This window comes from Lissotriton vulgaris, chromosome 4_1, assembly GCF_964263255.1.
Source record: "Lissotriton vulgaris chromosome 4_1, aLisVul1.2, whole genome shotgun sequence".
NCBI lineage: Eukaryota > Metazoa > Chordata > Amphibia > Caudata > Salamandridae > Lissotriton > Lissotriton vulgaris.
Genome location: NC_141691.1, coordinates 2,019,824,102 through 2,019,968,280, shown reverse-complemented (window position 1 = coordinate 2,019,968,280; position 144,179 = coordinate 2,019,824,102). Strand labels below are relative to the sequence as shown.

The window sequence follows — 144,179 nt, the reverse complement described above, 5'->3', positions numbered from 1 at the left end:
AGAGAGTATAGAGAGAGTGGAGGGAGAGTGGAGGTGGAGGGAGAGAGTGGAGGGAGTGAGTGGAGGGGAGAGTGGAGGGAGAGAGTGGAGGGAGAGAGTGAGGGAGAGAGTGAGGGAGAGAGTGGAGGGAGAGAGTGGAGGGAGAGAGTGGAGGGAGAGAGTGGAGTGAGGCAGTGGAGAGAGAGTATAGAGAGAGTGGAGAGAGAGTGGAGAGAGAGTAGAGAGAGAGTCAGTGGAGAAAGTGGAGAGAGAGAGTAGAGAAAGACAGTGGAGAGAGATTTGAGAGAGAGTGGAGAGAGAGTAGAGAGAGAGAGTGGAGAGAGAGTAGAGAGAGAGAGTGGAGAGAGAGTGGAGAGAGAGAGTGGAGAGAGAGAGTGGAGAGAGAGTGGAGAGAGAGTCAGAGAGAGAGAGTGGAGAGAGAGAGAGTGGAGAGAGAGAGAGTGGAGAGAGAGAGAGTGGAGAGAGAGAGAGTGGAGAGAGAGAGAGAGTGGAGAGAGAGAGAGTGGAGAGAGGGAGAGAGTGGAGGAGAGAGTGGAGAGAGGGAGAGAGTGGAGAGAGAGTGGAGAGAGAGTAGAGAGAGAGTAGAGAGAGAGTGGAGAGAGAGTAGAGAGAGAGAGTAGAGAGTGGAGAGAGAGAGAGAGTGGAGAGAGAGAGAGTGGAGAGAGAGAGAGAGAGTGGAGAGAGAGAGTGGAGAGAGAGAGAGTGGAGAGAGGGAGAGAGTGGAGAGAGAGTGGAGAGAGATAGTGGAGGTAGAGAGAGAGAGTGGAGAGAGAGAGAGTGGAGAGAGAGTGGAGAGAGATAGTGGAGGTAGAGAGAGAGGGAGAGAGTGGAGAGAGAGAGAGAGTGGAGAGAGGGAGAGAGTGGAGAGAGAGTGGAGAGAGATAGTGGAGGTAGAGAGGGAGAGAGAGAGTGGAGAGAGAGAGTGGAGGGAGAGAGTGGAGGGAGAGAGTGGAGGGAGAGAGTGGAGGGAGAGAGTGGAGGGAGAGAGTGGAGGGAGAGAGTGGAGGGAGAGAGGGAGAGAGTGGAGAGAGGGAGAGAGGGAGAGAGGGAGAGAGAGTGGAGAGAAATAGTGGAGGTAGAGAGGGAGAGAGAGTGGAGAGAGAGTGGAGAGAGAGAGTGGAGAGAGAGTAGAGAGAGAGAGTAGAGAGAGAGAGTAGAGAGAGAGAGTAGAGAGAGAGAGAGTGGAGAGAGAGAGAGAGAGTGGAGAGAGAGAGTGGAGGGAGAGAGTGGAGGGAGAGAGTGGAGAGAGAGAGTGGAGGGAGAGAGTGGAGTGAGAGAGTGGAGGGAGAGAGTGGAGGGAGAGAGTGGAGAGAGAGAGAGATTAGAGAGAGAGTGGAGAGAGATAGTGGAGGGAGAGAGGGAGAGAGAGAGTGGAGGGAGAGAGTGGAGGGAGAGAGTGGAGGGAGAGAGGGAGAGAGTGGAGAGAGGGAGAGAGTGGAGAGAGGGAAAGAGTGGAGAGAGAGTGGAGAGAAATAGTGGAGGTAGAGAGGGAGAGAGAGAGTGGAGAGAGAGAGTGGAGAGAGAGAGTGGAGAGAGAGAGTGGAGGGAGAGAGTGGAGGAGAGAGTGGAGGGAGAGAGTGGAGAGAGAGTGGAGAGAGATAGTGGAGGTAGAGTGGAGAGAGAGAGAGAGTGGAGAGAGAGAGAGAGTGGAGAGAGAGAGAGAGTGGAGAGAGAGAGAGAGTGGAGAGAGAGAGAGAGTGGAGAGAGAGAGAGTGGAGAGAGAGAGAGAGAGTGGAGAGAGAGAGTGGAGAGAGAGAGAGAGAGTGGAGAGAGAGTGGAGGGAGAGAGTGGAGGGAGAGAGGGAGAGAGTGGAGAGAGGGAGAGAGTGGAGGGAGAGAGTGGAGAGAGGGGAGAGTGGAGGGAGAGAGTGGAGGGAGAGAGTGGAGGGAGAGAGTGGAGGGAGAGAGTGGAGGGAGAGAGTGGAGGGAGAGAGTGGAGGGAGAGAGTGGAGGGAGAGAGTGGAGGGAGGAGAGAGTGGAGAGAGAGTGGAGAGAGAGAGTTGAGAGAGAGAGTGGAGAGAGAGTGGAGAGATAGTGGAGAGAGAGTGGAGAGAGAGTGGAGAGGAGAGAGAGAGTGGAGAGAGAGAGAGAGAGAGTGGAGAGAGGGAGAGAGTGGAGAGAGAGTGGAGAGAGATAGTGGAGGTAGAGAGGGAGAGAGAGAGTGGAGGGAGAGAGTGGAGGGTGAGAGTGGAGGGAGAGAGTGGAGGGAGGGAGAGAGTGGAGGGAGAGAGTGGAGGGAGAGAGTGGAGGGAGAGAGTGGAGGGAGAGAGTGGAGGGAGAGAGTGGAGGGAGAGAGTGGAGGGAGAGAGTGGAGAGAGGGAGAGAGTGGAGAGAGAGTGGAGAGAAATAGTGGAGGTAGAGAGGGAGAGAGAGAGTGGAGGGAGAGAGTGGAGGGAGAGAGTGGAGGAGAGAGTGGGGGAGAGAGTGGAGGGAGAGAGTGGAGGGAGAGAGTGGAGGGAGAGAGTGGAGGGAGAGAGTGGAGGGAGAGAGGGAGGAGAGTGGAGAGAGGGAGAGAGTGGAGAGAGGGAGAGAGTGGAGAGAGAGTGGAGAGAGAGAGTGGAGGGAGAGAGTGGAGGGAGAGAGTGGAGGGAGAGAGTGGAGGGAGAGAGTGGAGGGAGAGAGTGGAGGGAGAGAGTGGAGGGAGAGAGTGGAGGGAGAGAGGGAGAGAGTGGAGAGAGGGAGAGAGTGAGAGAGTGGAGAGAGAGAGTGGAGAGAGAGAGTGGAGAGAGAGTGGGAGAGAGAGTGGAGGGAGAGAGTGGAGGAGAGAGAGAGTGGAGGGAGAGAGTGGAGGGAGAGAGTGGAGGGAGAGAGTGGAGAGAGAGAGAGAGTGGAGGGAGAGAGGAGAGTGGAGGAGAGAGAGAGAGTGGAGGGAGAGAGAGAGTGGAGGGAGAGAGAGAGTGGAGGGAGAGAGAGAGTGGAGGAGAGAGAGAGTGGAGGGAGAGAGAGAGTGGAGGGAGGGAGAGAGGGAGGGAGAGAGGGGAGGGAGAGAGGGGAGGGAGAGAGGGGAGGGAGAGAGGGGAGGGAGAGAGGGGAGGGAGAGAGTGGAGGGAGAGAGTGGAGGGAGAGAGTGGAGGGAGAGAGTGGAGGGAGAGAGTGGAGGGAGAGAGTGGAGGGAGAGAGTGGAGGGAGAGAGTGGAGGGAGAGAGTGGAGGAGAGAGTGGAGGGAGAGAGTGAAGGGAGAGAGTGGAGGGAGAGAGTGGAGAGAGAGTATAGAGAGAGTGGAGAGAGAGTAGAGAAAGACAGTGGAGAGAGATTTGAGAGAGAGTGGAGAGAGAGTGGAGAGAGAGTAGAGAGAGAGAGTGGAGAGAGAGTAGAGAGAGAGAGTGGAGAGAGAGTGGAGAGAGAGTGGAGAGAGAGTAGAGAGAGAGAGTGGAGAGAGAGAGTGGAGAGAGTGGAGAGAGAGAGAGAGAGAGAGTGGAGAGAGAGTGGAGGAGAGAGTGGAGAGAGAGTGGAGAGAGAGTGGAGAGAGAGTGGAGAGAGAGTGGAGAGAGATAGTGGAGGTAGAGAGAGAGGGACGAGAGTGGAGAGAGAGAGAGAGAGAGTGGAGAGAGGGAGAGAGTGGAGAGAGAGTGGAGAGAGATAGTGGAGGTAGAGAGGGAGAGAGAGAGTGGAGAGAGAGAGTGGAGGGAGAGAGTGGAGGGAGAGAGTGGAGGGAGAGAGTGGAGGGAGAGAGTGGAGGGAGAGAGGGAGAGAGTGGAGAGAGGGAGAGAGGGGAGAGAGTGGAGAGAGAGTGGAGAGAAATAGTGGAGGTAGAGAGGGAGAGAGAGTGGAGAGAGAGTGGAGAGAGAGTGGAGAGAGAGTGGAGAGAGAGTAGAGAGAGAGAGTAGAGAGAGAGTGGAGAGAGTAGAGAGAGAGAGAGTGGAGAGAGAGAGAGAGAGTGGAGAGAGAGAGAGTGGAGGGAGAGAGTGGAGGGAGAGAGTGGAGGGAGAGAGTGGAGAGAGAGAGTGGAGGGAGAGAGTGGAGGGAGAGAGTGGAGGGAGTGAGAGAGAGTGGAGGGAGAGAGAGAGTGGAGGGAGAGAGAGAGAGTGGAGGGAGAGAGAGAGTGGAGGAGAGAGAGAGTGGAGAGAGAGAGAGAGTGGAGAGAGAGAGAGAGTGGAGAGAGAGAGAGAGTGGAGAGAGAGAGAGAGTGGAGAGAGAGAGAGTGGAGAGAGAGAGAGTGGAGAGAGAGAGAGAGTGGAGAGAGAGAGAGTGGAGAGAGAGAGAGAGTAGAGAGAGAGAGAGTAGAGAGAGTGGAGAGAGAGAGAGTGGAGAGAGAGTGGAGAGAGAGTGGAGAGAGAGTGGAGAGAGAGTGGAGAGAGAGTGGAGAGAGAGTGGAGAGAGAGTAGAGAGAGAGTAGAGAGAGAGAGAGAGAGAGAGAGTAGAGAGAGAGTGGAGAGAGAGTGGAGAGAGAGTGGAGAGAGAGTGGAGAGAGAGTAGAGAGAGAGAGTGGAGAGAGAGTAGAGAGTGGAGAGAGAGAGAGAGTGGAGAGAGAGAGAGTGGAGAGAGAGAGAGAGAGTGGAGAGAGAGAGAGTGAGAGAGAGAGAGAGAGTGGAGAGAGAGTAGAGAGAGAGAGTGGAGAGAGAGTGGAGAGAGAGTGGAGAGAGTAGAGAGAGAGTAGAGAGAGAGTAGAGAGAGAGAGAGAGAGTGGAGAGAGAGAGAGAGAGAGAGTGGAGAGAGAGAGAGAGTGGAGAGAGAGAGTGGAGGGAGAGAGTGGAGAGAGGGAGAGAGAGGGAGAGAGTGGAGAGAGAGTAGAGAGAGAGAGAGTGGAGAGAGAGAGAGAGTGGAGAGAGAGAGAGAGTGGAGAGAGGGAGAGAGAGTGGAGAGAGGGAGAGAGTGGATAGAGAGAGAGAGTGGAGAGAGAGAGAGAGTGGAGAGAGGGAGAGAGAGTGGAGAGAGGGAGAGAGTGGAGGGAGAGAGTGGAGAGAGGGAGAGAGTGGAGAGAGAGTGGAGAGAGAGTGGAGAGAGAGTGGAGAGAGAGTAGAGAGAGAGAGTGGATAGAGAGTGGAGAGAGAGAGAGAGTGGAGAGAGAGTAGTGGGAGGAGAGTGGAGAGAGAGAGAGAGTGGAGAGAGAGTAGTGGGAGAGAGTGGAGAGAGAGAGAGAGAGTGGAAGAGAGAGAGAGAGTGGAGGGAGAGAGAGAGTGGAGAGAGAGAGAGGAGAGAGAGAGAGAGTGGAGGGAGAGAGTGGAGGGAGAGAGTGGAGAGAGAGAGAGAGTGGAGAGAGAGAGTGGAGAGAGAGAGAGTGGAGAGAGAGAGAGTGGAGGGAGAGTGTGAGGGAGAGAGTGGAGGGAGAGAGTGGAGGGAGAGAGTGGAGGGAGAGAGTGGAGGGAGAGAGTGGAGCGGAGAGAGTGCGGAGAGAGAGTGCGGAGAGAGAGTGCGGAGAGAGAGTGCGGAGAGAGAGTGCGGAGAGAGAGTGCGGAGAGAGAGTAGATAGAGGGTGGAGAGAGTAGATAGAGGGTGGAGAGAGTAGATAGAGGGTGGAGAGAGTAGATAGAGGTGGAGAGAGTAGATAGAGGGTGGAGAGAGTAGATAGAGGGTGGAGAGAGTAGATAGAGGGTGGAGAGAGTAGATAGAGGGTGGAGAGAGTAGATAGAGGGTGGAGAGAGTAGATAGAGGGTGGAAAGAGAGTGAGACAGAGAGAGAGAGAGAGAGTGGAGAGAGAGGGAGGGAGCGGAGAGAGCGGAGGGAGAGAAAGTAGAGAGAAAGTAGAGAGAAAGTAGAGAGAAGTAGAGAGAGTGGGGAGAGAGTGGGGAGAGAGTGGGGAGAGAGTGGGGTGAGAGTGGGGAGAGAGTGGGGAGAGAGTGGGGAGAGAGTGGGGGGAGAGTGGGGGGGGAGAGTAGAGAGAGTAGAGAGAGTAGAGAGAGACAGTGGAGGGAGATAGTGGAGGGAGAGTGGAGAGAGAGAGTAGATAGAGACAAAGTGGAGAGAGAGACAGTGGAGAGAGAGTGGAGATGGAGTGGACAGAGTTGAGAGAGTGGGGGGAGAGAGAGGGGAGAGAGTTGAGAGAGCGAGAGACTGACTGAGGTAGAGAGATACTGACTGAGGTAGAGAGATACTGACTGAGGTAGAGAGAGAGAGACAGAGGGGCAGAGACTGACTGAGAGAGACAGACTGATTGACTGCGAGAGAGACTGACTGACTGACTGAGAGAGACTGACAGAGAGAGAGACTGACTGAGAGGGGGACTGACAGGGAGAGAGAGAGACTGACTGAGGTAGAGAGAGAATGACTGACTGAGAGAGACTGACTGACTGGGAGAGAGAGAGACTGACTGGGAGAGAGAGAGAGAGACTGACTGGGAGAGAGAGAGACTGACTGGGAGAGAGCGAGACTGGCTGGGAGAGAGAGACTAAGAGAGAGAGACTGGGAGACTTACTGGCTGAGAGAGAGACTGTCAGAGAGAGATAGACTGACAGAGAGAGAGACTGACTGAGAGAGAGATTGACTGACAGAGACTGACAGAGAGAGAGACTGACTGACAGAGAGAACAGAAACTAAAGAGGGCCCATGGAGCTTTGTTTACTTTTCTGTTGTCTCCATTTCTTGCTCTTTCCATAACACATCAAGCAGTAAATAAGAGGCCGTCGAAAGTCCAAGGTTAGACACGCCTGTGATGTCACTGGGTGTGAAAGGGAGTGACATGTCGCTTTTGTCACCCATAACATTTTGGCGAATCGATGTCCATGAGGGTCCGGACCCCCTCTTCCGGGGCCCCCACCTACGCTCCCTGCACAGGGCCACCATGAGCCTAGAGCCGGCCCTGCCACGAGGGTGAAGATCACACAGGCTCTGCCACTCCTCCAGTGGAGCTTCTTAGCGAGTGTGGCTGGAGTGGGCGCCATGTCATGGTCAATTGCAGGAACCCCTTCCATGATCAGCTCCTCCTGCAGGGGGGGGGGGTGGAGAGTCCATCCCTTACTCTCAGGTAGAATGCTTTGGCACCCCGGACGGTCCAGTATTTCCTCCTGCAGATCAGACTCCAGTGAGTGTCCCCTCGCCTCTGAGGAGTGAGCGGTCAGTGTGGTACCAGCCCCTGGCTGCCCAGTCATCCCCGAGTACTCTGCAGAGTACCCCCCCCCACGAACAACGAACACAGATGGTCTTGTGCTTCCATCTTTATATGGATTTCGCAGACAAAGGATGTGTATTCCAGACCTCCAACACACAAGTACAAAGAGGAGCAAGAAAAAGTGCAACAGCTATTTCATCCCGATTGCTGTGAAGAGGGATCATAAGCAGAATCTGTACCCCTTCCAAAAGACTCGTACCCAACACATTGCAGACCTCACCCTGCTCCCCCTGGCATATAACTAACAGCAGATGCAGTCACTCATTCACAGTCCATTGTATCAGGAAGTGCCCCGGTATTACTAAAGAAAGCCGGTCTTCTCTTTCCTCATTATAGCATCTGGTGTTCCCATCGAGATGCAAGTAATTGGGGAGAGGAGTTGGTCTAATCTAAGGGCTAGGGCGGTCGACCTTGAAGCTGGGGAACCGGGTTTCAGTCTCGGCAACGACTCTGAACATCCTGTGATTCTGGGCAAATCACTTAATCTCCCCTGCCCAACAAAAATGAATGCGTCCTCATGTAACGCAACTGGTGCTGTGTAAGGCGCTCAGACACCCGAAACCGGATCAAGATGGCGCTATATAAAACTCCATAAAATAAAAAATACGGTATCTGTAAAAAACATCGACTCCATTTTGTACTATTGGTTCTAGCTCTGGACTCCCAAAATTGAAACCCGAGCCCTGTATCACTTGTTCACTGGACACGATCAATCCTAACACACACGTACATGTATATTGTACCGGATATCGGCGTTCAGGGTATGGGTTCATCACGAGTAGGGGAACTTTAGAAGAATGCACGCATTCGTGTCACAGAGGCAAAAAGACGGGCCACCATAATACACCAAATGCAGTATGCTGGCACCACCGTGCTCCATGCACGAATCCCTCAGCAGCGGTGGTCCTCCGTCACCATGAGGGTGTGCTCCTCTGAGTTCAGGACAAGGTCCCGGACACATCATCATCATCAAAGACCAGGCCTAGGTCAACGTGCACTTATTGGATTGGTATGTGGTGGCTTCAATAAAAATCCAAATAACAGGATCATGGGTACATACTTTGTGCAAGGTGTAGGAAGGTGGATATCTGACTATGGTTACCCCCAAACTTTTTGCCTGGTGTTTAGCTGGTTTTTGACTTAGTTGGCCTGGGATCCTGCTATTCAGGGCCCCAACCTGATTGCTCTCTCCTTAAAATGGACTCCATGTACCTTAGGTGCATAACACAATTGGAATTGGTTCACCTTATAGGCCCTTGTAACAGTGTACCATAGGTACCCAGGGCATAGGTGTAGCCAAGGCCTGCCAGGGGCTGCAGCATGTATTGTGCCACCCCTGGCCTGGCCTCCATATTTGACACAACTGGCTGATCACTCAGCTGGGGTAAGTTGGTGTAGTCACCTCTTACTTAGGTACAGTATGTCTGTGCCTAACCCTAAACTGGACACATATGTTCCTATCAGCCACTCCTATGGAAGGCCTCATCAATCCTGGAGGCAGAGTGCTTGGAAATATGTGAGATGGTGCTCTAGCATGAGCTGAGCCTGTCTGCAGCTGTCGGGAACCACTCCCTAAGCTGTTCCGGGATATTGCCATACCATATACTCTTAAGTGCATTATAATCCTCGCGGTTAAATGCTATCTTTGGTTTGGCTTTATCAAAACATGTCGAGTAAGGTGTCATACGAATTGGAATACTATCCCCTCGCCAGTTCTGGCGACGGGGATAGCATTCCACCCTTCTAGAGGGACACGACATGTGAGTAGCCTTAACCCTGGTTAAAGTTAAACAGAGCCTCAGCATCACAAAATGGATGCTGCCACCACAGACACATGTCTGACCTCCTGCTGCTGGGAGTCCTTCCAGCGAGGAGGGCCTGGACAAAGGGTTTCCTGCCTGGGGAGGTGCGAGCACCACCCCAGACAGGGTTTTGTGTATTGGGTAGGACAGGGCTGAATAGATTGAGACATGCCTGGGGCACACAAGGTGTCCCTGTGCATAAGCCAGCCCAAACCGGTTCTGGGGCTTTCCAGCCCCAGTCCTGGCGAGGAGCTGGACAAAGGAGAGGGGGTGTAACCACCCCCCTTCCTGGTCCCACCCATAGGGGAGGGACCTAGCAGGAGATCCACCCCTCAGATGGGAATAAGAGAGGGAGCAGTGCCATTGCACAGCAGATCATCCTGAAATCAACTTTAAACAAGAAGAAGACTGGACTTCGACATTCTGCTGCACAGAAGACTGAAGAGAATCTCCCTTGTGGCCTAGGAGTGGCCACCCTGTGAACACAGGTACCAACCAGCAACTCGACGTCTGCTTTGCCGCCGCCTCCCGCCGGAGACCGAGCCCAGAGCCCGACAAGAACCAGACTCCCAGACCTCTCAGAGCCCGATCCACAGTCCCTGCAAAGAAGGGACCCGTGGAGGCACCGAGTGACGTGGGACCGGACCTCTTGAAAGACACTCGAAAAGCTGACTGCGCAGCTTCTGAGTAAGCGTGGGCGGAAAATCCGTTCCGCTCGCGGATTTTGCGGATTTTCGGGAAATCCGCAATCCGCGAGATTTGCGGATTTCCCGCAAAATCCGCAAATTCGCACGCAGCGGATTTTTTTGGCGGCGCGCGGCGTTGGTGATACAATTTTTGCGGCGCGCGGCGTTTATCATCGTTTGCCGAGTTGTTTTTTTCGATAGTTTGCGAGTGCTGCGCCATTTTGGATCTTGCTGTGTGATCCCGCGGGAATTGGCGAGCGCGATTACGTCATCGCGGCTTGCCAGCGATAGTTTGTCAACGCGAGTACGGCGAGATCACGTCTCGCGGTACTTCGCAATTGCGAGATTTGAGATGCGGCGAGCGAAAATATAAATTTGCAATTCTGCACAAGAAATCCACCAGCAAGCAGCATAAACCTTCTAGAAATGATGATTTTTATGTGAATAACTCCTTAGTTTGACATTTGCCTGCACTTTTTTAGCGAGGAGTCCATTTTGGGGAGGGGGGCAGGGGGGTGGGAGGAAGGAAGTGCCCCATAGTCTTCAACTTCCTGTTCCTGTTCAGCAGGCTCCTCCCAGTGCTTTGTCCATCTCCTGGTCACTTTTCATTCGGATGTGGACCTGGAAGGATTACTTTTTGTGGATGCTGCTGGATCTTTGGATTTGAGGCCTTTTTGACTTTCTTTGGATCACTGTTGGATTAGAAATTTTACAAGTAAGTTTGTTTGGGGCATTACAGTTGCTGCAACTAAAATTTTGGGATTTTCGATTTTTGGGCTGTTTTGGGGCCTTTTCCCCAGGGGTACTCAGTGGTGGGTGGACTGTGGTTGTCTTGAACTTAAACATCATGGAGGCCATAGATGAATTGGGATTGTGCTGATTTTTCTGTGTTTTTCGAATTTTTTTTTGTTGTAAAATTTTGTGTTTTTCGATTTTTGACCTGTTGTTGGGGCCTTGACCAGGGGTAGTGAGTGGTGCATGGGCCTAGTCTTTCTGTGGGCTGTCTTGAATTTAAACATCATGGAGGCCATGGATGGAATGGGATTGTGCTGATTTTGCAGTGTTTTTCGATTTTTGGGCCTGTACTTGTGGCCTTTTCACCAGGGGTATTTGAGTCTAGCATGGGCCTAGTCTTTCTGTGGGCTGTCTTGAATTTAAACATCATGGAGGCCATGGATGGAATAGGATTGTGCGGATTTTGCAGTGTTTTTCGATTTTTGGGCCTGTACTTGTGGCCTTTTCACCAGGGGTATTTGAGTCTAGCATGGGCCTAGTCTTTCTGTGGGTTGTCTTGAATTTAAACATCATGGAGGCCATGGATTGAATGGGATTGTGCTGATTTTGCAGTGTTTTTCGATTTTTGGGGGTGTTCATGGGGAGGGACATGCCATGTGGCTGGTGGCCATTTTGAGTGCAGCTACAGGCACTGGCCATGTGCTGGCAGGCAAGTGGCCATTTTGAATGCAGGCTTTGTTGTTAGGCCTCCAACCATTTTGCCTACTTTTCAACCTTTATTTATGCCCAGGGGTAGTGAGTCTTGCATGGGCCTAGTATTTCTGTGGGTTGTCTTGAATTTAAACATCATGGAGGCCATGGATTGAATGGGATTGTGCTGATTTTGCAGTGTTTTTCGATTTTTGGGCCTGTACTTGTGGCCTTTTCACCAGGGGTATTTCAGTCTAGCATGGGCCTAGTCTTTCTGTGGGCTGTCTTGAATTTAAACATCATGGAGGCCATGGATGGAATAGGATTGTGCTGATTTTGCAGTGTTTTTCGATTTTTGGGCCTGTACTTGTGGCCTTTTCACCAGGGGTATTTGAGTCTAGCATGGGCCTAGTCTTTCTGTGGGCTGTCTTGAATTTAAACATCATGGAGGCCATGGATGGAATAGGATTGTGCTGATTTTGCAGTGTTTTTCGATTTTTGGGCCTGTACTTGTGGCCTTTTCACCAGGGGTATTTGAGTCTAGCATGGGCCTAGTCTTTCTGTGGGCTGTCTTGAATTTAAACATCATGGAGGCCATGGATGGAATGGGATTGTGCTGATTTTGCAGTGTTTTTCGATTTTTGGGGGTGTTCATGGGGAGGGACATGCCATGTGGCTGGTGGCCATTTTGAGTGCAGCTACAGGCACTGGCCATGTGCTGGCAGGCAAGTGGCCATTTTGAATGCAGGCTTTGTTGTTAGGCCTCCAACCATTTTGCCTACTTTTCAACCTTTATTTATGCCCAGGGGTAGTGAGTCTTGCATGGGCCTAGTATTTCTGTGGGTTGTCTTGAATTTAAACATCATGGAGGCCATGGATTGAATGGGATTGTGCTGATTTTGCAGTGTTTTTTGATTTTTGGGCCTGTACTTGTGGCCTTTTCACCAGGGGTATTTCAGTCTAGCATGGGCCTAGTCTTTCTGTGGGCTGTCTTGAATTTAAACATCATGGAGGCCATGGATGGAATAGGATTGTGCTGATTTTGCAGTGTTTTTCGATTTTTGGGCCTGTACTTGTGGCCTTTTCACCAGGGGTATTTGAGTCTAGCATGGGCCTAGTCTTTCTGTGGGCTGTCTTGAATTTAAACATCATGGAGGCCATGGATGGAATAGGATTGTGCTGATTTTGCAGTGTTTTTCGATTTTTGGGCCTGTACTTGTGGCCTTTTCACCAGGGGTATTTGAGTCTAGCATGGGCCTAGTCTTTCTGTGGGCTGTCTTGAATTTAAACATCATGGAGGCCATGGATGGAATGGGATTGTGCTGATTTTGCAGTGTTTTTCGATTTTTGGGGGTGTTCATGGGGAGGGACATGCCATGTGGCTGGTGGCCATTTTGAGTGCAGCTACAGGCACTGGCCATGTGCTGGCAGGCAAGTGGCCATTTTGAATGCAGGCTTTGTTGTTAGGCCTCCAACCATTTTGCCTACTTTTCAACCTTTATTTATGCCCAGGGGTAGTGAGTCTTGCATGGGCCTAGTATTTCTGTGGGTTGTCTTGAATTTAAACATCATGGAGGCCATGGATTGAATGGGATTGTGCTGATTTTGCAGTGTTTTTCGATTTTTGGGCCTGTACTTGTGGCCTTTTCACCAGGGGTATTTCAGTCTAGCATGGGCCTAGTCTTTCTGTGGGCGGTCTTGAATTTAAACATCATGGAGGCCATGGATGGAATAGGATTGTGCTGATTTTGCAGTGTTTTTCGATTTTTGGGCCTGTACTTGTGGCCTTTTCACCAGGGGTATTTGAGTCTAGCATGGGCCTAGTCTTTCTGTGGGCTGTCTTGAATTTAAACATCATGGAGGCCATGGATGGAATAGGATTGTGCTGATTTTGCAGTGTTTTTCGATTTTTGGGCCTGTACTTGTGGCCTTTTCACCAGGGGTATTTGAGTCTAGCATGGGCCTAGTCTTTCTGTGGGCTGTCTTGAATTTAAACATCATGGAGGCCATGGATGGAATAGGATTGTGCTGATTTTGCAGTGTTTTTCGATTTTTGGGCCTGTACTTGTGGCCTTTTCACCAGGGGTATTTGAGTCTAGCATGGGCCTAGTCTTTCTGTGGGTTGTCTTGAATTTAAACATCATGGAGGCCATGGATTGAATGGGATTGTGCTGATTTTGCAGTGTTTTTCGATTTTTGGGGGTGTTCATGGGGAGGGACATGCCATGTGGCTGGTGGCCATTTTGAGTGCAGCTACAGGCACTGGCCATGTGCTGGCAGGCAAGTGGCCATTTTGAATGCAGGCTTTGTTGTTAGGCCTCCAACCATTTTGCCTACTTTTCAACCTTTATTTATGCCCAGGGGTAGTGAGTCTTGCATGGGCCTAGTCTTTCTGTGGGTTGTCTTGAATTTAAACATTATGGAGGGCATGGATGGATTGGGATTGTGCTGATTTTGCAGTGTTTTTCGATTTTTTTGTGCTCTATAACTGAACTGATGTTCCTCTGTCTTCCATTTTTTTTAGGTGCACAAGACTCAAGAGAACCACCAGTGCCAGGAAGAAGTCCTGCAGCGGTGTGTGTGTGCAGCATAACGTCACGCGACGTCACGTCTGGCCTCAGACAACTCTACAATTCGTGCAACTGCGGCCTGCTGTCTGACCTGCTCTGAAGAAGATGGCCCCAAAGAAAGTTCTCCGTAGCTCCTCTAGCAAGAAAGTTGCTAGTAAGGAGCAGAAGAAGCAAGTTACCAAGGAGGCTGGTGTGCCACCCGCCACTTTTTTTGGGAGCAAAAAAAAAAGTACGCCTGCAGCAGCAGGATCTGCTGGGGACCAACCTGAGAGCAGCACCCCTGCTCCATTGGGTTCAGTGCCTCCACCACCACGCCAACTTAAGTCAAAGCCCTTGAGTGCTTCAGAGGCAGTCAGTGTACTTCTCCAATCACCATCGACCAGTGATGTTGGCTCATCGCAAGAAAGTAGCAGCAATGTCCCTGAATCAACACAGGTTGTTGTAACTCATCTGACAAGTGTTGAACAACCACAGCCGCAACAACAACACCATGTGCAAGTACACGCCCAAGTACATGTGGAAGGAGAGGCAGCAAAAGGAGATGCGCAAGCAAAGGTGCATGGACGTTCACAAGTGCCCACAATAGTTGTTCCTCCCGAAGTAGGGGCACATTTGGAAATCGACAATGAAGCTGAGGTATCATTGGAAGCCACTCCTCCTGATGATCATTCATTGTCTTCCACATCCCTAGCAAGGAAAAGATCAAGGGGGGTGTCTACATCTTCTTCAAGCCCACCTCGTTCTGGTGCAAGTGATCTGTCTTGGGAACCACAACTGCGGTCTGACAGTGAGGCAGAGGCACACCATGATCTGACACCGTTACCCAAGCGTAAAAGGAAGGTCGTCCAAAAACTCAAACCTATGGAGTGTGATGAGGCTCAACAAGAAGTGACAGATACTGCTGGTGATGAAGCCTCTCACGATGACGACGAGCCAGTCATCACAAAGGTCACTGCAGCCCCACCGGGCATGCAGCAAAGAGACATTTTGACCCTATGCCGAGAAGCTGCTGAGCGTGATGATGATGTCGGCGAGGAGGCAATGGAAATGGAATCATTAGATTTGGAGTTAAGTAGTACACCAAAACCTACCGCTTCCATATTTCTTCGCAAGAAGGTACCCACCTCGTCCTCGACCTCAATTCGTGGTGGTGAAAGTGCAAAACGTACTGAAGTTCGGCAATCCACATCCTCCACTTCATCTGTCATTAGCAGCAGGACCACCACCACCAGTATCGCCGCCTCCTCCGGCCCCCGAAGACATTTCAAGTCTCCAGTTTGGGACTTCTTTAGTGTTTGCCCAAAAAAGGAAAACGTAGCCATTTGTAGCCTTTGTAAGCTTCGATTTAGTCGTGGTAAGCTTGGTTCTAACTATGGTACCGGAGGCCAGAGAGGTCATCTTGAGAGAAGGCACGCTGTCGAATGGTTTCCGCACCTAGAGGCGGTCAAGAAAGCCGGAATTGCACGTAATGAAAACGTTGATTTGTCATCTGCTGATGACGAGGAGGTAGAAGAAGACGATTCAAACACTTCACTTACACCCAGGTCCCATGTCAGCAGCACACCCCATGGGAGCCACACTAAGAGTGTGGGAGAGAGTGAGACATCAATGCGGAAAAGTTCATCAGCGAGCGTAACTGGGTCGAAGAGATCATCATCATCCCGTAAATCATTGGTCCAGGGCAACATTAAAAAGATGTTGTTTACAGAAGCGCAATATGAACGCAACCACCCAATGACCCGTCTGTATAACACTAAGCTGGCTAAAATGCTAGCTCTGGACCTTCTCCCTTTTTCTTTTGTAGAAGGGGTTGGTTTTCTAGAATTAGTGACAGCGCTCTGCCCTAAATGGAAGGTTCCTAGCCGGTTCTATTTTGCCCGAGTTGCGGTTCCAGCACTACATGAAGATGTTCTGAAGGTGATTGGGGCAGCTTTGCAGAAGAGTGCTGTTCACACTATACATCTGACAACAGACATGTGGACCAGTGGCGCAGGCGCTGATTACATGTGCATCACTGCACACTGGGTCTCTTTTTCAGGGGCTAAAGCAAAGCTAAACTCAGGTGTTGACACTAACATTGTTTTTAAAGGTGCTCGGAAACATGCAACACTAGCCATGTTTGGTTTGGAGAAACGTCACACAGCAGAAAACATTTTGGATGTCTTTAACACAAAGGTCCTTAACTGTCTGTCCCCACTAAAACGCAAGGTTGGTTATGTTTCCACGGACAATGGCTCCAATATAGTTAAGGCCATGAGGGACGGTTACTATTTCAGAGTGCCGTGTTTGGCGCACTGTATAAACCTGGTTGTCCAAAAATTCTTGGGTAATAAACGCAGTGCAGCGTACAGTGTATTGGAGAACTGCCGAAAAATTTGCAAGCATTTCAGGCATTCTTTTAAGGCCCGCAAGCAGCTGAGGAGCATGCTATATCAATGTCAAATGCCAGTGAAAGCACTCATCCAGGAGGTGGTAACACGTTGGAACTCAACCTTCTACATGCTTGAGCGTCTGTATGAGCAGTATACGCAACTCGATCAATATTTCTTGAAAGAGGGTATAGAGGAGCTGAGGATGGGTGGGCCGCAATGGAACATAGTTGAAAGCCTAACACGCATGCTTCGTCCTTTTGAGGTCTTCACACGTGCAGTCAGCAAGGAGGACTCTAATTTGGGAAAAGCTATCCCATTGTTGTACATGCTGGAGGACCAACTGAAGGAGGTGTGTTCTGTGTTTCGAAAAGATGACAAAAAGAAAGACTCTTTGCTTCTGGCTGAGAAATTATTAGAGCTCCTACAAGGTGATGAACGTCTTCAAAAGATCCACTCAGAACAGCATTACATTTGTGCTACTATTCTGGATCCACGCTACAAAAAGGCGCTGGCAGGCAGAGCATTCTTTCCTTTTGCTGATGAAGATGTTACAAAGTACAAACGTTGGCTAGCCTTGTCAGCCAAGAAGTTTGAAACAGAACGGCTGGAAATTGAAGGAAATGGCAGTACATCAGCAGGCCATCCCCAGTCAAAACAATCCACTTCTGCACCTGTGGCTGTGGCACAAGTGACCTCTCAGCCGTTAAAGACACCGGCAACCGGATCATCTGCACGAAAGACAACAGAAACATTGGAGGCTGAAGAGGATTGGCTAGCTCTGCGTGGGTTTGGTTCTCAAAAGGTCAGAGGCACAGCAAGAGCTACGCAAAGTGGAGGAACCTTGGAGGAGGACCTTGAGTCGATGGTGAAGGACTATCTGAATGACTCCACAGAGGTCTATGTTAATTCTGACCCATTGGCGTATTGGCATGGGAAAAAAGAATTGTGGCCACAGCTCACCAACCTGGCTTTAAACTACTTGTCTTGCCCACTCGCAAGTGTGTCTTCTGAACGGGTTTTCAGTGCGGCTGGTGGGATTGTAACTCCCAAACGGAGCCGCCTCTCGCCCAAAAATGTGGAGAGGTTAACAATGATCAAGATGAATCAGCACCTCATACCACCAGATATAAGAGTACGAGAGAGCGTGCCGGATGAAGAGGAGGTGGCCAGCACCATAGATGAGGGAATTTCTACTCTGTCAGGTGGCACTGACCTCACCCGGGCTGAATTCGCAGAGTATGATGACGAAGCCTTATTCTTATTCCTGGACCGTGATACCGACTTCGAGCCCTGAAAATGAGACAACGAATCAATAACTTTCTTTTTCATCCTTATTCACTTTTATTCCTGTGTGTCTGTCTTTCTTTGTTGTGCACAGTTAATATAATTCAAACTTTAATCAGATAATCACAAAAACAAGCCCATCAGCAGAACTGTCTTCACTTGTTTGCTAATTTATTTGAAGGTGCCGCAGTCTGCATTCCTCAGGTTCACAAGTTCAGAAGAACATGCTCCTCTATCCTCCTCCTCCAGACTCCTATTTCCATCAAAGCAGAGGGCTGGTTTACGCCCAATGAAGAAAGACTCAGCACTTGTGGGGGTGTTGTTCTACCTCTTTGCAGGTGAGTTGACGGGTCTGGGGCCATTGCTGGGAAGCACTAAAAGTGGTTTGTGCCAAATCCGAGGCGGAAAATTTTTTGTGTTTTTGATGACTTGCTTGCCTTTGAGGTGCTCTTAGGGGGGGTTCCGTCTGTTTGTGGGTGAGTTTCGTGGTCTGAGAGCATTGCTGGGACACTCTAATCTTGATTGCATTTGCTTTTCAGGAAATCCGTCGTGCCAACCCCGACTTATGGCCTAGCTACGCAGCGCGTTTGGACCGAAGGCCCAGAAATATTGCAAGTATGAGATTTTGCTTTTGGCCTGTTTGGGGGCGTTATGCTTCTTGGCGGGTGGGTTGCCGGGTCTTGGGGCATTCCTGGGAAGGTCTAATACCGGGTAGAAGTGGTTGGGACAAAATCCAGGCCGATTTTTTTTTGGGCTATTTCTGACATTTTGCTCTATGTAGCGTTTTCGGGGGCCTGTTTGGGGGGCTTCCTGGTGTTTGCGGGTGAGTTTCGTGGTCTGGGAGCACTGCTGGGACACTCTAATCTTGATTGCATTTGCTTTTCAGGAAATCCGTCGTGCCAACCCCGACTTATGGCCTAGCTACGCAGCGCGTTTGGACCGAAGGCCCAGAAATATTGCAAGTATGAGATTTTGCTTTTGGCCTGTTTGGGGGTGTTATGCTTCTTGGCGGGTGGGTTGCCGGGTCTTGGGGCATTCCTGGGAAGGTCTAATACCGGGTAGAAGTGGTTGGGACAAAATCCAGGCCGATTTTTTTTTGGGCTATTTCTGACATTTTGCTCTATGTAGCGTTTTCGGGGGCCTGTTTGGGGGGCTTCCTGGTGTTTGCGGGTGAGTTTCGTGGTCTGGGAGCACTGCTGGGACACTCTAATCTTGATTGCATTTGCTTTTCAGGAAATCCGTCGTGCCAACCCCGACTTATGGCCTAGCTACGCAGCGCGTTTGGACCGAAGGCCCAGAAATATTGCAAGTATGAGATTTTGCTTTTGGCCTGTTTGGGGGTGTTATGCTTCTTGGCGGGTGGGTTGCCGGGTCTTGGGGCATTCCTGGGAAGGTCTAATACCGGGTAGAAGTGGTTGGGACAAAATCCAGGCCGATTTTTTTTTGGGCTATTTCTGACATTTTGCTCTATGTAGCGTTTTCGGGGGCCTGTTTGGGGGGCTTCCTGGTGTTTGTGGGTGAGTTTCGTGGTGTGGGAGCACTGCTGGCTATATATACTTTACTTTGCAAGAGGTTTGAAGCAAATCCATGGTGGCTGAGGGGACTTAGGGCCTAGCTGCAGAGCGCGCGCGGAGTGATTTGGGAAATTTGTGAAAAAGTGACTAAGTCCCCATTTTTGTACTTTTGCTCTTTGGCTGTTTGGGGGTCTTCTACTCGTTTTCTCCTGGGTTGACGGCTCTGGGGCCATTGCTGGGAAGCTCTAATACCGGATAAAAGTGTTTTGGACCAAATCCCAGGCGGAATTTTTTTTGTGTTTTTGATGACTTGCTTGCCTTTGAGGTGCTCTTAGGGGGGGTTCCGTCTGTTTGCGGGTGAGTTTCGTGGTCTGGGAGCACTGCTGGGACACTCTAATCTTGATTGCATTTGCTTTTCAGGAAATCCGTCGTGCCAACCCCAACTTATGGCCTAGCTACGCAGCGCGTTTGGACCGAAGGCCCAGAAATATTGCAAGTATGAGATTTTGCTTTTGGCCTGTTTGGGGGTGTTACGCTTCTTGGCGGGTGGGTTGCCGGGTCTTGGGGCATTCCTGGGAAGGTCTAATACCGGGTAGAAGTGGTTGGGACAAAATCCGCGCGGAAAAGCCTTTAGTTTTGGCACTTTTTGTAACTTAGGGTTCGTTAGGGTTAGCCCTAGCAGCAGGATTGCATGTGTTTCGGGGTGTTCTAGATTTTTCAAACTGAGTTCTGGGGTCTTAGAGCACTCGTGAGAATGTGTAATTTTGGTTGCAAGTCATTTGAAGAAAATCCATGGTGGGAAAGGGGGGATTTGGCATAGTTAAAGAAAGCCTTTGCCACTATTCTTAACTTAGGGTTCGTTAGGGTTAGCAGTATTTCTATTGCATGTGTTTGAGTGGGGGGGATTTCGAGTCTTGGAGCGATGCTGGCTATGGCTACTTTTGCTTGGTTGCTTGCAAGTGGTTTGAATGCAATCCACGGTGGGTAATGGGTAATTAGGGTACTTCGGCCTACTTTTACTTTCAAAGTAAGTTTTGTCACCAGTTTTCTGCTAGGCCTCGTTTTTTGAGATTTGATTGGGGGTCTTCTACATTTTTGCGACTGGCTTTAGTAAGGGTCTGGGTGGGAGCACTGCTAGGAAGATCTAATTTTGTTCTAAAACACAGTTTACAGTACACCTAGCTTGAGGGGCAAGATCCGATACATTAATTTGCCCATACTTATTTATCCTTCAAAAGGTGACTCAGAGTACGCACTTTCAAAAACATTGTACTGTCTACTAGGAAAAACAAATTGTGACTTTTTGCACTCCACAGCCTACATACCTTATATTTATTTATCAGTGGTGTTGTAATATTATATCACTTCCTGTTTTTCGTTGAATAATTACAGGCCGGGTTTCAGTCTCTGCAATGGGGAAAAAAGGATGGAGTCAGGCTTCACAGTAGCGAGCCACAATTCAGCATCAGGCAGGCAGTGGACAGGGTGTCTTCTGGTGACCAACATCGATGGACGAAGCGTCGGCTGCAATGGAGGAGTGCCGCTAATAGGAGGATTTTTTTTCTGCGGGCAACTTACTTACCACTTCCAACAGGACCACTACAACCACATAGATACAGTATCCCTTGCCTTTTTCTCTGACTGTGACTGCATTTCTTGGCTCTCTCTCTGCTTCTACATTGATCCCTTAACACATCACTTAGTCCACTCCACTATCACATCTGCACCACACATAGTCATTTGTAAGTGCTCCTACGTAATTCGCAAGTCGCAGCACGCCCCAGGCCGTAGAGGACTGGGATGGCCCCAATGATGAAGCATGTCACCAAGGGGCAACCCTGGTGAGTGAGGGGACACCTAGAAAAAAAGCAATTTCTCCTTTTCTATCTACTATACCTTCTGTCAGGTTACGCAGCCCCTAAGCGCCTACCGTACTATGAAACTACATTTCCCATGAGTAGGCGGGAGACTTGCAGACTATTTAGTGAGACTATATGAGAGTACCCTTGTATGTTAGGACAGCACTTCACTGATGCCTGTCTTGTCTTCTGTTACAGGTATCCTTTCCCTGCTGACCCTACCTTTACCCATCCCACATTTTTTATTTTAGTTTGTTATTTTTCTCCCCCGCCTAATGCCTCGAACACCCTGTGTTTACACTTCTGGGTGTTGGTGACATTTGGAGGTGGAACCATATTTGCATCGACTGGATCACGGGGAGTAAACCTGACACCTTCCAGACCAACCCCATTGAGTGTTGTTGTGAATGGATTTATAGTGACCAGCAAGGCTCTCAGGTATCTGGCTACAGAGACCTTATGTTGAATATAGTTATCAATATTTCCACCCACGCCCTGTACTGTCGCATTCTTTCTTCCACAGTTGTCGAAAGTACTAATTACTTTTAACTGACATGCATGCAGTTACAGTAGTGTATGCACTTTCAAAGATTGATGGATAGGTTTGTACCCAAAGATTTGTTTATGTTCACAATTGTTCGTCCATGCTGTGCTACTTTTTCTTGTCTCCCAAAACCTTTCCCAAAAACCCCCGTACCCATCCATTTTTCAAACCCTAACCCTCTTCCCCCGGGCTGTGTGGTTTTGATTGATGTGTGACTAAATTACAGCAATAAATCCACACACTTGCTGGGGAGGATAAGGTGATAGCAACAGGCTGGTGAAGAAATCCGAGGATATATTCTTACTCTGCTTGACAAAGACCCATGGCTAATGTCAAAGAACTTCAACCGAATTAGTTATACTTTAACATTTGTTAGGCTACAACGTGGCACTGTTCTAGTGTACTTCTGTCACCTGCTATATTCTGAATTGTACCTTTGTATTGCTCAGGAGGACAAACCAGATTTCATTTTCTTTTTTTCATAGGCAAGCAACTGCCACTGTGTCACACCACTAGTACCACCGCTATGAGGAAATTTTATCCGCCCAGGATTGCCAACCTTATTTGCTGTTTCCCGTGGAGCCAGCCCTGGGCCTAGCCCTACTTGCAAACAGAAATTACAGGTAAGATAGGCGTTTGGTTGGAGGTAGTATAATGGAGTATTAGGAGAGACGAGAGATTTGATTGACGGTAGTACTACTAAAGTCCTAGGACTATTCAGGAAAACAAACTTACTGTTATGTTAAACCCCCACCCACCAGACTCAAAAGCAGTAAAAAACAGGTATGGTCAGATAAAGTTTCAAAAAGTATATTTTTATAGCCCTAACAAAAGAATCTCCCGCAAGACCCTCCCTAACCCCAACGATTGTCCTTCAAAAGTCCCCAAAAATCACAACTCCCAATTCCCACCCCCCAAAAGTCTCTAAAAAAGGGGCAAGGGACACTATGGCAGGGTGCTGTTGGAATTAGCAGCCAGGGCATCATGCTCCTTGCGGAGGGTGGCAAGTTCGAAGCGGAGGCCCTCCACCACGTTCTTATAATTATGGACCTCCTGCTCCAGGTAGGACAGTCTGAGGGATAAGCGGCGCCGGTGTGCCTTGCAAATCCTGTGAGGGGCAGCTGCTTTCTTTGCTGCTGGGCGGTGGCGTTTGGCTTTGGTAGCCCGGCTCCGTACCGCTGGAGCACTGCGCTGGCTGGCAGCCCGCACGGAGGAGGAGGCAGCTGTCCCAGTGGACGTTGTTGTTGTTCCAGACTGCGTCTCCTCCTCCTCCAGGGCCACCAGCCGCCGATATTCAGCAACAGTGGCATCCAGCCTCCGTTGCCGGGCCATTCGAGCCTGCTCCTTCCTCCTTGATGGTGTCTTGGATTTGGAAGGAGCAACTACATGAAAAAAGAAAGACATAGTCTGTAACCAATGCTCCTTAAGATTAACACAAAATGATTGAGCAGAAAGTTGTCACAGTACAAGTAGCAAATTGAAAGCACAGTGCATAACTATTGAGGACAGTATCTATGTAACCTCCGACTTCTTCATCCTTGCTCTAACATTAGTGGGAGTTTAAGGAACAAATTCTACGAGCACTATGGACTTCTATTACAGTCGACTATGACAGTACACCACTCTTATCTTCTTCTTCTCTCTTGTTTAGGAAAATTGGTACGTTATCTTATGCAAGCCAGCATAATGCCAGCGCAGTGAACTTGCACCCGAGAAAAACAGACGCACACCATGGTGAGTGAGACAGACTTGCGTTACTGTACCGGTCCAGTACATGCAGGTGGTGAAGCTCTTACTTTTCTATTACGGGTGGCACTGAGAATACTCTGTTAAAAGGGCTACTGCTTAATTAATTTAGCTTTCACCCTACAGTGCAAATGAGTATTAGAAAAGGAAAATGAAGAAGCTAAATTATCTGATTATCTATCACTTCACATGGGATGTATTTGATGACATATGGGATGACTTTAGGTGCTTTGCTTATTATTGAGTGAACAGTGATACCCCCACACATGAATGACGTACTACTACTAAACTAAAGTTATTAAGGGAGGTAGGGAGTGCCCACCGTAATAACTGGATATATGCTGTGCTTGCAGTTGCAATACAAACTACTGCTACTATTCATGGTAGTCTTTGGACAACGTTACAACTTCTTTTCCTTGCCTTTCCTACACTGGAACGGACGTGCGGGTGCGGTGTTACATGCTCTTCAAAGTAACACTTAGTTCATCCAGTGACCGTCTACTCTCTCTAGATTCACATATGCTATCTAAGAGTCAGATAGTACCATGAATGATCCAGGCATCCATCCATTCAAAGTATATTGCACACATACAGTTTCTGTCTCACCCACCCAGGCTGTTCTCCTTCCACCCATCCTTGCTTCATCATTCACCCAGCCATGCACCATACCATTTTCTTACCTTCCCAGCCACCTCGGGGACCAAGCAAACACATATCATTCTTCTTTGCCAGTCATCATTACATTTCTCGTGCTTCCACACTTACTTACACCCTTCTTTCGCTTTTCGTTCATCCCATCCATCAAGTTCACCTCAGATCTGATTGGGATTCTTCTCGCCAAAAACTTCACAGCTAAGTCGAAGTACATTTAGAGGAGGCTACTACCTGCTTTTTTTATAATACACCCGTGCAGAAAGCACACTCTGCAGTCTTCAATCTCAATGACTAAGGAATGTATAGCTTACCTCTGCCCGCCACCACCGTGTGAACCCTCACAGGCATGTCCTTTTCCGGCACTTGCACCGCCTCCTCCCCAGAGTTGTCCTCCTCGTCCAATGCCACCACCTCCGCGCTGGCCCCGTCTCCAGATGTTCCACCTACAAAGTACATTTAATAATGTTAGAATACACCACTCACTACTATATAATATTTGGTCTAGGAGGAAGAAAGAAATGTGAAAAAAAGTGTACAATTTAATAATTTTTGACTGTGTACTCTAGAGTAAAAATGTCCCTTTTTCCAGGGAAGGCTGTTGTCTTGCTGCACTTTTTGGCACAACTGATGAATGTTTGCTTTTTACTTTTTAACACGCACCACTTTTTCTCCTAACAGACAGAACCTTGACTTCTAAGAACACGAGCAGGATCAAGTTCAAACCAGGTGAGAGCTCGGCTCGACCACAAGAAATGTGTCCAATTAATCGTCAGCACTAAGCACTTTTCCATTTTCAGTTACACGTTCACTTTTATGACAAACTTGAATTTAATAAATGTGTTTACTTTTAATAAAGCTTTTAAACTTAAATAGACTCTGTGGTTTTTGGTCCTCCAGACTAGAGTGGATGAGCTAAAGGTTTTCGAATTTTTGCAAGCATGAGTCCGTGCCTCTGCCATCGGTGACTTTGGGAGCTAAATGACTCTGCCACACTATCTAGTCAGTAAGGAGATTGGGGGTTCAACTACAAAGTCTGTTATCACTGAGGTATGTGGAAAGTCTAACAGTTACAGCACCTATTATAATTGATAAGCTAAGCGATGCATTATTTAGTGTCCATAGTTCTGTTTGTGCAGATTTGTCCCTGCAACAGTAGTAGAATGGATTGTCCTATCCAAACCAAAAGTAAAGTAGTATCTTATTATTTCTTGGTGGTGGTCATTCACCTTTTTATTGTTGGCAATGGTCAAAGCATAAACATTTAGAATACTTGAAAAGACATTATGGACAATCCCAGAGGACTACACTCAGTGCATAGAGCTATTGCTGACTAGAATGGGAGTCCAATGGAAATGCCAAATGTGCAATCTTAGTTAGCTACACAGACAGACTAATAAGAATAATCTAGTAATACCACACGGAGTCATAGGGATAAGAATTTAGATCCTGTCTACAAGAAGATCAAAGACGATTTAGAAAAAATCGAATGAGGAACGCTAGGAAAAAATAAGTACTCTATATTAAAATTAAAACTTACTGGGGCCAGCAAAGGAGCCCTCGACTGCCCGGTCCTGGCCTGCATCGACAACAGCACCCTCCTCCTCCTCCTCCTGTGTCCTCCTCTTGCCCCTGGGGGAAGCTGATGTACAACATGAAAGAAAGAAAAACAGAAAACATGGATGATATTTATTTCTCAACCAAATCAAACATTTAAAAAAGAACTAACAAAGTAACAAAATATTTTTGCGAAATAGCAAATAGGGAACGACTCCACGGGATATATTATTGACCAATCTCATGTGGTCGACTACGTCATTACTTTAGTATTGCTTGATTTGCGGACCGTCGAATTGGAAACTACCCTATGTAACTCACTAAACAAAGTACTAAAAAGGTTTGCCTAGGATTGGCAGGCAGCAGTCCGCAGCACGCAAAGTGACAGCCAAAGTCCATCGTGATTGAAGATCAGCGACAACACTAAAGTTTCCTACTACATTCACCAGTCATTAAAATACTCAAACTATTAATCCACCACCACTATTTCTTCTTATCGCCATGTGTACAAAGGAAGGACTGGACTTGAGTCTGTAGGGGCTGATTTATAAGGCCCTTGCGGCTCTTTTGCTCCATTGTTGCGTGACTTTTGTGACGCAGCGACAGCACAAAAGAGGCGCAATGGTGCGGCGTATATTAACAACGTGACGCATCTGGGAGATGCATCACGTTGTAAAGCCCTGCGCCAATAGGGGTGTTCCGGCGCAAGGGAGGGCGTTCCTGCGCAGGAACGCATCCTAAAAGTGGCTGAGGGAAATCTACAAGATTTCAATCAGTCACTTTGAGGACAATGATGCGTGACTCAAACCCTGCGCCTGCTTGAAGCAGACGTACGGCTTGACGCAGCATTGGGGAGATAGGGCACCCCAGAGAATTGATGGAGCTGCACCATCGTTGCGACGCAACTCCAGCAATGCGCCACCTTTACGGCACAGATGCGTAACGCTTTGGTGACGTTTTGGGCCCATGGCGCGCCGCATTGTAATACGGCGCACCATGGGTGATGGTGGCGTGACGCACAATTACTGGCGCATCCCTGCAACTTTGCAGGGATGCGCCGGTAATTAAAAATCTGAACCTTAGTGTGTAGCATTGCGCAGTTCTTTCAACTACACTCATACATAATTTCACAGGCCAATGAAATGAACACAAAATCTAAAACAAATAAGCATAGTAGCAACACTACTGAGAAGGAGAGCAGTGTACCTGAAATGCACAGAAGATTTTGAAATAAAATGTACCTACAATGTAATGAGCAGCATTATTGCTCTTGGTAAAAAACAAAAATTTGCAATATAATAACACAGCAGGAGAAAACATAGTAGTAAAGACATAGCTACTACTACTCACCAAGCCCGGGGATCTCAAGGCCAAGGAGGTCGAGCAGATCTCGCTCACGGGTCAGGACATCCGTCCAGCAGTGGGTGGCCTGGTTGTAGGTGCGCCAGACCCGAGAGTGGTGGTAAATGGCCTGGCACACCTTCTCCCACCGCTTCCGGCGCTCCCGGGCCCCGTACCCGGCACTGATCTTGCCGCCTCCCATGATGGTCCTGGGGAGGCGGCGCTGAACATAAAAAATGAGTTGGGCCACCTCCTCCGGGGTAAAGATCTCCCGTGGCATCACTAGCTCCCCCCTCAAACGCCCGCACGGGAGCCGGACACGGGGTGCGGGACCCTTCCCCTTCTCGGGATGCTTCCCGGCTCCCTTCACCATGGTCTGGGCGGAAAGGAATAAAGAAAATAGAATAGGGAAGAGAAGAAAAGAAAAGAGTTTACAAAAGTAGTTTAAAATTAACCAAAAGTAGCAGTAAACACAAAAATATAGGGCTAGAAAAATAGAGGGATAGATAATAAGTAAAATAGATAAAAAAAAACTTCAAACAAGCAAAGGATGGCAGAGATTGACAGAGGATACAAAGACCATGCCCAGAACCATAGCAATGAATGAGAAACAAGATGGCCGCGCCCGTTCACGACCGCGCGGGTAAGTTCGCGCGAGATTTTCCTTGCGAACACGCGCGAGACTGTACTGGCAAACCGCGGACTTTGCGAGATTACACTTCGCGCCCGGAAACGGAAATACGTCAGGCAAACAAGATGGCTGCGCCCTTGAACGACCGCGAGGGTAACTTCGCGTCTTGCGCTACGAGCGGCTCGCAAAAACGCACAAAACCTTGCCAACTAACACGCCGCAAAAAAAACAAATTGCATATTCGCACGAATTTGCGGCTTCCGAATCCGATCTTGCGCGTGTTCGCACCCCGCGAACCCCGCGAAATTGCAGAAAAACGAGTTTTTCAAAAGTGAAAGCACTCGGCAGGGGCAAGAGTTCAAACTCATCATTAGTAACAATTCCCGGTAGTGCTTCCTGACTGGGGCCCCTCCAGAATTCAGTTGCTAGTTGCAACAATTGTATGACCCTGCTCTGACCCTCACAGCAGGCTCATACAATAGCTACAAGTAGGCCACAAAGAAGGTCCTGGGGAAAAAAAATGCACTGCAACAGAAAGCAAAATTACAGATAAGGAAGCAGGTGCCAGACTGGAATTTTAAAACAGTGACACATTAATAAACTAACCCCAAATTAATTCATCTGAGTTGAAGCAGGGATGGTGTGCTTGCTTTTCCCCCCCATAATCTACAGTAATGATGAACCAGAGGGTGGCATTGATGTAACAGAGGGTTGCAGTGGTGAAACAGAGGGTGCTGGGAACCTGTGATGATGAACCAGACGTAGAAACAACATAATTCGCGACCGTTGCGCGACGAAATGTAAGTTCGCAATTGCGAACTGGTACGAAACCCTCGCGAACTGGCAGAAATCCTTGCGAACACAAAAAAAAAAAAAAATCCGCAAATTCGCAAGAATTCGCGGATTTTGCGGATTGCGAGTTCAAAAATCCGCAAATTCGCGAACGCGAGATCCGCAAAATTCGCCCATGCTTACTTCTGAGGCATCCTCGACGTTGTGCTTTGGGGATTGAGAACCCCCACCACCGAGCAGCCCTTGCACCGAAGATCAGCCCTCCAGCATCTCCACGATCTGCGTGGGGCCCTTTTGCATTGTGCCACTCGACGCGCCATCCCGGACACTAGCCACGCGGCCAGCGGCCATCCCGAATATTTACACAGCAGGTCTGGTTGCTCCAGACCTACCCAAGCTCCTGTGAAAAGGAGCACCCGCTCTGACCTTGCTGGTCCGAGTGAACAGCATCTTTCAACTTCTGCGTGGCTTGCATTTGCCAAGGCCTGTTTGCTCCGATCAGGTCGCCGACACCGCCAACAGCGAGAAGCCTACGTGGGACAGCTTGTGACCGACTCCTGGACGTCCTCGACCCCGGGTATCCACGTGGCTGCAGAAAGAAGCTACCCAACAACGCCTGTTTGCACCCGACATCGCCTGGTTCCAATCTGGTTCCACGGTAGTCACTGGCTAGTGACTTTGAACATTGTCCCCTCTGCTTTCAGGTCTTCACATCTTCAGATCCACCCTTGGATCCACCGGAACTCTTCTCATCGAGCCGCCTGCAGCATCTTCAGCTCCAAGCACCATCGACCAGCGTGACGAAACCCGACACGACTTCGACCCTGTGCACCCGCTTCCTGTGGGTGAGGTAACTCAGCTCCGCCGGTGCTCCTGCACTGGTACACATCCCAAGGGCCTGTGTTTTAAGTTTCAGCTCCGTAGGTCACTCGGAAGGTTCCTAACTTTCTAACTTTGTGCTTTTTACGCACCATAGACTTTGTATTGAAAAGTGCGTGCACTTTGAACACTGCACCCGAGTCCCGTGGGCCTTTCCCGACTTAGTCATTGCCAGTCTCGAATAGCTCCAGCGATTCCCAAGGCCCTAGGCCTCTTCACTTTCCTCCTGGTATCTCTTATACCACTTTCTTAGTATATGGTTTAGGTGGCCCCTAGGGCTCATCCATATTGTGCAACTTTTGTGTATTTTAAACTGTCTTGTGATTTAACGCTTGTGCTTCTGTGCTCATAAAGAGTCCAGGGGATTTTATAGTTAATAAATCAATATATATTTTCAATATATATCTGTGTGGTGTCCCTTTCATTTGGTATTCAAGGGGGTGGTGTATGGTATAACAGCTGGCTTCACATGCCTTTCAGAGTTTAGCCTAAGACTGCTTTGTCCACGTTACCACTAGGATAACTGGTCTACAAGGTTGAATTACAACCATCATCATAAGGGTTGCTTGGCATGGTACAAAGTGATCACTAGAATTAGTGAGCATTATATACCAGGCCAACTTCTCACACAAGGGGGTACAACCTTATATCATAATGCAGGGGTTATTCCCATTAGCCAGGTCACTCTCTGGGGAGAAATAAAATACACAGAGTCTAGTATGCATTAAAATACATAGACGTTGATTTGGATCCCTTCCTATATGATGCTTTATGCACTTTTATTTAAAAAGGTTGCAGTATCCTACGTGGAATCTTTTCAATTTGCAAGTATTCAAAAATCATTAGGAATTCAGCTAACAGTTTGAAAACACAGATGAACCAACGCGCAGCGTCCACGCGCTGCGGCCGCGCCGAAGGTGCGCCAAAGGTAAGCCCGTCTACGCCCGTCCACGCCAAGCCCGCGCCCAGCGCAAGACCCCCTGGTCCCCGCAAACCCCACCCCTCCCGCATCACATACAATGCAGCTACCCTCTCAGCCCTTAATCCCGGCCGATCACCAAACTGCTACCAAGCCGAACCTGGACGCACCCATGGACCATTCGCCTGCCTCTCCTGCAAGTACAACTGCATTAAGAAACCCACCACACCCTCAGATTCCAAACCGCGCTCCGACCCCAACCATCTGAAGTGCATCCTGCTCAACACTCGCTCGGTCCACAGTAACGCCATCGAACTATGGAACCTACTTGACACCACAGCGCCGGACATCGCCTTTCTCACAGAAACCTGGATGAACACTTCCTCAGCACCCGACATCGCCATCGCCATTCCGGACGGCTACAAGATCATCCGAAAAGATCGCACCACCAAACAAACAGGAGGAGGCATCGCCATCGTCCACAAGAACACCATCCGCATCTCTACCAGCTCCGACGATAACCTCGCTACCGCCGAACACCTCCACTTCCAGATCCACACCGACCCGAAGTCCACACTCAGAGGAACCCTCATCTACAGACCACCAGGACCCCGCGCACAATTCTGCGAAGACATCACTGAATTCATCACCCCTCACGCCCTCCCCTCCGAGAACTACATCCTGCTAGGAGACATCAACTTCCACCTAGAAAAGAACAATGACAGCAACACCACCACCCTCCTGGACAACCTCGCCAATCTCGGACTCAAACAACTTGTCAACACCCCCACTCACAACGCAGGGCACACGCTCGACCCAATCTTCACCTCCAGCAAGCATATCTCCTTCGACCACACCACAGCCCACCAATGGACGGACCACAGCTGCGTACACTTCAGCTACAAAAAGACTACAACCTAAAACCTCCCTCAACCAATTCCGCGCAGAAACTGGAACAAAATTACAACCGACTAACTCTTCACATCACTGCAACAAAACCTCCCTGCAAAATCATCGGACCCAAACCTGGCAGCAACCAACCTCACTCAATGGATCACCCATAGCGCGGATGAATTAGCACCCTTGAAAAAACAGCAATCCAAACAAATCAACAATAAAGCCCCTTGGTTTAATGAGGACCTCAAAAACTCAAAGAAGACCTGCCGCACCCTCGAGAAAGCCTGGAAAAAAGACCGAACCTCAGACAACCAAGCAGCTTTCAAGAACGCGATCCGCAAACACCACCAACTGATCCGATCCACCAAGAAATCAGCACTCAAAGACCGACTCGACAACAACGCCCAAAACAGCAAGGAACTATTCAACATTGTCAAAGAATTCACCAACCCCCCCAGCCGGCACGAACGACATCACCCCCTCCCAAGACCTCTGCCACTCCTTAGCCTCATTCTTCCACAACAAAATCGCAGACATACATAACAGCTTCGCAAATGAGACCGGAATCCAAGCCCCACCACCCTCACCTGAACCTAAACACCCCTCTAACAACCTCTGCGCCTGGAACCCAATCACCACTGAAGGAACCATCCGTATGATGAACTCCATCCACTCAGGATCACCAACCGACCCATGTCCCCACCACATTTTCAACAAAGCAGACGCCGTTATCGCACCCCATCTCCGCGATGTCATCAACTGCTCCCTAAACGCTGCCACCTTCCCAGAAAGCTGGAAACACGCCGAACTCAGCACCCTCCTGAAGAAACCCACAGCAGACCCCACCGAACTCAAGAATTACCGACCCATCTCACTCCTTCCTTTCCCTGCCAAAGTCATCGAGAAAGCTATCAATAATCAGCTCGCCGCCTTCCTCGAATCCAATAAATCCCTCGACCCTTCACAATCCGGCTTCCGAGCCAAACACAGCACGGAGACCGCCCTCATCGCAGCAACGGACGACATTCGAACACTACTGGACAATGGAGAAACAACCGCACTCATCCTACTTGACCTCTCCGCAGCATTCAACACAGTCTGCCATACCACCCTTATCAAACGCCTTAGCAAAGTCGGGATACAAGGTAAAGCACTAGACTGGATAATCTCGTTCCTCGCCGGAAGAACTCAGAGAGTCCGCCTTCCACCCTTTCAGATCAGAGGCCACCGAAGTCATCTGTGGTGTACCGCAAGGATCCTCACTCAGCCCCACCCTCTTCAACGTATACATGAGTCCCCTCGCATCCATCGCACGCAAACACAACCTCAACATCATCTCCTACGCAGATGACACACAGCTCATCCTCTCCCTCACCAACGATCCCAGCTCCGCCAAAACCAACCTACACGAAGGAATGAAAGAAGTAGCCGAATGGATGAAAGACAGCCGCCTAAAACTAAACTCGGACAAAACTTAGGCTCATCCCCCTCCGCCTGGGACGACTCATGGTGGCCACCGGCCCTGGGAAACGCTCCCAAACCAACGGACCACGCACGCAACCTAGGCTTCATCCTAGACTCCTCCCTCTCAATGACCAGACAAGTCAACGCCGTCACCTCATCTTGCTTCAACATCCTACGCATGCTTAAAAAAATCTTCCGCTGGATCCCCACTGAAACAAGAAAAACGGTCACCCACGCACTGGTGACCAGCCGACTAGACTACGGAAGTACACTCTACGCCAGAACCACCGCCAAACTCCAGAAAAAACTCCAAAACGCCTCAGCCAGACTTATACTGGACCTCCCCCGCCGAGCTCACATCTCCGAGCACCTAAAAGACCTCCACTGGCTTCCCGTCAACAAGAGAATAACGTTCCGCCTCCTTACCCACGCACACAAAGCTCTCTACGACCTAGGACCCGACTGCCTCAACACACGCCTGTCCTTTTACACCCCCCCCGCCAACTACGATCATCCACACAAGCCCTCGCCGCAATCCCACGCATCCATAAATCCACCATGGGTGGAAGATCCTTCTCCTACTTAGCGGCCAAAACCTGGAACTCTCTCCCCACCCATCTCCGCCTTACCCAGAACCACCTCACCTTCAGAAAATAACTAAAAACCTGGATATTCGACAAATAAACTTCCCCTTCCCCAAGCGCCTTGAGACCCTCTGGGTATATAGGGCGCTATACAAATGCCAAACTTGAACTTGAACTTATGTCCATCTTTGAATATGCCATACAACTACAGACTATCAGCTCACTCATACGACCACTGAACTAGCTCAAAAAGTAGGCAAATCAGAAATTAAATGCACCAGTGAGTAGCCATGAAATGTTTTCACACCAACACATTATGCGGCACTCTTCACAACAAGCCGTATTGTGCAATTTGAAGGAAGAATTGAACGAGAGATCAGGATATCCATGCTGAAGTAAACACTTTTATTGAGCCCAGCCAAAGTCAATATTCTCAAAGAGTAACAAATCATCTTCATATAAGAGAACTTTACATGAAAATTCAGAACTTCAATAAGCTACCCACTTTAATTCTTGTTTCTTAAGTAACTATTTGCTCAGGCAAAGGATTTCTTTTTTTTTTTTTAAGGGAGCTGGAATATTTTAGCATAATCTTGTTTATGAACCAGAATCAGACGTCGTTTTTTGTCCACAGTCACGAGGCGAGGGTCTTCTACCCCATTCCCTGTGCTCAGTATGACCCGACCAAACTCGCCATCTGGCGTAAATTCCAAAACTCTTTCCTGATCCACCACAAAGACATGGTCTCGCGAATCCACGCACACACTAAACGGCTCTCTCAGCAGAGGTGTGGATGTGTCCAGTACATTGACAATCTCTCCCGACCTCTTGAAGAGGATGAGCTTCTTCAGGAAGAAGTCTGAGACAATGAAGACCTCTTGGCTGTTGATGGCAATGAAGAGGAATTTGCCTCCATGGCAACCTGCAGGTTGCACTCTGCCCACGCACTGGCCAGAAGTCTTGTAAAGAGAAACAGAACACAAGGTGCCCTCACTGACTGCCACATAACTGGACTTGTATGATGCAATGGCATACGGAGGGTGCGGGCCTCGCAGCTTGATCTTCTGAAGCAATTTCTCCTCTAAAGTCAAGAATAGCAGATAGCAGCCTGATGAGCATACAATTATATCCCCGCACATGGCAAGGCCACATAAAGGTAGGGCACCCTCAGGCTCAGGGGGAAGAATACAGATTCCAGCAATCCCATCTGGAGAGAACCATTTTAGGTCATCATTTGCTTTGTCACACATGATAATGTCACCTGAGCGATTGACAGTCAACCCAGTTATCTTAGGCATTGTAAAATCCATGTATTGGTTGATCTCAAAACTTCCAACACAGATAGGCCTTGGGCTTGTAGGAGGGAACACTTTGTTCAGAAACCAGTCATCGCCATCTGAGGTTGCGCCTTCATCCGTTGAGTCATACTCGTTAGAGGACACAGATTGGTACAGCCAGCCATCACTTTCCTCGTCGGAATAGTTGTCCAGTAGAAGGATAGTATGTTTAGGGGTCCACTTATTTCCCCGGTGGAACACTTGCATTGCTTGAATACTCCCTTTTGGAGGCATGGAGTCATTAAATGACAAACTCCCTTCCATAGGCAATGCAACGCTGTGAGGCACAGCAACTACCAGGGAAACAGTTTTGTCAGCACTAGCATCAGTTCCTTCAAACCTTTCCTTGGTGATCCGTAAAATGAAGTGCTTTAACTCTGAAAGTGCTTTTTCCTTCAAAGCTACAACTAGTTCTGGAATGTTTGTTTCAAATAGTTGTGGAGTGAATTGCTCTAGTTCCTGGATCCGACCTTTTATCACGTCCATCATGGAGAGCAAGTCAATATCCTTACCCAAGTCAACCACCATTTGTGCAAATTTTCTTGTTCTCTCCTCCATCTCCTTCTGGCCCTTGAGCTCTTGTTTCATGGACAGATGCTGCTGCCTTCTCTCCTTCAACAACATGTCCAGTTCCATCAGAGTGGCTTCTTTTCGTTGGAGGAGAAGAGAGATAAGTTTGTTCACATATTCATTGATGCCTTGGTCGATGCCGGCAGCAGCTTTTTGCACGATTTCAAAGTCATTGTCCAACTGCTCCTCCCGTTCAGCAATGCCTTTAATATGTGATACCAAACCTTCGATCATCGCGGTCACTTCTGGTTTGTTCTTCAGGACAGCCTCTGCTGTAGTGACCACTGGATGTTGGGCGTGGGCCAGTAGGTGGCATTTCTTACAGAGGACCATTTTACAAGTGTTACAGTAGAAAGTTAAGGGTTCCTGCTGGTGGTCATTGCAGAACTGCTGCTGGCACTGTCTTGCCTCTGCATCATGATTTCCACTGAGGAATTCCCCAAGGTCAACTACTTTGTGGTCAAGAGTAACACAAGAACTTTCAACACTGTTGGCGCAAGTGTGGCATAAGAAGCTACTGCAGTTTAGGCAGTGGTAAGTAGGGCTAACAGCCTCCTGGCAGGAGGAGCAGCTGCTCCTTTCTGGATTATTTATCTTAGACTGGAATAGGTCTACGAGGCTGCTGAGGAAAGTGTTGGTCTTTAGGCGGGAGGTACCATCTTTGGCTTCCACAACCAGGCTGCACTGGGGGCACAGCAAGGATCCATCCTTCACCAGCAGTTTGAGGCACGCCTGACAATAACTGTGCACACATGGCAGGAGTTTGGGTGTCTTGTAGAAGTCGGAGCAAACCCCACAGCTCAGGAAATCCTTCTGGAGGACATCAACCAGACTTGCTTCCATGCACTCCATTCTGTGGAAGAGAGAAACATAAATAGTGTCCTTTATAAATAATAGATATATTTTTTTTTAACTCAAGTGGTGGTTAATTATAGCTAAGAGAATAGTGATATTTTGCCAATGTTAAAAGCTGGCATTACTGCACTTATGTATTACTATTGTCATCAATTAGATCCCTCAGAGAATAAATACTGGAAAAACTACCATAAGTAAAAGAAAGACATAACACATTAGCATATTTTTATCTAAACAAGTATCACCAGGGTTAAAATGTATCAAAGCTGTAGAACTACCACAAGCACAAAAAAAGACAACCACCCACCCATAACTCAAGCTTGAAAACATAGAAGCTAATTGTAACACCCCATCATGGAGATCTTTCTACCCTAGCAAAGAGGCTGAATAATATAGTTCAATCACAAGGCTTTATTTCCCCTTTCGGTTAAGGGTAATTTCAGCTCACGGTAATTTTAAAGTACATTCGGTTGCATTCTCACTGCCCTTTCTGTTTTGCTACAGAACAATGGGCAACCCAAACAACCCTTGAGGGCTTGGGCAGAACAATTGATAAGGTATATAGATACATTCAAGGGATTTTTTTAACTATACTTATTCAAAGTTTTGTACTAAATTCATAAGGTCAAATAAATGATAACCTAAAATATAAATACGTTCCTATTGTTTTGTGCCTTAACTTGGCGGCAGTAGACAATTCGGAAACGTCTTGGTTTGTTTCATGCAATTTACCACAATGTGTCTAATGAACTAAACATAACATTTCAGAAAAGCTTCTACGAAAAAACAATGAGATGGTGTATATAGAAAAATATTTGATTTTATCTTATTAAAAAAAAAGCAGGGTACAATACAAACATCCAATGGAAAATGTGACAGATAAATAACAGTATTAATCAGAAACCCTCACTGTAACATTGGACACCTTTATTCTTAATATAAATCATAGAAGAGAAGATGTTAGTCGACGTTACGGTCTCAACGTTGTCAGTCACGAGACCATCTTCAAGACAGTGAGAAATGTTAGTGTTGACCCCTATTATAATGTAAAATGAAAGATACTTCTTATTCAACAATGGCATTTCTACATCCATTTCATTAAAAGTATATACAACACCCTTCTCTAACACAAGAAAAAACTAGGGACATCTCCTAGATATTGCTTTAAGTTCTAACTATTAGAAGTGGACAGACACTTTCTGTAAATATATTGCAAAAACTTAGAATTATAGCAAATATTATTTCACTATATTCCAATCCACATCATTGGTTCAGAATATTTATACACATATGGCCCCAATCTTCATATTGCAAAAACTTAGAATTATAACAGATGTTACTCCACTGTATTCAAATCACATCATTGGTTCACAATTTTTATGCACATAGGGCCCCACTATCAAAGTCAAATAATATTCCAACACTCACTTATTAATTGTGGATAGCAAAGTATATAGAATGGTTCTTTAACCTGTCCATAAAATGCATGTGTTTTCACAAAAAGTGACAGGTCAAAATAAGAGACATGGACAAATCGTATAACTTCACTTATTATCGGGCGCTAACAATATCATCCTATTTTTATACTATTTACATATTGCTGTTAGTTCACTTTTACCTTAATTTTTGTATATTGGCGCTTATACAATTCGAAGTCTGGTGATACTCCACCTCAACGAAATGGAAAATACGCAGAATTTGTATGGCCAAAGCAGGTTTCAAAATCGGTCAGTATAAAGGGTGGACATACATATAATAAGCATTTGTTTTTATATTCATGACAAGTTTATTATCACTGAGTTTATTCACAAAGGGACAAATCGCCTATTGGAGGCGGTTTCTTTTGGTTATGTATAAAGAGCATGGTTTCATTTAATAGAGTGCGGTTTCTTAGTACAAGAGTTGACAATGGTCAATCTTTATTAAGGCCTAAGATTTCAGTTTTACCCATCAAAGTCTGAACTGTTGTTTAGTTAATAATTGTTCATTTACAGGCAAGTAGTTACCTCGTTTTATTCGTGGAGATTAGTTCAACCTGGTTATATCATGGCAAGCTGATAGTGTTTGGTAACAAAGTACAGAAAATATCTTGTTCGCGGCTGTAAAGACGGTAATTTATATTTGTCATTGTTTCTAAATGTGTTTAAACAAACTCAGTTTAGTGTAACATTATAGTTACCTTAGTGAATTTGCCGTGTTTTTTTTTCTTTCGAAGTAAAAATATACTTTATTTAAAATTATTTGTCAGGTTTACATTTTAAGCAGTCCCTTATATTTGGGTGCTGTACATTTAACCATTCTCAAAGAAGCGCACGTAGGCTATCTTTGGTGGGTTGCCATCAAGATTTCTCATTTTACCCATCCAGACCAACTCCTGATTTTCCATGTTTCCTTAGCCCACTCTTGTCCAAATCTATGGGTGTCTATGCACATGTAAGAGAACATTTTATTGAAAACAAGTTTTTGGCATTCTTTTTCCGTGATTGCTTAGTGAAGCGGAGCCACGCGTTGACCAACCGCTGGAAAATTACTTTGTGTGTGGATATAAACACTGCACTATTGCGGCAACTTCTTGTTTAGGACGCTTTAGTCTTATTCTATAACAAAAATCTCAATAGCCGCTTTTAGTCTATGAAATACTGTAAATGAATTAGCAAAAACCTACATAGATTAAAGCCTAGCTTACATACTTTTTGATTCTCACGGGTTTCTCAGGTCATTCAGCACCAAAATTTGCATGCAGCTGCATACGTGTGTGGCTTTTAAAGTAGTTTGGAGCGAGAAAGAGGACTATACAAATTTGGTGGCGGCCATCTTAAGATCATCTTGGTGGATGTCGGGCATTATGAAGTGTAGTAAGATGTATTACATTAATGGACTCTCTCGTGTCCTAAAGGATTCTGACAATTAAAGAAAGGTTGCGTCTTAACTTTGGTTAAAGTTTGGCAAATTGTATTGCAATTATGCAAAACGCCAAACAAGGCGATCTCACTCTTAACATCTATGGCGAATTTAGAGACCCGTTCGAGTTTCAATAAAGTTATTGAATCGTTATTGAGAAAAAAGTATATAATGTGATACATTCTCCTACTGCCAAAGTTATATATTCATCAGCGTAACCTGTATATACAACAGAGTAGATACAGAACAGTGTGTATTATTGTCAAACAAAGACATTTGGCTGGACCAGTTTGTAATACAGTTGCTCTATCATTATTCGGAAAAGCAAAATCATGTTATGGATATTGTAATAAATTATCTCACTTTCAACATAGGATCTATATTCCGTTCGTTTATACAGCTTTAAACCACCATGATGGATGTCACACAGTATTATCAAATAGACACATAAAATATTTGTGTTAGACAGAATTGAAACTATACATTCATGAGATCAAGATCAGAGTTCATAACAGGTTGTACATATAACAAACTAGATGACATTATTACAACATTTTTGGACCTAGAGGTGAGTCACACATTGTGCATGTTAACGTTCTATAAATCTGTCGTTTAGAAGTCCTTTATTCCCACTTAAAATAAGTCATACAAATTCATACTTGGTTGTTTCGTAAATCTATTTTTGGTAATGGTGGAATATTTGTTCAATATGGCAGTGGTCAAAAAAGACCATTGATCTTATAGCAAACAACAATTGAAATAGAGTTATTCAGTCAGATTCTACGGGAAATAGTAGCACTTCAAGAATTAATGTATACAAGCCAATGCATGCCATTCTGTGGCAGAGTTAAGTCCGCGGTTGACTGTCAACAGTACAAATAAAATCCTTTCACTTAGGGAAAGGAAATTGATCTATATTGTTCTGTCTTTGAGGGGTATATTACATCAAGAACCCACTAAAGCATGTTGGCTTACGTGTGGCCTAACTGTTGGTAGTGTTTCATAAGGGGAGCGTCTGCTTTCCGACAACGTATACGTGATTGGTGTTGTAAGATACTTTTTTTTTTTAATCGGTTGAATGGTTTTACCGATATAATGAAGGTTGCAGAGGCATTGTATACAGTACACTATATTCGCGGTGCTGCAATTTGAGAAAAAAAATTGACAATCAAGTTGTAATCATGTATTTTGCAGGTTTTCACTGTGAGAGTTGTATCACAGGCTCGACACATGTTACATTTATGGTGACCAACTAGTGGTACCAACTGTCTCATGTCATCTATTGTGTCTTTAGATGTCTTGTCTTCGTATGCATGGACTAATCGGTCCTGAAGGTTAGTTCCCCTTTTAAAGGCAAACATTGGTTTCTGGGTAAACTCAGGGTTTGCTTTCCGTAAATTCCAGTGTTCAGACACTCTTCTTTTAATGGCGTTCGAATGAGAGCCAAATGTGGAAACAGACCAGATTACTTTTCTTTTGATGGTCTTTAACTGTAAGCAACGCTTCCCGATCGTTGTACCAAGCTCGCTTCATTGATCTCTTAAGTAATCTAGCCGGGTATCCACAGGCTTTTAGTTTTTCTTTAAGTTTCCTTGCCTCCACAAAGTAATCTTCTTTACTTTCTGTATTGCATCCCCATACCTGAAACAATGTTACAGATCATTCATAGCTAAACAGTTTTTTTTGTTTTTGTTTTTTTTTTAATAATCTCAAGTGTGAAAAATTACTAAGGAGCAGTTTACCAGAAAACAGTAATTTGCTTCATTGATATTTCAACAAAGTATAAAGAAATGCTTGCTAAAACAAATGAAAACTACTGCTTGTCATTACCAACCATTTGGGATTTGTCACTCTTAAAATATGATATCTTTATCACACCGAGGTCAAAACGCTTCAGAATTTGTATAGATTCATTTTATGAATTTCTTTCCAGAACACTGCCCAATAACAGGCCATTTGGAATTTCTGGCACTAAAGACTTTGCAAATTTGTCAACTCAAGATAGAAAGCCAGATGGACTGCAATCACCCCGCAACCCAAGAAGCATTTCTTGATTGAGATGCGTTCTAAGTAACAATTAGTCCTGTGACATATCCAAGGGAAGCCAACCCCTCTCATAATGGTAAGGCACGCAAAGGAACCCTAGGAAGCCAGGATTATATTTTCCCCAAAAATATTTAAAAAAAGAAATCAAAACCTTACCCTAATGCGTACGATGTGAATAGTAACTATTATAAAAAAAACAAAATGGTGGTAAGGATACTTATCAGGAGAATGAATAACAAAAAGATATTGCATCAGGATTGGATCATAAAGCATATTTTTACTGATATTCCCCAACCCTCCTTCCTTTCAGCTAGCTAAGCTAAACTCAATCAATCAGAACATTTGTAAAGTGCACTACTTACCCATGAGGGTCTCAAGGCGCTGGGGGGGATGCGGAGTGAGGGTGGAGGCTGCTACTGCTCGAATAGCCTGGTCTTCTGAAGGTAAGCAGGTCCTGGGTCTGCGGCAGGAGGATGAGGGTGTTTCGCATCGGAGATATGCTGGTCTGGCGTGGAGTGCATTGTGTGCGTGGGTGAGGAGCTTGAAGGGGATACTCTTGTTGACGTGAAGCCTGTGCAGGTCTCATGTGGAGTGTGATGTGACTGCGGCGAGGGATGTCGAGGATAAGGAGTGCAGACGCATTTTGGATGCGTTGAAGTAGTTTCAGGAGTTTTGGCCGAGGTTCCTGCGTATAGGGCATTTCCGTAGTCTAACCTGCTGCTGACAAGGGCCTGGGTGACCGTTCTGGTTTCGGTGGGGATCCACCTGTAGATGTTGTGGAGCATGCGGAGGGTGTTGAAGCAGGAGGACAAGACGGCGTTGACCTGCTTTGTTATGGAAAGAGTAGAGTCGAGGATGGACCCCAGGTTGCGTGCGTAGTCATTGGGTGTTGGTGCTGCTCCCAGGGTGGTCAGCCACCAGGAGTCGTCCCAGGCTGAGGGAGTAGAGCCCTTGTCAGAGTTTAGCTTCAGTCGGCTGTTCTTCATCCACTCGGCAATGGCTTTCATTCCTTTGTGGAGGTTGGTTTTGGCAGTGAGGGGGTCCTTGGTGAGGTAGAGGATCAGCTGGGTGGCGTAGGAGAGGATGTTTATGTCATGCAGTCGGGAGACGTGGGCGAGCAGTGCCATGTAGATATTGAACAAAGTCGGGCTGAGGGATGAGCCCTAGGGTACGCCGCAGATCTGGGTGGCTTCAAAGCAGAAAGGGGGAGGCGGACGCTCCGAGTTCTGCCAGAGAGGAAGGAGGTGGTCCAGTCCTGAGTCTGGTGTTGGATTCCAGCGACGTGGAGGCGTGTGCGCAGGGTGCGGTGGCAGACTGTGTCAAAGGCGGCTGACAGGTCCAGGAGGATGAGGGCTGCGTTTTCTATGTTGTCCAGCAGGGCCCAGATGTCATCGGTGGCAGCGATGAGGGCAGTTTCGGTACCCGGATGGGGATGGGTCCAGGATTCTGTTCTCCTCGAGGTAGCGGGTGAGTTGTCTGTTGACTGTCTTCTCAATGACAGTCACTGGGAACGGGAGCAGGGAGATGAGCTGGAAGTTTGGGTCAGCCTCGGGCAGCAACAACCGAAACCTTCATGTTTCAGAGATGGTTCACATTCACATACCTCTCATCAGCCAAGTAGCAGTGTCAGCTATTCTAGTCTGCATTAGTAGAATGGCAGAGAGGCCATCGAATGAAGGTGGGATGCGCCTTCAGCAATGCAAGGCCTCCATTTTGAATTTCTTATACAACGTTCCTTGCTCTTATTCTCTGTGCTCACATTCTGTGAAATCTTGCCTATGGTTTAAAAACGAGAAGTGAAGTTATCTGTTTCTATGAAAGCTTAATCATTTATAGACAACCAATGGAAAAGAAAATCTAATCAATACAGAAAAACGAATATATTCAAGAAGACTTCATAAACACAATGAAAAACAAAATGAATGAGCATTTATACTTGAAACCTATACCCAATTAAAAAGCATATATAATTTGAGAAGGGGGCTACCTATAAGAGAAGATAAATGAGGATTATAACATCCATGGAAGGATAATACAGTATATGCGAGGAATATATTTTTATAGAATGATGCATGAAAAACTTGACTTATTTCTTCTCCTCAAGACTGATGTACTGGTCTTTGGAAATAAGACCTCCCTGTGGTACTCTACCTGGCGGCCGATGGACTGAAGACCAACAACCACATCCATAGACCATGTAAGAAATCTGGGGTTCATTAGACAACAAGCTCAATATGACAGCACAAGCTCAACAGGATGCCACAAGCCAACGCAGTGAACATCTCCTGCTTCCACATCCTGCACATGCTATGAAATATTGTCAAGTGCCTTTCACACAAGTAGTCATCACAAGAAGGCTTGACTACAGCAATGCACTCTACACCAAAACCTCCAAGCAACTCCTACACCGACTTCAGACTATCCAGAACGCCACTTTGAGACTCATACTTTACCTCCCACACCACAACCAGATCGCACCGCACCTCAACGAGCTTCATTGGTTCCGCATCCACAAGCGCAAGCGCAGCCAATTCAATCTCCTCCCACACTCATACAAAACCCTACACAACACCGGACCTGCATAGCTGAATAGCCACACACATTCAGCAGCCTGCCAAACATCTGTGCTCCAACACACTCACAACCCTCGCATTCACAAAAAGAACAGGAGACCACACATTCTCCTACACTGCACCAAAAACAGGGAATGACCTCCCTCAACATCACAATCTCCTCACATCTGGAGCTCTGTAAAAGGGTGAACCTTTCGCTTTAAATAAACCCACAGTGACCAAATGCCTACACACCTGTTCAAGCACCTGGATGCCCTAATGGGCGATTGGTACACTATACAAATAGCCATAACTATTGCAGCCCTATACAAAATTAGAAGAAAATAATATCCATATCAAAATCAAAAAGACAATCTGTCTTGTTCAAATGTATTCCATTTTGACAATAGAGAGTTCTTAGTTAGGAGAATGAAAAAAAGTTCAAAACATTTTCGGTGCAAATTCATTTATTTTCTCTAGATGATGGTGAGATTGCCGTAAGTCTATTAAAAAATGAGGATATCAAATTTACAGGTGGAAATGGAAGTCATTGGGGATGTTGAGGATGAAGCATTAACAATTCGTAAAGAAGCTACAATTCAAAAATTGGTTTCATAAACATTTAAAAGGAAGATGAAGGTGGCACATTTTGCCTGACAACACGGAAGGAATACGAGAAGGCAGTTGGTGGTCCAATTCTTACCAGAGTAGGCAGGGATGGGGACTAAACTGGTGATGTCACTGGTGGATTTTCATATGAAGCTTCTCCACTGATCAGTAAGGGCAGCGTAGTACAATATGCTCGATGCAGTCTCATTCATTTTATTATTTCACCCATGCCATTATTAATGATGGACAAACTGTTTGAAATCAGGTCATGCACCAAAAAGCATGTCTTAATTGAAGAGCTTGAAATGTGTGAAATGACAGTCTAGTTTTTAGGTATCCCGTTCCATAAATCTCCTTCAAAGTAAAACGCCATCGCCTTACGACATCGGTGGTCAGTCCGACAGACATCTCCATTTACGTTGGCAAACAGGCAGACTTTGTTTACTAGGAAAAAAATAAGAAATACACAAATAACCTCAGAGTTGTAGTTGAAATCACACCAAAAAGATTTGAAAATAATGAACTTAAAGGAGGAAAGAATGAATACAAGACCAGTCTACAAGCCAGATCCGATGGTTTCAAAACATGGACCATGCCGGTAGTATATAAAGCATAGCAGACGGTCTGCAACAGGTCATTGAAATGTGTCATGAATGGAGTCTTTATAAGCTTTTAAATTCCTGATGCAGACCAACTGTTTGTGGGGAAAAAGGTTTCTGCCACAGGTGAAAGATATCTTTCGCTTCAGGATTACATCCTGGTTTGATCCATCAGATCTACTTCGGCCACGAAATAGTCAAAAACTCTTGATCTGAACATTTGATCGAATTGAATCTGAACCATGTTCCAGGAGCCTACGATGAAGAGGAATGAATGAAACCAGTGCTGCAAGTCATTCACAACTAAGGCCTAAAAGGGTTACAGATCCCATGCCAATTGACAGAATCACGCTGGAGTGAGTGTCCTAATGGGTTAGTGCATGCAGATTTGCTAATAAAAGCGGGATTGCCTTCTGTACAACAATTGAACTAAAAAAAAAAAAAAAACAAAAAAAAGTCAGACCCGCTGAAGAAAAGTAGTGATTTTAAAATACGAGCCTAGGAAGTTGGCAGGGAGATAACTCCGTGTAAGAGCCACATAAAAGGTGGATTTTTTGCTACAGAGCAGATAGACAGAACCTTATACTGTATTGATACGAGTGTACAATGCTTCTTTTTTCGCGACCTGTTTCAAGGTCAAATAATGGGGACTAAACACAGGACTCATTTATAAGCTACAATGGTCCTTCATTTTTCGGTCAACAAGTTAGTTTAAAATTTGTATAGCGCGCTACTCACCCAGAGGGTCTCAAGGCGCTTGGGGGAGGGGGGTGCTTTACTTATCGAATATCCAAGTTTTTAGTTGTTTTCTGAAGGAGAGGTGGTTCTGTGTAAGGCGGAGGTGGGTGGGGAGAGAATTCCAGGTCTTGGCCGCTAAGTAGGAGAAGGATCTCCCCCCCCCCATGGTGGCTCTTTAAATGCGTGGAATTGCGGTGAGGGCTTGATTGGAAGATCGTAGTTGGCGGGTGGGGGTGTAAAATGAAAGGCGCGTGTTGAGGTATTCGGGTCCTAGGTCGTAGAGGGCTTTGTGTGCGGTGGTGAGGAGACGGAACGTTATTCTCTTGTTGACGGGGAGCCAGTGGAGGTCATTCAGGTGATCGGAAATGTGATCTTGTCGGGGGATGCCTAGGATGAGTCTGGCTGAGGCGTTTTGGATGCGTTGGAGTTTTCTGTAGTTTGGCTGTGGTTCCGATGTAGAGGGTGTTTCCGTAGTCCAGTCTGCTTGTAACCAGTGCATGGGAGACCGTCTTTCTTGTTTCAGTAGGGATCCAGCGGAAGACTTTTGAGCATACGTAGGATGTTGAAGCAGGATGATGAGACGGCGTTGACTCGTCTGGTCATCGAGAGGGAGGAGTCCAGGATTTATTTATTTATTTATTTTGAAAGTTTTATATAGCGCGAACAAGATCTTCGCAGATATCAGAGCGCTTTACAGAGAAGGGGAGCATGTATACGCAGATACAACAATCATGTTAGAAGTACATTGAAGTTATATCATAAAACAGTGAAGTAAATCAAATTCAGAGTCAAAATAAAAATACAAAGGGTTCGAACAAATAGTACAGATGAGTAACGAGTCTTTGTAGTTTTATCTCCAGTAGTGGTTCAAGTGTATTTAGCCATGAGGATCGCTTTTACTTCTTTCTTGAAAAGTATGAAGGATGTGATCAGCCTGGTTTCAGGGGGAAGCGAATTCCAAATCCTGGGAGCCATTCCCGAGAAGGAGCGTTTATAGGTTTTTTCCTTGCGGAATCTTTTAGGCTTTAGCAAAAGATTGTTTGTACCTCTAGTGTTTCTGGTGCCTCCAGAAATCGTCAGCTTCTGTGCGAGGTATCTAGGTGAGCTCAGGTGGATAGCCTTGTGCGTCAAACAAGCGATTTTCAGGTGTATTCTGGCTTCAAACGGCAGCCAGTTCAGGGATTTGAAGTCAGGGGAAATGTGTGAGTGTTTTTTTGATCCAGTGATAAGTCTCGCTGCGGCGTTTAAAGAGGCTCTTAAGGGTGCCGTAGTAGCTCGGGGGAGACCGCAGAGTGCGGTGCTGCCGTATTCTATTCGAGGTATGACTAGTGAATGTACCGCAGTTTGGAAGTCTTTGGCTGGAAGGAAAGGTTTAAGTTTCCTAAGGGTGTTGATTTGGTAGTTCGCTCCCTTAGTTGCTTTGTTGATGTGTTCCTGCATGCTGAGATTGGTGTCAAGTGTTATGCCCAAAGATTTTGCTGAGTCCACAATGGTGGGTTGAACATTAAGTGCTGTGAGGTCTTTAAGCCACATTTGTGCGGTAGTGATCTTCGCGGGTGGTGAGATCAGAAGGAACTCTGTTTTAAGGGCATTGAGTTTGAGATGATTAGCGGCCAGCCAAGATTGAGTGCTTCTGATCGTTGAGTTCAAGAGCGTGATGTCTTTGGGTGATTGTAGTTTGAGATAAAGTTGGGTGTCATCAGCATACATGTGGAAGTGTACATTGGATTCTTGCAGCAAAGTGGTTAGAGGTTCCATAACTAAGTTGAACAAAGTTGGGGATAGGGAGGATCCTTGTGGTACGCCTAGCGATACAGGTCTTGGCGCGGACATCAAGTTGTTGCTCTTGAATTTCTGCGACCTGTTATGCAGAAAGGACGTAAACCATTTGAGCACAGTTCCAGATAGGCCCATTCTTGTGTTTAATAGTTCGAGTAAGTTCTCATGTTTGACGGTGTCAAATGCGGAGGAGAGATCAAGGAGGATGAGGAGGCAGGTGTCGTTATGATCTAGGATTTGGAGGGCGTCGTCGATTATGTGAGTCATAGCAGTTTCAGTACTGTGATTTGCTCGGAAGCCTGATTGATGAGAGTTGAGTAGATCAAACTGAGTAATGTGTTTAGTCAATTGTATTTGTGCGCATTTTTCCAGCAGTTTGGCAAGAGTCGGAATGTTGGTAATGGGACGGTAGTTGTTTAGGTCAGAGGGGTCGGCTGTAGGTTTCTTTAGCAAAGGTGTGACTTGTCCGACTTTGAGGGAGTCGGGAATGATCCCTTGTTGAAGTGAGCTGTTAATGATTTTGGTCCAGAGTGGAAGGAGCGACGGGGTAAGGACTTTGACAGCGTTAGCAGGAAGGGGGTCCGTGAGGTGATTGGATGGTTTCAGAGTGCTGAGCAGTTTGCCAATTTCTTCTTCTGTGTAGGTGACAAAGGTTGACCAGGAGGCATTGTTTTTTTGTTTGGTGGGTGCTATGCGGTGGGGTTTGGGGAAGAGGCTTGCGTCCATGAGGAGATCATTCTTTATGTTGTCAGTTTTTTGGTTAAAGAAAGAGGCGAAGTCTTCGCAGGAGGGAGCTTCGCGCATGGTGTTGAGAGGTTGGGGTTGTTCTTTGGATTGTGTTCGGATAAGCTCAAACAGCTTTCTCGGACGATTTTTGGCTTGGTCGAGCTGACGCTTGAAGAAGTCTGATTTTGATCGTTTTATTTTCCTGAAGTAGGCATTTCTCTTTTTCTTCAGGTTTTTTAGGTTCAGTGCAGAGGGAGCTGATCTCCAGGTGCGCTCTGCCATTCGCATTGCTCGTCTATCGTCATTGAGACTCCCGTCGTACCAGGGGTTGGAGATTTTTGCGGTGGCTTTTTTTAGCTGCAAGGGTGCGACTTCGTTAATTATTGAGGTCATAGTGTTAAGATAGTGATCAGTCAAGGATTGGACGTCCTTAACGCCAGCAGGAGGAAGCAGTGAGTTGCAGCTGTTGGGGGGCAGCGAGTTTGAGTTTAGCTTTTTCATGTCTCTTTTCCAGACTTTGGGCCTGGCGGATTGAGCAGGGTTAAGTTTAACTTTTTCATTGATGAAGAATGTGACAATATGATGATCTGACCAGTCACAGGGTTGGATAGATTCGAGTTGGATAGAGCCCTCTTTGGAGATGATAAGGTCAAGGATAGAGCCTTTATCGTGTGTTGGACTGTTGCAAATTTGGGTGAGGTCAAGGGCGTTAAGGAAATTCTTCAGACTTTTTACCACCGCATCATTGTGATCGTTCCAGCGGAGGTTGAAGTCACCAAGGTATATTTGTGTGAGTTGTCGCCCGGAGTTGGTTGAGATCATGTCCATGATTTGTTGGGAGAAGGTAAGGTTGTCACCGGGTGGGTGGTAAACGCCGTGCAGAGTGCAGATCTGTTTGCCCTCACTGACAATATCGAGGCAGATGTATTCACAAGACGTAGGGGAGGGTATGGAAGGGGAAGTTACTTTCAAGACAGAGAGGTTGCTCCTGTATATACATGCGATTCCGCCACCTTTTTTATTGCCAGACCTATCAAGTCTAGTGATGTGGTAGTTGGGGGGAACCAGAATGTCCATTATAGGTGTAGAAGCTTCTGTTAGCCATGTTTCAGTAATGATGATTAAGTCAAGATCCAATTTTAGGATGAGATCGGCAATGGCGGCCGAGTGTCTAGCGGCTGATCTGCAGTTGAGCAGAGTGCATTTGAGACGGGGTGTGTCGATGGCAGAAGGGTGTTCTAGAGCGAGGGGGACATTACTCAGGTTACTATGGATAGCGATTCTGTTGTTCAGTGTGGGGGGTCTAAGGGGATTGGAGTGAATCGTGGGAATGGCAGTGAGAGTGTCGGGTGTGATGCTATGGGGACCTGAGTCATAGGAGCGGAGGAGTGTGGTTGTGTCTAGGTCTGAGAGAGGGTTGCAGGAGCGGTGGGGGCGATTTTCGCGATTGTGAACAGGGATTGAGGTCCAATGCGGTGGGAGTCGAGTGCGAGAGTTCGCCGCCCGGTTGGAGGACCATTTGGGAGGGGAGGTGATGGTGGAGGCGCGTGAGTGGTGTCTGGGGTGTGTGCTGAGTATTTGTTTGATGCTGTGAATGTCTTGTTTGATCTGGTGGAGGGTGTTGGGTGAGGGGTGATTGGAGTGTGATAGACAGATGAATCCCAGGTTGCATGCGTGGTCCGTTGGTTTGGGTGCGTTTCCCAGGGCCGGTGGCCACCATGAGTCGTCCCAGGCGGAGGGGGATGAGCCTAAGATGAGGACCTCAGTTTTGTCCGAGTTCAGTTTTAAGCGGCTGTTCTTCATCCACTCGGCTACTCCTTTCATCCCTTCGTGTAGGTTGGTTTTGGCGGTGTTTGGGTCTTTGGTGAGGGACAGTATTAGCTGGGTGTCGTCTGCGTAGGAGATGATGTTGAGGTTGTGTTGGCACGCGATGGCTGTGAGGGGACTCATGTATACGTTGAAGAGGGTGGACTGAGTGATGATCCTTGAGGTACGCCGCAGATGACTTCGGTGGCCTCTGATTTGAAAGGGGGGAGACGGACTCCCTGGGTTCTTCCAGTGAGGAACGAGATGATCCAGTCCAATGCTTTTCCTTGTATTCCGACGTTGCTGAGGCGTTGTATAAGGGTGCTATGACAGACTGTCGAAGGCTGCGGAGAGGTCAAGTAGGATGAGGGCGGCTGTTTCTCCGTTGTCCAGTAGAGTTCGAATGTCGTCTGTTGTTGCAATGAGGGCGGTCTCGGTGCTGTGTTTGGCTCGGAAACCGGACTGTGAAGAGTTGAGGGATTTGTTGGATTCGAGGAAGGCGGCGAGCTGACTGTTGACGGCTTTCTCGCGGACTTTGGCAGGGAATGGGAGGAGCGAAATGGGGCGGTAGTTCTTAAGTTCTTAAGTTCAGTGGGGTCTGCTGTGGGTTTCTTCGTCATGTTTCCAGCTTTCTGGGAAGGTAACAGAAAAGCCTAGAAATAGGTTGTTTTCCTTTGCAGCTCCCCACGCTCCCTGACTCTTGGTATCGTAGCGCTTCTGCTGCTGATAACCGATTTGCGCATCGCTCGCTTTGCTGGCATTATCGTTTGTGATATTGTATTAGGATTGTCTGTGATATCGTAGCACTGTATTGCATTTGCATAGCTCTCATTGCCTGCATAGTAATTTGGAGCTGCCTGGTATCGTGGACCTACATGATATTGCACTGCTCGCATTGCTCTCCAAGTTATTTGTGCCCCATTGTGTCTCTGCCCATATCTTGCAAACACCACAGATTGTGCCCCAGTCTCACCCTGTTCCGCTTTTGCTGCCATTTTGTTGTTGTGCCTCATAGCCCGTCTCTCCACCAATGGCAACGCGTGCACGTCAGGAGATTCACTCGCGGGAGCTCGCAGCCAGTCTGGTCGCAGTTATCGCTCCAGCGAGTGAATCACTCCCCCCTGCTGCCGGGTGAGGGCTTTTCATGTTTTGTATTACAATCGCGGCAGGATGACGTGTGCAGCCGGGACAATGGTGTCTTATTAAGCACAACCAGACCCTCCGTTTGCAGCTCCTCGGTGTCCGCAGTTGCTCTGTCACCACTGAACAGCATAGGTCTAATTAGTTATGTATCAACTCCAGTGCTAAATTTTAACTGTCGGAGCAGAATGAACGGCTGAGACACCCCTTGCGACATTCCAGCCTGCGGTCTGCAAGTTGCATGCGTGTCGCAACAGCAAGCGCTCAATCCACTGTACTGTTCCACTATCTGTATATGCAAGCACATCCCAAGCATGCTCTGGTCGAAGACTCGCAGGGACTGAACTCGGCAGAGAAGGCTTTCCCTTCAGTCAACAAATGCCCACATTGTCAAATCACTTTTTGGAGCTGCTCGATCAAAGAGAAATTGGTTGCTCAAATTATGCAGCAGAGTTGACTAAATCAGTTGGTGGGAAAAGGTAAATCACGTGCTGTAATTACCACCCGATTTGTTGGTGTTAACGGTAAGTTACATCTTATCTTCTGTAATCACCCTTTTCTCGCAGCTCCACTGATGTATAGACTTCACAGCTTCCAGCAGCAGTTACCATGAAATAAAGACGTAAACCTCCAGCACAGCACATTAAATAGAGCATGCCAAAGACCTCGCTTCAGACACACTTACCATCGCCATCTCAGCAGACAGCACTGACGTATTTCGGGGAATTCGGTTCGTATCCATGACTAGCTCCCTGCAACCCTCCCTTTGAAAGTGCTTGGAAATAGGTTCTAGGATGTCCTAGTGCTGCACAAACAAATGATCTACAATATAAATATAGCCAACAGAGCACAGCTTTGCCATAAAACAGGCTGCCACTAGACTCCCAAAAGCATGTACCACTAAGATACCTCATACATAGTCCCAATACAAAATGCCACAAAGACCCAACAACTCACATCACATCACATATCAGTTCAATACTGTGACATGGCTCGCACTGCAGTTACCATTTGCTAAACACATTATTTTAGACTTTATACATACATCAGTCTCTAAACCCTGACACACCACTTTATTGATGCTGCCAGGTGAGTGAAGGAAATATAGTTTAATAGAGATTGTCGTCAAAACCACTCACCCAGATTAAGCGCAACTACCCCCACAGAGCAGACTTCTTGAACACATACCACACACGCATGCAGATGGCACTAAAGCTATATAGCAGGCTAACCATGCCAATCAACAGGTGAAACGTTTCAGGCTCGACAATGCAAAACTGCCCACAGCACTCTCGCCCGTCACTACTGGCCTAGCCAATAGATCTCGCCTTTGGGACCTTATAAGTGTTTAGTTATCCAGCACATTATCCTTGGTGCAACAGCATCAAGTGTTGCATGGCAAAAGACTTATAAGGTCCCAAAGGCGAGACCTATTGGCTATGCCAATGCTTGTTAAATTTTGTAGTGCCCAATTCAAGGGTGTTATTGCTCACATCGAAGCCTGCCCTTTTTGCAAACTATTGAAATGTTCTTTTACTAGATCGAGCATTAGAAATCATTAAAATTGTATGTGGATTTTGAAAGTGTTTGAAAACCATTATTTCCTGAATCCTCTCTTTCAGAATAGCCTTATTATAGGATCACAGGTCAAGATGGCCGAAAAGGAGCACTGCAAGGATACTCCCGGGTTGGGGATTGCCAATCGGTATATCTCCAATTTTAACCCCACCATCCTTCATCCTGGCTCTCACATCGAATACTATTGGCTCTACTCACCTGCTGACTTGGGTCGATTCCTGCCTGGGATTGATTGGCATAGTTTCCTCTGCTGCAGTGGCTGGCTACTGGGTCATGCAGCCAAAGCGGTCGAGTTCGAGGGACTCAGAGGAGGGATCATCTTGACGGATCTTCTGGTCAAGTCATCCCCATTTTTAGTAAAAAAAACACCACAAAAAAAAACAAACACTGAACCCTGCTGAGCCGGATAATTTCAGACCAATATCGAATATTCCTCTACTAGCGAAAGTGCTAGAAAAATGTGTGCAACAACAACTCAGCCAACACATCGCTAAATTCAATCTGCTAGACAAATGCCAATGTGGTTTCAGGCCAGATCACAGTACTGAAACTAGTATTCTCTATATAGCGGATGACGCCCTACAAGCTCTAGACCAAGACTCTTAATTCTTTTTGACCCATCATATCTGCATTCGACACAGTTAACCATGAGATATTACTAGATAGTCTCGAAAACAGGACGGGAACTCTTCTCGAATGGTTTAACTCCTTACAGAACTGCTCTCAAACATTCTTAGTTAATTAAAATCTATCCTCTCCTTCCCAGATTACGATCAGTAGCTGTGCAAGGCTCAGCTCTCTCCCAAACTCTTTTTAACCTCTATCTGGAACCCTTAACTGAAATACTGCATATTGCCAACATATTTTTACATGTATGCAGACACAGATCTACAACCAACTTTCACCCCCAGAGCAGATCAAGACAAGGCTCTAAAGCAGACTGTGCAATGGTTAGCATGTAATCAGCTCAAACCTAATGCAGAAAAAACTGAATTCTTACTAATTTCCCCTCTTAAAAGTTCCAATGATATACTCAAATGGACCAAAAATAAATCCCCACGATGAACTGTACCCCAATCATAGTGGACTCAGCCCAATCACTGGGAATCACACTGGACAAGAACCTGAACATGCGAGGCCACAACAACATATTGGCCAAAAACACCAAGTTTCACCCAAGCTACCTTAGAAAACAAACCATTCCTATGTACGCCAGACCTTAAAATGGCAGTACAGGCATTAGTTATCTCTAGGAATGATTACAGATGCTCAACCCTTGCTGATCTGCCCAAGATTTCAACTATCCTGGCTGAAGAGGGATGCAACCCAGAAACCGGTTTTAGAATGCTCATTTCCGGTCCAGGGAGGACCTGGCTTGGCAGTTCAGGCTGGACTTCACATAAGGCACAGGGTCAAGACTGATTTGCATATGGCCAGGTCTAAACTGGGGTGGCATGGTGAGCAAAAGAATTATGGATTTAACCCAGATCTCTAGACTAGGGGTGAATGTTTTGATTTGTTCTGCATTCAGTCCATCAATTGTGTGTCTTTTGCTTTCTCGCCCTAAGTTTGCCACGTATGCCTAACATGGGTCCTGGACTCACTGTGCCACTGGATTTAAGCTATCCTGGCTGAAGAGGGGTAAAACCCCCAAACCAGTCCTAGGATGCTAGTTTCCGGTCCAGGGAGGACCTGGCTTGGCAGTTCGGGCTGGACTGTTCACATGAGGCACAGGATCAAGACTGATTTGCATATGGCCAATTCTAAACTGGGGTGGCATGGTGAGCAAAAGAAGGATGGATTTAACCCAGATCTCTTGACTGGGTTTTGATTTTTTCTGCATTCCGTCCATCAATGGGGTCTTGTTTTCCTGCCCCAAGATCTCAACGGCTACCCTAAGCCTGTCTCAACGCAGCTGCAAGACTCTAACAGGTTAAAAATCATGTGACCACATCTTTTTACTTTTTTTTTGACACATGAAAAAAAAAAAACACAATTTAACAATACAAAAACATACCAAGGTGGGTGAAATGAGCAGTATAGTTAAATGAAAATAAATTCTTTACGAATCAATATTAAATAAATCATAACATAATGGCATGACGGAAAACGTGGCGGGATAAAGCCTAATAATCAATTAGTCATCAGATGGTACAATGTTACAAACCAAAGATTTTTATATAAAAGTACCCCAAATTTTATCATATTTCATTAATGATCGGAGGCCTCGTAATTTTGCCAAAGCATAGTCCATAGAGTGAATTTCATTGACCAAAGACCACCATTCCATAATGTGAGGAGACATCGGAGAAATCCAGGCTCGAGCAACAGTCAGTTTAGCACATGACAATAGGATAGTTACTAAGGCTCGGTGGGATAGTGGCAGTATATATATCTAATAATACTGTTGATGAAGTAAGTAAGGGCGATTTAACCAGTTTTTGTTTCAAGATTTTTTTCGAGAGCTGACCAAAACTCCATCAGCACCGGGCAAGAAAACAGCATATGTTCCAAATCTGCTGCAACTAAATCGCATTTAATGCGGTCACTGAAGAAAATGTGTAGACCACTTATACACTTGAAAGGATTTCTAATATAACATACAAGTGGTCTTAACCCCTTCACTGCGGCAGCTATTCTGCCGCAGTGCTAAGGGGGCGGGGTGGGCGCATGCTGGTGACTGAAACGCTCCGTCACCAGCCACGGTGGAGTTGTGCTCATGACGGAGCGGTTCAGTCATGGCCCCACCCGCTCAATAGAAAGCATCGCGCAGGCGCGGCAGCCGGGCCATGACGGAACTGCTCCATCATCAGCACAGCGCCACCGCGGCTGATGACGGAGCAGTTTCATCATCAGCATGGATAGGGTTAAATTGCTGCAGTCTTAAACTTGAAGATTTAACAAGATTGTAAATATTACATAAATAGGCAGTGATCATATTAGAGGTAATATTAAGCCCCAGCTTGTTGCTCCATTTCTCAGCCAGTTTGGGGTAGTCGCTGATTTTAGAAGTATTAAAGCATTTATAACCTTCATTTATTAAGGATTTGTTCTTAAGTGAGTAAAAGCAGTTCCATATGTCGGAGTCCAAGATTTCCCGCACTTTCATCTTGCGTATAAGAAAATCATAAATTTGAATATATTTAAATTTCATAGGTTCCGTCAGTTTGTATACATTTTTAAGTGTCTCGTAGTCCAAGAAGCCGTGGATACCATATAAATCACCTAAAGTTTTGATGCCGTAAGCAGACCATATATTTGCCATGCCGTCATTAAAAATCCAGGGAGTCCCGGATTACCAAATAACAACCACCTAGGGTGGAAAAAGGAGGTTTTACAGAATGCCAAAATATTAGACCATATCTTAACTAGATCTCTGACGGTCTTGAATTTCACCCTTTTAAAGTAATTGGGGTCATTGACTTAACAGAAACATATTAGTTTCGGAATGTAACAAATGTATGAAAATAAAATTGATTGTCCAAGTTAAGTAAGTTACGCAGACGACCAAGAAACGTTGCCCAGAAGTATAATTTAAAATCGGGGAAGTTGAGCCCACCATTATCTAAAGAGTTTTCAAGTAAGGCCATCGATCCACGAGCTTTCAGGTATCCTCATATAAAACTACTGAGTATCCCATCAAGTTTCTTAAAGAAAAAATTACTAAGTGACAAAGGAATGCACCGAAATAGGTATACAAATTTGGGAAGTACCTTCATTTTAATCAAGTTAATCCTACCAATAATATTTAGGGGGACCTTATGCCATTTTTTTATTTTGACCACATCTCACCACACTTCAAGACACTGAATTAGCTCCCTTACGAAGCCAGAATCCAATTCAAATTGGCCTATATCACACAAAGCATTACACACTAATTCACTTTCGTATCTAGCTCATAAAATTGTGGTATCCGGAGGATGCAGGCACTCCCAGAGTGCTAGGGATTTGGTGCTGAATCCACCCTTCTTTCGGAAGAAGAAAACTTACAAAACAGCTTTCACTGGGGCCGCACCTAGAATCTGGAACTCACTGCCGCCAAGCATCAGAACAATCCCATCTTTGGCAAGATTCAAGAAGGAAACAAAGATTTTTCTAATGGGTAAATTCCTTCTATAACCTCTCTGAGCAAACACAGAACAGCGGCTTGGAGATATTCTATTGCTCTTTACGTGAACATTACTAGTTAGCCTTGCAAGACTTCATAGATGTAACTTATTCAATTCCGTAGATGTAACCTATTCAATTTCGTACCCTATATCGGAGAGTTTCACCACAGATCTTCCTAGGCTGTTGACCAATTGCAAATGTAAACAGGATTTTTTTTTATGCTATGGACGATATTTTGCATATTGCATACTTTGTACTTCACTGTTACCTTAATGGGCAGAGGTTGGTGTATGTGCAGTCTTCCTCCGCTCCTGCTGGAGTTTAGATTATCTCCCTCAAGTGTACTCCTGATTGTTTGGTCTTAATGTCTGAAAAAGCTTGTAATATCTGTAAAGCGCTCGGATACCCTAACAGATCAAGTCTGTGCTCTACAAAAACACTAAATAAAATAAATGGGAACATAAACTAGGGTGTATACAAAATCACCCCCCCCCCTCCTCCCACCCCTCTGGATGTGGCTCCAATAAATTAAAATAAAAAAAATAAAGAATAATAAAAAAAACACTTAAAGCCATGTCTTCTCTAAGCTTTGACAGGTATTCCTTCACAGCGTTCAAATTGGAATGAGATAACCATCTTTGGCAAAACTTGCCACTGCTATACGCAATTACAGTCGGGGGGGGACTAGAGTTTATTTCGAGGGTCTAGTCTATTTACCTATAGAGCAGCAGATTTAGAAAGGAATCGGTTAAGGCATATATCAGTATCAATGGGCAATTTAATTGGAGTTGAACATAGTTAAATTATATGTTCCACTGTGCACCATTTCAGTTAATTTACTATCAGTGATGTTTTCTTTCTATTTCCATCCTGAAAAGTGTCAGATTAATCTTTGCAATTGACGGTCTCCTTACAGCTTCAGATTTGTTTTAGATATAGAATTTACCTGGAGATTATGCATGCCCTTAATAGGCCCTTAACTTGCCAACATTTGGTTGCTCACTCAATTTTCATGTATATGTCCCCTCCAATATTTAACCTGGTTTTGCAACTGAGTATCAAATAAATCAACCTGTGATTGTCAATTATTTTTTTTCTTCTATTTCTCTGGCTTTTGAGAAGAAGGCAGATGGGTCACATCAATCATACCTATTAACATAAGGAAATCTTTTTTGGAATAGTTCAAGCACGGGCTATAGGAGGGGCCCGAAAAAGGCCAGAGTGTGTATAATTCTACATTCCTCTAGGGCTGCTTGAATGATGAATGTAAAGGGGTCCGTAATTAAGAACACAAAATAGCGCCAAGTGGTTTTCTGCTTTTAAAAAAAGGCTATTCATAATCTAAGGAGGAATAAGAATGTAAATGCTGGTAAACACTTAATGACTGATCTATCTACAGTGAATTTGGAAGAGGACCAGAAATAATGCCAGAGAGAGATCTTGCAAACATAGGGGATTTGAATAATTTCCATTTAGACCCATATTCCGAGGAACTCTCATTCACCACTGTGTACCAGAGAGAGACAGGGAATTTCAGAGAAGGATAATCCCGTTGTGCTCTGTGAGAAGAATACAGCTGCAATTCCTGGACCACAGGAAATGCACTGTTTAACCAAGAATGTAGTTTACATGCACTAAATTTAAAATCAACGTTATAATGTGCATTAGGATGGATAAAACTCCAGTATCAATCCAGATGCATTACCATGGTAGAAAAAGATTTGGCACAGAACCAGCAGCTAACAAAAAGTGACCTGTAAAGTTGACGGACTCCTGAAGTAATGATTTAAATTCTCTAATTTCTGAATCAGAATCATTTCCATACGGTACAATTTGCAGTGGTATAATTTCAATTGAAACTATAGTAGAGGTTTCAATTCTCAATATTGCAGCATCTGGACTGGTTGTTGAAACTGCTGTCCCCAGCTTTTCACCAAACATCCGTCTCATCAATCCCCTGAATGCAGGTGAGGATTGTGACATGGTTGGACTCTCCACAGGGTAGGTCCACTAGAGTAGGCAGCGGATGTGCTGCTCTTCGGCAGAGGCACCTTGGTGTTGATGGGGGTCCGCTCAACAGAACTAGCCCCATAATAATGTTTTTCAAATGGGATTGATCCACCACTTCCTGTTATTTTTCTCACCTTGAAATGTAGGTAAAATTACTGCCAGTGGTCCTTCTACCCCAAGAACCGGAACTGGTCGTCTATATGATGGTCCAAAGACTTGCTGGTCAGGGATCTTTTTCGTACTTGGCTCTCCCAGCTGGGAAGAGACACTTGTTGACAGCATTTGTAACTTATCTTCACTGGTGGCAGAGTCAGAATGCGTCACATTGGATAATATTGTTGTATGTTCTTGAACAGTATGTAACACATTTAAATGGGAAATAGAATCAGATATGCTGGCTTTACCACAGCAACTAAAATGTTCCATTTGTCTTTTTGTAAGCTTTGATAAATAGATAAATATGACCACCAATGTTGTTGCTGCAGCCTTGATACAGTAGCACTGATGCCATCACGTGCCAAAGTGATCCCCTCATTTGCTGCTCTGACTAGACTTAAACTAGGTCACTCATAAATATGCACATCCTCTACCCCAGGTCTAAAAACCACAGAAACACTATCTTCAGTGATAGTGTAAGCATAGTTAGAGGGGAACTAGTCAGGAGGATTTTCTACTTTTAGTGTTCCATGTATTGCCACTAAAATAGTCTGCACCAATCTTAATTTAAAGCTCCCTTAAAGGTTTGCATCACTGCCTTCACTAAACCTGCTGCACAGTACACTTTTGTGCGAATTCTTTCACTTTTATGGGCCATCGGGTGCTATACATGGACCAAAGGAATCTTATCCTATAGAACAGATACCCTTCCCCAAAGTGGTTTACTTCTTTACTGCCTTCGCCTATGAATCTCTGAATCTGAAGTGCCAACGCAGTAAATCTGTATTAGAGCCTTGTATACAAAATGCTGAATCTGACAAAGTAACTGTGGTAATGGACAGATCAGCCTTTCTGAAACACAAAAAGTTGGCCTTGTATTTCAGCTTGTTTTGCAGTGGAATCGACCAGGTCTTTAAGTTGCCATCTTAAAAACCTCCCTGGACTACAGCACAAACTGCAGAGTACTTCTATTTAGTGATCCCTAAAATTGTTCCCCTGGCACCCCAAAACCCATAACCTATACCCGCCCTGACCCCTAAAATGGTCCCCTGGCACCCCAAAACCCATACCAGCCCTGAAACCTAAAATGCCGCCCTTGCAACCCAAAACCCATACCCACCTTGAACCCTAAAATTACCCCTGGCACCCCAAAAAACATCCACCCTGAACCCTAACATTTCCCCTGGCACCCCAAAACCCATACCCGCCCTGAACCCTAAAATTACCCCTAGCACCCCAAAACTCATACCCACCCTGAACCCTAAAATTACCTCACTGGCATTCCAAAAGCTGAACGCTACGGGGCAGATTTACAAGCCAACTGGCAAGGGTGCAAATTCAATACAGTGAGTGTAAAAATTCAGGACAAAGGGTCAAAATTCAGGCCAAAAGGTAAGGTTTACAGGCATATACTATTGCGCAACCTTCTCTGATGTAAGTAAGTAAATAGACAACCACTAAAGTACAAGTGAAAATAAGTTTATATTAGGTTGAGACAATTGTGCACTTCATGGTTTGTCAGTATATGCGCAGCTTTAAGCAAATGTGCAGGTCTTTTTGTGGTAACAAAACCGCCCCCACCTTTCCAGCTCCTAGAGAAAACACCTGATGCCCAGTCCGGCCAGTCTGGCCTTGATACCACACTCCAATGACGCCGCTCATCTTCACATAGACCCTGTCTCATGTGTATTTAATTTCTTCTATAGTGCTACTCATCCCAAGTATGTGGGGCAGAGTTTTGGAGTGTGTTACAACACACACATACTATAAAGAGACTATCACTCATAAATAGGAAAGTCAATGTATAGGAAATGTTGCTTAAGATAATGGGGCTTACAATGTGTAATCATACTTTCATCCATCATTCAGTCTTTCACCATTCATTCTGTCCTTCCATCTGTGTGCCCAACAATATCCATATTCATCCATTTACAAACCTATCCATCACGATTCCATCCATCATTTCACTTATCTATTCCTCAATCCACCCTTTTACTCATCCATCATCCATCTACCCTTTCACCCTATCCATCCATACACTCTTCCACCCACTAACCCATCCATCCAGTCATTCACCCATCCCCCTTCCTCTTTCAATTCCCCTTTCACTTAGCCATCCATCCTTCCACCCACCTACTCATCCTCTGAAGAATCCATCCTTTCAACCTATAATTCATACATCCATCCTTTCACTCATCCATCCACCCTTTCACTCCTTCACTCATTGATCCATCCTTTTGTCCATCTACCCGCCCTTTCACACTCATTCAGCCTTACATCCACCCTTTCACTTATCAATTCAATCCATCAATCATTTCACTCATCCATCCATTCACTCGCCCCTTCATCCACCCTTTCACGCATCCATCCATCATTTCACTCATCTATTCATCCATCCATCCATCCATCCATCCATCCATCCATCCACCCATCCCTCCCTTCACTTACTTACTCACTCACCTTTTCACATTAATTAGGAGACCTATCAGAGACTCCACCGTTGCTGTAGTTCCTAAAGCAAAGGGGTGGGGTGGAGCAGGGTTCACCATGCCCCTGCACATAGGAAATCTGAAAAAGTGGAAGGCATGAGTCATGCATGATGCACAGTGCCTTGACGTGGGGCGACTGACATGGTGTTGTTTCCAGAGCGTTAAGTGGGATGAAAAAACTAGGGGGGGTCTCTCCAAAAGGGTGTTTGATGTAATAAAATGTGTTGCTTAAAACACATAAGCTAAATATCTGTGCTTAATATAATGTGCTGCCCGACTGGTACTTTTGTTGCTTCTGTCACTGCATCCAGATATATAATACAACAAGTAACGTTACACTTGGAACAAGTAACGTTACACCTACAACAAGCCAAAACTATTGGCTTTGTCTATGGTTGTTAGTTGCATAAAATAAAATAAAAATAAAAAATCAGCAACTATGGCTGCTATACTAGAACTATAATCCTTTCCTTTGAATTTCTTTCACAGCCTTCCTTAGGTTAACTGGATTCTCACCTAACAGCAGCATGGGCGTTTTTGCCCTTCCATGTGACAGAATACCTTGCCCTGGACGGAGGCTGGAGGAGGCCGCCACATGCTGTGCCAGCTCAGACTGACCCATTGTCATTCTGTATGTGGCAATCAGCCTCACACAGAATGATAATGGGTGGGGTGGAGCTGCTCTTATGCACAGGGGAGTGAGAGGCGGCCCCATCAGGGAGCTAAGGCCTTTTTCAGGGAACAGTTTTGTTCCCTGTAATGCCTAAAATTAAGAAGGACAGTTGGATGATGTCCTGCCTGAGGATGAGCCCCGGCGTCAGGACTCCCTCCGGGATGCATTTGTGCACATGGGCGTGGACAAGGAGGGGGGGGGAAGGAGAGGCACTCCGGGGGGTGGGAGGGGGGGGGGGTCAAGCGCACCTCCTTGTCCCCATTGTCCCCCCTACGGATGCCCTCCTTAAAGGAGTTTTTTTTTAAAATTTATATACGCAAACTCGATCCGAAGATATCAGAACGCTTTATATGAGGACCCGTTGATATATACAGAAAGACATTCATTTTGTTAGGCATGGGGGGAGATGAAGTGATTTGCCCAGAATCACAGATGTTCAGCATCCCTGCCGAGGCACAAACCCAATTCCCCAGCTTAGAGGTCGATCGCTCTAACAGTTAGGCCACATCCTCATTTTTTGCTTTAAAAAACTGCATTTTTAAAGCTCAAGATGCTAAGGCATCATGGCCCACGGAAGTGTAAACTTCTGAACTATCCTTCGTTTGCAATCCGGAATGGGAACCATTGCCAACTGCTGGAAAAACTGCCAGAAATTTGAAATCTTATTGAATACTACTCAGAACCATTGAGGAAACTTTCAAAATTACCTATTTTATTCAATTCTAAATAAGAGACCGGGTGCAGCTCCATGCTCGTTTTGTATAGAGTATAATGCCTTGTATTGTTGGCTGAGCAGTATACCCTTCTGTAGGTGTTACAATGCCAAGTAGAACCCTTCCAGTGTTGTGGGAGGATAAACTGCTTCTAGCTGGTAAATTGGATGAGTAATCCGAAATGACTTGTTTGGTAGGAGCTTTGCTCACGATAGCAGTAATACAGTGACTAGTTGCCTGCACTCCAGGTTGTGCAGGTCTGCAGCAGGATATTGTAGAAATACGTTTAAAGTCCACTATCTGGCTTAGTAAACATCCGACTTCCGCAACTGCCAAATTTACTGTCAAGATGTGGTGTAGAACAAGCCAGTTTTGGCCAAGTGGACCCTTGTCTAACATTCTGACATACATGGGTTAGTTAACCTCAAAGCCATGCTTGATATTATTGATATCCTAACTGGATTTCAAATTTCCCCTACGGTTCATAATTAGCTAGAATTGCACTCGCTCTGAATGCATTAAAGTTTACAGTGTTGGGTCTACATCCTAAAACTTCAAACAAGTAAACTTTGAAGATGGTGCACAGCAGGTTCATTTATAACAAAAGTTACCCCCACCTGCTGCGTTACGGAAGCCCTTAGTCGAGAGCGGTTGTGTAACTGGCGGCCTAAAGTTTACCCCCATCCGAACAGTTGGTTGCACAGATCTAAAATGGATTCAACACATGGAACGTAAAACCAAAATGGAGAAGACCATTTTATAAACAAAGCACCCGACAAACCCACAGCAGAACGGAAGCACCCATCTGAACGGAGGCAGGTAACTAACATTACAAAGAACATCTCTGCTAAAAAGGTAGTAGCCGATATCTGGAGTAAGTCATCCAAAATTACACAAAGATCTAGAAGACCAGGTCCTGCTCAGGGTGCTATTGATGGGATTTCTGCATTTCCTTCTAGAACACAGCCCGGTAAAAGGCTTTAGAGACCCTCTGGCACTAAGGACTTAGTCAATGTGCCAACCTGAAACACAAAGCCAGATGGACTGCAACCACCTTGCAAATCACCGAGTATTACTTGGTGGATATGCACCTTAAGTAACCATCAATCCTGGATATCACAGGGATATTTAGTGGTACCCAATCCCTGTCATAATAGAATGCACACTACAAAGCACTAGACATATCAGGAATGTATTTTCAAAGTCTGTTTGAAATAAAAAAAAAACGAGCTATCCTAGTGTATACAGTGTGAATATTAGAATGCACACTACAAAACACTAGGAATATATTTAAAAAGTCTATTAAAATCAATTATCCTAGTGTATACAGTGTGAATATTCGAATGCACACTACAAAACACTAGGAATATATTTTAAAAGTCTATTAAAATCAATTATCCTAGTGTATACAGTGTGAATATTCGAATGCACACTACAAAACACTAGGAATATATTGTCAAAGTCTATTCAAAATCAAAACCCTAACTATCCTAGTGTATACAGTGTGAATATTCGAATGCACACTACAAAACACTAGGAATATATTTTAAAAGTCTATTAAAATCAACTATCCTAGTGTATACAGTGTGAATATTCGAATGCACACTACAAAACACTAGGAATATATTTTAAAAGTCTATTAAAATCAACTATCCTAGTGTATAGAGTGTGAATATTCGAATGCACACTACAAAACACTAGGAATATATTTAAAAAGTCTATTAAAATCAATTATCCTAGTGTATACAGTGTGAATATTCGAATGCACACTACAAAACACTAGGAATATATTTTAAAAGTCTATTAAAATCAACTATCCTAGTGTATACAGTGTGAATATTCGAATGCACACTACAAAACACTAGGAATATATTTTAAAAGTCTATTCAAAATCAAAACCCTAACTATCCTAGTGTATACAGTGTGAATATTCGAATGCACACTACAAAGCATTAGGAATATCAGGAATATATTTTCAAAGTCTATTCAAAATCGAAACCCTAACTATCCTAGCATACACAGTGTGAATATTTTCCACCCCTCTTGCTTTAAGCTAACTAAGCTAAACTTCACACATCTACACACCTCTTCCGGAGGAAAAAAAATGGAACCAAAGTTAAGCAAATTCTAAGCAACTCCTATACTGGTCTGATTCGGCAACCAGGCAGGAAAGCTAACCAAGTGAAGGCTGAACGGGTCACCTTTAGCAGAGGAAGGTCTGCATGCTGCTCTGTGTAGGGTCTCTGGTTTGAAGTTCCTCTCTAACTCCTCTCTCTCTGTTCTTTCCCAATAAATATTTACAGAAAGCCCCAGGCAGCCTTTCACTTCTGTTGTGTGAAACCTTGCCTATTGTTTAACAACAACAACAACAACTAAGAAGCGAATTAATCAGCTTTTGTGAAACATGGTTTATTATTTCAAAAACAATCACTGGAACAGACAATTCAGTCCATGCAGTCCTAATTATGACTAATGGATAATGACAAATGAATGTGCCTACACACCCCAAACCTATACCTAAATAAAGAGCATATATAATTCGAAAAAGGGCGGAGAACTAGAAGAAAAACCACATGAGGATTATAACAGTATTGGCCTATTTCATTACATGTATGTGTTTTTTTTCTCGCCTGTGGCAGATATGTTTTTAAACTTTTGACAACTACATTTCACACATTTCCTCCCCAAGAAAAAAGCATTGAGAAAGCCAATAGGACTTAGTTGTAATAAGGCAGCGCTATTGGCTTGGCCAGTGCTTGTTTGCATGGACATCAACTAATGCCCAAAAAAAAACACAAGCACAACATCTCTGCCTTGTGTCACAGTGCATGTATGCGTAATGATGCATGCAGACAGATGGACATTGTACAGGATGACTGGATTCAAGCTAGCCTGGCTGATGAAGGGTGTTACCCCAAAACTAGTCCCAGGATGCTTGTTTCCAGTCCAGCAAAGACCTGGTTTAGCAGTTCGGGCTGGACTGTTCCCATGAGGCACAGGGTCAAGACTGATTAGCATATAGCTGTGTCTGAACTGGGGTGGCAGAGTGAGCTGAAGAACAATGGATTCAGCCCAGATCTGTGACTCTGGGTAAGTGTCTGAAACGTTTCAGCACTCCGTTCATCTCCTTGTGTTTCCTTCACCTACTACTCACATGTCCATAAGTCATTCTCCCACCTAGACGTGTGGTTTGTATACGTAAGCTAGGCTCAGAGTCTTGGATGCAGCAATACTGCCCAGGGATCAGTTGGCCCGATTCCCAGTGTCACTTGGCCTCCAGGTGGCCCCTAGTCACCCCCTCTTCCAATGACACCAACCCCCCTGGTGCTTACACAATCAGCAGTGCGGGACACTGCACCAGGCTCTGGAAGGGTATTTCACCCTGACTACTGGGACCGTTTCCTTGCCTGCGACTATGGGAGGTCATGAAACCGATTGTTTGCGGAGTCGATATCTCGTTTAGCACTATGGGGCGTAAACAGCACAGTGAGAAGCTCTTGCAACTAGAAGCCCACATCTTGACCTTATAACAGCATGGAGGGGCCAGACAGGGGACCTGGTGCGACATCAGTTGGCCCTGCTGCAACAATCTTACCTGGGAGAACTGCGAAAAGAATCGCAGATGGTGAGACTAGCATCTCATAGCCGAATATATCAGTGGGGATATAAGCCCAGTACGTTATTGCATCGGATGTCAACACGCGAGACAGCCGGTTCACATTCCAAGCATTGGGGAATCCAAGGGAGGTATCTTCCTGACACCTTGGCAATTGCGAATAGCTTTAACTACTTTATGGCGCTTTACCCAAAACAAGATAAGCTGCCAGAGCCACCATACAGTAATTTATTGATGGCTTAACCACAAAGGACCTTTCTGATATTGCTTGAACTCAGCTCAAAGCCCCCTTACAGTTGAAGAATAAGCAATCGCCCTGGCGGACCTACGCCCAGGCAAAGTGCCGAGCCCCAATGGCATTCCCTGTGAATTTTTCAAACCATACATGCCACAGTTAGGCACCCATTACTTGGAGGCGCTTCAAACTGCGTTACAGGGGGAACGACTTCCCCCGGACTGGAGCATGCCAAAGTGGTTGTTTTCCTCAAGCTGGGCAGACCCCCAGAACACAACTTTTTATACCGCCCACTTTATCTCATGAACATTAAGGCCAAATTACTTGCTAAAACATTAGCTAATAGACTCATGCCATATGTAACCAACTTAGTTCACCCAGATCAAGCTGGCTTCCTGTCGCCATGCTACCCATCTGAATATTCACCAGGCTCACAATGCCATAGCTGCCTGGGACATGCAGCCGCTTTATTATTAGCCTATCTAGATAAAGCCTTTCACTCTGTAAGCTGGACTTACTTGTTTGCACCTCTGCAATGCAAACATATGAGCCCCAAATTTCTATCAAAGGTTGACTTACTCTAAGAACCTTACAGCTTTAGTGTGAGTGACCGGCTTGGTTTCCCTCTAGTTCCCTAAATGCAGAGGTACTCTCCAGGGTTGTTCCCAGTCTCCTATCTCTTTGCTCAAGCTATGAAGCCTTTGGCGGCCCGGCTCAGACTGGACACCCAGCTCCGAGGCTTTGAATGGTCATGTGAGATCTCAGACCGGACCAATTTATATGCAAATTAAGTCTTCTTTTCCCTTACTGACCCCCATAAAATCAGGCCCTAGGCTCTTCCGCATCATGTAAGTGTTTGGAGTGACATCTGGATTATATATGAATGCCAACAAATCAGTTCTGAAATACCTTGGCATCTTATCTGCCTAGCAAACCATTGCGTGGAAACAAAACCTTGGTCCCCTGACTAAACACGTTAATGCAGAAGTGAAACCTAGGTCCCACTTGCCCCTCAACCTTTAGGGGCATCTCATATCTAACAGAGAACCACCTATATCCGATCCCAGCTGCTTGGTTAAGGCAAATCAAGCCACTTCTGAGCCAATTCCTTTAGGGTGGAGGTGCAGTCTGTGTGGCCTTACGAACTTGCGATCAGTCCACTTATTTTGGCAGCATTGCAGCCGCAGATATTCAGTCCTACTTTGAAGCGGCTCATTTGAAAGTGCCTAACAAACGGTGGTACAGCAATAGGGAAGATCCAGCTTGGGGGTGGGAGGAGGGAGAATGATGGCTGACACTTCTAGCCCTACATTCTTATATAGTGAGGTTGAATGTTGAGGCTTGACACCTGCAATGAGAGTGGTGTTCTGAGCTGAAGACAATCACTGTGTCTGATGTGGTGGTGGGGGGCAAGCGGGAGAGGGATGTCTCTTTACACAGGAAGCTCCTATATGGCACAACAGTCTCCTCCCTTAGGTGGCCACCCCGACTGGGTTCCGAGGTTGGGACAGTATTGGCATATCCTCATTGGGGTTGGGCATGTGTAGGACTCTTAAATCCTTCCAGGAGCTCCAAAGCAAATTTACTATGCCACACACCCAATTTTACAAACATCTACAATTTCGACGTGCCCTGATCCCCCTATATTAAGGACCTAAAGCGCTCCAAGAACTCAATCTGCTGGAAGGTAAATGACTCATGGGAGAATTGGGAGATCAAACATTTACCAAGATATACCACACTAGACGCCCTCCTTGCGACATGGAAGAATGACAGTCCAATCATCGTACTCTGTTGGACCTAAGGCCATAGAAGCCCCACAAGGCACTGCCGCCTCTCCCGCCTAACTTTTATTCAATTCAAATATCGGCACATGCATACTTTACATGACAAACTATGGCGAGCGGGACTTTCCCCAGGTCACAAAATTGATTTTCTTACATTAGTCACTAAATTGGAGACAACAAATACACACACCTCCTGTTTTTGGCCTTCAGCATAGCTAGACAGTGGAAGGCTCCCTCCTCTCCATTACTAGGCATTTCGAAACAAGGCATGGATTTTTGCATGGGTCTGGAACTACTGATATTTATAGCCAGATGGTGCCCTCAGTAACATTAACATTTTTGGCAGCGATTGGCAGACTACCGCGGCTGTCCGCTGACACTTCTGACCAACGCAACATCACGTTCAGAAGATGCACCCACATAGGGATACTGGCTTACTACACTATATAGTCAACATACGTCCGAATAGGTCTGGGCACTGGAGGTTGGCACCAGGGAAGTAAGATATTGACACTGCACACAGTCATTTTGTTATTTACGATTTAGTTCTTGATTTTTACCAACATGGACAACCATGCCATATTCATATACATCAATCAGTACATGTGTGGTTTAGGCCACGTGGGCTGTATATAGCTGAAAATGCAAATAAAATTGGTTTAAAAAAAGAAATGTTAAAAAAAAGCGGTGGTGGTGTAAGACTGTTCTGTGGGTCGCATCTCCAAGGAAACACCGGTGATAAATTGAGTTGTTGGTTGAAGGGGGGAGAGTGGGGGGGTGTGACCCATGTTCAAGCAACAGTAAATTCCTGTCACAGTGAACCACAAAATACCACCAAATTATTTCACGCCAATTTAGAAAACCGGTCTTTTTTTATATACATTATTTGACACCAACACGACAAAAATCCAATCAGTAGAATTGGAGCTATGAATTTTTCAAGCTAGTAATAAGTATAGTCATAGTGTAAAAAAAAAAATTTTAAAAAAAAAATCACACACAAACAAGTAGTCACGCAACACCAGTCAAAATCTAAAAATATGGCCAACCACAATGGAGCGCGGGTTGAATACAAATGAACTGGGCCCATCTAACCTTCACACTTATTAGAAAATATTCTGAGAAGGTAAATTCACTGGGGCAACGCTGCAGGCAGTGTCTGAGAAGGGAGCAGCGCCGTTGGGGAGCGGCTCTATCAAGTCCAGGTGAAGATTTTTAGGTTTTGATTTTTTTCAAAGTTGAAAATCTCCAGTGGAACAAGGCTTTATCTAATGAGAATTCAAGGAGGACGGCTATCTCTTTGGCGAATAGCAGGAGCTAGGTAAGAAACACACGAAGACAAGACCAGGTCTGAGGTGGTGTGGTGTCCAGAGTGGTGAACGTGGATCACATGGAAAAGTGTGTGAAAGAAAGGATTGAGTGTAACTAGGCCAAAAGAACCATCAGACCACCCATGTGGCAGTATATAATCATAATGGGATTTATTTTGGTGGTCGCTCCATGTACCGCCTATATCATCAAATGACGGTGCAGGAATATAAAGCGCCACATTTCAGCCCAGTCATACTCAAAGTAATCTGGAAAAAGTGCAGTGCTCTAGAAAAAGTGCTTGCTAAAATTGACTACCTAGACTGAGGAAAATGTGTAGGTGTCAAGATTAAAAGATACGCCTAGTAGTAAGTGAGTGAAACTACATAATTGCGCTGTGTAAAGTGGTCGACTAGTTTCAGCTAAAAGGAGTGTTTACTCTAGCTTTCATCAGGACCTATAAGAAAATATGCTACTGCAACTCAAAGAAAGGGGTGTACACCCATGGGAGGGAATGAAATGCATCTTCTCTCGGTCCGTGTTGATTTACGGTGGTGCGTCGTCCCCGCGGCCTGGCAGCGCCGCGATTCTATTTGCAACACAAAAGTTCCCCAGATGTAGGACCGCACTCCGCAGACAGGTAAAGTAACAACTTTTTATTGAAGAGGCAAGCGACTTTCCCTCCCCACATTTGGTTCCTGGCCTGACGCGTTTCGAAGCGTTTGGTGCTTCTCATCAGAGGCCGTGTTCGCTGACACATTAACGGCTTTCCACACCTCCCCTGCATTTCTCCTTAATGTATGGCTTCCGGTGCGCCCACATGATTGTAATTCATTGTCCATGTCTTTTTCCGCCCATTTGTACCCTCCAGTGGGTTTGTCAGTTTACACGAAGTTAGGAACAAAAGTTTTTTTAGCCAGGCCGCGGGGACGACGCACCACCGTAAATCAACACGGACCGAGAGAAGTGAACCTGTCACTTCTTGATGGATGCAGCAGTGAAATAATCAAGGCAAGTGAAGTTCTCTCCTGGAGCCCACTGGAGGGCTAAAAACCTTTTGTTCCTAACTTCGTGTAAACTGACAAACCCACTGGAGGGTACAAATGGGCGGAAAAAGACTACATCTCCCAGCATACATTGACAATGAATTACAATCATGTGGGCGCACCGGAAGCCAGACATTAAGGAAAAATGCAGGGGAGGTGTGGAAAGCCGTTAATGTGTCAGCGAACACGGCCTCTGATGAGAAGCACCAAACGCTTCGAAACGCGTCAGGCCAGGAACCAAATGTGGGGAGGGAAAGTCGCTTGCCTCTTCAATAAAAAGTTGTTACTTTACCTGTCTGCGGAGTGCGGTCCTACATCTGGGGAACTTTTGTGTTGCATATATATATATATATATATATATATATATATATATATATATAAACAAGAATATCTCAACAGCATTAACGATCTTCATACCTTACTCAAGAAGTGGTACGATAAACAAATGCTAACGCTGGAGGAATATCTGTTTCTAAAAACTACGAATCCTATATTACCTTGCTTCTACCACCTACCCAAGGTTCACAAGGACATCAAGGAACCTCCAGGGAGACCAATTATTTCTTCCATAGGAGGGTTGACTGAAAATCTGTCCAAATTCCTGGATCACCACCTGTTTAACTTTGTATTGTCCCTCAGATCATATATCAGAGATACTACTGATTTCATTGAAAAGGTGGAACAGTTGGAGTGGCAATCTTCTTATATCTTGATTACCATGGATATAACGAGTTTATATACTTGTATTGACCACGAACAGGGGTTACAGGCAGTCGAATACTTCCTCAACAAGAAAGAACTCAAATATGCGATGCATAATAAGATGCTTTTGGAATTGATTTCATACTGCCTGCATAATAACATCTCTCTTCCAGGATACTATGTACCGCCAACTCTCTGGTACGGCCATGGGTTCCTGCTTCGCCCCCAGCTACGCGAATCTTTTCGTCGGCTGGTGGGAGGAGCAGGTAGCCTGGGCCCCCAGACTGGCCACCTGGAACACCAGGGTGGTCACCTGGAGCAGGTACATAGATGATCTGTTCCTGGTGTGGAATGGTACAGTAGAGGAAGCTAACCAGTACATCCAACTGCTCAATGAAAACGAATACCATCTGAAGTTTACCAGTGAAATCAGTAGGGACAGGGTCAACTATCTAGACCTAGAAGTGAGTGTGAGTGAGGGACGTATCTGCACACAACTTTACCGCAAGCCCACGGCCGGCAATAGCGTCTTACACGCTTCCAGCGGTCATCCCCGTAAATTAATCAATAGTATCCCGTACGGGGAGTTTTTGCGGTTAAAACGTAATTGCAGCCACAATACTCAGTTTGAGAAAGCAGCTGGTGAATGCATGGAACGATTTCTAACCAGAGGCTACAGTTTTTCCCTTTTGCAAAACACCCTAGAGAGGGTTAGGAAAGTACCACGTGCTAGTCTTTTTGTTAAAGAACAAAGTCCTGATACTGAAGGTAAATTTCGCATCATAACACCATATGCTGCCGACTCATACAAACTGCGATCCATTTTGTCTAAACATTGGCATATTTTAAAATCGGATCAAATTGTAGGGCCGGATATCCCCAACACCCCACTGATCACATTCAGAAAGGCCAGATCACTCAGGGACAAGATGGTTCATAGCTATCTGCCACCGTTGAAAAGACCACTAGGCACCTTGAAAGACGCCAAAGGCTTTTTTCCTTGCGGAAAATGCAAAGCCTGTGCCTCAAGTAAAAGGACGTTAACATACCGAGTCCCAGGAATTAAGAACGGTAGGAAAATAGCAAAGTTTATGTCATGTCAGTCTGACTTTGTTGTTTATTGCCTCATGTGCCCCTGTCAGTTACAGTATGTTGGGAGTACCATCAATCCTGTTAAGTTGAGAATTTTGGAACATATGCGGGCCATTGTGAATAAGGACATCACGTATCCAGTGGCCCGTCATTTCTCCCTTAAACATAACAGTGATAGAAACCTTCTTAGATATTTCTGTTTGGACCGAGTCGAGGAAAATCCCAGGGGGGGTAATAGATTACTTGCACTCAGAAGACTCGAGTCCCGTTATATTATAGACCTCGAGACGAAAGCACCTGGAGGCTTAAATTTGGGAGAGGAACTGGCCTCACACCTGGGTTGAACATATGTGCAGTTCCATGCTATGACTTCCTGTCAAGTTGAGTACTGAATATCCAACATTGACTTGACATTTTGCTAATTTGTGCTAAGGTTTTTTGGAGTTGTTTTGTATGTTTTTGTTTTTGCTTTTTGTTTTTGATGTGTGATGGATGCTTTCATCACCACTGAAATTATACTGAAGGATATGCTTAAATAGGTAACCACATTGTATGTTTTGCAGTCCATACAGGGGCTGCAATTGCCGATCCACGGCAAGATTTTTCCGACCTGTGCACTTTATACATACGGTGTTCAGGTCGTAGGTTGGTTAGGTTTCAACATTATACCACTGTCTTAACCTTGTGATATACTTTATAAGATTAGTATTGGGTTTTTTGTTGACAGGAGGATAGCCGATACACGGCATTATTGTTGTTTGTGGTGTTACTATTAGCAAAACAGTATTATAATTGTGATATTGAGACACTCTAAGATGGCGCCCCTTGCTGCTAAAAAGCATCAGTCCTTTGTTTGTTTCTTTATATGTTTGTAAACATTCATAATGGCGCTGCGCTCGTCTTGTGAGACGAAAACATTGAGAAAGGGAGGGCTCTCCCGAAACGCGTCTGTCCTGAATAAACTTGCCCTGTGAATACGAGCTGTGCCGTGCTTGCGAGTGCTTCTTTCTTCCTTTGACCCGGCTGGGCATTTTGAGGATTGTGGAGCTTCGATATATATATATATATATATATATATATATATATATATATATATATATAGCAACCCAAGCTTATCCTATGGGATCGGAAGGCCCCACAGTAGTGAAAAATGAAAATAGGAGTTTGTTATCAGGACATATAAAGCTTAAAATTACATGTCCAACCTTTTAATTACAATGCACCTTAGGGATGAAGTATATACAATAAAAGGAGAGTTTAAGGCTTGCCATGGAGGTTATATTGCCAAGTCAAATTGTCAGCTTAAAACATCATTCAGGCTGCAAAGGCAGACCTGGGACTTGGTTTAAAGGGCTACTTAAGTGGTAGCACAAATAATGCTTTTAATTTACAGGACCTAGGTATATGGTATACCTTTCTACAAGTGACATACAAGCACATTAAATATTTCAATCAGGTGTTAAACTATGTTACCATGTTTAAGGGAGGGCTCACAAGAACTGGTAGCAGTGGAAAAGTGTAGAGTTCTAAGGCCAACAAAAATGAATTCAGCAAAAACAAGGAGGTAAAGGCAAAAAATGTGGCTGTGCACTGCAGAGGGGGCCAGGTCCAACAACAAACTTGCAAAGGTAGAAAGAATCAAAGAAGAAATGGATTTTGAGAAGCCCATGGACCACCAAACAAATAATCCTTCCTCAAGGAAGTGCTCTTGTATAATGAGAAAAGTATTTGGAGGCCTCATGACCAAACCGTCAAAAATATGTATGATGAGAATTGTTGTGAGGTAAATTGGATAGGTTTATTTGAAAATGCAGATGAAAATATTTGATGAAAGAAAAAAAAATTTTTTAAAAAATTAAAATGAATTTAAGAATAGCAACAACCAGTAAGCAAAAATATCAGGGGCATACTTTGTTTGTACCCACTCAAAGGGATCTATTAATTGCCAAAATGCCCTTCTCTTGCTGGGTAGGCCAAGCAGAGCTTAAATTTCAAAACATAAATAAACACAAGATTAAAATTAAATAAATATGAGCAAGGGCCCAGAGGATTTCTTAACGGGGTAAGCTGAATGACAGTGCTGCCAAAAATCAAGGACACATCAGTGTGATTTCACCTCCTCTACTCTCTCCACTGCCATTCATATCCTCCAATTCACTCTTGCAGATTTCCTCCAACCAAGCTTTCCTCCTTTGACTCTTCTCTAGCTTTTTAGTCGCATTCTTTAATTTCGGCCTGTATTGCGCAGTGTCAAAAGACGGATGATAAAAAAAATCCTGACCAGCCCAACAAAAAAAGTCAGATTTACTGACCTGCAATATTCATTATGCCCAATCTTACTATTCCTCGCCATATGAGCATCAAGGTGGTGGGGGGTGAAATCCCACCTCTCACACAGACTTATCCCAGAGCAAAAACACAGAAGGGAACACTGCCCACCCACGGGACCCCATAAGGAATCTACTTCCCCATCATCTTCCTGATCATATCTAAGCTCACCGACAGTCAGACTTCTCAAGGGCAGAATCAATCAGGTATTTGTGAAGCGCACTACTCACCTGGGAGGGTCTCCAGGCATGAGGGGCAGGGGGGATTTCGCACAGGTCAGTCTCATCCGAAGAGCCAGGTCTTGAGGCTCTTCCCGAATGCTTTCAGTGTGGGTTGTTCAACTGATGGGGCAGGAAAAAATAAACTTGCACGAGGAAGATTAACACAAGGAGTAATGAAGATTGCCTGTTTGTAAGCCATACAGTACCCCTCTACGTCCCTATTCTTTATTAGCCACGGGGTATAGCAAAGCCATAACCAATTGTAGGAAGCTGGCTCTTTATATACACTGTACCAAAGTAAGGTATGGTGTGCACAGAGTCCAGTGGATCCCCAAAGGTAGGCAGAGGTAAGATTAGATAACACCTTACTCTCCATTTGCAATAGTGTGGGCAAGCAGTAAGGCTTCAGAGGATAGTGCGAAGCATTCATTGTACACAGGCAAGAAATGATGTCACACACAATGACTGAATTTAGACCAATTTGTATGTATACAATTATTTTGTGTACTTTTATTGTTAGAACTAAACCATAGGCAAAAATCGTACTCTCAAAAGGTAAGGTATCCTGAATATGCATTTGACATTAACTTGGTTGTTGTTGCAGGTTTAATCGACTTTGGCAATAAACAGTCGAAATTACTTTACAGTTACTTTTATTACTCTGCGGGGTCTCTCTAGATACCACGGTGGTACATTTCTTAAGAGAAGAAAATTCATACATTTTGCAATACAAACACAGTTTCAGAGTTACTCATGAGACCCTCTAAGTTCTGAAAGATCAACAACGAGGTTCCCATCCGCGAGTAGGACTTGCTCTGATGGACACTGTTCTCATCACCAGCAGCATAGTGGCGGCCGGGTGCAGAGACTGCACGTTAGCCACTGGGCTAAGCAAGGTCATTGGTTTGGGGACTGCGGATAAGCAGGTCAACTTGGTGAGGGAACAAAAAGCTCCTCGTGTTAAGGCTAGCACTGAAGGGTCCAATAGCTAGCACAAATACCACACCTCCAGTGGCACAGAGGCAGCTGGGTGCAGGATGTGGTCGTTGGGAATACCAGGGTTTCCTCAGTGGAGGGCTTCAGTCTTGGTGCAAGCTGCAATTTCGGTCGAGGTCTCCCGTTAGGAAGTCAGCTACTGGGTCGGTGAATGGAGTCTTTGGGAGTTGAAACCTTGTGGCCACAAGTGGTCGCAGATGGAAGCAATCAGGCAGTCTGGCTCCTTGGTTCACTTCGGTCAAAGACATTCAGGGGTGACACCTTCGGTCGCGGTTGGAGGGGGCCACCAGATATGGGCTGCAGGCTAGGATTGCCATGGGGACCACCTTAGGGCTCAGGGTGCTGAGTGGTGGGGGACTCATGGAGGCAGTGTCCACCGGTCTTGAGCAAGTCCGATGCTCAGGGGAGACGAAGCCTTTTGATGGTGATGGCAGAACATCAAGATACTTGGGGGCTGCTGGACACACCAAGGTTTCACTGGAGGAGTCTGAAGTAGTGCCAGGCCAGTAAGGATGGGGCCAGATCAGTTGCGGTCCTCTTCTCCAGCATGCGTCTTCAGTCTTTGTTTGAGGACGCAAGATTCAGGAGTGACCCTAAATACAAAGTTTAGGGGTGTTACAGGTTGGGACCTATGGATCCCTTCCTTGGGGAGAGTACACCCCATATTATTCAACCCTCCAGTGGGGGGGGGCATGATATTCACTGTGGTTGGCTGGGTCACCCCCACCCCATCTTCAAGATGGCATTGTCTGAGCCAACCAATGATCAGCAATGGACTGGCCCAAATTCTAGTGCACTGACTGGTAGTGTACGCTACAGGTATTTAAAATCATTCAGTGTTTTCTATTGTGTAGCCAAGACATAAATATAGCTCGACCTCCCACACCATAAAAATTAAAAGATGGCATGGACTGAGTTGTGCTTCACCTCGCTTCCCCCACACAAGGGTTGGCAAAGTTTGTAACACCTCTCCTCCTACCTTGGCTTTCCTACCAATTCTCTCGCCCAAAGTGGGGGTCAGAACCAGTGGGTGCCAGTTGCTTCAATACCTTTGAAGCTTCCCCTTCATGGACCCTGCCCATAATGGGGAGGGGGGGGGCGGAAGGCTTGGCACCTCATCTCAGGATGTGCCTTGATTCAGGCCCCAGAGAGCAGCAGGCTCTTTACCAAGGGGTCCCAAATCCAGTGTGGTGGTGGCAGCTGGCGAGCAGACACTCTGCCAGGGCACTAGTGCTAGATCATTTTTTAGGGAGCACCACTAAGATGCCCTCAGAGTGCATTTTTCATTAAATCCCACACTAGCATCAGTGTGTGTTTAATGTGTTGAGAAGTTTGATGCCAAACTTCCCAGTTTTCAGTAAAGTCATTATGGAGCTATGTAATTTGTAATGTCCCTTGTGGACCCTTTCCCATTTGTGAGTGGATTACCAATTACTTTAATTTGGAGGTAAAATGCGAACATTTTGCAACCACATTTCAGTAGCAAAACATCTGGAATTAAAGAATAAATGTGTGCAGTGGTTGCAGATAAATAGACCCCTACCCCCTAATATCTGTGGTGAAATCCTTACAGTAAGAAGGGGTGAGTGGATTGGGAGAGGAATAAAAACAATAGCAGGGGATATAATTACAGTCAACTTCAGAGACATTGCAGCAGTGAATTATATATGCAATGCACCACCTAGTAGATCTCACACACAAATCCACCCCTTACATCTATCATATTTCTATCCATATACACTCAAAGACCGGTGCAGACAAATAGAACTCCCATGAATAGGGTTCAACAGATGGAACCTCAGTATAGACTGGTTCAATGGCAAATGCCATATCAAGCCACTTCAGCATATGATCCTTTCTTAACTCAACATGTGCACTGGAATAGGTTCAGTGCTCTTGAAGAGGTCGACTGACTTGCACTGGAGAAATCTAGCGCTCTAGACACCCTTACAAGATCAGGAGGAGGAAGGGCTAACTGTAATAGGAACTGGAACCCCAAGTACTATAGGATACAGTAATGGTAGGGGAGTCAGTAAAAAGAATTTGAAAACTAAAAAGGGGGAAACAAAATAAAAGAACAACTAGATCAAAAGATGACCCCAGATCAAAGTAGTCAGGATAGTGACATCATGCTAGAACCCCGTACCAACACAACATCTATAGAAGTAGACCGGGAAGAGTATCTACCAAGGGGTCTAATAGAACTACCTATGGGGGACAACCATGAAAATCTTCGAATTATATCCTGGAATATTGCAGGATTAGCAGCTAAATTTGAATCCCAGGAATGGCAGAATTATATTAATAACTTTCAAATCTTATGTCTGCAAGAAACATGGGCGGTCGACCACCCAAACCAGTACAGTTTAGAGGGGTACAAATGTTTTCTGTCCCGGCCATAAAGTCACTATCGGGGGATTAATAATGTATGTAGACCTTCACATGCAGGGAACTTGGTTTAACTATAACTGGGACTCACGTAACATACAAGCTATAGGGTTTCGTTTTAAAAGATTTAATCTCCTCTTACTTAATTGGTACAATGCCGTAGGCACGATGGGAAAGGGGTCCGTTGTTAAGGAACTGGACTCCTGTTTAGAAAAGCTGGTCTCTTTAAATAAGACACCAAACTCACCCAGTATAATACTCATGGGGGATTTTAATTGTCATCTCTGTGATAACTTAAAACCATTTAACAGAGATTGGTCAAGATGCACAGTAGCAAAAGGGCCACATTTTGCTCATTTAACTGAGGGATGGGATCTAGAGAAATTAACAAAAAGGCACAACTTGGTCCACACTATGGACCTTGCTGAGTTAGGTGAAAACGGAGACCTCAACCCAACATTTAGAGGCAGAGGTTGCCAGTTGTATATTGACTTCATTCTAGTCTCTCCCCTCATAAAGCGAAACGTTAGTAGTATGGCCATAGACATAAGCATCTTTAGTGATCATAATCCTCTGACACTTGTACTAAAAGGTTTTGATTTTAAAAACCTTACACGCAGAACAGACGTTATGGAAAAGGCAGTGGACCAGGGAAGGAGGATTAAGTGGGCTAAGATTGATGGAGACAAATTTTATAGAAGACTAATAACAGAGGGACTAAACGCCATAAATACATGTCTTGATCCTCATGTGGAAGGAGTATTAGTGGTCAGCGCATTTGAAGAAATTGCACGCCATGTGGATAACCTACTAAAGACCTCTAAAGATAGTAAAGTACCCTCCACTCCGCGTTGGTTCGACTCTGTTTGTACTAAGGCGCACAAAAAACTTAAACTTAGCCTCCACTCTAAACCCAGGGATAATCTCAAAATAGCACAACACAGAACTGAATATAAAAAAAGCATTGAAATGTCGAAAAAAGAGTTTACAAATTCAAGCTTGGGAGGATTTAAGGGAGGCAGCAGAAAGGCGAGACATCTCGGGATTCTGGAAGGTTATTAATACACCATGCTTCCAGGACCCAGGAGCACCTAAAATAATAAATACTATCTTACCTGAACAATGGCAGACCCACTTCCAGAGCCTCTTTAATTATACAGGACAATTAACCCAGGGTGAAGGACCAAGGTTAAGCCCAAACACAAAACTGGACTTTTGCTTGGAAGAAGTGGAATTGGCAATAGTAGGACTTAGTAAGAACAAAGCACCAGGCCCGGATGGTATACCCTCCGACCTGTACCTGAGCAACATAGATCTTTGGGCCCCACTGCTCACGAGGGTTATGAACGAGGCAGTGGTGGCAGGACTGCCTCGCTCCTGGTCAACAGCAACCATAGTCCCGATCTATAAAAAAGGAAATCGCGATGACCCTCAATGTTACCGCCCTATATCCCTTATAGGCGTGACAGCTAAAGTATTGGGCCTTGTCATTTTACATTGTTTGCAGGAATGGGCGGAGGAGTACCAGGTCCTGACAGATGTCCAATATGGCTTCAGGGAGGGTAGATCCACCACCGATCAATGTTTGAACCTGTACCTCCTGACAGCAAAATACACCATCGCTAGCAGTGGGACTATATATATGGAGTTCATGGACCTCTCCGCGGCATTTGACCGTGTAAACAGAGAAAAAGTTTGGTCGTTATTGCTAAGTCTAGGAGTGGATCAACCCCTTGTAGATGTCCTAAAAACCCTACACTGGAATACGTCTGCAAGTGTGAGATACAACCAAGAGGGAAGTAGGACTGATCCCTTCATATGCACCAGCGGAGTGAGGCAGGGCTGCATCTTAGCGCCCTTCCTGTTTTCTATATATATTAATATCCTGGACAAAGAACTACTCAAATTACACGTGGATTTACCCCAAATTGGCCATCTAGCGGTGCCGGTATTACTCTATGCCGATGACGCGGTATTGTTAGCCAGAACTCCATTGGGGTTACAGAAGTTGATTGACGGTTTTGTCGATTTTATGGCCAAACTTGATTTATCGACAAATTTGGAAAAATCTCACATTATGTCAACAGGAGCAAAAGAAAAAGGGAAATTTATCTATAAAATTGGGTCACACAAGATTGGCCAGGTTAAGATCTTCTCATATCTTGGCGTACTGTTTGACGATCAATTTAACTTCAACCCCCTGGTGGAGAAACATGCAACAAAGCTGGTGGCGTCATCAGAGGCCATTATGGGGTACGGGAGAAGACTGGGTAGATGGTCCCCAGAGCAAATATTAAATCTGTACAGATCGATAAGCTGTGCTAAGGTGACTTACGGAGCAGAAGTATGGGGTTTTATAGACAAAAAATTGCAACAGATTCAGGTGGAAGAAAACAAATTCCTTAGAAGAATCGTGAAACTACCGCAGAGCACCCCGGCCTTCATTATCCATGAGGAAGTTGGAGAGCCTTATATTGAAGACCGGATTAAAATTAAACCCCTCCTTGCTTGGGTTAAAATCTGGATCAACCCAGAAGCGGCCCTTACAAGACAAATTATAAAAGACTGTCTGAAACGTGACAAAGGGGGGTCACATACCCTGGCTAAAGTATATAAAGGACTCTATGGAGGCAATTGGCTGCAAAAACTTCTTCACAGACCCAGAATCCTTAACTGGCCAGAACAAAACAATGGTTAAAAAACTTTATTCAGATTGGGCACTTACGACTAGGGCTGAGATGGAAAGATGTAAGCCCACTGTTTAATCTTATTGCCAATTAACAGTGAAGCAAGGAATGGAACCATATCAGAGGGTCATGCATAATGCTCAGGACCGATATTATATGACCCGATTTAGACTAAATATGCTCCATCACTTACTGGCGGTCCCTTCTGGGTTCACTCTTACAGTGGAGGCGAAGGGTACCTGCGGCTGCGACGCTAGGTCTCCGCAGGATACCCTTCACTTTGTTTTGTTATGCCCCTTTTATTCCGCCCCAAGACGTACGTTTTAGTAGGGATCCTGAAAGAAACGAAACTTAGACAAGCAAAAATGGCCTTGAGGTTTCTTCAGGAAGCCGCAGATGACCACACGTTGTTTTGTACTATAAGTTTTATCCGGGTTGCATTGCGGCTAAGGAACACCAGAGAAACAACTGACTCTAATTCTATTTAATCACGTAAAGTAAATTCCTCTTTCCCCTATCTTTATGAAATGCGTTTTTAGCCAACTTTTTAACTCATACTTTTTTTTAATTCGTATTTAATATATGTGTGTATATTGTGTATGTGCTTTTATGGTGTCTTTAAGTGCCGAATAAAGAGTTACAATTGAGATACTGTTAAAACCACTAACATGCACACTGACGTGAAATATAGAAATTGTAAACAAAGTTTATACTTTGGTGATTTGCGCAGATATATCCAAGATACGGTATCTCCCAAAGACAAAGTAACTAAGGGGAAGCTACATTAACAGTAACAAACTGCACCACTATGCTACTTACGAAGGAAACATTTTCAAAAAATGTTCAGGGATGTCACTTAGCCACTCTAACAGCTGCTTTGCGGTCTTACAGCACACATTTGTGAGATGTGCACACTCCTTCCTCTGTTCTGCACACTGTCACGCTCCGTTCTACTGACTCAGTCAGTAAGGCTTTACTTAGATGCCATACTTCCTGAGGAAGCGGACACGTAAAGACATGAAGGACTGAAACAGCATCAATGTATCAATCTCAGACATGGAATTAATGAATATTTATTGTTCAATTAATTAAAATTGTTACAATATTCGATCAATGAAACAAAAACTTGTTTAAAATCTCACACAATTAGTTAAGAACGAAAAGTCGTTGAAAGATTTAAAATAAAAATGACTATTATTAGAATTATTGTCCTATCTAGCAGTAAGGTGTTGTACATTGGACTTAAGGAAAAGTTTTATCATAGTCTCTCTTGCTGACTGAGTACTGTTATGAACCAGTTTTCAGTTTCAGTGTGGCTCAGGTTGCGTCTGTGAATTTCCCTAGTCGGGCCGCAATTTGAAGTGTTTTAGTTGAGAAGCACAGGTCGGAAACTTCCCTGCAATTTTGTAGGCCAAGCAACCTACAGATGGGGAGCACCAAGCGCTGCCGCTCACTGACTTAACTTTGGGCAACAGCACAACAGATGGACCCAGGATTCACGGTGGTAATTGCAGAGTCGGAAAGCCACTGAATTGTCCTGCCCGGCCCAAGTAGGGTTAAAATCCGTGATTGGCAAAGCTTGAAGTCTCATGTAGGTGAGTCTTCCCAGAGTCAGGTCTGTCAGAGCTTGCTCCAGGTAGTACTGCGGTTTTCCCATGGTGTGCGAGGAGTCCAGCGAGGAAAAATTGAAATGGTGATGCAGGCTATCCAAATACCTTCTCAGACATGGAACAGGCTACACAGAACCAGGTCAACAAAACCTGTGACAATTAATGCGCTCCTTTAAGGTAACTGGTGCTCATGGAAAACGTTAAATAACTTTGGGTTAAGTTTGCAATATCTAAAATCGCGAAGAATTAAACTTACATGAAAGAAGGAATTAAAAAAAGTCTGTTGTTGACATGAACTCAAGAAAGTAATCTTAAGCATGCAGCCAGTAAAACACAAAAGCAGCCATAGGGGTTGGTTTCCGGCCTGACCGTTGGCTCCCAGCTCAAGGCATACAGTTGTAATTGAGCATTTGTGCTGAATTGAAAGCTCCACCCACAGCATGAGGCTGTGTTCTTGCCACAACTATTGTGAAGGGAACATGCTCCCTCTGGTGAACACTCTATTCAATGACTTTGCGTGTGCTCTGCATCAGGAGGAGCGCATAAGACCTCTGACAACTGCTGTCCTCTCGCTAACACCGTGGAAATAGGAGGCCAGCATGGATTTGACACATCTCCAAACGTTTCTCACATAAAAAGGTTGTAAAGAGAATTTTTTTTAAAAATCACCACACGACCAAAAAGGGAGAAGAGGAGTGACAAGGGAGTGGCAGTGGGGAATTTACAACACAAACTACATGAGGAGAGGGAGGGGCTAAAGGCAACATGGACAACGGGTGAATGAAAAGCACACAGGGTGGCGCTCGGAGATACAAGGCAGAGATCAGAAGACGAGCAGGAAACTAACAAAATGAGCCAAAGCAAAAGAAAGTTGTGCACCGACACCAAACATATTGCAGATCGTGAAATAATAAATGTAACAGGGTCAGTCTCCAGGGTGGAAATAAAACACACAAAAGGCGAGATACAAGTAAAGCATTTACCAAAGAAACCAAAGGAATTTTGAAAGGCAGGCCAAGGAATGAATGAATGAATGAAGGTGATGGGCAAGGTGAAAGCCCACAGAAGTACTTACAACATGCCAAGAGACGGTGCTTGCGCGCTGCCTAGGCACAACATGAAAAAAAATAAGTAAACCATGACTATAAAGTCATGGCTCAGCTTTTGCGGCAATAAACAACTCTGTATGGATCTTTAATGATGTGATGAGCTGTCCAGTGCATTAAATGGCTGGTACTCAGTGGTACCAAGTAGCAACTTCTCAATTCTCAAACTTGGAGTATTGGAACTTCTCTTTTACCAAGTACTCAGAAGAACAGCCCGGTAGGCAGGCGCGCAACACCCATTAGGCCTTGCAGTTGTTTCACCCCTTCTAAGAGCCCCTGCAGCTTCACTCTGCCTACTGATTAAAGGTTCAGCCCCCCCGAAATTTTTTCTTAGCCCCCCCCGAAATTTGGCTCTAGTTGCGCCTCTGACGGTAGGATAGTGGCACGAGTACGCAACTCTCAAGCTGTGCATCGGTGTTGCTCTAAGCTGAGCTGCTGTTGAATCATTTGCTGAGTCAGTACGGCCTGGGAGTTGGCACAGCTTTCATCGTATTGTGCCTTACAGCGTGGGGTCCACTGGCCCTGCACAGTTAATCCGATTGTAGGTGGGCGATCCATTGTTGGATGCTTGTCCCATGCAAAAAGGGACATTAAATCAAAACTGTGTTGGGGTATTGCAGATCTGAGTGGTTTTGTGCTTCTGGAAGGCAAGAGGCAATGTGAAAAAACTTTTGAGTTCAGTCTGAACGTAATTTTGCATGGGCAAATAATTAAGCTGCATGCAGTTTTCTTCAGTGCCCTGTAAAAGAGGAAGAGAAATTGGAAGGAGAGAGAACAACGGGAGAGAGGAGAAGGAGAAAGAAAGTGGGGAGAGTGAGCAAGAGACAGATAGCCGAAAGGGTCACTTCCATAGTGATGGGATTTGTAAATAAATAAAGCGCGATTCCATCAAACAATAATTCTCAAATATTAACTTTACACATGTGATGCACTTGTGAACCAAGTAAGACACGCTCATGCTTTAAACTGGCGCTGCTGCGGCAGGGTGCATGTCATTCGGCGTCATTTGCTTGGTCGTGGCAGCACTCGTTGTTTGTCTAAGGTTTTGTGCAGTATAGGCAGATCCTCTGGAATGATGCAGCAGGGGAGGACCAAATTATGCAGCCGGGTTGACAAAATTATTCAGCAAGAAAAGGTCAATTATGGCGCCTAATGGCTAATGCATCAATTTTATGATGGTATTACTTCATTATTTTGCTATTTTTACTTACAGTAACACTGTCTGGTAAAATGTTTCACCTTATTAGTATCAGCTGAATACCCCAATACAGTAAGTTGGAACCTCAAAGATGACAGTGAACCTTTGCGAAGGGTCGTCCACTGCACAGGAACATTTGTCACTATGTTGTAGTAACTTTTGACCATTTTAGCTGGAAACTATTTTTGGGGGGTATATTTCTGCAGGTTATGCAGGAGATGATAGTTTATGCAGCAATTCCATTATAAAACAGAAAATGTGACAGCATCACATAATTCCAGTGGCCCCAAATATAGGGTGGCAAACCAGTGCCTTGTAATGCATGTTTCACCGCTGTGACAAAGCTAATACTGTTTGCCACCGAGTCTCTGGAATATGGGTCTTCCTGGAATATGATGTCTAGGAATGCCAGTCTGTGAGGGTAACAATGATTGACTGGCTGAATGGTCCAATCCTGAGTTTCACATGGGCATATTTAGACCAATCGAAAGGAGAAGAGAAAAAAAAAAAAAAACAGTCAAAAATACTTTTATTTGATTTCAATAAAATCATAAAAGGGTGGGCGTGCCACCGTGATTCATAAAACCAAGGATGAACATTTTGAAAGTGGAATTTAAAAAAGGAACAAGAATTATGGGAAGAAGGCAAAAGAAAGCTAAATCGTGTGAACAGGCAATAAATAGTTGAGAAAATAAAAAAATTATTTTGCCTCCTTTTGCCAAAACTTTGTAACATGATGAAGCCGTCCTGGTCAGTTAGCCACCGATTTGTTTAAACAAATTATGTAATCTGTGCAATTAAATCGCTGTGTACAGTTATTTTCAAGCTGCTTATGTCAATTTGCTATTTTTGTCCAGTTCTTTTGCCACCGTTTTCCAAAAGTTTATGGCTCTGCAGAACAGTTGAATAGACGTCCCTCTGAGGCATTTTATAACTGCCGCTCTGCATGTCCTTATTTGTGCTTTTCTTAGTGCCTCCTGCACAACAGTTTCCCAGATTTCTAATAGTGCAGGGCAGATACATTAGAGACCCTATCTCCAGAAGAGAAACCATCTGGAGATAGGGAAAGGGAATAAGGATAAGGGGTCGAGAAAGTGAAAGGAAGGTACTAAAGAAAGAAAGACAGATGATAGAATGAGAAAAAAGAATGAGTGATGAATACAAAAGCAAAATTAGGTAGAAGACAGGGAGATTCAGTCAGATCGAGTTAAAGAAAGGGACTGATGGAAAGCATGAGAGAGTAGAAGGACGTATGAAACAGAAGGAGATGAGAAAAGTGCAGTTTGTGATTTAAATATTAGTTAAGAATGCATCACTTTAAGGGTGTTTCCACTTTCCTGAAGAAGTAGCTTGGCTCCAAAATTCATTGCCATACTATTTTTACTCATAAAGTTACATGCTGAAATGAAGTAAACAAACAATTATGTATATTCGTAGTAAATATTTGAAAGAGGCTCTTGGGCCCTTCAAGTACATATGAAAGGCACAGGAGGAACTACGAATACAATTTCAACCTTGCCATGAAGTCAGGTGCCTTGAAACAAGACAGGGCAAATGAAGTCATCAATACTCATTTCCTTAATCACGTGGAGTACCACAATCTGGTTTTGTCGTTCAAATACTATACATCAAGCTACTTCATTATTTTGTAACTTTTAAACTGGGTACCACCACAGTAGGTGAATAAACAGGATTACTGAATTCAAGGCAATTACAAAAAATGTGCTTAAAGGGAAGCACCATAGTAAAGTAAACAGGAACACTGTGGATAAGGAGAGGCGAAATCTGTCAAGAGGGGGTTCAGGGTATGTCCCCGTCTAGGTTTATTTCTCAGACTGCACACAGTATCCACTTTGTCGATAAGTCAAAATTCAGATATTGGTCATACGTCATAAGCAATGTGCACACAATTAAAATTTGAAAAAACAATGCTAAATGTGTCCTTTTTGCACTAATAATAAAAGCAGAAATGTTTCTATGTCCTCGTGCACAACTGTGCGCTGAGAAAGTCTTAATCTTGTTCATAAATATCTGCCTCTTAGCTCCACCCCAGACTGCACCCTCAGTCCAGGAAGCAACTTGGATAGCACCGGCACTTGTTTTTTCCTAATTGAAGCAAGAGGGTGACTGTGTGCCTATGGAAAACCTATAACAAACGTCCTGATGGGCCACGTGTACCCGTGACAGTCAAGTCAAAAATTACTTTATTTGGTATTTCACAACCATAAAGTATACATATCCAAAAACAATTTAAAATAACAAACACTTAAAAGTTCCTTTAGTTAAAAATGTCTTTTCTCGTTTTTTCATTTACAAACTAACCCAGTCTGATTCTGCTTTTTGAAGCTTGGTCTCTACAGAATTCATAAACTTTACCCCGCGGCATATCAAAATGTTTGAACCTGCTCCCATCCACAGGTACGTGTCTGTAGCATATTAAAAATTGGTTTCAGTAAAATTTTCCTTTCTTCTTTAGAAGACTCACACGTACACAGGAGGTGACACAAGGTCTCACTGTGGTAATCACATAATCTACATCTTCGTTCCTGGCGAGTGACCTTCCATGACGGAATCAAGTCTTTTGAGAAATGGTTGCCCATTCTGAAGGCCATACATTTTTTTTTAGTGATAGCCGGAAGTGCGCAGAGAGATAAGGTTGAGGTTTTAGTCGTTTATACGAATGTACCCGTGACAGGAGAATTTGCTTCATCAACTGCTAGTTTTCCAGCCAGCATCATGCACGGCAGGAGTAAAAGTCCCAGGGTATGAAAGTCACCTTCATCGGCAACATTACACCCCCTCACCTCCCATAATGTACAGGGGGCCTCAGCCTTCCATAGGTCGCAGATATGCATTGATCATGGGCTAAATTGGGGGCTCCTTGAAGGGCTCGCCCATACCCCTCCCTTAGCACCACCGATGCTGCAGAGGCCTGCGTTGCACCCCTGACGGGCAGGGTCGGACTGCTCTAAAGGGCAATCCGGCAGTGGCCGATGGGCTGGCCCGACAGGTCAGTGAGTGAGCCGGCACTTGGCTGCCAGCGGCCCGTCTGCTTGGCCAGTCTTTATTGTTGGTTTGCCTGATATTAAGAAAAAGATTGCCTGCAGAAAGCTCAAATACATGCAGTCTCCCATACCGTGCAGAACGCATACACAACAGGTCTTTACAAGTTCATAACGGCCCACATTTGCAATCATGAGCCACTTTTGTAGCTCCCTGTTCGGGCTCACTTTCACGTTGATGCCCGGGCCTCTTTTCTGTCCCAGTCCGACCCTTCTGCTGCCCTGGAACGTTGGTCTAATTGTGTCAGCGACACAGACTAAGACTACAGCTCCCAGAATTCATCAGAGTGTGATGTGAAAGCGCAGTGTGGACATAACTGTAAGACCAGGGCTGGACTAGGACAGAAAATAGGCCCGGGCACTAAAGTAACAGGAACCCCTGTTAGCTAATGATATAGTTAAGTAGTAGCTCTCATCTGCAACCAGGGAAGTATCGCACGATGATGACAAGCCATCTAAGGGGTTTACAAGGAACGGTAGAATGCACATGCGCCCTTGCCTCAGGCAGTGTGTGTGGTACTATCAGAGACGTCACAGCAAACACCAGCCCAGCAGACCGGAAGCAGGCCACAGCGGCCAAAAGAAGCCCACACCCTGCCCCGTCAGACCACCGCCAGCCCTCAATGCCCTGCTGGCCAGGGCGACGCGGCCCCTTGCAAGGGATTTGCTTATCATACGAATGGAACCAACCCCTCCTTGACCCACACTTTAAAAGCCCCTGCAATGAGGACAGCTTGCTTTTCGACCCCAGTGGCTTTTAAAATGCGCAGAGTCGGTTGTACTCGGTTTCTAGTGCGCCAATAGTACTCCATGCCGGTAACTAGTAGCTAACACTGTGGGGGGGAGACTGCAGGTAACTAGTAGCTAACACTGTGGGGGGGAGACTGCACTGCAGCAAGATGTGTTCACATCAAGTGAGCAACACAAGGTTTGCAGGACACAACCACAAGGAGAAAGCAGGACACATCCTGCAGCCGATGCCTTTATGGAGTTGAAGGGGCCTGCCAGTGACCGTCCGTCACCCTGGAGCAACCCCCGGGTGCACGTGGCAGGACAGCCCCTGTCACCCCAGAAGGCGGCCAGCGGGCACTTACTCTGGTGCGAAGCGGAGGCCTCCTCATAAAGCGCCTATCCGGCTAGAGACGAACTTCTTAGCGCGAAGGTCCGCGTGTACCATCAGAGCTCACTATTTAACGCCTGTAGGTGAGCATCAGAGGAAACAGGGCATTCTGGGAGCCAGGACGGCCCGGGGCGGAAGCTCCTCAGCAAGGTAGGTGAGCGGGACAGTGACTCGAGGCAGCCCCCTCCTGCATGAGCACCTGGGACAGAGCTCTCGAGGTGGCAGCCATTGCTGGTAATATCCGATGCATGCTGGTTCTTGTAGTAGAACGTTCCCAAATGCAAACTACATGTACCAGAATGCAACGCGCATAGCATTTCACTGGCAGAACTACGTCTGGCGCGCAACAGCGTGAGATCGAAAGGGTGCTGCCTGCTAGCAAACACTGTTCCAATAAAGAGCAGGGCCGCCTGTGGGACATAGAACCCGGACTGTTTCAGAAAACATCTGCGTGAGCGTTAAAATGTGCGTCTTGTGCTGGGACCCAGAAGCCATAACGAATATTACCTTGTTTGTCCAGAGGCCTATTTTGCCGCTGCTCCCTCTAACCAGGAGTTGACAACCACAAGGTTGTAATCAATCTCATTGGTCAGACGAGGGCGAGTATTGTCAAGAAACTTTACCCATTCCACCTTTACGGAAGCATGTAGCAGGGTCTGCCCTCTTATCTTGCCGGCGAGGTCTGACCAATTACTACTGCATTACTACTGTACTGTATTGGAAATCTTTTAAATAAAAAACTTTTTTGGAAAAAAAAAGATCAGGAAATGGTCTAACCAGGTTACTGGCATGGCATGGGGGGACAGATAGTAGGCAGACAGTAGTGAAGATCAGATTGGCGGCCTGCTGAATGAGTGGGGGCGGGAACTCCGAGACGTTTCAAGGCATGGGCAGAGTGGGCTCTGGCCCAGAGCCCCAGCCTGTCAGGTGGCCCTCTGATCGAGACCGCTCTGTTCTGCAGAGTTTTGACCTGATGACCCTGAATCATTCCTAAACAGATTGTTTCAAATACCATTTTCCATTAATTTTTTGTTAATGTGGGTGATGTGTGAGAATATATATTTAAACATTTTGCAGAGACATTTTGTGTTAATGTTTCATGCAACGTGCATACAAAAGTTTCTTTTAGATTCAAACAGGACCGGACATATGAGCAATACTGTGCTACAGTATTGAAAACGCATATCACTATTTCTGAATATTAGTTGTAAACACATTTAGGATTTGGATGAAAGAGCTGAAATTTGATGATGAAGTCAAAGCTGTTCCAAACAGGGCCCCCCAAAATACCTTCGGCCCTGGGCCCCCAAAATCCTTAAGATGTCCCTGCTGGGGCAGGTTCAGGGAGAGTATATGCTCAATAAGTGCAGATGCCAATAGGTTCTGCGGACCATGAGCATGTAGGTTGAAATCACCTAGCACAGTAAGATTGGCCCATTGCAAGAGGTGGAGAGCCAAAGCAGTTTCCAGGTATTGGATAAAAGCCCTAACGGGACCCGGGAGTAATCAATTAGAATCCCTGAGAAGGAGGTTTAAGCCGACACCGTGAGATGGAAACCCAGGTTCTCTGTTCCTTGAAGATCGTCGAGCTCAAAAGTGGTGCGAGCCAAAGACTGCCTAAAGGCAATTGACACGCCCTCCCACCATTTATGGCTTCTATCGCAGTGACCCTCAGGATGGCAAGAGTAATATCGGGGGCAGAGGACTCATTCATCCATGTTTCAGTCATGAAGAGTACATTTTGCCTGTCACTGCTAAGTAAGTCAGAGATGTGCTGGGCACTCTTTCCTACGTGTTTTTTGGCAGGAATTAGCCTTCTATTGTCAGGGGTATGCCCAATTTCCCCTGAAAGTGATCATATATGGGATGTAGACACCCTAAGGTAGGTAGCCCATTGGCTACTACCTGTCACTCCATGTAAACGCGCAATAAATGAGTATTTATGTGGCACCCCTGAGCCCAAGATCTCAGATTCGATGGATCAACAGAAGAAGGGTGAAGAAGAGTCACAACCTGGCGAGAACTGCAGCAGAACTTTGGATTTTATGTTGAAATGTTTTTATTAGCATTTTCAAAAACATACTACATTCCGACAACGGTAGCCAACTTTGGGCTTTAAAGTGAAACCCTGCCTTCCACAGCCCTCTCTCTACAATTGGGACAGAGTGACTCGTCCTGCAAGTTGGAGAACCTTCCTCGAACACCAAAGGTCTCCCTTATACCAGTATCCCCTGTAGTCGGCAGGCACCAACAAGTAGAGTCTGGTCTTGCAGCTCCCCAGCCCAACTGATGCTGCAGATGACCAGGAGTAGGTACTCATGCTCTGAGAGGTTAGATCTGTCCACCCACCGAGTGTGAGGACACCAGGACCAACCAGAGCTGTGCTGTACCAACCCCTGGGATACCTAACGCCCTGCACCAAACACCGATCAAGAGTGTCCAGTCTCTATCCTGACTGCAGCAGGAGCAAGCAGCCTTGAAAAGGATGTCAGTATCACTGAGACCCACTTCGACAGTGGCCCAGCTGCCTTGATTTCTCCTCTTCCAACCTTATGTCCCTGACCACGAGGGGCCTCTTTGCGCACCAGCCCACCTGACAAACCACTCTGCTCCTGAGACCCTCGGCCCGGGTCCCGATGAAGCGGCTGTGCCCCTATGCTCCAGACACCTTGTGAGCTAAGCCCCCATTTGGGAGCCCTCAGACTTGCCCGCAAGTCCCCCTGCACAGCCTCTTTTCAGGTGCTCCCCCCCTCTCCTTGGCATCAGCTACCAGCCTCACCAGCACCCTGCTGCGGGTAGAACCTGGGCATTTCCTGAAGAACTGCTGGCAGTACTTTGAATCCTGGCCCATTACTATTCTGATCCCATAAGATGAACCCCTAAAACCAACTGTCCTTACCTTATATGCATCTTTTACTTTTCCTCCCATAGGATTGCATTGTGCTTAGAAGTGCATAGGTCTGAAACGTTTACTTACCAGTGCATATTTGTATCGAAAACTGTACTTGCCCTGAAACAAAGTTCTTGAGTTTGAAATATATTTAAAAAGAACTGTCATTTTTAGGTCTAGTCTGCGTGGCTGCGCACATGCTCAGTCTCGCTCACGAGATTTAATATTTTTGAGGAGCTTTAAGCCCCGCCCCTCTTTCCCATTGACCGGCGTCACCGTTTATGGTAAACGGTGGCCAGCCATTGGGAAAGAGCACTTGGTGAGGGACAGTTTTCTCTCTTTGAGCCGTCCCACTTGGACGGACTACCCTGACTTCCTTCTGGCGTAAAAGGTTTGTTATCTTTATGGGGCTAAACACATGGCCCCATAAAGATAATAAAAACCTTTTATGCCAGAAGGAAAGCAGGCAAAGGCCGTCCAAGTTGGACGGCAGAAAAAGAGAAAACTCGGCGTCATGGCGAGTACTTTTTATTGATGTACCCCATCAGAGATGCACTTGTTGACAGACCTGTGCTGTGACATCACAATACACGTTGCCTAGTTCCCAACAGATGTCCTCATTGGAGATCGAGAATTTCATGTGTGGGGAGGTTTAGGGGCGTGACTATAAACGTGAGGTGCTGGGTTACAAGTCCTCGCATGTCAGAAAGAAAGGGTTGGCGAGGTCTCATCTCAGTTGTACTGACGTTCGCTTAAGGAGGAGGTGCCTCGCTGCCTGTGTTGTGCAGACACGAGAGGTGTGAGCTGGCAATGGAACTTCAGTCGTTGTAGGTGGTCCCACTCCTTGTTGTGGAGACTGACATCAGCTGTAAAGTGACCCTCCATGTTGTGGTGACGTACCAGGCGTGGCATTACGCGATGATGTCAGGCGCAGGGTGGGGCTCGAAGAACAGGAAGCGCCGCTGCCGCAGCTTGCACATCCCTGGTAAGGGCGCTGTTTCCCGGGCTCACAATCTTTTGCTATCCTCTCCTCTCCCCTCCGGGACCATCCCGGCACACTCTGAGCAGGGGGCCCCGGGAAGGAGTGTAAGACCACTGTGGTAATTCAGGAAACAGACGTTGTTGTGGATAGGTGATTTATTAAGGAAGAACAGCTTGAACATCCACAGTCTTCAGGAGATAGGCTTACACTGCGCCAACTCCCACATATAGAATGTAGAACCATAACAGCACATAACAACTCTTAAAGGGACAGAGGGAGGGAATACTACACACCTTTCCCCTTTTGAAGAAAAAAACAAAACAAAAAAAACAAGGGTTAATGAACATAATCACGCAATTTGATGGGAGAACATCTGATACGAACACTACGCCTTAGAGCATCATTAACAGGTTGTGCAATAACATGTCCAGCAACATCATAGTCAGAATTGTCTGAATTTACATTGGGAGTTTCAGAATTGTCAGAATTAACATGAGGAGTAACATCTAAAGAACTACAATGGTGATTACCAACTTGCGAATCGACATACTCAGATTGAGGCTCACATCCAAATGTATCCAACATAGCTGAGAAAGTAACATCAACATCAGGATTGGAGGTGGATTGCGAAACAGTTTTAGAATCCAAAGCCTTACACAAAGAGATCCTTCTGAAATTCCAGACCTTACCACCCTCAACTCTTACAGCCTTGGTAAAAACTTCAGTGACTTTGCACGGTTCAGACCATTTGTTCCACTTATTGCCAAAAGTTCTACCAAACTTTACTCGAACAAAATCACCTACGCTAACTTTGGGACTGCGAATAACTGAACCAAAACAATTTCTCTTCATCTTTGCCTGGTAATCTAACACCTTTTCCTTGACTACAACAGGATCAAATGAACGCTCACAAGGAATTCTATCTTTCATCCACCATGGTAACAATTTGGAGCCCGGTTTCCTACCTCTCAACATCTCAAAAGGAGAACAACCAGTAACAGAGTTGGGGGAAACACGATAAGATAGAAGAGAAGCACGCAACGCTTCCCTCCAATTCAGATTACTTTTTTTAAAAAAAAAAAATTTTTTGTTGCAAAACATAAATAGTATCAGTAGCATCATCAGTCACATAAACACATACATTCGTGGGGTCTTATCCGAATACAAAGTAAATGTAAAGCGGTAGGCGCTGTGACAGTTCCCTGCAGTTACGTTACGAATTCGTGAAGCAAAGTGACCTGATGAAAAGGAATATATATGTACCGTGGAAATTACAGTTTGCGTTTTATGTTTTTTTCTTTGTCTTTGAACAAAAGCGAACTTAAACCAGAAAAAGTTCACACATAGATCGGCATGCCATTGAGGTAGTTTCGACAGTATCTAGCATCACAGTCATCCTATATTGGGACCAATCAAACATTCCTATGCCCCACGCCCCACTCCATCCCCTCCCCACCAAACTCCTAGTGCAAAACCATCCCGCTCCCGTGTGTGTCACCCAGCAACCACCCCCATACCCAATCAGTGGTCGTCTTCACTCTCTGATCCCTCAAGATCTTCCTCATCCAGTGGCTCACATATGTCCCCCCTATAGGAGTTCCAAGGCTGCCAGACCCCATTCCATTTACGTGGGTTATCCCTTAGTTTATACACTGCTCTTTCAGTTAGCATGAGCATGTCCATGTTTCGGATCCATTGAGCCAGCGTGGGGAGATCAGCCGACCCCCACTTCTGCGCTATGTCTCGTTTTGCCGTTACCAGTCCCACTGTGGTCCACGTTCTTGCATAAAAGGTGAGGTCGGTCGGCCCCCAGACATTCAGCAGGCACACCCGCGGGTCTAGAGTAAGTGAGGTGTTTAGTGTTTGGGCTATGGTGCGCAAAACTCGTTGCCAATAGCTAACAATCAGCGGACATTCCCATATCGTGTGTATAAACGAGCCCTCTGCCCCGCAACCCCTGAGACAATAGGGATGATCCGCCCTGTGCAGTTTATATAGTGTTGTGCGAGTGTAGTAAATCCTATGCAGAATCTTTAACTGTACCAGGCGGAATTTGGAAGATATGCCTGCTTCACGTGGGGACGCCATGGCTGCGTTCCACTCGGTTTCGTCTAGATCTCCTACCTCCATCATCCATTTGTCTTTCAGCTTCCCCAGTGGGTCAGGCATATTATTAATCAATTTACGGTATGTCATCGATGTCGCCCCTTCCTGTAGGTAGTCTGTGAGTAGACGGTCTTCTAGAGGGGAAGATTCTGGTGGTGATGTGTCTGGCGGAATCGCCGCTTGTAGGGCGTGTCTAACCTGTATGTACCTGTAAAGCTCAGTATCCCCCAACTCATATTGCTCCTGCAGAGTCTCAAAAGGAAGCACTCCCTCCCTTGTCCACAGGTCCCCCACAGTTGAGATCCCGATGTTGTCCCACTGCGTGAAGCCCTTGGAGCGTCGTAAGTGGCCCAATGCTTTCGTGTCCCATAGAGGCGTAAGTTTTGTGATGGTCCCATCCCATTTCAATTTCGCTTGTGCCTTGTACCATAGACGAACAGTGTGTTTCGTGGGCCCAATGAGTTTTGCCGCAATACCGCGGTGGTACAGTGGGGCCAACAAACTGTTCGTACCCAGTTGTGCCCTGTCTGCTTTAAACGCTGGGTCCTCTTGCGGGGCGTGTATCCACTGATTAAGGATTTTAAGCTGGGCCGCCCAATAGTACAGCCGTATATTGGGAAGCGCAATGCCTCCGTCGTACCACCCCTTATTCAATTTTACGTGCGAGATCCGGGCTGGCTGGTCTCCCCAGAGCAGGCCTGTGATCTGTGCCGTTATTTTTTGGAGGAAGCTATCCGGTACCAAATGTGGAGCATTTTCAAGAATGTACAGGAAGCGCGGCAGAGCCATCATTTTAAAGAGCGCTGCCCTTCCCAGTAGTGTTAAGGGGAGTTCTTTCCAATGTTGCACATCACTACGGAGTCGGAGCAAGGGAGGCTGCAAATTAAGTCGTGCGAACTCTGCCTCGTCTTGGGTAATATGGATCCCCAGATACTTAAAAGAAGTGTGTGCTAGCTCTAGAGGACAGGAATCCGGGAGTGGCGGGAGTGGTCCCCGCAGCTCAAAAATTATTGATTTCGCCCAGTTAATGGTGTAGCCCGAGACTCGCCCATGTGCAGTACAGAGAGCCAGGAGGTTAGGAAGGCTGTCCTCCAGGTCAGTAAGGTATATCAGCATGTCGTCCGCGTATAGGGACACTCTATCTTCCCATTGCGGGGTCCATTGGATCCCTTTCAGGAGCTGCGTGGTGCGAATAGTAACCGCCAACGGTTCCAGAACCAGGGCGAAAAGGAGGGGTGAAAGCGGACACCCCTGTCGCGTGCCACGACCTAAATGTATGGTTCTGGAAATGTGGCCATTAGCCACCACTCTGGCTACGGGGTCTCTGTAAAGCATGCGTATCCAGGAGATAAACACCGGGCCAAAGCCCATACGTGCGAGCACTGCAAAAAGATAGTTCCACTCCACCATGTCGAATGCCATCTTGGCGTCTAGTGAAAGGATCGCAGCCGGCTCCCTTAGTAGTGAGAGTCGCGCCACAACCCCATGCACCCTGCGGAGATTTAAGGCGGTGCTCCGATGTGGCATGAAGCCGGATTGGTCCTAGTGAATCAATTGAGTTAGGCACGGCAAGAGCCTGTTCACCAACACCTTAGCGATAATTTTGGCCTCTGGGTTCAGAAGGGAGATGGGTCTATACGACGAGCATTCACTGGGGGGTTTGCCTGGTTTCGGAATGGCTACAATAGTTGCCATCCGTTGATCCGGCGGCAGTATTCCCTTCAACCTACATTCTTCATACATGTGAATAAGGGGTGTACCCAAGGACTCTGTCATAATTTTAAACCACTCGATGGGAATTCCATTGGGGCCCATGGCCTTACCCGAATGAAGGGCGCCAATGGCTAGTTGAATCTCTTCCACCGTCAAGGGCGCGTCGATGTCCTTTGACGCCTCTTCTGTCAATTTCGGCAGGGGAACATGCTCAAGGGCAGCCCGGACCTCATCCTCCCCCACCACCGTCGTTGGGGTGTACACTTCACTAAAATAATCAGCAAGGACCTCCACTATCTCGCTAGGGCGGGTGTGAACGACGCCGCATGAGTCAGTGAGCTGTAGGATATTCCTCCCTCCCCCCTGCCTCCTGTCCAGCCACGCCAAAAGTTTACTAGCTTTGTCCCCGATGTCGTAGACCCTGTGTTGTGTCGCAGCAATGTCCGACACCGTGATCCTCCTTAAGTGGTCGGTGAGGCGACGTTGATGGACCTGTAGATCGTGGAGCGTGTCGTCCGAAGGACTTGCCATATGGGCGGTGTTGGCCCTCTCGAGGGCCAATTCCAAGTCCAATGCCTCCCTCCTGTGTGCCTTCTTATGGTTCGCAACAATGGCAATGGCCTGGCCCCTAAACACGGTCTTGTATGCTTCCCATAACGTAGAGGGGGAGTCTACCGAGGACCGATTCTCCTCAAAGTAAAGCCGTGTAGCTTTCTTCAGGTCTTTACTGATCTGGGGGACTTTAAGATAACCAGGGAAGACCGGGAACAGCCTCTGTCGTTTAGTGTCCGTGGTAGTGATCGTCAGGGTGAGCGGAGAGTGATCCGAGATGCCCCTCGGCTGTATACTTGTCTCGGCCACCGTAAGATGCCCGTTGCCCAATGTGAAGAAGTAATCTATCCTAGAGAGACTGTTATGTGTGGCCGAATAATATGAATATTGCTGCTGGCCAGGGTGTAATGTGCGCCATATGTCCACCAATCCCTGTGCGTCTAGAAAGGTCTGGAGCCTGCTGGGCCCTTCTGTGTGTGTGCGGGAGGGAAACCGGTCGCGGGTGTCTGTGAGCGTCATGTTGAAGTCCCCACCAATGAGTAGGTCCCCATCAGGGAGGTCCAACAAGAATCTGCCAAGGTCCGGCAAGGCCACAGAATGTAATGCTGGTGGTATGTATACGGAGACTACGTTTAACAATTTCCCCTCCCACTGGCCATGAACTGCCGCAAAGCGGCCATGTGCATCGACTGCTGTTGACTTCACAATAAATTGGGAGGATTTCTTCTGCAAAATACCCGTACCACAGGACCCTGAAGTGAATTCCGCATGCACTATCATTTGATAGCCTCTCCTGTCTAGGGCCCTTGTGGCCGCCCCCGTCAAGTGTGTTTCCTGTAGGAGAATAAGAGCAGGTCCCTGTCTTCTAATTCCCTGTAGCACCAGTCCCCTCTTGATCTTATCCCCTAGACCTCTGACGTTCCATGACATGACGAGCAGTGGGCTCGGTGTGGTGTGACTATTTGTTCCAACCATAAGAAAAACGGTGAACCATTATGAAGCCTCCTCGCCGTAGGCGAGGTGGCATGCGGAGACAGATGTAGGGCAAGTGTGACTCTTTCCAACATTCCATTCCCTCATCGCCCCAAATAGACCAGATGCTCTCAGGTGCGTGAAACATACCAATAAACATATGTGTGCTTAGAACAAAAACGTGCAGGACCAAGGGGTCCCGTAGTGCAAACTTACCCAACTCCCACTCCCCCCCCTCCCTGCCCCCCTGCTGCACGGACTCAAAACTGCCCGCCCCCCAACTGAGCAGAGTGCATACCCCATTTCCCAAACAGTGTACTTGCGCGTTGGGGTGAGGGACTCTCCGCTGCCGGCAGTCTCTCATTCACACCCTCGGAGGCCCTTCACCCAGTGTCCAATGGCGGGAAGCGCCTACGCAGCATTAAATTGTCAATAACAAAAGATTGTCTGATGTTCATTGTTCCTCGAACTCCTCCTGGCCGCCTTCTGCTCCCAAAGAATCGCTGTTATCCGGACCCCCTCCCGAAGCCTGGGAGTCCTGGCGGTGACCTCCAGTTCGGTCCTTCTTGGATCGATTTGTCCGTCTCTGATTCTGACCTGGCCTCCAGCCTTCCAACCATTCTTGCACGTTTTCAGGGTTGTCGAAGAACCACGTTTTGTTCTCCGCTACCACCCTCAATCTCGCAGGAAAGAGCATGGAATACGGTAGCTCTCTGGACCTCAGTTCTTTTTTCACCTCATAGAACGCTCGTCACCGACGGGCGACCTCCGCTGTGTAGTCGGGAAAAATGGCGACGGTAGCGTTCTGGATCTTAAGAGGAGGAGAGGTTCTGGCCGCCTGTAAAATGGCGTCCCGGTCACGGAAATTAAACAAACGGGCCACTATGGGCCGTGGAGCTGCCCCCGGTTTTGGTTGACCTCCCGGCACCCGATGGGCCCTTTCCACCGAAAAAAGTTAGACAGCCCTTTTGGCTTCAGTTCATCCGTGATCAGGCTCTCCACAAAGAGGTCCATGGCCTTTATTCCTTCTGAATCCGGTACTCCAATAATGCGGATGTTGTTCCGCCTCGAACGTCCTTCCTGTTCATCCAGTTTCTCCCGGAGCATTTTATTGTCCTGCGCCATCTTCCCCATTTCCCGTTGAAGTTCGGAGACGTCCTCCACTAGAGATTTTGTGACCACCTCCATGTTCTTGACTTTCTCCGACATTTTGTGGAGGTCCGCTCTGAGTAGAGTGACATCCGTGGAGATCGCGTCCACGGTCGTTTGTAGCTGAGCAGAGCATGCATGACATCGTCTAATGTCGCCTTCTTCCCCCCTGGGGGCTCGGTCGTCTTACCTCCCAGGTCTTTCCCCGCTGGGGAGACGGTTGACTTGTCGGAGATATACCGTTCAATGCGGGTCTGTGTGGCACCGCCCTTGGGGCCTTTCCCCGCCATGCCGTTGATTGTCGTGCTCCTCGTGCCCCTACGCTCCAGGATGTGCGGAGTGGTGTGGACGCCCCGCCCGGACCAATTCGACAGAGATCAGGTCTTAGTAGGGTGAGCCGGAGGGCGAGAAGCGCCGATAATTGCCAAGTGCGTAGCACCTTCTTCGATCTAGAAAATAGCGGGGTGCCCCCTTCGTCACCGGCTCCTTGTCTTTCGGTGCCGCTCGTGGCAACCGCTGGGACGGTCGGAACGCCAACGACAGTGCTGTTGTCCACCACACCTCCGTGGTCTGTGCGTTTCGTTGCGTCCGACCGTCCGGTATGCACTCGTTCTGCCGTCTCCTGCGCTCTACGGGCACTTCCGGTCCGGGTCCCCAGGTCCGCCTGTACTTCCTGCTGGGCCACTCAACCAGGAGAGGTCCCGGCTTAGGAGGTCGGGGTAGGCCGATTCGTGGCTTCGACGTATCTCGGTCAACAGACGTCGGATCTTGTCGCCGCTTGTCGCTGCTTACTCCACCCGGTCCTGGGTTCTGGTACCCTCCTGTAGGGCTTGGAAAATGTGACGGATTATATATCGGATTGACGAAGAGGCCGCTTCAGCTGCGGAGCTCGTCCATTATGCTGCCGCCATGATCAGCTGCTAGCCACGCCCCACCCAGATTACTTTTAACAGCAAGCTGAATGGACTCTTTAATTTCCCTGTTAAATCGTTCTGTCTGACCATTGGCCTGTGGATTATAATTTGAGACTCTTTTGTGAACAATACCACATCTTTCAAGAAAAGAAGTGAACTCTCTGCTAATAAATTGTGGACCATTATCTGAAACAATTTCAGCTGGAATGCCCTCTCTACAAAATACTTCATCCAAAAATTCCACAACCTGTGTTGAACCTACTTTGTCCACAACCTTTAACTCTGGCCATTTAGAAAAGTAATCGATCAAAACCTAAATAAAAACATCCTTGTTAGAAAACAAATCAAGAGGACCGATAATATCCACCCCCAATTTTTTCCAAGGGGACGTAACAAATTCGATAGGTGAAACACCAACAGCTAAAGGTTTCCCCGATTTATCGCTCAAAGAGCAAGGCAAACAAGAACTGACCCATTTATCAATCATATTATCAATGCCTGGCCACCAGTAGAATTCACGAATACGCCTTTTGGTACAGGACATACCCATATGTCCTTCATGAGCCATTGAGATAATTTTCTTCCTTAAATCACAAGGAGGAACTATTTTATCTCCTCTAGTTACAAAACCCTGATCAAACATGATTTCATCCTTTCTCTTATAAAAAGATAAGACCTCACCAGACAATTTGCGTTCTTCAGGCCACCCATGTTGTAAATAAGAGACTACATTAGACAAACCAGAGTCCTTGAACATAGCATTTCTCCATTCGATTTCTGAAATGGTACCAGATAACTTGTTGCTAGCTTCACCATTGACATCCCCAATAGAAAATAGAACATCACAATCCCTATGGACACAGGAAATTTGCGAATCTAAAGGCAATCTAGACATGCAATCGTCATGTACATTCAAACGGCCAGGAACAAACTCCACCACACACTGGAATTCCTGCAGCTTCGCAGCCAAACGTGCCAAACGCGCTGTCAAAGTCCTTCCACCACCAGCCGCAAGCATGTTAATTAAAGGCTTGTGGTCGGTACGTAAACGGAACTTAGTTCCCCAAAGAAACTGTCTGAAATGTTCAACAGCCCAAGTGCAAGCCAGCAATTCCTTCTCAATAGTGGAATAATTGTATTCTGCGCCGTGGAGAGTCCTTGAGGCATAGGAGACAACATACTCCTCACCTCTATTCTTTTGCATTAACACTGAACCTAAACCCACATTGCTTGCATCCACACATACAATACATTCCTTACCCAACTCAAAAGGTCTTAAAAATGGAGCATTGAGAATTTCCTTTTTCAGTAGATCAAAAGCATATTGTTGTTCAGCAGACCATAAAAACTTTGCATCTTTTTTTAACAGTAATCTCAAAGAATGTACCTTTGATGAATAATCTTGTACAAATTTACTGTAAAATTCAGTAAGTCCTAAGAAAGATACAAGTTGTTCTTTACTAGAAGGTGCAGGAGCCTTAAGTATGCTTTGGATATGATTAACCTTAGGCTTAATACCTTGTGACAAAATCTCATGACCTAGATATTCCACTTAACTCTGTCTAAACTTACACTTTGAAAATTTCAAAGTTAGGCCTTTGTCTTGAATATGTTTTAATACAGAGTTCAAATTTTTGTCATGGTCTTCAAAGTCCTTTCCAAAAATTAAAATATCGTCCTGAAAAGCTATGGCACCCTCACAACATTCAAGAACTTCTTTCATGAGTCTTTGAAAGACAGATGCTGCACTGGCTAAACCAAAAGGCATGCGACAAAATTGAAACATACCTTCTGGTGTTATAAAGGTAGTTAAAAACTTAGACTCTTCATGCAAAAGTACCTGGTGGTAAACACTTGCTAAGTCTACAGTGGAAAACACACACGCACCTGAAAGAGTAGAAATTAATTCATGTATGTTGGGTAGCGGATGCCTATCCACCCAAATCTCTTGGTTTAGGCTCCGAAGGTCGACACATAGCCGAAGTTCGCCATTACTTTTAATGGATCAAACCACTGGCGAAACCCAAGGAGAGGATTCAACAGGTTCCACTATCTTCCTATCTACAAGATCAGAAAGAATAGCTTTTAGTTTGTCACGATATGCTAATGGTACATTTCTAACTCTGTGCCTCACAGGAATAGCTCCTTCCTTGAGAATGATGCGATGTTTGAAATTGGCAAATTCACCTAACTTGTCTGTAAAAATAGCAGGAACGTTTTCTTTTATTGACTTGGTAAACTCATCAGCCTCAGGAGATACAACATACACAGGATGTGAAGCATTTGGATCAAGTTTAATGCCTAATTCATGCTGATGAGGCCAACTGAGAATGGAAGCACCATTAGTAGCAACATAAACTTTACCTTTAATACTCCTGTCCTTGAAAATGATGTTAGCCCACATAAAACCAAGCAAATCAATGTTATGACCAGTGTAACCACCGGGATGTACATCTGGTGGTGACAACTTCACCGAACCCCAAAATGTTTTGAAAATATCCATGCCTACTATACTGTACCATGCACAAGAATCTATAAGCATGGAAACTTCATTGCCATCAATCAAAATAATATCTTTAGGAAACCCTTTACATTTGGTGTCACCAACACACACCAAACTATTGATACCAAGACCATCAATCAGATCAAATTCTTCATCAGTCAATAAATTCACCTTTTGAGTAGACCTACACATTTTACTAAAATGACCGGAACGTTTACATTTAACGCATATTTTGTTCCGAGCAGGACAACCTCTGTAGCTCCCTACATGGTCGTCACCTCCACACCTGTAACAAACAATTTGGTTTCTTCTTTCAAAAGGTTTAAAGTCTCTTCTAAAATTCTCTTTTTGCTTATTATGAAACAACTGAGGTTTATTAGGAACAAACTGCGTTTTTTTAAAATTGGAAGATTCCTTCACTAAAGACACTTCAGGAATCTCAACTTTATTTTTACTTTCTTGAACTCTGATCTCACAAATAATTCAGACTGTTTGATGCCTTTAGCAATATTCAGCACAGCCTTAAGAGTAGTTTCAGTTCCCATCCATAGACGCTCCTGTATTTTCTTACTCTTAGTTCTCATCATAATTTGATCTCTGAGAACTTGTTCAAAATTGATTGTCTCAAAGGCACAAGAACCAGCGAGAGTTCGCAAAGCAGCAACATAGTTCTCAATTGATTCATCATCTTTTTGTGCACGGGAATAGAATTTAAAGCGCTCCATGACTGTATTAATTTTCCTCTCAAATCTAGAACTCAGTTGTTTAACCACAACATCAAATACATTTATATCACCTGCACCCTCAATAGGGGGTACATTTTCCAATTCTTTAAGACCAGCACCCCCCAAACAATTTTTTAATAACGCTAACTTCCTTTTAGGAGAACAACCGTCTTCCTTTACAACATCAACAAATGCTAAAAATGTGGGAAACCATAAATCCCATTCCATTTTGGGATCACCAGCTACAGGAAGGAAATGTGCTGGAGAAGCAATATTGTTAGCCATAATAGAGAATATGGTATAAAGCACATGCTTGACAAATAATAATACACAGGAAACAATGTAAAAATATCGAAATAGAAGCTTAGAAAAAGTGCATTTCAATAAAGAGAAGAGTGGAATAACAAAGACAAAACAAACTAAAATAATAAAAGTAGTCACCGATGTCTGGTGATGCCCATCTTGAGGAAGTAAAATGCAGTAGAATAATAGTTCACCGATGAAATACGAAGTGTATTGACTCAAAAATCGTGAAATTAGAACAAGAAAGTATAGGAAACCATTGCCGTGCGCATCGGCGTTGAGAAGAATTGTTGCCGTGTACACAGCTTTGAGAAACGTTGTTGTTATGCGCATCGGCGTTGAAAAGGGTTGTTGCCCTAACATAATGGATTACTGGAAGCGAGTGGCACGCACGGTCGCCCAGACGCTACAACTCCCGTTCACTCCTGATCCTAGAATTTGTCTGCTAAATGTGTGGGGCCCGACCAACCTGACACTACAAGGGAGGCAATGGGTGGTTATAGGGATGATGCTAGCGAAGCGAGATATAGCGCAAAAATGGGGGGCGTCAGAGACGCCGACTTTGACACAATGGTGCAGAAATATGGATATGCTCATGGTGGTGGAGCGGGCGGTATATCAGCAGAGGGCTACTCTACGTAAATGGAACAAAATATGGCTGCCATGGAACGCTTACAGGGGGGAGCCTTGTGAACCACTACCGGAAGAAGAAGACGTAGATAGTTCAGAGGAGGAGGATGATGTAGAGTAAAAGTGGAAGTGCGGGAGGGACAGGATGGTATGGGTGCGGGCTGCTTAGGTCCTCCCACGCCCGTCTGGCGTAGAAGATGGTAAGATTACCTGTGGGTGGTGAAACTGGCCCGCTGGCCTGACATAACTAGAATGATGATGTATACTTAACATGCTTCTGTAAGACCAAGCTATACACCTGAATGTTGTTTGTTGTTTAATTTAAAAAAAAGAAAATGTTGCGATTCTGATAGAATGTGGCGGAATGTTGACGCCGCACCTCTCAATGATTGAACTGCTGATTATGTTTACTTGATGCAACAATAAAACAAATATAAAAAAAAAAAGAAAAGGGTTGTTGCCGTGCACACCAGCGTTGCCAAGGAGATTCAAAATGGAGTCACGTTATGACGAAAGACGTGGCGTGATACGTGATAACGAGGTAAATATTCCTTTCTTCGTGCACTCGGCTCGAGAATCTGATGACAGAGGGGTAGATGGAAACTACAAGCGTGCTGACGAGAGAATGGAGATTCTAAAACAACGGCCAGATTCAAATACAAATACCGTGTACATGGGAGAGTACTCGGCAAAGGTAAAGTTATTTACAAAGTTAATTAAAACGAAACAATGTGGAAAACTGGAAAAAGTTTTAGTACATAAAAACAAAATTATGGAAACACAAAAAGCGTTTTGAAACGGAAGTCATTAAAATTGGTGCAAATGAAAGAAAGAGTCCACAAATTCAGCCGCTGGTGCGATCAGAGCACATGAATTCAAAAAAACAGGCGCAGGTGCAATTGATATACACAGTGAATAAAAAAAAATACCTTTAAGTATACGTGAACGCTGTTTAAAAGACTTCCTTTTCCTCCAATGTCCACCTTTTCTTCTTTTAGAAATTGAAGATGTTCTCATCCCAAAACGTCGCCAAAATTGTGTGGTAATTCAGGAAACAGACGTTGTTGTGGATAGGAGATTTATTAAGGAAGAACAGCTTGAACATCCACAGTCTTCAGGAGATAGGCTTACACTGCGCCAACTCCCACATATAGAATGTAGAACCATAACAGCACATAACAACTCTTAAAGGGACAGAGGGAGGGAATATTTATTTATATTTATTTATTTTATAGCATTTATAAGGCGCGCAGCTACCCACAAAGGGTTTCCCGGCGCCAGAAACGCAAAACACTCAGATATCACTGGGGAGAGAACAGACAAAGCAATTATTTATTAAAAAGCCACGTTTTTATGTTCTTTCTAAAATTCACATAGCTTTCCTCCTTGCGAATGTAAAAGGGCAGTGTGTTCCACAGCGTTGGCCCCAGGTAGGAGAAAGATCTCCCGCCTATTCTGGCTCTTTTAAACCTAGGTACTGCAAAATTTGCCGCTGTACCTGAACGCAGGTTACGGTTTAGAAGGTAGGGCTTAGCAAGGGCCTGAAGATATTTGGGGGCATTGCCAGCTTTGATTTTAAATAGGTAGCTCAAGGCTTTGAAACGAATACGGTTCTCAACCTTAAGCCAATGCAGATCCTTGAGATGTTGGGTGATCCTAGCAGATCTGGGGATTTTACAAAGCAGTCTAGCCGCAGCGTTCTGCACCAGTTGCAGACGCTTTATCACTGCCTTATTTGAGCCCAGGTATAAGATGTTCCCGTAATCAAGCCGAGATGTCACTAAGGCATTGACCACGGTCTTCTGGGTAGTAGGCGGCAGCATCCAGATGATTTTGCGTAACCATTTGATAATGGTGAAGCATATACCTGCCACTTTGTTTGCTTGCTGGGACATGGATAAACAGTCATCAATGGTGACCCCAAGGTTTCTAACCTGCGAGGCTGGAGATGGAAGTTTACCCAATGATGGTGGCCAATGGGAATCATTCCAGAGATCTTTGCTATTTCCTAACAGGAGTACCTCTGTTTTATCTCCATTTAGTTTAAGTTGGTTGTCTGACATCCAGCAAAAAATTTCTTGGAGGCCTACTTTTAATACCGATGGAGTAGACATGTCAGATTTGGAGAGTGAGAATAGGACCTGTGAATCATCTGCATAGGTCATTAAACTTAAGCCGACATTTTCTACAAGATTGGCCAGTGGACGTAGGTATAAATTAAAAAGCAGAGGGCTCAAAATAGATCCTTGTGGTACTCCGTGAGGAGAGTGGAATACCTCAGAGCAAGCTTCCGAAGAGGAGATCTGGAAAGTACGGAGGGAAAGGTAGGATCTAATCCATTCCAGAGCTTTGCCTTCGACACCATACTCCCCCAGCCTGTCCAGCAGTATGGAGTGAGAAATGGTGTCGAAAGCCGCACTGAGATCTAACAAGACCAGTGCTTCTGTTTGGCCGTCGTCCATAAGCTCCCTGATCCTTTCTGTGACCCCGAGCAGGGCCGTCTCAGTAGAAAAACCACTCCTAAACCCCGATTGAGACGAGTGTAGGAGATTATTGTTTTCTACATAAGTTGAGAGTGCCTTGTGGATATGCCTCTCTAGGATCTTGGAAAAGGCGGGTAGCAACGAAATTGGGCGATAATTGGCCAATATCATCGGGTCTGCGCCTGGTTTTTTAAGTAGGGGGCTCACCATAGCATGTTTCCATAGTGCAGGAACTATGGCTTGCTCTATGGATACATTCAGTATTTCTGCAATGGGAGTTAAGGCAGCATCCTCTAATTTGTTTACGATACTGACAGGAATAGGGTCACGTGGGGAGCCCGATTTGATTGATTTTAGTAGTTCCTTCAGTATATCTAATTTAATAGGAGGCCAGGCTTCAAGATGGCAGTTTACTCTAGGGACTAGGGTGGTGTTTCCTTGCTTGTCTGGTAACTTGTTAGCGTTTTTAATATTAGAGACGATGTTCTCAATCTTATTCGTAAAGAAAGAGGCCAAATCCTGGCATTGCTGGGTGTTGAGGGGGGTAGGTTCTGCTCTAGCGTTCTCCCCAGCTAACTCTTTTACCGTGTTAAAGAGAGTCTGGGATTTGTTTACGGCCATGTTAATTGTATCAGTGACATAGCAAGCTTTGGCTTTCATGCAAGCTGAATGGTAACAATTTCTGGCCTTTCGGTAAACTTCTTTTTGGTAAAGGTCGTAATTTTTTCGCCACTGTCTCTCTAGGTTCTTACAGCTAGATTTTTCTTTCTTCAAGGCTTCTGTGAACCAGGGAGCAGGAGGGCGATGGACTTTCCCTTTGCAACGGGCTAGGGGCAGGCAAGTGTCAACGGCGCCAGTTAGCCACTTTTGTGTTAGCTCTGCAATGCTATCCATATCTCCATCCAAATTTGGATGATTTTCCTTCAAAGCATTGTTCAGGTCCTCCAAATTTAGGAATTTCCAGTTTCTTCTAAAAGATTCTGTAGGAGTCGGAATTGGACCTTTTTTGGGCTCTAATAAAATGGCAAAACTTAGAAGAAAATGATCTGACCAGAGAACAGGCGTGGTGTTAAGCCATAAAAGTTCTTTCATGTTTGATATTATTGGGTCCAGCAAGTGTCCGGCTTTGTGAGTCGGACCGCTATTTCGTAGTGTCATGTCCAACACCATGAGGTCATCTATAAGATTTTTACAGGTCTTACTTTGGGCGTCATCTAGATGAAGATTCAAATCTCCTAGTACAGTGTAATTTTGGGCTTTTAGATGTTGGGGTAAGATAAAATTTGCCAAGTCATCTGACCAAGATGGATTTTTTACTGGTGGTCGGTAGATTAATAGTCCGGAAAAGGTGAAATTTGGACTGAGGGAAATTTTGAAAGAAGCAGCCTCACAGTTAGGAATAGCTTCAGGTTCAAAAGTGCACACATAGTCTCTGCTGTAGATAATAGCAATACCCCCTCCTATTTGTCCTACCCTATCTCTCCTAGCTATAGCATAGCTCGGGGGGAGGGCGGTTGCAACATCGGGGCCCGATCCATCGTGGAGCCACGTCTCAGTTAAAAATATAGCGATGGGCTTTCTGTCAGTCAATAGGTGAAAAATATCTAATTTATGCTGGGGCAGTGAACGGCAGTTTATCAGAAAGAATAAATATTCTTTTGAACAGATTTTCTGTTGATAGGATTTGAAAACAGTCCCCTGTGGGGTATCAGGATAGGGCTGGTAGTTATTCAGGGTAAGGGTACACTCTGGGCATGTTTGTGCACCAGCTAGTAGAGGATTCAAAGTTATACATGTGTCATGGCTAGAGGGGCGTAACGCCCTAAGTTGGTTACCTGTTAGCATATCTTTACTATGAGGTGGGCAGAGGGTCATGCCCTATGTCCCGGCCTGGCCCGGACGGGCACAGACGGGCTGACTCTGGCTGGACTCCGGCGAAGACGAGGCGCGTCCGCTCAAAACGCGTCCGCTATCGCGGAGTAGGGCTGTTTCCTTTTATCCCTCACACTAGAGCGCTCTCGCCGCTCTGTCCCGCCCCAAGATGGCCGCCACAGATTCCCTGAAGCTCGGTGCCTTGCCCTGAATCGGCAGGCATCGAGCGCGTGAATGCTACAGTGAGTGCAGGTAGCAGGCAAGTGTGCAAATAACAGTATTTGTATTTTTAATAAAGTGCGCTAGTTCAACTCAATTACACAAACAATTTTAAAATCTTTCGCTTCAATAAAAAATCGGCAATTCTATTCTCCTCGAGTAGGTGTCTCAGCAGTAAAATGACACACTGCCCGAGTGCTCGCTAGGTCGAAAAACTCTGTCTGAGGGCTCCTTTTATCCCTCACACTAGAGCGCTCTCGCCGCTCTGTCCTGCCCCAAGATGGCCGCCACAGATTCCCTGAAGCTCGGTGCCTTGCCCTGAATCGGCAGGCATCGAGCGCGTGAATGCTACAGTGAGTGCAGGTAGCAGGCAAGTGTGCAAATAACAGTATTTGTATTTTTAATAAAGTGCGCTAGTTCAACTCAATTACACAAACAATTTTAAAATCTTTCGCTTCAATAAAAAATCGGCAATTCTATTCTCCTCGAGTAGGTGTCTCAGCAGTAAAATGACACACTGCCCGAGTGCTCGCTAGATACTACAACCACCCTTGTATGGGGAGCGGGAGATCCTCCGTGGTGGTAGGGGTGCAGGGGAAAGTGGGGCAGGGGGCATAGCTAGTGTCAAATCCTGCCGCACCCTCTTTGAGCGTCCCCCACTGCCAGAACCATGGAGCTGAAAGAAACCCTGCCCCCTTCATAGCGACCTCACTTGTCCGGTAGAGCGAGAGCAAATGCACCGCATGGAGAAATAATCAGTTTAGCAAAGACAGTCCCCCATTTTATCAGAGACGTAAGCCCTGAAATGGTAATCTACCCACCCGCCTACACCGTAGCCAGAACTCTACTAACAAACATATCTCCTCCCGGGGAGAGACCGAAACATCTCAGTTTTACCACAGATAACCTTTCTTCATGTGAGACAGTCGGAATCCCTCTTGACAAGAGAGCCCCTTTCAGAAAGATATAAGTATAGTTAACAGAGAACTCCCCATTTCTAGATACTGACCCATTGACCAGAAAGTATCCACCTGTCAGATAGAACTCCTCCCCCCATAGTGCTTCATACTAGAGATACTACTGCTGTCAAAGCCATTCCTCTCACGCCTCCCTCCTCCAGGTTACTCAAAGCAGTCGGAGTCAATGGGTATCTGAATTCACTCCTGCTAAGTCAGTTTGCAAGTTAAGGTTAATTTTGGGTGCTAGACTGACTTGACAGTCTTAGGCCTTGGAAACAGTTGGTACCTGTTCTTACTACCTACAGACGCCATGAAGAGTTACTTCCTTTACATCCTTATTGGAACATTACAATAATCTATGCTACAGCACACTCTAGACTGCACAATGTTTGGTACTTGTATTTTGGTTCGCTGAATCTGTTTTGAAGTGAATGCCACTGTCTAGTTAGTAAAAACTAGGTGGCCGACCGTGATCCTAATGGGCCCCCTAATGTCATCTATTCGGTGGGCATGCTTGAGTTCTTGCACTGACTAGTAGCACAAGAGGGGTACAAAGTTCCCCGATAAGAGTGTGAGAAACAAGAGTGCATGCAGCATAGAGGAAAAACAAAGGGAAAAGGGCATTTCCCTTTTTGGAACTAAAACCCTCACAAACTTAGCAAGCTAGGTGTCATGCTTCATCATATGGGTTCTGCTTCTCGTCAGACTGGCGCTGCAATGTCTGATGGGCACCCGTGAAGGGGCTCTTTATCGGAGATCTTTTGTTCCGGCCATAAGGTGCATGTGGGTGAAAGGGCAAGTGAAGGTGTAGTCGTGAAGTGGTGGTGAATAAAAAAGGTGGGTCAGTCCACAGAGAATTTTATTAGCGTGGCTGACACCCTTGGTTAAAAATAGTGGGAGGGGAGATATGTGCTAAGAAAGTACTCAGCAGGACATCTACGACCCTCTGGTCAGGTCAACATGTTTCTTGCTCAAGTGGCAATTCTTCAGGACCTAAGTGCTCAGTACTACACAGTGAATAAAAATTATTTACAACCTTATTCCAGGAGGTCAATAGGAAGGCAGGCCGACAGGTCCTGCTATTGAGTGGCGACCCTAAGTGATTCCCTAAGGTGCCTCGCAGTCTGCTCTCGTGGGACCTGCGCCAATGATTCCAGGGAAGACATGTCTTGGCAGTTCGCGCTGGGTGTTCCCATGAGGCACAGGGTCAGACTGATTTGCATATAGCCATGTCTGAACTGGGGAGGCAGAGTGGGCTAAAGAACGGTGATGGATTAAACCCAGATCTTTTGACTGGATGTGAGTGTTTGATTGATTCGGATGCTCCGTCCATCACCACTCCCTTTTGTACTGCTTTTGGTCGCCATAAGTGTGGCAGGGTATGCTCAGACGTGAGTCCCTTGCTCACTTTGCCACTGGATTCAAGAAAGCCGGGCTGACGACGGCTGGAATGCCAGAAACCTGTCCTCGGAAGCTTGTTTCCAGTCCAGGGAAGACATGACATGGCAGTTCGGGCTGGACTGTTCCCATGAGGCACAAGGTCAGACTGATTTGTATATAGCCATGTCTGAACCGGGGTGGCAGAGTGGGCTAAAGAGCGGTGATGAATTAAACCCAGATCTTTTGACTGGGTGTGAGTGTTTGATTGATTCGGATGCTCCGTCCATCACCACCCCCTTTTGTAAGGCTAACGAGAGGCACGCTTGGCAATCACTTGCTGGGCTTGTCAGCCTGCCTTCCAGTGCAGATGAGGACAGCTGGCAATGCTGTAATATTGAACAGAAGCTGGACTGTTCAAAGCAGGTTGGCGAGTGTGACCCATCTTTTGAAATCTAACTAGGGTTTCCTTTTGGTGCTGAGTTTAGCTGAGTAAGCGGAAGATGAGGTTGAGGTTTATATCAACTTAAACAGCCAATATGTTTCAATATTTTCTGCAGTTCACAATAATCGTAAATGTTACAATTACTATTCAGTTTATTTTTATAATGCATATTAGACATATTGTGTGGAAAAGCCTAGGATCTTGATTTTAAAAAGCATTTCTAAAACATAAAAATTGTTTCCTAGTGTGCTTGAGGTTGCCTTTCTAATTGGACAGAGGAATTGGATTCCACTAATTATCCCTATGAAGTCTTATAGAATTGTTTTTACATGAAAATTCTCACTCAAGTACTGCTCAGTGGGTTGCAGGGTGGATGCAGGAAAACTTGTTTTCTGTCTTAAGTGGGCACATTGACAAAGTGCTTAGTGAGTGGCCTAGAAAGCTTATTCCTGGGCTGCGTTCTGGAATATCCAGTAAAAGTATCAGCAAGTCACCAGGGATTTCAGTCGTTTGTATGAACATGCATTATAATGAACAAAACACCCTCTTCCGTATATTAAAGGGAGATTGCATTTCATGATCTTATAAAGAGACGTGGCCTTTAGTCTCGTTTAAAGTACATACTGCGCATGCTGGACAGGCAGTGACCGTGGGGAATATATGTGCACCTAATCAGGACCAAGTTGATTTCCTTGAGGCATTCTCTGCTCTACTGGCTAGTCATTTAAATGGTTACCTTATACTGGGAAGGGATTTCAATTGTGTCGCGGATATCTTAGCGGTCCGTTCACACCCTCCGTTACAGGGGGCACTACCACACCGCACAGCGGCAGGATTTTGTTACTGGATATCTTTTTGGGGGTCTGGAAGACGTCTGGCGGGCACAACACACAGAGAACAGGGAATATTCTTTCTTCTCACCGGTCCACCAGGTGCACACTAGACTTAATACATTCCTTTGAACTTCGGATTTTATTAGTACTGTACAACACACAGAATACCTGGGGCGTACATTGTCCGATCATAGTTCACTGATAACGACACACCAAATGTCCGGGGGTCGACCGCAGATTCCAACGTGGAAACTTAACCCTTCGGCACGGGAGGATGCTCCTTTCCATGCCTCACTGCAAGCACTTGTCGAGTCATACTTTCCCATCAACACTCACACAGCCTCCACTATCCTGATGGAGTGGGAGGTGTTTTAGGTGGTTGTCTGGGGCCACTGCATGGGGCAAACGATCGGGGCATACAGAGAATTAAGTCAGGACATTTTATATTTAGAGAAGCTATGTAAGGTGGACAATGTTCAGGGGACAGCGGAAGCTGCCTGCTTAGCCCACTTAGCCCTACTGGAAAAGCGTGGTAGATACGACGAAGTGCTTAGCCGTATAAGGTGTCATAGCTACAAAGAGTATTTGGATAGGGCGCAGGAAGATTAAGACAAAGCTGGCTGCCTGTTAGCCAGATTAATTAAACCAGGAATGGGAGGGTCACCGATTACGCACCTTAGGGCTAGCACAGGAGATGTCATACACTACCCGGTTGTAATTAGTTACTCTTTTTGCTCTTATTACGACTGCCTGTATGCTGCTCCGGCAGTGGTACACCTGCCCGACATCAGAGGCTTCTTGGGCCCGTTGCCACTCCATGTTGTGGACGACTCGGTGCAGGAGGATCCGAGAAACCCACAAGAAATTAAGGCGACCATAATGGCGCTGGCACCCAGTAAAACGCCGGGACCTGATGGCCTACCATCAGAATTCTACCAAAGATATGCTGATACCCTTGTGCCACACCTTCTTATGTTGTACACAGTGACATATGAGTGTGGGGAACTGCCTAGTTCTACTTAGTCAGCATTAGTGATCCCACTCCCAAAGACCAAGACGCCTATAGCTGAAGTGACGACTATAGACCTCTGTCCATGCTTAATTATGATTTTAAAATTCTAAGCAAGGTACTGGCGGGTAGGCTCCAACCATATATACATTCCCTAGTCCATCCTGACCAAAATGGATTCATCCCATCACGCAGTGCCTCCTACAACCTTCACAGAGTGTAATCTATCCTTTATCATTTGGAAGCTTCTTCCAAGCAACAGGCTGCAGTTTTATCAGTCGACTTGGAAAAGGCTTTCGATACAGTTAGTTGGAAGTACCTGTTCGAGGTGATGCTACGTATGGGACTGGGTGAGGAATGGGTGCATTGGGTGCATCTCTTGTATGCCTTCCCCACAGCCCGAGTTAAATAGGCAGATCGATTTCTAAGCAATATCAGATTTCACAAGGGACATGCCAAGGGTGTCCTCTTTCTCCTTTGTTGTTTGACCTGGCTTTAGAACCTCTTTCAGAGAAGGTCCATCAGGGCAGGGATGGGACTAATAATTGGAGGAGGTCAGCATAACATCTCTTTGTACGCTGAGGACTTTATTTGGAGGAGGAGGTTATTAACACCCCCACTGCTTTGCAGATTTTAGATAGATTTGCACTGTATTCCGGTCTTCGGGTCAAAAAGGCCAAAACATATCTATTCCCTGTGGTGGGCCCTCTGCGTAGATCTGAGGCCTTGACTATGGACATACTCTGGGATCAAGAAATATTCAAATACTTGGGCATACACATTTTCCACTCCCTAGAGGACCTGAAGGAAGGGAACTTGAATAGAGAGTTGCGCTCACTCCACTCCTGTGTACATTTCTGGCGTACCTTGCAGTTACCCATAATGGCCGGGATTTCCCTGTCCAAGATGGTCCTGTTGCCCTGCCTATTGTATTCCTTTGTTTACCTCCTGGTCATGATGCTGAGTGCCTGGTTTCAACCCCTGAATACTCTTCTGCGGGGTCTAGTGTGGCGTGGCGGATGCCCAAGAGCGTCCCTGAAGACACTGCAGTATCCTACGGCGAAAGGGGGACTGAGAATCCCGAATTGTGAGTACTAAATGCTGGCGGCCCAACTACAGTGGTTGTCACAGTGGGTAGAGGGAGTAAATGAGGAGGGCACATGGTTATCCAACCCAGACTCCCGCCCCAATTTATTGATGGCCAACCTGCTCATACCGACAACGAATACGCCATACTGCTCATTATTACAACGCACCACCACCACGCCCTCCCCGCTCCCGCCTCCCAGCTGCTCCTCCCTCCCTCACACTTCACCATAAATGGCGAACGTGCGTACGCGCAGTGTTGACGTGCAGCGGGCGCGCCGATTGTGCGCCGAAGGCGCGCCAAAGGTAAGCCCGTCTGTGCCCGTCCGCGCCTGGACCGCGCCCAGCGCCAGGATCCCTGGCTCCCACCGATGGAAGACGACCCGACTGTCCTACGACGCCACCGAACTCATCGCACTCAACACCGGTCGGATCCCGGGATGCTACCGAGCCACCCCGAGACGCACCCACGGACCCTTCAGCTGCCACTCCTGCAAGTTCACCTGCATCCGGACCTGCACTACACGATCACCCACCAAGCCGAGCAACAGCAGCAACCACCTGAAGTGCATCCTGCTCAACACTCGCTCCGTCCACAGACACGCCATCGAACTCTGGAACCTCCTCGACACCACATCTCCAGACGTCGCCTTCCTCATGGAAACCTGGAGGAACGCCTCCTCAGCGCCCGACATCGCCATAGCCATCCCGGACGGATACAAGATCACCGGGAGGGACCGCGGCAATCAGAACGGAGGAGGCATCGCCATCATCCACAGGAACACCATCCGCATCACGACCAACACCGACGACACCCTCACAACCGCCGAACACCTGCACTTCCAGATCCACACCGACCCCAAGACCACCCTCAGAGGCACCCTCATCTACAGACCCTCGGGACCACGCACACAATTCAGCGAAGACATCGCCGACTTCATCAGCCCGCACGCCCTCCCCTCCACGGACTACATCCTCCTCTGGGACCTCAACTTCCACCTGGAGAACAACAATGACCGCAACACCACCACCCTGCTGGAAAACCTCGCCAACCTCGGTCTCAAGCAGCTGGTGACCACCCCCACCCACTACGCCGGACACACACTCGATGCTGTCTTCTCTTCCAGCAAGGACATCGCCTTCAGCCACGCCACCAGACTCCACTGGACGGACCACAGCTGCGTCCACAGAAGAACCACGATCCACCATCACCAGCAACAGGTTGCACGCAGAAGCTGGAACAAGATCACCGCCGATCAGCTCGCCGCATCCCTGAGCCAGCACCTTCCCACCAGCTCAGCAAACCCCAGCCAGGCCGCCGACAACTTCACGAAGTGGATCAGCATCTGCGCTGACGACCTCGCCCCACTGAGGACCCCGCCTAGCAGACCCCGCAGTAAGAAAGCACCATGGTTCACCGACGAACTCAAGAGCTCCAAGAAGAACTGCCGAGCCCTCAAGAGAGCCTGGCGCAGAGACCCAACACCAGACAACATGACCACCCTCAACCTCGCCACTTGAAAACATCATCAACTGATCCACGCCACCAAGAAAACTACGTTCAAGGAACGACTGGACAACAACGCACACAACAGCAAGGAACTCTTCAACATTGTTAAAGAGCTCTCCAACCCCATCGCCGGAAACAACGACATCACCCCATAGCAAAACTTCTGCAACTCCCTCGCCTCCTACTTCCACAACAAGATCGCAGACATACACAACAGCTTCAGCACACAACCAACGCTCCCCAAGACCGCACCAACACACCCCACCACCTCCATCTGCGCCTGGACCCCGATTACCACAGAAGACACCATCCGTACTAGGAACTCCATCCACTCCGGATCTCCAACCGACCCCTGCCCTCACCACGTCTTCAACAAGGCCGATGCTGTCATCGCTCCCCACCTGCGGGACATCATCAACACCTCCTTCGACACCGCGACCTTCCCGGAGAGCTGGAAGCACGCCGAACTCAGCGCCCTACTGAAGAAACCATCAGCGGAGCCCACCGAACTCAAAAACTACCGCCCCATCTCGCTCCTCCCGTTTCCGGCCAAAGTCATCGAGAAGACCGTCAACAAACAGCTGGCCACCTTCCTCGAAACAAATGGATCCCTCGACCTCTCACAGTCTGGCTTCTGGGCCAGCCACAGCACCGAGACCGCCCTCATCGCAGCCACCGATGACATCCGAGCCCTGCTCGACAACGGAGAAACAGCAGCCCTCATCCTCCTGGTCCTCTCCGCCGCGTTCGACACTGTCTGCCACCGCACCCTAGTGCAACGCCTCAGCAACGTCAGAATCCAGGAGAAGGCACTGGAGTGGATCATCTCCTTCCTCGCCGGAAGGACACAGAGAGTCCGCCTTCCCCCGTTCAGATCAGAAGCCACCGAAGTCGTCTGCGGCGTACCACAGGGATCATCGCTCAGCCCCACCCTCTTCAACGTCTACATGAGCCCCCTCGCAGCCATCGCATGCCAACACAACCTCAACATCATCTCCTACACCGACGACACTCAACTGATCCTCTCCCTCACCAACGACCCCGGCACCGCCAGAGCCAACCTACACGAAGGGATGACAGACGTAGCCGAGTGGATGATGACCAGCCGCCTGAAACTGAACTCAGACAAGACGGAAGTTCTCATCCTGGGATCCTCACCCTCCGCCTGGGACGACTCCTGGTGGCCCCCCGCCCTGGGCAGCGCACCCAAACCGACAGGCCACGCACGCAACCTGGGCTTCATCCTGGACTCCTCCCTCTCCATGACCAGACAAGTCAACGCCGTCTCCTCGTCCTGCTTCAATATCCTGCGCATGCTACGTAAGATCTTCCGGTGGATCCCCACCGAGACCAGGAAGACGGTCACCCAGGCCCTCGTCACCAGCCGACTGGACTACGGCAACGCCCTCTACGCCGGAACCACCGCCAAGCTTCAGAAGAGACTCCAGCGGATCCAGAACGCCTCAGCAAGACTCATCCTCGACATCCCCCGACACAGCCGCATCTCCGGACACCTGAGAGACCTGCACTGGCTCCCGGTCAACAAGAGAATCACCTTCCGTCTCCTCACCCACGCACACAAAGCCCTACACAACCAAGGCCCAAGATACCTCAACAGCCGCCTCAACTTCTACACTCCTACCTGCCAGCTTCGATCGACCAGCCACGCCCTCGCCGCCGTCCCCCGCATCCGAAGAGCCACAACAGGAGGAAGGTCCTTCTCCTACCTGGCCGACAAGATCCACCTCCGCCTGACTCAAGACCACCTCTCCTTCAGGAAGCAGCTCAAGACCTGGCTGTTCGAGCAGTAGCGGACCCCCCCCCCCCAAGCGCCTTGAGACCCTCCGGGTGAGTAGCGCGCTTTATAAATGTTCTTGATTGATTGATTGATTGTCCACCTTACAGGCCTGGAAAAGGTGTCATAATAAGGTTCCTTGCGCTGCTAAATACATGTCTGTGCTACCATTAGTGGGAAAGCGGCATGATGATCCCCAATCTGCATTCACAAGCGAACAATTGGCACATTGGGCGGCCGTATGGCTGGAAAATGTGGGGGACTGTTACTCGGATAAGGCATGGGTCCCGTTTCAGGATCTGGTGGAGGATTTTGCGCAGCTTTGGGACCATGGCAGGGAGGAAACAGAGACACACCCGGTGTTACTTACCTTATGTACCCTAGGCAAGGCAGGGCATCTCGTAAAGTGGTTTTATGCTACACTGATAGCAGCGGGGCGAGTGGGCTTTGGGAGAAATGGGAAATACTTATTGGAAAAGAACTCACGGATGTGGAGTGGTATAAGACCTTGCTGTCCCCCCAAAAGATCTCTATGAACACATGCTTAAAATATATCCAGTTTGACTACATACACATGTATTACTTAACGCCCACCATCTCAATGTGACATATGAAGAGGAGGTTAGGCATTGTCCCAGATTTAATCACCCTGATACGGACTTCAGGCACATGTTTGGGGTTGTCCCAATGCATGGCTATTCTGGAGGGCTGTTATGGACAAAATTCAAAGTGTGCTCGGCAGGGTGTAGTCATTCACGGTACAGGTGTGCTTGATGAGCCTCTTCTCTAGACCACGTAAACCTAAGTTTGGGAACCGACTGATAGACCTCTCTCTGGGCCTCGCTAAGCGCAGAATAGCAATGGACTGGAAGTCAGTCAGAGGGCCTCAGTTAGAAACTTGGAATAAAGATGTCATTTAGTGGGCTGGAGCAGATGGTAGAGTGTTACACTGGGAAGATGCCAAAGGAACGAGGCAACGCTCAATAGCCGGACAATGGAGGGAGGTGATGGCGTCATGGAAAAAGTCTGGAGATGCGAACACGAAAACTGGAGGTATTTTTAGGGTTCAGAGCTAGGTTTGGGTTTTGGGGTATAGGGGTATTTTTAGGGTTCAGGGCTAGGTTTGGGTTTTGGGGTACAGGGTATTTTAAAGGTTCTGGGCTAGGTTTGGGTTTTGGGGTACAGAGGTATTTTTACGATTCAGGGGTAGGTTTGGGTTTTGGGGTACAGGGGTATTTTAGGGGTTCAAGGCTAGGTTCGGGTTTTGGGGTACAGGGGTACAGGGGTATTTTAAAGATTCTGGGCTAGGTTTGGGTTTTGGGGTACAGAGGTATTTTTACGGTTCAGGGGTAGGTTTGGGTTTTGGGGTACAGGGGTATTTTAGGGTTATGGGTAGGTTTGGGTTTTGGGGTACAGGGTTATTTTTAGGGTTCAGGGCTAGGTTTGGGTTTTGGGGTACAGGGGTATTTTTAGGGTTCAGGGGTAGATTTGGGTTTTGGGGTACAGGGGTATTTTAAGGGTTCAGAGCTAGGTTTGGGTTTTGGGGTACAGGGGTATTTTAGGGTTCAGGGGTAGGTTTGGGTTTTGGGGTACAGTGGTATTTTTAGGGTTCAGGGCTAGGCTTGGGTTTTGGGGTACATGGGTATTTTTAAGGTTTAGGGATAGGTTTGGGTGTTGGGGTACAGGGTATATTTATAGGGTTAAGATGGGTTAGTGTTTAAGGGTGTTGGGGTATTTTAAGGAGTAAGGGTGGGTTATGATTATGGGGTGCAGAGGTATTTAAAGGGAGCAGGGTGGGATTAGCACACAATATGAGACATGGCATGAAGGGCGGAACGTACCAGACGCCCCCAGCGTTTGTCACGCCCCCAGCACACGCCCACAGCACAACGCAGACACGCCCACAAGGGACTACTTTGCTGGCACGGTTCTTTTACCTTTTAAATGTATATGGGGGGGCATCTGCATAGCCTATGTCCTTCTGCTGCAACTGCCCTTTCCAACGCTGTATTGGGTGTTGTGATTGGTGCTGTGGTTCCTGAGATTACCCGCCTCAAAGGTTTGGGCTCTCTTTATTATATTAGTATGGATGTATTTTTGATACATATGTTTTCTTTGAAAGGTAAAATTGTTCAGATATATTACTGCCACTATGTTTTAATTCCCATGTGATGGAAGCTAAATCGTCTCATGGTACCCCTGCTGTACATCTAAGCAGTGTGATATCGGAAGTTGTTACCCTGCTGCTGCCTTCGCCTGTGCGACAGACGTGTTAAGTGCGCGGCACTGCCCTTTGTTTATTGAAAGTAAAAGGTTTAAGCTGAGCTGCTTCAATGTACATAGAAGGACATGAGGAACACTATTAGTCGCAGCAGACATCCGCCCAGCCTAGCCTTAGCTGGAAGGTCTGGGTGGGCTAAAGCCTTCTCATCCCATTATTTTTCCACATTGATGGACGAGGTGCCCATCTCCGATGAGGCTTTTATCCTCATTATCACTTGTAAGGATTGTGGTCAGGTCGAGGAGACACATTTAGACAACTGGGTGGGGAATACTCTTCCGGTGAGGTGTGCACTCTATACAAATACTGTATACAAACAATAACAGTCCCTTTCCTAATGTAACTAACTACCACAGTCTTGTTAGCATCGCTGAAAGTTAAATAGCTTGCTATATTTCATCCAGCCACTAGATGGCAAGAGTGACTTATTTATGGAGCTTGGGCCTCGGCACTAGCACTGCAGGTCCCCAAAATATTTTGGGAGACGAGATGATTATCGAGTTCCTTACTTTAGTCAATTATGACACACAGTGCACAGTTTTGGTTGGATTTGCCCAAGCACAGCCAGCTGTTACAGGATGCCGCTCTCTGCCCATTGGTACCTGTGTTGGCCACTGAGTAGGGTGCGCTCCGTCCCTGAGATGGTCAGGCCGAGAAGTAGGGTTTCTAGGGACTGATTTTAAACCCAGGCACTGCCTGGAACATATTCAGCTCCGTTGAGACGGCCTCCAAAGATGTGACCGGATCAGTGGGAGTCAAGAGTACATCATCCGCATAAAGCATTATCTTGTGTTTCCGTCCCCCCAATCAATGTGCCAGAGATCTGCCAGTTGGTCCTTATTCTTTCTGCAAATTTCTCCATATAGAGTGCAAAGGGCAAGGGGGACAGGGGAAAACCCAGTCTGGTCCCCACTCTATTGACAGGCAGTCACATCGTTTCTGTCAGAAATGCAATTGCAGGTAGTGAGCGCCTTGTCCCTAGGGAAGGCTTAGAGCTTCCTGACATTCTTTTGTCCACAAGCCAAACTATGGATGCTCTCCCTCTCATGACCCAGAAATGGTTCAGGCCTACCTGTCTGTTGGTTTCAGCCTCCCTCCAACGCTCACACAACTCTTTGTAGTGGGGCAAACCCATCCATCAGAAGTGGCCGCAGATGACATTTTGAGGGAAGCTCCACTATTATGCAGCGGAACCCATATATTGAATTTTTTTCCTTAGTGCTCACTCATATTGATGCAATTGGCTTTCTCCCTCTGGTACTGGGTTCCTTGAATCCTCTGGTGATCCCAATAAGCTCTCCATACCATGTTTAGAGATTATATCAGTAGTGACTGAAGAGGAAGTTGTTGTTTGGAAAGTACTTCCTATGTCATGTTGCTTCTGTGGCATCAATGATTCCTTGATGTCTAGCAAATATCCAAACAATCTCCTGACCTCTTACAGCAATTCAGTGATCAAGAAACACAACCTAGTGTCCATTCCTCTCAAACTCATCAAAAGATCAGTCTTCTCTCAGATCTCTGCATTCTTCAAATTAAACTGCCTTCTCTCAGATTGAACAGGATTCCGTTGACCACTATTGACATAAAGAGACACCGCTATCGGACATCTGTTCAGTGCTCCAACCAAACTTCTTCGGAGAAGGAGCAACTTCTCTCTCCAGGGTACCACTGTGGACAGCATTTCACTCTCTTTCTGATGGATGCAACATCCTTTTGCTTCTTCCCTTTCGTTCAGTTCCTTTCCACCCTTGTGTCAGCATCCGACAAGTTTCCATCATTTCTTAATCACCTGCAATTAAATCTCAGCCTCTTTACTGGGCGTCTGCAAATCATTCAACCCATATTATTACAACTAGGTGGATGAGCCTCATGTTAAAGACTAACATCTCTTCAGACCTCATCTCCTCTTGCATAGGTGCTTGCCTTCATGAAGTGGACCGTTGGATGCTAGGGAACCACCTCATACTCAACTCAAATACAGGCATTCTCTCATATTTTATTGTGTATATTGCTTTACAAACCATACAACTATTTTGGATTAGTGGAGTAGCAATTATACAAAAATATATGGTAGAACCTCAATAATAAAAAATAAAGCTTACGCTTGTCATAGCATCATATACATTCATCAAATAATGCATATCTTTAAAAAGAAGATGCATCTTGGTGTTTCTATAAAAAATCCAACTGCAAGAAAATATGACATCAAAGTCACACTCTTAGACCCACATAAAGACACTTCGTCTTGAGCAGCGCCAGCCAAGCACTTGAAAGTACCAAACATGGAAACTGTATCATCACTAGGTGAAATTGTCATCATAGATGAAAGTGTCCTAGCTATATTTTGGATGAGACCTCTCTTTCTATATATATATGTGTATGTGTAATGCATGGCTTACAGGTCTGTACATGTGCATCCACATTCTCTACGCTTCATTTTCCAACCTGCTGGGATATTGTATAGGATTCAGTTGGTACAAGGGCTGCCTATGGTCTCGGGAGAAGCAAAACTCACACTCTCCCAAGCAATTGTTGATGGTAGAGATGCTGCCAAGTTCACCATGCGTTGCGGACTGGATACAACAGAACCTTTAGGCAGAGTGATTGCCTTGTCAATGGAACTCAGAAGCCATGCCTAGTTGAGCTCAACTGGCTTATCGGGGAATGTCTAGGCATCCCTTAAGGACTTTCCCTTCGATTGCACTCGCCTTTTTGGCGATAAGGCGAATTATAGAAAGGTGGAAGTGCCACTGCTAGGTTGTAGGGCTCACCATGGCCCCACAGCAGCCACACACCATCTATCACTCATTCTGTGGTTACAGTAGGGGCTACTAGTTACATCGTTTCACCCCCTAGCCACCATGGCCACCATGTTCATCAGTCCTTTTGTGGCCGCGTATGCTGCTCCCACACACCTTGTGGGGAACAAGACCTGAGGTGTACCCAGTCTGTTATTCCCCCGGCAGCCGAAGCCTAAAAGTCCCTTTAATATGTATTCACAACATCCTGTACAGCCAGTTGGCGGCAGGATGTGGCACCACCTGTCCCAATGACAAACAGTAACTTCAGACAAATGGGTGCTTCAGATTGTTCAGCAGGGTTATGCCCTCCCTATACAGAAACTCTGCTGCTCATGTGACAGGAAGTACAGACCTTTTTAGCCAAAGGGGCCATTGCAAGGGTGCTGAAGTAGGTTGTGGTTGCTATTCCTGCTGTGTTCGGGTGCTAAAAAAGGATGGAGTACTTTGTCCTATTATAGTTCTGAGCCCTGCCAACTACTACAACAGTTACAAATGCTCACTATGTCTCAGATCTTGTCTGACCTAGATCTCGGAGACTGGATGGGAGAGTTGGACTTGCAGGATGCATATTTTCATACTTCTGCCCCACCAGCCCACACAGGTTACCTGCAATTCATGGTGGGTCACAGGCATTTCCAATTTGTTGTGCTCCCTTTTGGCCTCACCTGCGTCCCTCAGGTGTTCACAGATGTATTGGGGGTGGTCGCATCCCATCTACAGAGGTCCAGGGTTCCAGTTTTCCCCTACTTCAAGGACTGGCTGTTGAAGGCAGGCTCACCCCAGGCAGTTGTCTCTTACTTCCAGACTTCGATGGACATTCTCCATTTACTGGGGTTCTCTATCAACGTGCTGAAGTCGCACCTGCCTCCCTCTCAGGCTCTCCGTTCTTCTTCTATTGCCATTCTGGACACGGTCCAGTTCTACACCTATCCTCTAGGGCTGTAAGTCCAGGATATTCAGGCTACCATACCAGTGTTTCAGCCTCTATCTCTGATTTCAGTGAGACTGACTCTGAGACTTCTGGGCTTTACAGTCTCCTACATCCTACTGGTGAAGCATGCCTGTTGGCATATTCATGCCCTGTAATAGAATCTGAAGGCCCAGTGGATTCAGCATCAGGGGAATCACTCTGACCTGGTCTAAGTATCAGATGGAACTGCAAAAGACCTACAGTGGTAGCTAATGAACCGCAATTTGATCAGTGGCAGTTCACACTCTCTTCCCCACCAGAGCACACATGTGTCACTCCTGGGTTGGGACAGTGTTGGACCTGGCCCTTTTTGCAGGGTTGTCCACAATCTTTTTGCCTTCTTCCTCCAATTTTTCTGAAATTCTTTTTGTTGGCTTTAGGAGTCTGGGCACTTTACTACTGCTAACCAGTGCTAAAGTACATATGCTCTCTCCCTAAAATGTAATGTTAATTAGTTTTTACATGATTGGCCTATTGATTTACTATTACGAACTGGGGGGCATATTATCAAGGGGGTTTATCTCCGCTTTTTTGGCTTTAAAAGCCAAGAAAGCGGAGATAAAATGATCTCCCTATTACCAAGCTGCCGCTAACACCAGTTAGCGACAGCTAGTAGGAGATAGCGACCATCTTGGGCCCCACTTTGCATGTCAGTGATATTTATCACTAATGAGATGCAAAGTGGGCGTGCCAAGATGTTAGAGACTGAAAACAGTCGCTAACATCGCTATCTCCTATTACCAACCTTTGGAGATATTCGCGCTAAGCGGGAATATCTCCAAAAGCTAACACCTGCCCTGAGCAGTTCTTAGCCATGTTATCCAATGGGAGGTGGATAACATGGCTAAGAGCATTTGCTCGATAATGCATGAATATCGCTGAGTTTTCAGCGATATTCATGCATTGCGGCCGTTTTTTATCGCATTTGCGATAAACCTTGCTAATAGCAAGGTTTATCTGCGATAAAAATCGCCGATGTGCGGCGATAATTTTTGTCTCTAAACAAGTTAGAGACAAAAATTATCGCTAGTTGTTGGTAATATGCCCCTTAGTACTGTGCACCATGTGTACCCAGGGCCTGTAATTCAAATTCTACTAGTAGGCCTGCAGCACTGATTGTGCCACCCACAGGAGTGGGTCTCAGAGTTGCCCCGGCAGTGCCTGTGTGTGCAGTTGTAAACTGCCCTTTTTACCTGGCTAGGGCACCCACTTGCCAGGCCCAAACCTTCCCTTTTATTTCACGTGGGGCACCCATAAGGTAGGCCCTAGGTAGCCCCTTGGGCAGGGTGCAGTGTATTTAAAAGGTAAGATGTGTTTTACATGTCCTGATTTTGAAAAACTGCTAATTTTGTTTTTCACTACAGAAAGGTCTATCTCTCCCATTGGTTGGAATTGGAGATGCCTTGTAACATCTCACAAATGTATCTGCTAATTGGGAGCTGATACAAAATTGGGGTTTGATGTCTCTGGAGTGGATTCACACTTTAAAAACACATATTTTAGTGAAGTTGGTTTTTAAATTGCAGGTCTGAAAATGCCACTTTTAGAAAGTTGTAGACAGGGCAATCCATCTTCACTCACATGTGTTCAGGAGTTGATGCAAGTTACCACCACATTGGGATAGTGACAGTTGGTCAATGACCTGCCATGTCAAATCAGTCTCGCTATGGCCTTTTTCAAGGTAGTGTGTAAGAAGAGGTGCATTCTCCACTTTGCAACGGATGCGGCTCTTGTGCTGGATGATATGTTGTTTGATCATCTGGGTAGTCTGACCTATATATAGTAGGTTACAAAGGAAGCGTATTGCATATATCCCGTTATTAGAGGTGCATTTGGTGAAGCTCTTCAGATGGCAGGAATGGTTGTTCACTTTAAATTCTTTAGTATTGATCATCAAGGGGCCGACCACACAATTATGGCAAGTGTAGTAGCCCAAGATGAGGGGGTTGGGGTGGGGTAGGTCCCTTGCTGATGTGATGGATTCAGCATTGTCAGATTTCATGGGCCATGTAATGGCATGCACATAATGATCGGCTAGATTTTCACCTAATTTGTAGGCGAATAGTGGTGGTTGTTGGAAAGATTTGTGTATACATAGGATATTCCAGTTTCTCTTAATGATTCTGCTCACTTTGTTGCTAGAGGTGCTAAAAGTGGAAACAAAGGGAATACGTTTGTTCACACGTTTCTCCTTGGGTTTGAGTAAAATGTCTCTGTGATTATACCACACAAGTTTGCGGCCTTTGATACCAAACAGCGGGGACAGCCACATTGAATGAGTTTCTCAGTGAGTATGGCGGCTTCACAAAAGTAGTTCTTTTTCCATTTATGGTTCCTCTGTATGTGGAGGACCTGTCCATGTGGAAGGCTATCACGAAGACCAGCAGGATAAAAGCTGGAGAAGATTAAAAGAATATTCTGCATGGTGAGTTTGTGGAACAGAGAGGTCTTTATCTTATCCTCTTCTGCATGGAGGGTGAGATCCAGGAATAGTAAATCATTTTTTTAGGGGTCCGAGGTAAACTTAAGGTGTGGTTGGCAATTGTTGAGGCATTCCAAGAAGGAATATAATGTGTCAATATCAACTTGCCAAAGTAGGAGGATGTCAACAATATATTGCCACCAAAATTCTATTTCGTCAAAAAAAGGATTGGTGGGCATCAAGATATGACTTTTTTTTCAAGATAGTGTATGTATAGAATAGCAAAGATGATGGCAAAACATGCTCCCATAGAAACACCCTTGATTTGTGAATTAAATGTGTCCTTGTGTAAGAAGTAGTTATTGCTGAGGGCAATTTGTAGTAGATCCAGAACAAGTTCAGTCAGGATGCGGGTGGGTTGGGATCTAGCATCTGGTAGATTTTTAAGAATCTGTAAGCCTTCATCATAAGGGATGTTAGTGTAAAGAACTTCAATATTGAGACTGACTATCAAGTCAGTCTCGGTGTTGAATGGTCTATCTTCAACAAGATTGATAAGATCCATGCTGTCCTGAACAAAGGTGTCCGTAATAGGGACAATTTCCTTGATCACAGCAACAATGTATTTGGCAAGTGGTTAGTGAATAGAGCCACAGCCAGAGACTATTGGTCAGCCCGGACAATTGATGGCGTCCTTATGTATTTTGAGAAGTACACAAACGACTGGTGTGCGTGGATGTGGATTGTTTAGGAAGATCAGTTCTTTCTTGGTTATACTGTTTTGTGCTCTGGCAAAATTGGTAACAGTTTGTGTTTTGGCCCTAATATCCAGTAGGGTCGTCAGCGAGAGACCGTTAGTGTGAGGTATTCAGCAACTGTCTCATTGTCTCTGTGTCATATTTCTTTGTCCATGACGACGATCGCTCCACCTTTGTTAGCCGGTTTGATTATGACATTGGTATTTTCCTTAAGATTTAGGAGTGCCTGCTTTTCAGCAAGGATCGGGTTGTGTGGTACAAATTCTAATTCCTTCTTGATTTCTGCAACTTCATGAAGGGCTAGTCTCTCAAATGTCAATATTTCAGGGGGAGTGATAGCAGCTGGTAGGTGAAATGTGCAAGGGGTTTGAAATGGAGAGTAAGGTTGATGGTCACGGGATGGTTTGTTTGCGAAAAATTGTTTGAGTCGGATTCTTCTAAAAAACTGAAGCAAGCTTTCCTGGAGATCAAAGAAGTTGCTGCAGTCCGTGGGGACGAATGAGAGACCTTTACTCAAAATAGCAATTTCTTGGGAGGATAAGCCATGTTTTTAGAGAATAAAGATGGGTATCGTCTTCAAATCTGGCTCACAAGAGAGATTGGGGGTGCTTATTGAGCTAGACCTCATATTTTTTTTTTTTGTAAGACGTTTATTAGTGTTTTATAGAGCAGTACATATAGCTGAGCCTACAACCCGGTGGGCCGGCTGCAACAGTACGGTGTATCGTGCAGGTAAGGGAACATGGGGAAAGGTGCACCGTTCCATTGGTTGTGCTCCCAGTGAGTGGGGCTTCAATTACCATTTTCATGTCAAACGTGCTCTTTAGACAATTACATTTGCAAGTGACGTCTTATTTTTCCATTTTTTTACTATAAGTAAACAATTTAACTCTGCAAACAAAACTGTTCAGTTCTCATCGGTGTGTCCCATACTTTAGCTGTGTTATTGCGCATCTTTCCAGCGTACACGACACTGAAACCCACAAAGCGAAATGTCAGTCCTTGGGGGCGCGGCGTTGGAATGGGGGTTATCAGTGCATGTACGCGGCCTGTCTTTGTCGCAGCATATGACAGCCATTAAGAGCAGTGGGGCCCTATGGGCTGTCGGAAGAGTGCATGACGCGCCTGACTAGTAAGTAGTGCAGCCATGTTGTGATTTTGGGAGATGCCGCCCGAGTCCGGTCCTATGGCCGGACAAGCGACCAGGCACATCTTCCAAGTGTAATGTGTAAGGAAATCATGGCTACATTCGGGGAACATGAGTCCAAAACAGTGAACATGGGGATATGTGTGGGAGGGGGGCGGGGAGGGAGAGTGTACCTGCGGGAGCGATGCCGCAGAGAGGGGCCAGGAGTGTGTTTCAATCCATCGTGGATAAGTGTGTCCTCGTGTTGGTGGCCATCCGTGTCCACAGCCAGCATGTGGGACGTGTGGTAAATCCGCTGCTCAGGGCGTCTGGGAGGGAGACTGGCTTCCTACAGGCCACATGCGCCTCGCCTCCATTGCTCCCGGCGGGCAGGTGCCGTGCAAGGGGGGGGGGGTGGAAGATACAGCCTGCGTCCCTGTCTCCGCCACTGTTGCCCCAGCAATATAATCTCGTTTGCGGCGGTCTCTATGTGAGCCCTCTGGCCGTGCCCTCCCCCTGGAGGGACCTCAGGATGTCATCCCAGAGTTGTGCTATTGGGAACTGCCTTAAGCCCGCTATCTCCTCCCGGTGTAATGCTGTACTTTCTGCTCGAGCCCAGTTGGTGAAGGATGCATACCAGTATTTGGGGTGTGGCGGTTCTCTCCGTTTCCAGTGTTTGGTGAGCAGCCGTTTGGCTGTGATGAGGCCTAGATCCCAGAACCTAGCTTGTGTCTTATTGAGTTTGGTTCTTTTGTATAGCCCAAGTATGCAAGCCTCCCACGTGTGTGGTAGCCCCGGGCCCGTGCTGTGCGTTAGGAGAGATGTCACCTCCCCCCAGTAAGTGGCTAGAGAGGGACAGTGCCAGAGCATGTGTAAGATGTCTGCGTCTAGCAGGTCACATCTGGGAGAGGCGGCAGTGTTAAGCACAAAGTACCTATTGATTCTGTCTGGTGATAAATATGCCTGGTGCAGTACGTACAGCTGAATGGTCCGGAAGCGGGAGTTATGAGGGATATTCACGGGGCTGGCCAGAACCAGGTTCCATTCCTTGTCCGTCCAATCCCTCCATCGGTGGGCCGCCCATTTGTCTCTAATTGATTGTGTGGGTCTTTGTGTGTGCATGAGGAGGGCCTGCGCCAGCCAGCGAATGATGTGGGAACCGTTGCCCATGACGTGCAGGTACTGCATTAGGTGGTGAATCGGTGGCTCATCCTGGATATCTCCCCAGGATTCCGTGTACTCCCGTAGTATGGACGCGTGGAGCAGGAATTGCCCCGCCGGCAGGCCCGTGCTCTCCGACAGTTCAGCAAATGGGAGCATGGCCCCATCCGCATAAAGGTCGCCCATGGTTTCCACCCCAGCCGCGGTCCAGCTCTACAGAACACGGGATGTCACTGTCCCGCCCCCCCGAGGGGTGCCCATCAGGGGGAGTGCAGGGACATATGGCCTGACCGCCTGGGTCAGTTTTAGGCTACGGATGAAGCATTTATGGGCCACAGCCATGTGTAGGGGTAGGGGGCGGGATCCCTTGGTCAAGGGATGAAACAGGGCGCAGACCTGCGCGTGGGTCCATTGGTAGTCAGCGGTGGCCGTGTCGTCAAGGTGTGAGTCACTGAGCCAGTGTGTCACCCACTGTAGCTGCACAGCCAGGTAATATAGCTCCATATTAGGGACAGCCAGCCCTCCCTCTGCAGTCGGAGAGTACAGCTTCGCCAGGGCCACTCGGGGGCGCCCAGTGTTCCATATCAGGCTGCGGAGCATTGATTCCAGATCGCGGAATATCTTGGTGGGGACATACAGTGGGAGGTTTGCAAAGTGATACAGGAGCCTGGGCAGGGCTATCATTTTAGATAGTGCGATCCTGCTGGGTACGTTCAGTGGCAGAGTCTTCCAGAAGGTCATCTGGGCCCGTAGCAAGGAGTTACCACGCACCAGGTTGCCCTCCAGTATGTTTTGCGGGTCCCTGTATATATACATCCCGAGGTACTTAAAAGTAGTGGGATACCATGCGAGTCGAGCGCCTCGGAGGTGCACATCGCACTCCTGCAGGTCCGGACTGAACGAATACACTCCGGACTTAGTCCAGTTGACCCTGAGACCCGATACTTCTTCAAATGTCTGGAAGATGTCTGACAGTGCGCCCTGTACTGCAGTAAGATCCCTCACATACAGCAGCAGGTCGTCCGCGTAAAGCGAAACTGTATGTACCCCGTCAGCCAGCGGGATCCCCCATCCTGCTCCCTTGTCCCGCAATAATGCTGCCAGGGGCTCAATGGCTAGGGAGAAGAGAAGTGGTGACAGGGGGCAGCCCTGCCGGGTGCCTCTGCGCACCCGCACCGCCTCCGATAACAGCCCGCCCGTCCTCACTCGGACACTGGGTCGCTGGTAGAGTAATCCGACCATGTCCGCGAAAGCATCACCCACGCCAAATCTGTCTAGCACCGCCCCCAGATAGGGCCATTCCACGGAGTCAAAGGCCTTCTCAAGGTCCAAAACTAGGCACCCCGATCTCGGCCAATGCAACGTGGCTGCTTCCTGAACTCGAAAGAGGCGGCGTATATTACGGGAAGTGCTTCTTGCTGGCATGAAACCATTCTGGTCTTCATGCACTAGATGTGGAACCTCTAGGGCTAGGCGTCGGGCCAGCAAGGAGGTGAAAATTTTATAGTCAGTATTCAACATGGCTAATGGCCTGTATGATCCCATGCATGTGCCATCCCTGCCGGGCTTCAATAGCGAGACAAGATTGGCCTCATTAAGCGTGTCCGGGAGCGCCGAGTCCTCAATCGCGGCGTTATAAACCTTGAGCAGCTCCGGGATCAGTGTGTCTGAGCACGCTTTAAAGAATTCGGCAGGCAAGCCATCCGGACCAGGGGATTTGCCATTGGATAGGGCGAAAATGGCCTCGCGCATTTCCTCCTGTGTGAACGGTGCTCCCAGGTCCCCCTGTTGCGCGTTTGTGAGGGAAGGCAGTTGTATCTCTGCAAGGTAATCTGCTATGGACGCCGAGGAGATCCCCAGCTGGGACCTATACAGGGCCTGGTAGTGTTTCACAAAGGCTTGGTGTATCTTATTCTGGGTGTAGACTGTCTCTCCCTCGACTGTTCGGATGGCTGACACCGGCTCCGTGCGGTTCTCTTGCCTGACTAGCCAGGCCAGTAATCTTCCGGGCTTGTCACTGTGTTGGTGTACGCGCGCCGAGTGTGCCGCATAGTTGATGTTTTTCAGTCGTTCCAGTAATGCCGCATGTTCCGCCCGGGCCTCGTGTAATCGGTCACCTGGCCCGGCTACCGCTTCCTGCTCCCAGCGGAGCAGATCCGCCTCCACCCTGCGTAAGTCAGCTTCTAGTGTTTTCTGCATACTCCCCTGCGTGCCCAGACAGTGTCCCCGTATCACCACCTTAAAGGCGTCCCATTCGACCCGTGGGGAGGACGCTGTGTCCGAGTTGTCTATGAAGTATTGTGTTACGCAAGCCTGCAGGGAGTCCCGGAAGGGGGCGTGCAGCAGTAGGGCAGGTTGTAAGCGCCATGTGGGGATGGGCGGATGTGGGCGTTCCCAAGCTATGCGCAGCGTGTGTGGATTATGGTCCGAGTGCGTTCGGCCAAGGTATTGGGAGTCTGTGATGTGTGGCAGCAGTTCTGACGACACCATGTACCTGTCGAGGCGGACGTGTAGCGCGTGAGTAAAAAGAGTATATTTTGGTGTTAGGGTTGTGTGTGCGCCATGCATCTTTTAAATCCCACTGTGCCGCCCATTGCGTGAGTGCTCTCGTGGCCCCCAGAGACGTTGCGTCCGGCCTGGGCGGGGCCGAGCGGTCCAACATGGGATCCAGTACCGTGTTGTAATCCCCCCCCAGTATCCAGGGGACACCGTGCCAGGGTGCCAGCTTCTCCGAAATGCACGCCAGAAAGCCCCCCTGGTCCGTGTTCGGTGAGTAAACTGACGCCAGAACTAGTGGTTGCCCATCCAGGCGGCCCCTCACCAATACGTACCTCCCCTCCGGGTCTGTGAGGACATCTGTCATTGTGAAGGGAGTGCCCGGATTCACCCACAGTAGCGCCCCACGGGCAAACGAGGAGTATTCTGTGGCATATAGCTGTCCCCTCCATCTACGGCGCAGCGCTGTCACCTCCGCCCCGCACAAATGCGTTTCCTGCAGGAGTGCAATGTGCACCTGCTGCCTTTTCAAGTAAGAATGTATATGGTAGCGGCGTGACGGTGTGTGCATGCCTCTGATGTTCCAGGTGCATATCGTTATCGCGGACATTCTAGCAGTGTGATCTCCCCCCCACCATAGTCCCGAACAGCAGCCCCACGAGGGCCCAGTGCATCCCCCTTCCCAGCTCTCCCACAACCACCCCCCTCAGTACACTCTGCAATGTTCAGGAAGACATTAGGGAGGGGGAAAACGAAGAACAACAAAAACCAGCTGTGGGTGAACCCCACTAAAATACCAAAAGGGCAGTGGCGAAACGGGCCACCGTCCATACTCTCGATCGAGAGGGACAACCTTTCAAATCTAGGGGGTAACGTGCGCTAAGCACAGTCTTGGCAGTTCAGATGTGTAGTCAAGGAAAGGGGTCAAGTTCCTTCCCCGAGCCGTATGTGATAGGCAACTGGCAGCCAATGTCAAAGTTCCAGAACGTGGCGCCATTCGATCCATGGGGGGCCCCGCTCAATCCGGCCCCGGCAGAGGGGGAGCACGAGGGGGTTTGGCGCGCCTCCCGGGCCCCTAGTAGGGATGGTTCCCCATCGACCGTGGCCTGCGGTCAGAGGTGGTACAGGATAAATACGTGTCAGGAGACAGTCCCACCGCCCCCACACCCCGGGTCCATCAGCACCATCTGCGGCAGTACTCACTGTTCTAGCTGTCCTCAGTCTAATCGGCAGGCGGGGGGGGGAGGAGATGTCCCCAGCGGCGTCAGGCAGCAGCCGCGCCTCAGCGTCCAGACAGTTCCTGCCGCCATCTCCCCCGCCACAGCAGACGTTGCACAGATGACTCCCACTGAGTCAATGAAACTGGTCAGCAGTTTGCGGTGTGACGTCTGGCAGGTCCACCGATATCTGTGAATTCGGGATCCCATATATAGTTTCATCTTCATCGCTAGGGACTGTCTGTTGGCCGTCCTCCAGGGCCGCCCCCTGGGATGGCGAGGCACTCAGCTGGGTGACTCTCCGGAGCGCATCCTATTGTTCCTGGAGCATTTGGTCCATCGGGGGAGAGTGTCGGGACCCCTCCTCAGGGCGTTGAGATTGCTGCGCTCTATTCCTGCGGCGGTGCTGCGGCCCGCGCGACCTCTGCCTCTCCTCACCTCCCCGTGCCTGTCTGGGTGCCGTGTCCGTGCCCTCATCCAGCCACTCACTGACCTCTTCGGGAGTGCTGAAGAAGTGAGTCTTGTCCCCCGCCACCACTCTCAGTTTTGCCGGGAATAGCAGGGAGTATTTAAGGCCCGCGGTGCGGAGTCGCTGCTTCACCTCCATAAAGTTGTGTCTTTGGCGTTGCACTTGGACAGTGTAGTCGGGGAAGAACATTATTGTGGCATTGTCTATACGGATTTCGCCTAGGCGTCTGGCTTCCCTCAGCACCGTGTCCCGGTCCCTATAGTTCAGTATCCGGAAGAGCAGCGGTCTTGGATTAGAGCCAGTGGTGCGGGGCCTCGATGGCACTCGGTGCGCCCGCTCCACTACAAAGTGGGGTGATAGCGTGCCTTCGGGTAGCAGGGTCCTGAGCCAGTCCTCAACATGCTGGGCAGGGTGGTTCCCTTCCCATTATTCCGGGACCCCTACGAGCCTGATGTTGTTGCGTCTCGCCCTCCCTTCCGCGTCCTCGGCCCGGTTCTCCAGGAACTCCACTCTGTTCAGGAGGTCTTGCACTTGCCTGTCCGTCTGTGTGACCTTGGGTTCAATTTCCTTCACCGTGCCCTCCAGAGTCTTGGTCCGGTCGGACAGCTTCCTGTGATCATCCCTGAGGTGGGTTAGGTCCACGGCAACACCGTCGATTTTGGACTCCAAGGAAGTTCTGGTCAGTTGGAGCGACTGTTCCATGCGCTCCATGGCCGCTAGCACGCTGTCCAGCCTTGCAGTTAGTTGATCGGTGGCCATTTTATTTAACAACTTGTCTGTTTTTTCCTTCGGCGGGGCACCTCCAGTCCCAGTGCGGGTCCGCACCCCTCCGGACATGGGCAGGATCGCCCGGTCAGCAGCTCCTCCGCTCGGGCCACCCCAGCAGTGCCTCTGGGATCAGACAACCGGCAGGCGGGGGGTCCGTCGGCCAGCGGCCGCCCCTCCGGCCGGAGCCCTCGTCGTCGTGACTGGGGGGAGGGTCCGTCAAGCGGGTCCCCGCTCTCTCCCGGCGTGGTTTCGCCGCACCAGCCCAGTTGTCGCTGGGGGCTGGGGCCGCCAAGGCGGCTAGGGCGGCCCGCGGGTCCACAATGTGCAGTTGCGGCAGGCAGAACCGGCCTTCAGGTCCAAGCCCAGGACGTGGCCCCCCACGTGTCTCCCCGTCCCACGGGCAGCCACTATTCCTGCGGGGGGCCCTCGGGTGAGTCCGCTGCGGAGTGCGCTGTTAAGAGCCTCCATCACAGGGGGCCGGCCAGGCTGTCGCTGGTTATTGTGCGGCGACCGGTCGATGGGGCCGGGTAGCTTCTGGTCAGGCCGCAGGTGCACAACGCCAGTCCCAGGCGGCCGCTCCGCACAGATTCCGTTACGCCTGCAGGCGCGAGAGGGACTCACCGGGTGGCTCCGGCCTCTGTTCTGCATCCCGAAGTGGAGCCCCCATCAGCTGGGTCCGCGATTTCACCAGCGCCTCGCCAGTGGTGTCCTCCGTGTCGTGCCTGCCCCGGGTGCGATGTTAGGAAGCCTAGTGGGTCAGCGCCGTTCACTGGGCCTCAGGCGTAAGATGGCCGCGGCGCGATGGCCGGGCGTCCACTCCTCGCACTATCTAATCCCCCCGCAGGCGTCCAGCGGCGAGGTGGGGCAATCTCGGGGCCGCCGGAGGGTGTGATCAGCTTGGCGGCAGTAGGCTGGGAGGCCGCAGTCCGTGTGGTGGGGACCGCCGGCCGAGGCCTGTGTGCTGGGCCCAAGCCGCGTCCTCTCGTAGATACCCTGCCGGCCAGGAAGCAGCAGATCCCGCAGGAGGGCCGTAGGATAGGCCGGGGTCGGCCTCGTCGGAGCCCCAGAGTGAAAGTCGGCCAAAATGCCAAGAAGTGTCCCGCGAGGGTCCTCCTGCAGTTTCGGGCGGCTGCGGAGTAGTGTGGCGGAGAATCGGCTCAGGGAAGGGGAGCTGAACACGGAGCTCTACCCTGGTGCGACTATCGCCATTGCGTGCTTAGCCACGCCCCCCATTGAGCTAGACCTCATTCGTAGAACTTGCAGCGGGTCTGCCGTTCTCCTGGGTACCGGTATTTGACTCTGGCCCTGCCGCTCCTGTGTCCTTGGTTCCGTCTGAAAAACAGGCTGGTGAGAGAGAAGGAGGTCTATTCTGAATCCCGTTGGTGCTTGCACCTTCCCCAGGATCCGAATCCTCCACCGAGGTATTAGGCGAATCAGAGAAGGTTATTGTCTGATTGTTCCTATACTTGCCCCCGTTGCGTGTTCTTGATGGTTGATATCGGGTGGTATAGAATTTGTCTCATAGAAAAGGGTAGGTTTTCTCATTATTGTAGTTCTTGATGTCCTTTTGCGTTTTGTTTGTTTTTTTCAAAAGTGTTGAAGGAAGCTATAGTGTTATTATTCTTGTCTAGAAGGTTTTTCGCATTGGTGAGCGTACGGTCTTCCAGTATGAGTTTCTCAAGTTCAGCAATTACTTCGGATATGTTGGATCATTGTGTCAATGCCTTGGACCATCCAGTGTCATGAGCAGGTAGTCACCAAATGACTAAAGCCTGTGCTAAATTTGGGGTCCTGTGTAAAGATGGCAGGGGTGTTGCAGATCTGAAGGCCAAGTAGGATTATGTTGGATTCCAGATATTCTGTCAGCAAACAGGCATGTAGGTTCGTTCAGATCTGCTTTTTTCTTTAATTTTTCAAGTGTATCTAAAAGAACACATGACATGTTTGGTGCTGATGTGATAGGGGTAGAAGAGGAAGGAAGAAGAGAAAGGGCCACTCAAAATCTTTTCGATATAGTCATCTAAATAGCTGAGAGACTCCCTGGACATCATAGTTTACGGATTAAATACACATTATGTGTCAAACAAATGATAAGTACATAAAGGGCCAAAGACCACTTCTTGCAACCAAGCGGTTGCTCAAAGTAACAAAACCAAACCTCAGGAGGATACCCATAAACCCAGTTGTGACCTGGGTGATTAGTATATACAACAAGCAAAAATATATCAACAGGTAGAAATATTCCCTCTCTACACACACAGACAGTGCAGTTGCTAAGGACATGGAACAACCAATCAGATTTGAGGTGGGGGGCTTCTGGGTCCTCATATTATCAATAAAAGTCTTAACGTGTGTGATTTTGCAGGTTCCCATAGTGTCAATATCAAGGAGAGTTTAAATATCGTCTTCTAACCTTTAGAAAGTGTATTTTAATTTCTCACTTTAAAAAAAGAAACATTTTTATAGCTGGTACCGAGCTCTCAACATTACACATCCCAACAGCCAGAGGTTTTCCAGCTGAACAAGGAGTGTGCCTTCCTATACCTGGAGCCTTGTATATCATTGGAATAAATAGGTTTATTTTGCCTTTGGCCAATTGAATAGGCACTGGAAAGCGTTCTTGTTTTACCTGGACTGTGGAAGTGGAGGATGCATTTATTTATTTCCATATATGTTCTGCTCTGGTTTCTATTATAATATTATTTTCGTTATTAACTCCAGTTTTATATTGTGCTGGGTTGCTTCATTTGAATCCTTTGTTGTGGAAAAATGCCCATTGGTAAGGTTAACACTCTACTGAACACTTACAAATAAATCGATCAAGCATTATTACAATTAACAGATTATGCAGGGATATATTTTGGAGAAAGGGTTAGGGGCATTTCAGGTCTGTACAAATCATAGAGGGATTGTCAGCTGTTGGACCTTACGAATAGGGTAAGCAGATGTTGAAAGCCCAAAAGCAGGACATTTGTCAAATATAGAAAAGGGACTGTAATTTTACATCCACTGAGGGGAAGAAAATGCCTTAATTGAAAGTAACACACACAATAAGACACTAAGAAAAGAATAAATTACATGCAACTTTTGAATCCAGTATCATGTGCGTTGATTGAATTGCTTTCCGATAAGCATGACGTGAAACATTCCCACCCTTCTTTTCAGTTGGCCCGAATTGGGACGAGTGCTAATTTACTAAAATCTGCTGTGACAGGAAGCGGAAACCGGGACTGCCCTGGCAAATCCATGACACCCTACTTATAAAGTACTGGAAAAATGAAGACTAGACTTATGGCAGCTCATACGCAGTAAAACAAAAGGGGATGATGGACGGAGCCTTTGAGCAAATCAAACACTCACCCCCAATCAACTGATCTGGGTTTAATCCATCACCATTCTTTAGCTCACTCAGCCACCCCAGTTCAGACATGGCCATATGCAAATCAGTCTGACCCTGTGCCTCATGGGAACTTTCCAGCCCGAACTGCCAAGCCATGTCTTCCCTGGACCGGAAACAAGCATCCTGGGACCGGCTTTGGATTCATAATCCTCATCAGCCAGGCTATCTTGAATCCAGTGGCCAAGAGAGCAAGGGACTCACGTCTGAGCATACCCTGCCAACTTAGGGCGAACAAAGCAAAACAAAAGGGGAAGATGGACTGAGCTTTTGAGCAAATCAAACACTCACCCCCAGTCAACTGATCTGGGTTTAATCCGTCACCATTCTTTAGCTCACTCAGCCACCCCAGTTCAGACATGGCCATATGCAAATCAGTCTGACCCTGTGCCTTATGGGAACAGTCCAGCCCGAACTGCCAAGCCATGTCTTCCGTGGATCGGAAACAAGCATCCTGGGACCGGTTTCGGATTCATAATCCTCATCAGCCAGGCTATCTTGAATCCAGTGGCCAAGTGAGCAATGGACTCACGTCTGAGCATACCCTGCCAACTTAGTGCGAACAAAGCAAAACAAAAGGGGATGATGGACGGAGCGTTTGAGCAAATCAAACACTCACCCCCAGTCAACTGATCTGGGTTTAATCCATCACCATTCTTTAGCTCACTCAGCCACCCCAGTTCAGACATGGCCATATTCAAATCAGTCTGACCCTGTGCCTCATTGGAACAGTCCAGCCCGAACTGCCAAGCCATGTGTTCCCTGGACCGGAAACAAACATCCTGGGACCGGTTTCGGATTCCTAATCCTCATCAGCCAGGCTATCTTGAATCCAGTGGCCAAGTGAGCAAGGGACTCACGTCTGAGCATACCCTGCCAACTTAGGGCGAACAAAGCAAAACAAAAGGGAATGATGGACGGAGAGTTTGAGCAAATCAAACACTCACACCCAGTCAACTGATCTGGGTTTAACCCATCACCATTCTTTAGCTCACTCAGCCACCCCAGTTCAGACATGGCCATATGCAAATCAGTGTGACCCTGTGCCTCATGGGAACAGTCCAGCCGGAACTGCCAAGCCATGTCTTCCCTGGACCGGAAACAAGCATCCTGGGACCGGCTTTGGATTCATAATCCTCATCAGCCAGGCTATCTTGAATCCAGTGGCCAAGTGAGCAAGGGACTCACGTCTGAGCATACCCTGCCAACTTAGGGCGAACAAAGCAAAACAAAAGGGGAAGATGGACTGAGCTTTTGAGCAAATCAAACACTCACCCCCAGTCAACTGATCTGGGTTTAATCCGTCACCATTCTTTAGCTCACTCAGCCACCCCAGTTCAGACATGGCCATATGCAAATCAGTCTGACCCTGTGCCTTATGGGAACAGTCCAGCCCGAACTGCCAAGCCATGTCTTCCGTGGATCGGAAACAAGCATCCTGGGACCGGTTTCGGATTCATAATCCTCATCAGCCAGGCTATCTTGAATCCAGTGGCCAAGTGAGCAATGGACTCACGTCTGAGCATACCCTGCCAACTTAGTGCGAACAAAGCAAAACAAAAGGGGATGATGGACGGAGCGTTTGAGCAAATCAAACACTCACCCCCAGTCAACTGATCTGGGTTTAATCCATCACCATTCTTTAGCTCACTCAGCCACCCCAGTTCAGACATGGCCATATTCAAATCAGTCTGACCCTGTGCCTCATTGGAACAGTCCAGCCCGAACTGCCAAGCCATGTGTTCCCTGGACCGGAAACAAACATCCTGGGACCGGTTTCGGATTCCTAATCCTCATCAGCCAGGCTATCTTGAATCCAGTGGCCAAGTGAGCAAGGGACTCACGTCTGAGCATACCCTGCCAACTTAGGGCGAACAAAGCAAAACAAAAGGGAATGATGGACGGAGAGTTTGAGCAAATCAAACACTCACACCCAGTCAACTGATCTGGGTTTAACCCATCACCATTCTTTAGCTCACTCAGCCACCCCAGTTCAGACATGGCCATATGCAAATCAGTGTGACCCTGTGCCTCATGGGAACAGTCCAGCCGGAACTGCCAAGCCATGTCTTCCCTGGACCGGAAACAAGCATCCTGGGACCGGCTTTGGATTCATAATCCTCATCAGCCAGGCTATCTTGAATCCAGTGGCCAAGTGAGCAAGGGACTCACGTCTGAGCATACCCTGCCAACTTAGGGCGAACAAAGCAAAACAAAAGGGGAAGATGGACTGAGCTTTTGAGCAAATCAAACACTCACCCCCAGTCAACTGATCTGGGTTTAATCCGTCACCATTCTTTAGCTCACTCAGCCACCCCAGTTCAGACATGGCCATATGCAAATCAGTCTGACCCTGTGCCTTATGGGAACAGTCCAGCCCGAACTGCCAAGCCATGTCTTCCGTGGATCGGAAACAAGCATCCTGGGACCGGTTTCGGATTCATAATCCTCATCAGCCAGGCTATCTTGAATCCAGTGGCCAAGTGAGCAATGGACTCACGTCTGAGCATACCCTGCCAACTTAGTGCGAACAAAGCAAAACAAAAGGGGATGATGGACGGAGCGTTTGAGCAAATCAAACACTCACCCCCAGTCAACTGATCTGGGTTTAATCCATCACCATTCTTTAGCTCACTCAGCCACCCCAGTTCAGACATGGCCATATTCAAATCAGTCTGACCCTGTGCCTCATTGGAACAGTCCAGCCCGAACTGCCAAGCCATGTGTTCCCTGGACCGGAAACAAACATCCTGGGACCGGTTTCGGATTCCTAATCCTCATCAGCCAGGCTATCTTGAATCCAGTGGCCAAGTGAGCAAGGGACTCACGTCTGAGCATACCCTGCCAACTTAGGGCGAACAAAGCAAAACAAAAGGGAATGATGGACGGAGAGTTTGAGCAAATCAAACACTCACACCCAGTCAACTGATCTGGGTTTAACCCATCACCATTCTTTAGCTCACTCAGCCACCCCAGTTCAGACATGGCCATATGCAAATCAGTGTGACCCTGTGCCTCATGGGAACAGTCCAGCCGGAACTGCCAAGCCATGTCTTCCCTGGACCGGAAACAAGCATCCTGGGACCGGTTTCGGATTCATAATCCTCATCAGCCAGGCTATCTTGAATCCAGTGGCCAAGTGAGCAAGGGACTCACGTCTGAGCATACCTTGCCAACTTAGGGCAAACAAAGCAAACAAAAGGGGATGATGAACGGAGCGTTTGAGCAAATCAAACACTCACCCCCAGTCAACTGATCTGGGTTTAATCCATCACCATTCTTTAGCTCACTCAGCCACCCCAGTTCAGACATGGCCATATGCAAATCAGTCTGACCCTGTGCCTCATTGGAACAGTCCAGCCCGAACTGCCAAGCCATGCCTTCCCTGGACCGGAAACAAGCATCCTGGAACCGGTTTCGGATTCATACTCCTCATCAGCCTGGCTATACGCAGTTTCCATCTGGCTGGTATACCACTGGTGTAGCTGCCATTTATTTTTGTTGAATTTGTTGAGAATAATGAGAAAAATCAACAAATCCGATATTTTCCCTCATTAAACTGGAAATATCAAACAGCAAATAGATGAAGTAAACATTTCAAAAGTATATTAGAGCTATCTATTCCTCAATTATTACCAGCGCGCGCTCTGTGTTGCTAAGCTAATACATTTAAAGAAAATCTGAGTTAATTATCAGCTCCATGCCATACTATTGTCCGGCCACATGAATAAATGAGCAATATTTTTCTCCTCGGACCTTATTCTTATTATATTGCAGATCAAATATAGGGGAAACATGCAAAGCAGGTGTAGTTGAATGCCACATTTAAAATGGTTTAGCTCAGCCTCTTGCACAGAAGTACCTCACTGCTATTATGCTACATAACACACTTCCAGTCTGAGCAGATACATATTTTTAAGTCATTTTGTGTGTAAGTGTGCTCTGAAAAACAAAGATTCATTATGCTTTTGCCACTTTTAATAGAAGCAATACAACATAAGCTATAAAAAAGCCATAAACTTGTAGCTTTATATATTTCATGTTAAAAAACGTTACAGTTTAGTGATTTTGACTGGAAATTCTAAGAAAATTATTATATTGTCACAATAGGTTTTTAGAAGCAACTTTTGCTGGATTTCAAGATGACCACACTTTTGGCCAGCAATTGTAACCCTCTAGTAGTCCTTTCTCTATTTACTGACTAGCTGTGGAATTTTTCAGAAGCAGAAGACATGCAGTTGTTGTACTGAATAAAAATATTTCTAGCCATTGGTTCAAGAATTTTCAATTCTTTCAAGGACACGCAGGAGAGCATTATGCTTCTCTTTCTTTACTAAAGCATTACAGCAGCCAATGAAAACTTGAAACTACATATCCCAATATGCTTTGCTACATCTTCTCTCCACCAATCACAGGCCCTCTCATTAGGCATATAAGTCACTGACATCAAAGTGTGTCCTCTTTCGTTGCAAGACAACAATGTAAGTCCATTACTTTCGAACCATATTAATAGAAACTCCACCGGTCATCAGACACCGTCCACGATCTAGCTTCCTTTAAAGAAGATGAAAACTCCTCCATCCTGGACAAGTACAGCGGTCGCTGCAGTTCAAGACCCTTCAGGTTGCTTTGGTCTCAGAAGCTGAAAAGAGAATATAAGTCATAATATCACACTTCTAGGAAAATATATCACAACACTGGGTGGGAAATTGTATTAACTCACAATGAGTATATTGGTAATATAACGAAACATGTATCCAAATACAAATCAACTGCAGTCAATATAAGGACTAAGCATGTTTAAGGGTGGGAGAATCCTCGCCTCCGTGTCCTTAATAGAACTGAAAAGTCTTAATACAATAGCTAAAAATGTTTGTATTCCATGTCAGGAAATGGAGGGTTTGGATTATGCTAGTTTAAAGTTGAGCCCCCACATTAAATGCAACCTCCAAAATTGGCTTGTGATGACAAACCTTGAATGTAGAATCAGAAGACCAATCCGCCGCAGTCATAATGTCCTCCAAATGAGAGCCAGTAATAAAAGCTTTTGAGGCTATAGCCCACCACACTGAATGAGCCCCAAAGATGGACACATCAATACCAGCTCCAAACAACAACCATTTAACCCATCATGCCAGAGTCGCTGAAGAAACTGGGCTAAAAAGTTTCTGCAAGGAAGTCAACAATTGACCTGCCATATCATTACGCAATTCACTAGTGCAATCTTCGTAACATTTTAAACATTTAACAACACACAATTTCTGATGATGTGGAAAAGCAGGCTAACTCACAATCCTGGAATTAGTTTTAGTACTCTGAGAAATTGTAAAAGAGACTCCCGAACAAGTAAATACTCTCCAGTTAAATCCAAGGCCATTACATAGGAAACCTGTCAGCAGGAAATAAGGCACCGCAACAAAGTGAGTTTTGCCAACAGTTGCGCCTAAGCAAAAGGTCATCATTCAGTGGCCAATCTCTGAGAAAACAAAGTACAATATCAACATCCCATACCATTGAATATCTAGGTTTTGGTGGACAAATCAACCACATACCCCTACAAACAAGGTGATGCTCTCCCACAGGTTTACCATCAGGATGAGGATGACGGTCGATATGGCCAAATTAATATTAATACCCGTTCTGAATGCCAGACCCTGACTCGCAACATCATATAAAAAATGAACAATCATATGGCTACCTGATCTGAGGGGATCCACTTTCAATCACCACACCAACCAACCCACCTATGCCAAGCTGATTCATAACGTTTTGCATAGAGGGAGCCCAAGAATGAGAAAGGAAAACATTGCGTCATACAAAACTTCTGCCACTTGCCAGCATCTCCAGAAAGTCCCCAGACCATGATGTACAACAGTCCCTGCTTCACTAACGGGTATGGTAACCCCATCGGATCGAGAAGAAGATCAGGAAATGAGAGAAGTCTCACCGGAGGTACACATGACAGGATTAATGTTACTGAAAATCACAACTGTGCCTTGCAATAGCGAGTGACTAAAATATCTGCTCCCTGATGGCAAACTCGCACCAGTACTAGCTGAGTAATGGTGAACGGGAAAAATACATAAAGCCAGCCCGTCGGCCAAGACTGATGAAAAGCATCTGAACCTAGGGCTCAGGGATCTAATCTCCAGCTGTAAAACAGGGATAATTGTGCATTCAGACGGGATGCACATAGATCGACCGTGCACGGCCCTCACTTCAAATCCAGTTGTTTAAATACCCTAGGGAGAAGTTTCCAGTCGCTGGAATCCTAAAGAAAATGAGAATTCCAGTCCGCCACCACATTGAAACTGCCCAGAATGTATTCCGCCATCACAGAAATGTAATGTTGAAGGCAACAATGCCAAAAGTCCTAGGTTACTTCCGTTAGGGGGCGGGACCTTGTGCCTCCAAAACAATTGATGTATCTTACCACCGACACATTGTCCATCCGTAACAGGATGCAACAACTCGTTTTCCTCTGGGACAGAGTCTGAATGGCAAATGAGCCTGCTAGGAGTTCCAGACAATTGATATAAAGTTGAAGCTCCTCCGGGGACTATCTGCCCTCTGTTTCTACTGAGGAGCAATAGGCTCTCCAGCCTCATCGACTGGCATCCAATTCTACTATCACCTCCTGGACTTATGAAAAGATGGCTTTGTCATATCATGCATCCATGTGATCTAGCACCAGGACATTTCAGACCTGGCTTCCATGGACAATACAATCTGTTCTGAGTAGGTTAAACACTTGCGGAGATTCAATATCTTCAATTGTTGCAGGGCCCAATAGTGAAAAGGGCTCAGGTATGTTGCCTGAATTGAAGAGGGCA

The 144,179-nt window shown here is 46.6% G+C and overlaps 1 protein-coding gene across 1 annotated transcript; it reads right to left on the bottom strand.

Annotated features, from left to right (window-relative positions):
- Positions 1-32,951: 32,951 nt before the first annotated feature.
- Positions 32,952-88,535, bottom strand: LOC147724902 (E3 ubiquitin-protein ligase TRIM56-like). Its single transcript, XM_086967083.1, has 2 exons — positions 88,425-88,535; positions 32,952-35,321 (listed from the first exon to the last, which is right to left on the bottom strand). The coding sequence occupies exon 2, from the start codon at positions 35,318-35,320 to the stop codon at positions 33,125-33,127; it is 2,196 nt and encodes a 731-aa protein (XP_086823209.1). The 5' UTR covers position 35,321; positions 88,425-88,535; the 3' UTR covers positions 32,952-33,124.
- Positions 88,536-144,179: the final 55,644 nt, after the last annotated feature.

Coding starts and splice junctions, on each gene's coding strand:
- LOC147724902 (XM_086967083.1), bottom strand. CDS start 35,320: ATGGAGTGCATGGAAGCAAGTCTGGTTGATGTCCTCCAGAAGGATTTC.